The 130,976-nt window shown below is 46.9% G+C and overlaps 3 protein-coding genes across 4 annotated transcripts in view; 2 read left to right on the top strand and 1 right to left on the bottom strand.

The window, feature by feature from the left end:
* Window positions 1-428, top strand: part of LOC117876829 (late histone H2A.1-like) — an 884-nt gene extending 456 nt beyond the window's left edge. The window contains exon 1 of the mRNA XM_034769273.1: window positions 1-428. This exon is cut by the window's left edge and continues 456 nt beyond it. Within this exon, the coding sequence (XP_034625164.1) occupies window positions 1-289 (289 nt within the window). The 3' untranslated portion in view covers window positions 290-428.
* An 8,873-nt stretch (window positions 429-9,301) lies between these two features.
* On the top strand, window positions 9,302-70,424 carry CD151 (CD151 molecule (Raph blood group)). Of its 2 annotated transcripts, XM_034770350.1 has the most exons (9): window positions 9,303-9,473; window positions 34,704-34,814; window positions 45,643-45,746; window positions 47,069-47,260; window positions 53,759-53,833; window positions 56,703-56,807; window positions 59,240-59,395; window positions 63,195-63,281; window positions 64,439-70,424. In XM_034770350.1, exons 3-9 carry the CDS (start codon window positions 45,663-45,665, stop codon window positions 64,496-64,498), a joined length of 759 nt encoding a protein of 252 aa, XP_034626241.1. In that variant the 5' UTR covers window positions 9,303-9,473; window positions 34,704-34,814; window positions 45,643-45,662; the 3' UTR covers window positions 64,499-70,424. The 2 variants fall into 2 exon arrangements, with proteins under 2 accessions (XP_034626242.1, XP_034626241.1); XM_034770351.1 differs by lacking the exon at window positions 34,704-34,814 and having other exon boundaries at window positions 9,302-9,473.
* A 17,666-nt stretch (window positions 70,425-88,090) lies between these two features.
* On the bottom strand, window positions 88,091-95,793 carry POLR2L (RNA polymerase II, I and III subunit L). Its single transcript, XM_034770349.1, has 3 exons — window positions 95,613-95,793; window positions 93,965-94,072; window positions 88,091-88,548 (listed from the first exon to the last, which is right to left on the bottom strand). Exons 2-3 carry the CDS (start codon window positions 94,057-94,059, stop codon window positions 88,440-88,442), a joined length of 204 nt encoding a protein of 67 aa, XP_034626240.1. The 5' UTR covers window positions 94,060-94,072; window positions 95,613-95,793; the 3' UTR covers window positions 88,091-88,439.
* Between the last annotated feature and the right edge of the window lie 35,183 nt (window positions 95,794-130,976).

The raw sequence follows: 130,976 nt of genomic DNA, 5'->3' as shown, positions 1-130,976 counted from the left end.
CTATGCAGTGAGAATAAGCCCCAGTGCTGCAGTCTACCTGGCCTCTGTGCTACAGTACCTGAGTGCTGAAGTGCTGGAGGCAGCAGGGTATGTGACCCAGGCAAAGGGGTACCAACGCATCATGCCAAGGCATATCCTGCTGGGCATTAAGTGTGACGACGAACTGCATAAACTGTTCAACCATGTGACTATTCCCCAAGGAGGTGTCCCGCCCAGAATTGAGAAGCCGCTTCTGACCAAGAAAACCAATAAAAAGTCTGTGAGTAGAAAGAGAGCTGCCCCCTGCTAGTTCCCCTCCAGCTGCAGCTGAACCTGGAAATGAGGAGTGGGGTCTGGCTCACTGAGACTGGATTTCTGTGCTACAGGCTTCACTTGGTGCACTTGGTTTGTGTGTTGCTGCTAAAGAATATTTATTCAGATTGGTGATTTGTATAATCTTTGATATATGAAATACAAGTTTATTAGACTATCTGGCTCTTGTGAGTCCTATTTATGCAGTAGATTGTAATAAGGAATCCAGCTCTGGTCTGTATGATTTAGAGAAAAATGGTCTTGTGTCCTGGTCTAGTGCCTTAGCCACAGGAGATCTGGTTTCAGTCCTGATTCTGATACAGGCAGAGCCATCCCTTAGGTATGGCAAATCGGGGCAACCGCTCTGGGCCCTGTAGGCCACCAATGTGATTGGCTGGTGCTGGGTGCAGGCGGTCCCAGACATGATGGATTGTCATTTCCGTACTGGGCCCCGCACCCCCTACAGGGGCAGCCCTGGATACAGGCTTCATTGTGCTCTCTTGAACAAGTTATTTAGGCCCAGATCCTCAAAGGTATTTAGGCACCTCCCTCCCTAGAGCCTTAATCTCTGCCTTAGTTCCTCCCCTATAAAATAGGGATAATTATGCCTCTTTCTTGTCTACTTATCTAAGTGCCTTGTACAATGGCCCCCCTAATATCAATTGGGGGGCCTTCAGATGTTCCCATAATACAACCAGTAATAGGATCTGGAGGAAGGGAGGCCCTTGCAGAAAACTGGTATTTCCACAATCCTACAGCAGGGGAGTGGGGAGAAGGACCGTCTTGATACAAGGCAGGCAGAGAACAGAAATGCCTTTATGTGAGAGGTGTCATGGTGGTCTTGCCCCCTCAGCTAATGACATTAATGTGCTGTGAGCAAGGCTACCCCAAACCTAGGTGAGAATGTTCAATTGGCCCAGAATGAGGCACAACTCTTATGTCACCAGTGTAGAGTCTGAACTATGTGGTTACTGTCAGCGGGGAGTCTGGTGTGAGACTAAGGGTATGTCTACACTACGGGATTAATCCGAATTTAGATAATTCGGATTTGAGAAACAGGTTGTATAAAGTCGAAATGAGTGCGGCCGCACTAGCACAGTAATTCGGTGGTGTGCGTCCAAGTTCCGGGGCTAGCGTCGATTTCTGCACCGTTGCACTGTGGGTAGCAAATCCATAGCTATCCCATAGTTCCCGCAGTCTCCCGCGCCCATTGGGATTGTGGGTTAAGATCCCAGTGCCTGATGGGACAAAAAACATCGTCGCAGGTGGTTCTGGGTACAGTCTCACTTCCTCCCTCCCTCCCTGCATGAAAGCAACGGACGGCAGACAACCATTTTCGCGCCTTTTTTCCTGGGTGGGTGAACACTGCAGACTCCATACCACGGCAAGCATGGAGCCCGCTGAGGTCAAGACAGCACTCATGAATATTGCAAACACCTCGCGCGTTCTCATGGAGTTTATGCTCAGCCAGGACCAGAAAAACGAGGAGAGGAGGCAGCGGCGGCGGCAGCATGATGAGGACATGGACACAGACACGGATACAGAATTCAGTGAAACCACAGGCCCCGGTGCTTTGGAGATCACGTTGTTAATGGGGCAGATTCTATCCATGGAACGCCGATTCTGGGCCCGGGAGACAAGCACAGACTGGTGGGACCGCATAGTGTTGCAGGTCTGGGACGATTCCCAGTGGCTGCGGAACTTTCGCATGCGTAAGGGCACTTTCATGGAACTTTGTGACTTGCTGTCCCCTGCCCTGAAACGCCAGAATACCAAGATGAGAGCATCCCTCACAGTTGAGAAGCGCGTGGCGATAGCCCTGTGGAAGCTTGCAACGCCAGACAGCTACCGGTCAGTCGGGAATCAATTTGGAGTGGGCAAATCTACTGTGGGGGCTGCTGTGATGCAAGTAGCCAAAGCAATCACTCAGGTGCTGCTACGAAAGTTAGTGACTCTGGGAAATGTGCAGGCTATAGTGGATGGTTTTGCTGCAATGGGATTCCCTAACTGTGGTGGGGCAATAGACGGAACCCATATCCCTATCTTGGCACCGGAGCACCAAGCCACCGAGTACATAAACCGCAAGGGGTACTTTTCAATGGTGCTGCAAGCACTTGTGGATCACAAGGGACGTTTCACCAACATCAACGCGGGCTGGGCGGGAAGGGTTCATGACGCTCGCGTCTTCAGGAACACTACTCTGTTTAAAGGGCTGCAGCAAGGGACTTACTTTCCGGACCAGAAAATAACCGTTGGGGATGTTGAAATGCCCATAGTTATTCTTGGGGACCCAGCCTACCCCTTAATGCCATGGCTTATGAAGCCATACACAGGCAGCCTGGACAGGAGTCAGGAGCTGTTTAACTACAGGCTAAGCAAGTGCAGAATGGTGGTAGAATGTGCATTTGGCCGTTTAAAAGGCCGCTGGCGTTCATTATTGACTCGCTCTGACCTCAGCCAAAGAAATCTCCCCATTGTTATTTCTGCTTGCTGTGTGCTCCACAATCTCTGTGAAAGTAAGGGGGAGACCTTTATGGCGGGGTGGGAGGCTGAGGCAAATCGCCTGGCTGCTGATTACGCGCAGCCAGACACCAGGGCGATTAGAAGATCACACCATGAAGCGCTGTGCATCAGAGAAGCTTTGAAAACCAGTTTCATGGCTGGCCAGGCTACCGTGTGAAATATCTGTTTGTTTCTCCTTCATGAATACCCTCCCCCTTTACTGACTGATTTTCTGTAAGGAACCCACCCTGCCCCTTCCCCCAGCTTTCTTTCAAACCAAATAAAGTCACTATCATTTAAAAATCATTTATTCTTTATTAATAGATTAGAAAAAGAGGGAGGGAACCCGGGTGGTATTTGGGAGGAGGATTGCTGGGAAGGAAAAAGCCACAAAGAAAAGGTTAAAAAAATGACAGCCTTTTGCTTGGGCTGTCTACTGGGGTGGAATGGGAAGGTGTACGGAGCCTCCCCCCCCCCCCCGCGTTCTTACACGTCTGGGTGAGGAGGATACGGAACATGGGGAGGGGGGAGGGTGGAACAGGGGCTGAAGCGGCAGTCTGTTTTCCAGCAGCCGTTCCTGAACCTCCACCAGACGCCGGAGCAGCCCCAGCGTTGCATCCTTCATCCTCTGGTCTTCCTGCCGCCATCTCTCCTCACGTTGGTCCCTCCTCTCCTCACGTTGGTCCCTCCTGTCCTCACGTTCACTGACTTCTTTCCTATACTTTGAAACTGTTTCCTTCCACTCATTCAGATGAGCTCTGTCACTCCTGCTGGATTGCATAATTTCAGAAAACATGTCCTCCCGCGTCGTCTTCTTACGACGCCTTATCTGTGATAACCTTCGGGATGGAGGAGGGAGGCTTGAGGAATTTGCAGCTGCTGTAGGGAGGGGAAAAAAGAGATAATTGTTTTAAAAGCTACATTTTGCAGAACAATGCTTATACTCTTTCACGGTGACCAACACTGTTCACATTACATAGCACATGTGATTTCTGTGCAAGGTCGCATTTTGCCTCTTAATGCTGAGTGCCTGTGACTTTGCTGCTAGAGATCAATCACAGGTCTGGGCAACAGAGGTTCACGTTCCAGCAACAGAATTCGGCTTGCATGCGGCCATGGTAAGCTTCAGCGCCGTCCGTGCTTTCCAACATACCAAGCATAGCTTGTAGAGTGCTGCAGAAGCCTGGCCAATCTCAGCCAGTTGGGGGGGGGGGGGCAGTGTGGTGGTGCTTGTCTGGGCCCCTTCAGGCAAGTAGAGTGCTGCGGTTTTTCTGTTAACATTCAGCAGCACCAGAAAACAAACTAACCCTGCAGGAAGATCCCTGCAGGCACCAAACTACCCCCCCCCCGCCGCCCCCCCCCCCCCCCCCTCCATGAATTCTCTGGGATGATCACGGTACCCTCCCCCCACCGCGTGGCTGGTAACAGGGAAGATCCCTGCTAGCCAAACGCAAAAAACTCAGGGCCAATTTCCCATCTGCGCTTGGCTAACTGCAGGGAAGGATTTATTTTCCGCCACAGGCAAACAGCCCAGTAGGAACGGCCACCTCTGTCCCCTTAATTAAGTTCCCGTATTTCAACCAGGTTACCAGGAGTGATATCACTCTCCTGAGGATTACACAACAAGATAAAGAACGGATGTTGCTTGAATGCCAGCAAACACCGGGACCATACGCTGCCAGGCTTTGTCAGGCAATGATACCAGATTACTTGCTGCAAGCATGGCGTGGTCAAGTGTCCTACCATGGAGGAGGGAATAAAGATGCACTGCCCAGAAACCTTCTGGCAAGGCTTTCGGAGTACCTCCAGGAGAGCTTCATTGAGATGTCCCTGGAGGATTTCCGCTCCATCCCCATACACGTTAACAGACTTTTCCAGTAGCTACAGACTTTTCCAGTAGCTGAACTGACCGCGAATGCAAAGTCAGGCAAAGTAATCATTAAAAACCGTTTGCTTTTAAAACAAGTTTTATATTTTAAAAGGTAAACTCACCTGAGGTCCCTTCCATGGGGTCAGAGTCTTGGGTACTGGCTTGGAAGGCTTGGGAGGGTACTTCAGTCGGGGTGATAAAAAGATCCTGGCTGTTGGGGAGAAGGGAGTGCTGTGTGCTCTCTGCAAGCTCATCCTCCTCCTCCTCCTCCTCTACCCCATCGGCAGAATCCTCAGGCGTCGAGACTATCCCCGACCCAGAATCCACGAACACAGGTGGGGTAGTGGTGGCAGCCCCCCCTAGAATTGCATGCAGCTCGGCGTAGTAGCGGCATGTCCGCGGCTCTGACCCGGAGCGACCGTTTGCCTCCTTTGTTTTTTGATAGGCTTGTCTGAGCTCCTTGACCTTCACGCGGCACTGCTCAGAGTCCCTATTGTGGCCTCTCTCCATCATGCCCTTGGAAATTTTTTCAAAAGTTTTTGCATTTCGTCTTTTAGAACGAAGTTCTGCAAGCACTGAATCCTCTCCCCATACAGCGATCAGATCCAGTACCTCCCTCACGGTCCATGCTGGTGCTCTTTTTCGATTATCAGCCTGCATGGTTACCTGTGCTGATGAGGTATCTGTGGTCACCTGTGCTCTCCACGCTGGGCAAACAGGAAATGAAGTTCAAATGTTCGCGGGGCTTTTCCTGTCTACCTGGCCAGTGCATCCGAGTTCGGATTGCTGTCCAGAGCGGTCACAATGATGCACTGTGGGATAGCTCCCGGAGGCCAATACCATCGAATTGCGGCCACACTAACCCTAATTCGAATTGCTAAAATCGATTTTGGCGCTACTCCGCTCGTTGGGGTGGAGTACAGAAATCGATTTAAAGGGCCCTTTACATCGAATTAAATGGCGTCGTTGTGTGGACGGTTACAGGGTTAATTCGAATTAAAGCTGATAAATCCGAATTAAAGTCGTAGTGTAGACCAGGCCTAGGTTGACTCCTCCCTGGGCCTTGTCCTAAGCATGTACTGAGGGTGTATTATCACTACCTGTTCAGTCTGCTGTATCCAAAGTGTCATGGCTACCTCCAAACAGGAGAGGATCTGACCTTTCCCAGGCACTGAAATATCTGTGTGCTCCTCTTTCCACTTGGACCTAGTGTAGCCTTTTTTTTTTTTTCTTTTTTTTTATTCCCTTACTCTTCCCTTCTCCTTCAATTTCTTCATTTCATGCTCACTTCTGCTCTGGCCCCAGACTCTGACCTCCTCCCACAGTGCTCTCTGCTTTATCTCCACACTCTGTCCCTGCCCTCCTGTTCCTCATCCTTCTCCCCACCTTCCACCTAGCACTGTTCTGAAAGAAGTTGGGGACTATGGGTTCCCCCCACCCCCCTGCTACATGCACAGTGATTCCAATAGGTTGGACAGGAAGGGGACTCTCCCTGAATCAGGAAAGGAGGTGGGGGAACCTGGCTCTCCCAAGCTCTGTGCCCCCACCCAATCTAATTACAGTCCCACCCCCTTACTTTGACACGTGCATGCACTTAAAATCTTCCTCTTCCTTCCTAGTCACTTCTTCCTTACATTTTACTACCCCTTTGATCTGTGGATGGAGACAGCTCCCACCCTCAGTCTAGTGTCTGGCTGGAAGCTAGTCCTCCAAATATCATCTCATGGAGATACTATGTTGAAGAATGAATAGTGATGAAGTAAACCAACTGGATTTATTCTTTTACAAATCTAGGTAGGCCTTGATAAGCTAGTTGACTTGGGCCATTGCCTCAGATCAAGTGTAGTATGATGTCAAGGCTGATTCCACACTCTGCAGAAGGTATGGGCCCACAAGGATTTTAAAAATTAATACTGGCCACTCCAGGCTGGCATTAAACTCCCAAGGTTACTGCTTTTTTCTGACCTTGGTTTGGTAAATACTGCCACTACCCAAATGCAAAACCCCTTTCAGATCCCAGGAAGGTGCACTTAGGAATTCCTTCCTGTGGGGTATCCTCAAGCGCGCGCGCACACACAGCTGAGAAAGAAAACAAAGGAAATTAGCTGTTGCCACCAGCTAATTTAACAACATGCACAAACGAATTAGGACACCTAAAACCCAATCCTATTCTTAAAGGTAAATTTTATTAAAAAGAAAAAGAAAATACATTTGGAACTTAGGCTTTTGCTAGATTTTAAAAACAAAATAGCTAGCTTGAAGGTTCAGCTTAAAGGTTACTAGCACACAAAAGCATCTGGTATTAGCATAGAGGAGTCCACAAGCCTTACAGAAAATAAGAGAGCAATCTAATTGTGTCTGTCTAAACATTCCCTGTCTCAGTGAATCCTTCTAGGTAGGGATGATGAATTTTCATACCTGGTCCAAACTTTACACAGCATTCCAGTTGCCCCCGTCTCTTCAGCCCAGAGAGAACAATAGAGAGACAAAGGGAAAACTTCCTTCCCATTTTAAAAAGTTCTAGCCTTCCCCTTGGCTCTCTTGCTCAGGTACCTACTCCCTTTTTCTTCATGAGCGGGACTTTTTAACCCTTTACAGGTAAAGCAAGCAGCCACCATGAGGGACTTTATGGCTGGCTGGGTGTTCATAAAAGGGAGCTCCTCTCCCCTCCCCCCCTTCATTTATCACCATTAATTTATTATTCCGCTCCTTGCTGGGAGGAGGGATACCTCTAGTCTGACTCAGAGGTGAAGATCCAGTTATGAGGTGACCATCCAATAGATATAGGCAAACTAATTTCCCTCTTCTTCTCTTCTTCCCCCCGCCCCCCTCCACTGGCAAACAAAAGAATATCAGACTTCACATGGTGGTGTACCTAGGCCCCTCACTTACCAGTGTATCCTAAGGAAGGAAAGAGGATTGGACACGAGTTTTTCTTTGTTCCAGTTCCTTGTATGGAGGGCATGTCCCAGTGCTGAGGCATTTAGGCTAAAGCTTATGGGAAATAAGGGAGGGATGAGGCAATATGCCAGTATGGCATGATTTCTAGGCTTCACTAGAGAAACCTCCTTAGCGAGTGTCTTTTAAACAAGTACACTTGCGGCTGGAGCCTCTAGAAGGGCACAGCCTTTGGCTAGACACTATTAATTTTGCTGATATGATGCAAAGGGGGATGGTGCTGTAACAGTATTGGCAACCCCAAGCATTCCAAAATCATGCCTTAGGCCCCCCAAAAATCATGCATGCCTTTTAAAAAAATAATTAAACTGTGTGTTTTGCTTGATCTAGTTTTTAGCCTGTAGGGGGCACTTGAGTAACCTCTTCAATCTTGTGTGTAACTGAGAGGGCTAGAAACTTACCTTTATTTTAAATGAAAGATGAGATTCTCATGGAATCCCATGACTCCAGGACTTTAAGAAAAGCACCAAATAGAATGAGACTCACAATAAAATACAGGAAGTTGGCAGCCACTAGCCTGGGAAGGGAGAGAATGGGGACAATTGGGGGGGGGTGGTTGGTGAAGATCCCTTGGAGAAGCAGAGCTACACTGAAGGATGGGGATAGTTGTTGGGGTGAATAAGTCTTGGGGTGAGGGGGACAGGCAGAGGTGGGGTGCAGAATTAACTGGAATCTTGGGACTTGGGGAGAAGTGAGGAGTCCTACAGGCACACAGGAGAGCTCTGTGGGGTGAGTGTGTGGGTGTGTAAAAATTGTTGCTCTATAAACTTTGAATTTAAATTCTGTTCTTGCCACGCCCTGGGGGGGGGGGGGGAAATCATTGAACAGACCCAAAACCACAATCTCTCTCTTCAACAACAAAAAACGCCCCTCAATTTTGGGGGACTGACTCATGACATTTGAGCTCCTGCAGTTGGCTATCAGGTTCTTACAGGATTCAGAAACTTTTCTGAAGTGCTGAATACTGGTGGCTCCCATTGGGCACCCACAACTGCAGTCAATATGTGTCAAAAATCACAAGCTAAGCATTTTCCTCCCTCTCTTCTTTATCTTCTCCTGCCCACTCCCTGCTCCAGCTGTTTGGAGGGTTAAGTCTGATCCTCAAAGTGCACTAATAAATAATGCTCTAATAAATTTGTTAGTCTCTAAGGTGCCACAAGTACTCCTGTTCTTCTTTTTGCAGATACAGACTAACACGGCTGTTACTCTGAAACCTGTCAAAGTGCACTGGCCACTTAGGAATGTGGCAGAAAAGTGTGTGCAGGTACACATGTGTACACACACACACAAAACCCAGAACAAATGTTTTGTTGTACAGCTGACTTTTCTTGAGGTTAAAGTATTTGGTAACTTTCAATGACCAGTTTGCCTGGGCCTTTTGAATAATAATAATAAAGTTTAAATTTAAACATTAAAATTAGTCTTATTCTCTGGCTAGGGATTCACTGTGTCGTGCTGAGTGCAGTGTTGTTGTAGCCATGTGAGTCCCAGGCTATTAGAGAGACAAGGTGGGTGAGGTTATAGCTTCTATTGGCCCAAATTCTGTGGGTGAGAGAGACAAATTCTCAAGCTGATACAGACCTGCTCTGCCTCCAGAGCACACTAGGCAATTATAGTCCCTCTGCCCACTAGGGGTCTCTGGGTTATGGGAGAGAAGGATCAGAGTTTATTCAAACAGTTAAGCATTGGAGCAGCTGCTGGCTGGAGCTGTGGGGACTGGGAGGGGTTTGGAGCAGCGGCTGCAAAGCAGGGCTCGCGCTGCCTGTTTTCACTGCCGCCGCAGCTCCGCCGGAGAGAAGGTGGGACTCGCTCTCCTGCCCCAGGGGGTCGGGACTCCGCTCGCCAGGAAAAGGTAAAGGGAGGCGCGCGGGGCTCTCGGGCTCTGTCTGCAGGGGAGAAGCGCGCAATGGCCAAAGCAAGGAGCTGCTGGCGCGGGGGGGGTGGCAGGGGGAGGCGCACCTGAAACAGCAGCAGCAACAAAGGAAGCCCTGTCCCCCACTCTTCGCTTTCCAGGGCTAGCAGAGGAGGATCGGAGCCCGTGTTTGTTGGGCTTAGTCAGAGATGGGCACGTGAAACGCTCTCCGGGGATTTCCCCGCGAGGGAGGGGGCCGTGGTACAGCACCTTCCCGTGTGTGTTTCCTTGCCACCCGAGGCGCGTTTTGTTTACGTGGGGGCGGCTAAACTCTTCCCCGACCCCTCGCCTCGCACAGGGGCTCTCGCTTCCAGCTTTGGAAAAGGCGGTTTGGGAAGGGCCGAGCTCTCCCTGCTGCAAGGCGCTTTTCACTGGCGCTTTCAACTGGAACAAACCCGGCGAGGTGCAAAAATGACAAGTTGGTGGTTTTTGTTTTTCTTTTAACCACGTCGTGAATCAAGGGGCTGGCTCAGACTGTGACTAGAGAGCGTTCCCAACGCCCCGGGGCAATGCCCCGCTGCTCCCTTGGAGGCCACGAATTCCCATGCAGCCTAGGAGATGCCTCACGAGAGACCCTTTTAATTTCTCCAGAGCCATCGGGGACATAAAGCAGTTAAGGGACTTGCCCCAGGGCGCACATGTTGTCGGTGATCTCCTGTGGCCAGCTCTAGAGCTTTAATCACCAGACCATTTTCCTCCCTCTTGAGAGGCGAGTTTCTGTGTTGTGATTGCCTTTTTTTATATGACTTCCTCTCGCGAGCAAATCCTTAGGGGTTGTCTTGCTACAGAGGTTCAGCGTAGTCTCTTGACTTTGTTGTACGGAGCTTATCTCTCTTCACTTCTGGTTTGTTTAAGGCTCCACTTCTGTATAAATAAGATTTGGCCTTCCGGTTGAAATACTGGTGAAATCCTTGGGGGGGAGAAAATATTTACCAGGAAATCCAATCAATTGTTATGCTCCACGTGCTGCTTATGTGTTCTCCCTGTCTCCCATTTTGAAACTAGCAGGAGCTGTGCTGGCTGTGTGTCACTTTAGCACCATCCTGTTGCTTGACATGCAGAGCATTCCCCAGCAGGCTTTGCTTCATGGCATCTAGTGAAAAGGGTAGACAGCAGTCAGGATGTCTTGATCATAGAAGCCCTTGATAATGACTCCATCCCATTGCAGCAGCTTGTTGGTTTTGAGGAGTATATTTAACCGAGAAACCTCTGGATGCCCTATTAAAAACCCTATAACTCATTTCTCCCCCCCCCCATCCCCTTTCTTGCTCTGGGGTTTCAGAAGGTGCTAAAGATCAGCCCTTCCCACTGATCAAGGGTTTAATTAAAGGTTACAGAGGTGATGTACGGTGGCAGCCATTTTGCTAAAGTTATGCCATACAAGACAACCATTGGGGACCCCAGTGTCAGAAAACTGGCTTCTACAGTCCATGATGTTTTAATAATGGCTTAGGTTCTAAGGGAGGCTTCTAGTGTGACAGATATCATCTAGTTAACATGCAGACCAAAGGTGCTCTCAATTGTTTAAATCAACATGAAGAGGGAGCAGAAAAGTCTGCCCCATCCCTGCCCCTGGACTTTGGCAGTCTCTAAAAATGGTTGCTGCCGAGGATGGAGGAGACTCAGAAAAGCCCCTTCTGAGTTAAAACTTCAGCCTCAGGGTATTAGTTTGCAGTGAAGGTAGGAAGACAACCCCTTATAGCACCTAGAACATAGTTTGCCTTTAGGCCTGTGGGTTACCATAATGTTGCTGTTAACCTGCCTCTTGCCATAGGCTAGGGAAAGTGGAGTTCAGGACAAAATGGGTGCAGCTTTTGTGTGCTGTGACTGATCTGCAACTCTACTTGAGCTGACAAACTGGATAAGAGTTCATAGACTTTGATCACAGTGGTGCCTTTTTTTACTTTAATCTATGCTGACCTCTTTGTATAACATAGGCTGTCAAATGTCACATCTTCTACTACTGTGTTTATATGTTGCTAGCCCAATGGGGCTGCGTTCTTGGGTGGCACTTTTAGGCACTACTGTAAATCAACATGATTAACAAATCCAGTGCCTCCAGCAGTAAAGGGAATTGTTCTTTTCTGTTAGGGAAGTGAATGTTACTGAGCTCAGTAACTGAGTAACAGACTACCCCACTGTGACCAGGAGAGCTAAGCTGCCTTTTGAGATCTGTAGCTTCTGACCCACAAAGCCCCTCTCATACCACAGCCTTTTCCCGCCATCATTTCAATATTTTTCACTGCCTGGCCTGAAATTGTTGTGTATCATTTGCAGAAGCTTGCGAAATAGCTTCTGAGTGTTCTCTAGCTGGCCGCTTTACAGTGCCAGATCAATTAGTCCATGTCTCCCTGTGTTTGGTGTCGTGAAAGGCAATAGAGAAGTCCAAAGGAGCCTATTTAGTTCAGTCTCCCAGAGTCACCATGAGACTTTCCACTCCCACAGCTTGGTACAAAGGCCTTGCAGCCCTGCTGTAGTTCTGAGATAAGTTACCACATGTACCTAGGCTCCTCCTTTGAGCTCTTCTTACCGTTCTCAAGCAGGTTCTGTTCACTCATTCCTGCTCTGCTCAGTTCAGCTGTATCCCTCGTGCTCTCAATTCCTACCCCATGCCCTCTTTGCCAGAGTGGGTGGGCAGCAAAGTCTCCCTTCCCCTTGGTGTGGAGTGTCCTCAGAGATCAGATGTGTTTCAGAAGTGCTTGTTCTAATGGTTTCATCTCTGTGCAGCCAGTATAGAGGGAGCAGAGCACTGATGAGCATGAACTCCCCAATAGCAAAATTGGCCAGATGGCACCCTGCCCTGGGGTCTGTTGGGGATAAAGGAACCACCTTGTGGGCATCCCGTACTGAGCATTTGTATGGCACTTGCCTTCTTCAAAATATTCAAGCCTTCTGACATGCCTGCAAGGTAGGGAAGTATTGTTGCAATTTTATGGATAAGGAAACTGAGGCAGACAAATTAAGTAACTTGCCTAAAGCTGCTGCAAAGTCAGTGTTACAGCTAAGATGAGAACAGAGTTCCTGGCTTCTAGAGCTGTGCTCAGAGCACATCTCTGAGAGGACACTATTGTGTAAAATGTGTGGCAACAGTGCTCATGGTCACATGCATCCTTGCAGTGCGGTGGCCAGGGGGGCGATAGTGTATTGCTCTCATGAAACCAGTGTTTTTTGTAATCAAAGTGCAGCGTGAGACTGTGGGTGTCTCACCTCCATCAGGCTCTCTGGCAGGCCCAGATCTCCCTGCACAGCACTGTCTGCTCTTGCTGATCAAATACAGTAACTGTGGTGATGACCTTTGCTAGCACAGACTCTCTCTCTCTCTCTCTCTCTCTCCCCCCCTTGCCTAGATGCAGCCTGGGCTGTTTCTCTGGGTGTATTTCTTCTCCCTGCCCCGCCCCATCTCCCTAGGCTGGAAATGATTTACAGAACCTGCCTGAGAGCAGGCATGCTCCCACTCAGCCTCATGCTATTCTTACACACTTAACATCGCCTCTCCTGAAGCATAATAAAGTGCTTACTGTCTGAATCCTGGCTCCAGAAGGAACATTTCCAGTGTGGCCTCCCTAGGCTTAAATGAGAGATTCTTTGGGAGGGGATGGACAGAAGCTGCCACTTTTCTTTGGAGAGGAAAACTGTGTTTCTGACTTTGGTGGCTGATGCAGGGCTAATACGGTCCTCTTGTGGGGCTCTCAAGAGGCAGATTGGATTATACGAAGCTAATAATAAATAATTGTAGCTCGGTTGCTGTAGCTGCTCACTCTGTGAGAATGTTGCACAGTCTGCAGCTACGTATTTGTTCACCTTCAGAAAACTCAGCCCCTTTATGTTGTCCCAAGCTAGGTGGCCAAAAATCAGGGTACCTAAAAATCTCTTAATTAGTTCTGAAAATTTTGGCCCTTGCTTTCCTGAATTCTCCTCCACTTGCTGCAGTGAGCTACTTCCTTCTGCCTCTGGCTAAATATGCATGTGTTATATTAAATGTGAGTGTTACTTTAAAACTCCCCTCAGCGAGAGTTTTTTGGGAAGGAAAACAGCTGGCTGGATATCTCCACCCTCCATGCATCTTTTACCAATATTAGCAGGAAGCAAACTGTCCTGTCAGATCTCTCCATGCATCTCATTGTAGCTTCCTCACCTGGCTTCAAGCTGTGGTGCTGCCCCACTGCCCTCTTACCCCTATGGCATGTTAGTTTATAGCAGGTAGAGTCCAGTGCGTGTAATACAGTGCAGCACTTCCCATAGGTCACACACACAAGCTGAAGAAAGGGGGGGATCAGAAAGGAAAAGAGCTGCATTTAAACACCTCCCCTTTCTTGCTCTATGCCCTGCAAGCTCCTGTCAGCATTCCTGCCATTCTCCCTCTGCTTTTGCTCCCCCCATCTCCTATATCACCCACCTGCCCAATTATATGGGAGTCAGGAGCCTTCTGCTGTCTACCTACTTCTAGTCTCGATGCCCAGTTACCTCCAGGGGCTGCTGCTGCATCTGGGCTGTGTCCCCCAGACAAGTGAGGTCAGAGGACTGGTGTCAGCCAGAATGAAGCAGGATGGCTCCACCAATATGTCAGGCCCCCCTACCATAGCAGTCCCAATGGGCTCCCACCAAGACCAGGAAATTAATTTAGTCTTGACAGTTTCCAAACTTCAGGAGCCTGAGGGTTGAGGTTAGATCTCCCTGCATCTCTCGCATTTCCCCCTTTCCCACCTGTGTCCTCTCAGCTGTTGGGACCCACCTATACCTCTTAATTTCTTACACAGCATGTGTTCCTTTCCCTGCCGCACCTTCGGACTGCAGCCAAACCTAATAAATGAAGCAAATCCTACTTGGCCATGCTGTCCCTTCCTCCCCCATATGTGCCCTTTTGGGAGCCCGGTGACTGTGTATATACAAATCCCCATCCAGGATGGCTAAACTTCTCTATTTTGGGAAATGCTCCCACCCATCATGGTGCCCTGAGTGGGGTTCACTCGCATAGAGGGTGGGATGAGGCCTGGAGGGGATGGGGAACTGCAGATTGAGAATGAGGTTCCTTGGCAGAAGTGCAGATAGAGTCTTAGGTCTTCATTCCATATGATGCTAAGGGAGTTCGCACCCAGCCCCTGTTTAGAAGTGTCACACTCATAATAGAGCTCTAAAAAGTGACCGTATGTTCTCATTTCCTGCTCCATCCTGGTGCCTAAGCCTTTGCCAGTAACCTGCTCATACCAGCATGTTGGATTGTCCTGTTCAGGATCTCAGCAACTTGACATGCAGAGAAAGCTACTTCAGTCAGTCATGTTAGTCCTGTGCCCTGTTTACTGTGTAATAAACTACTGCACAGCAAAGGAAAGGCAGCAGGACTATATTTATTAAAGACCCCGTGGCACTTTATGCAAGAGTCAGGGCCTTCACTTTGGTGTCAAAGCCACATTGCGACTTGATTAGCTCCATCCTTATTTCCACCTTAAATTCCCCTTGCAGGCCTAGGTGATGGGATTCTTCACTTTCTGCTGTAAACTGTTGTGTGATGTTGCTGCTATGTTCTACTCTAGCAATGGCTCCATTTCAGCGATTGGTGAAATAATCCCTGTGAGTGACTGAAAGTGCTTTTGGGTCTCGGAGGCATATAATAAAATGTAGCTGTCATCTTCTGCTTCAGGGCACATGCCAACCACTACCCACACGAGTTAAGGTTATTCCATTCTTGCATCTTCCTCGGATACAGCTGGTACTGTCCAGCATAGGCTCCAACTCCGGGGGTGCTCTGGGGCTGGAGCACCCATGGGGAAAAAAATAGTGTGTGGGAAGGGGTGGGACCGGGACCTTGGGGTAAAACTGGGGTGGAGCATCCCCGGAAAAGTAAAAAGTCAGCAACTACGCTGTCCAGCATTGGAGACAGGATACTGGACAGGATGGGCCATCAATCTTTTTGGTGCTGGAGCCTAATATTAAAGGCACAAAGTCTGCTCCCCGCCCCACCCCCGATGCATATGATAGTCAGTGCACTTTTCTCATGTCCCCTCCTGGGGGCAGATAAACTGTATAAGCCTGAGTGTACAGAGCGTGTACTCAAGGGAGGAAGAGCATTGGAAGAGATGTTGGCCTGTGTGTGTCCATTCGTGCACTGATGCTGCTCCTAGAGTTGCAGCATGAAAGACTCATGTTCTCAAAAAAGATGTAGGTGCCAGTGTATGCAGTTGAAATTACAACTGCAGCACATACCCCCTCCCAGGTGAGTGCAGGAGCAGAGTGGGCAGGGAAGAAGAGAAGAACTTTGAGAGACTTTGTCGCTAATGTATTTGGCATCTGACAAATGAGCAAGGTGAATGTGGCTTATGTCAGACAACTGTGTTACAGGGCTCCGCTCCATCACAGTGCCACTTCCCTTGTCTGCATCTGAAGCCGGGTTTGGGCTGCATCGAATGATACTGAGCCATAGAAAGCTGGGGGGGGTCCTGATGTGTGAGATGAGGAGCGTTCTCCCTGGCAGAAGTTCAGAGCCATTCACTGTAAATGTAAGGACTTAAGCTGCTGTGAGATGCAGTCAGAACCGTTTCCTGGGCCTCTTTGCTCCTCAGTTACCAAAGCACTATCACTGTACTAAATCCCCTTCAATGTACAACGTATAAAAACCTGCTGAAGAGGATGTGGTTAGATGTTTGGCTGCGTGTGTGTGTCTGTTCTCTGTGCGCTGTCCCAGCTCTGCGCAGACAACTGTCGTAGCAGACCTCGAGCGAACCGACCAATGACTACAAGATCCATTAAGGTACAAAGGCATCCAACCAGGTTTATTGCCAACAAAGCACGGTCCTAGCTCTGGGTTCAATTTCTGTCTCTGCCACAGACTTCTTGTGTCACCTTGGGTGACTCACTTAACCGTTCTGTGCCTCAGTTCCCTGTCTGGAAAATGAGGATAATACTTCCTTTGTCCGTCTTGTCTATTCGTATTGAAAGCTCTCCAGGGCAGGGACCGTCTCTTACTCTGTGTACACACAGTGCCAAGCACAATGGCACTGTGAGCTCAGATACCATATACAAATGATCATAGACTACTTATGTCAATCTAGCACATTTCATCCACACAGAATGCAGTGAAAATAGTGGGACAGGATGAACTGGAGGCAGGAATTTCTGGTGACCTTTTAAAATGGTGTGTGTGCAGTGGATTGATCTTTCTTTTTTAAAGTGGCTCATTAGTGACCCCTAAACTCTAAAAACAGATGTAGCCTTTGGTGTGTGCAGCATTGTGTTTCAAAGGTGCTTTTGTCTCTAATGAAGGTAGCACAAGAACGGAAGAAATACAGTGGAAGAAAGACTTCAGCAGAATCTCCATGCTGCATAGAACCAAGCTATGCAAACAAAATCATGCCAGCATTTTGGACATGCTGTCCAGCCAACAGCATAGTTTAGGTGCCAGGAGCAGTGGGAGTGAGTCATGGGTTGTGAATCACTCTTGGTATCTTGCATTGGCCTCCGTGGAATCTGTAAGGGAAGAATTAACATCCATCTCCCCTGACAACTGCGCCTTGCTGTTTAATTGTTTACTTTCTTGCTTGAGGGCTGCACCCTGAACTCCCCGGATGTCATGGGGAGCTGTGCATGCAGTCGCAGAGCAGCGTCTGGGGCTCTTAGAACGCAAGCACAAACTAAGTGCCACCTCTGAGCAGGAGGTGCTTTAGATCAGGGGTTTCAAACATGCAGCCTGTGGGCCACAAGCAGCCCGCCTAGCTCTCCTGCGTGCCTCCCCTCTTCCCCCCCCCCCCCCGGAGTTATTTTCTGTGGCCCGCCAAGCTCTCCTCCCGCCCCCCCCCCGCATGCTGGGTCCCTGCTCCTCCACCTGCCTCCCAGTGCTTTCTTGCCACCAAACAGCTGTTTGATGGCACTTAGGACTTTCCAGGAGGGAGCGGGGAGGAGCAGGGACACAGCGTGCTCTGGGGAGGAGGTGGAGAAGAGGCGGGGCTGGGATTTGGGGAAAGGGTTGGGGCAGGGACTTTGGGGAAGGGGTGGGAAGAGGTGGGGCGGGGACAGGGCCTCATGGAAGGTTTCTGTGATGCGGCCCTTGGGCCAATGTACTAGTCCACATGTGGCCCTCAGAGTGATTTGAGTTTGAGATCACTGCTTTAGATAGAACTGATCACATAGTGGGTTGAGGTGCCATAAACACTCTGAGCAGTGTTGTCTTTTTAAAAAAAAAACAAAAAAACCCCAAAACCCTGGTTGGATTCCCACCCTCTTCTCCCTGTTTGGTTCTCTGTCTTTTAATTAAAGAACTGCATAACTACAGGAAAACACTTGGCTTTGTGTTTGCAGATTCCTCTGCAGCGGCAGTAAATGGAGCACTAGAGTGGGAAGGGAGGAACTTAAAAGTGTATTGAAATACAGCCTAGAGGAGGCAGAGCTGCTCTCTAGACTTAAGCTGTATTTTGGGTTCTGTAGCCCCACTGACACCAGTCACTTTGTAATCCCAGGAAGCCCACACAATGGTCTTGCAAGGGAGTTTAGGAACCTCTCCTCCTCCAGGGAGGCACATCACTTTGAGTCCTCTCCCACCCTTGGCCTTGTCTATGCTGGGGATTTGCCAACCACTGAGGCAGCTGCCTCAGTGCAAACCCCCAGCTTCCCATGTCTACTGTAGCTTTTCTGATGGCTGAAATAAAGACAAATCCACACCGTAGACAAGGTCTTTCTCTGTGTTTGGGGAGGAGAAACCATTAGGCTGCTTTCCCTTGAGCCTGTGGCTGCTGTGTGAGCCAGGAGGTTGGGTTATCAGTACTGTAGGAAACCGGCTGCTGTAGTGGCTGGAGAAGGGTGCGATGCTCCCTGTGCCCGGTCCTCAGATGCAAGCTGTGGGATGTGTAGCAAACGCTGCCCCTCTTCACCATCCACTCCTGAGGGATTGTCTGCACCGGGAGATACACTAGTGTAACTCTATCAGTGTAACTATACTGGTATAATTATTCCTGTATAACGGGTGAAACTGTCCCATATTGACAAGCCCTGACAGTATTAAATATCTGTGGTCAAGGGGAGGGGAGCCAGCACACAGCCCATGGCCATTAATCTCGTAGCAAGGCTGTATTTCACCCCCCATCCTGCTTGGGCCAGTCTGTACCTGTGTTCCTTGTATCTCCCTGTTCAGATTCTTTCCTTCTCTGTGTCTGTGCTGAGATCATTAGAGTCCAGGTTGATTGTAAGGGGCCTTCTAGACAGATGCTGTTTTGTAACTTGTGTGAGGCTGACGTGAGGAGTTGGTTCAGTTGCACTAGTATGGCCCTGATCCTGCTGCCATTGCAATCAGTAGCAATACACTTGTCAACTCATTTCAGCAGGAATGGGATTAGATCCTATGTGAAGTTGTCATGGCTACTTCCAGCATGAAGTTTAGATTTAAACCTACCTTTGCAGAAGTGAGTCGTCGCTTGGGGTTGTTTTTTTTGTTTTGTTTATGAGCCTCATTTTTCAGTTGCTGAACTTGAGAGGTCTTAAAAGGGCCTGACTTTCAGAAAGTGCTGAGCTCCTGCCCTGTTTTTAAAAAAAAAAAAAAAAAAAGCCCCCTTCAAATTATCACCATGTTGGGCACCCAAAAATGGAGGTGCCTAAAAATCACTGGTTACGTCTGGACACTTTGGCCATAGCTTTCCTGAAAAGTCTCACTATTTCTGTTAAAAACTGAGGACTGGAAAGATTCCATTCTTAGTGCTGAGATCTTAAAGGCCGAATTTAAACACCACAGCTCTGGTTGTTCCCCCAACCCCACTGATGCCATGGGAACATGCTGGGAAGCGTACGGTGAGCCTGCATTACCTTGGGCAGTTGTCACACTGACATCTTCCCTTTGAACTCTGCTAGTATTTAATGAGCTTAAAGAAGCAGGCAGAGCCGCTGCAAGAGTGGAACCATTGGAACAAACTAAAGGCATGTGGTGGATTCTCCATCTCTTCATGCCTTCAGAAAGGCATCCAGTCTTGACTTGGAAGATTCTGCTTTAGTCAAATCAGTTATTGGGCTCAATAGAGGGTTACTAGGTGAGATCATCTGGCCTGTGTTATGCAAGTGGTCAGACTAGATCAGTGGTTTTCAACGCGTGGTCTGCGGACCCATGGGGGTCCACAGACTAAGATTTCCAAAGGGATCTGCACCTCCATTTGAAATTTTTTTAGGGGTCTGCAAATGGAAAAAGGGTAAAAACCACTGGACTAGATGATCTAATGGTCCCTTCTGGCCTTAAACTGTATAGGGAGAAAATAGAGGGAGTGAACCCAAAACTGCTTTTAAACTTCATCTGTGATGAGGCTACCTCCTTCCTTCTGGGGTAACCAGCAGGGCTGCCCAGAGGGGGGGAAGTGGGGCAATTTACCCCGGACCCCGCAGGAGCCCCCATGAGAATATAGTATTCTATAGCATTGCAACTTTTTTGTATGGAAGGGGCCCCCGAAATTGCTTTGCCCCAGGCCCCCTGAATCCTCTGGGCGGCCCTGGTAACCAGAGAGATGGAAGGACGGAGCATGTTGGCTAGCTGCAGAAATCCAGTCCAGGATTTCCCAGCCATAATCAGAGTGCTGACTAACAGACTGTGCTGGAATGCAGTGAATCTCTTCTCTCAACTACAGATCAGTGGTGTGTTAATTCTCAATAAGGACAGTGATTCGCTGAGATGGATTCAGAGTCTACTTTGCATCAAAGTATACTGCTAAAACTGCATCCGCTCTGTGAGGCGTGGCACCCCCTTAACTGTACCGGTATAGTTAAAGCAGCACAAAGTTGTGTGTCGACAGTTCCTTGGTGACGGAGTGTTCACTGGCTCCTGTATGGACAGTGGAGCATGAATGGGGGCAGAGAGGGAGTATGGCATCTTTCAGAGGAACTTGAGTTACAGCTTGTTTGAGTGTGCTGTTTCCCCCACCCCTCCTAACATTGGCACTCAGCCAGCCTGTAATTGCCTTTAAACAGCCCATGCCTTCCCCTTGTTTATTCACCTGCTGATGCTTCTCTGTGATGTTTGCAGGCTGCTTTACAAACAGCTGAGTAAATGGTTTTGTGGATCCATTAAAGTTTGCTGCAAAAGAGAGGGGGAGGGAGGGAGGGATGGAAGGGACTTTTATTTCTAGCAACAGGGTGTTCATTTTGGTTCTAAGGACGATTATTTTAGAGGCAGTTCAGTACTGAGTTTCCTGCACATAACATGTTGCTGTTGCTACAGCAGCAAAGAGAGAGGCTCCTACTGCTTCAGGAAATGAACTATCATTTAATTTGCCCTTGAACAGGCTCAATATTTGATCTCAACTGTGAAAAAGCCTTAATAGCCAGAGGTACTCCGGCTTCAAAAAACTGAGCCCTCAGAGAAATAGAAACCAGAGAAATGTAGAAATGATAGATGGAAAAGACTTCCTAGCCCATGAAGGTTCTAGCTACGCTATCGTTTTTAGAAGAGCTTGTCACCAGTTTTTTTTCCCTCTTACTTAATTGGCCTCTCGGAGTTGGTAAGACAACTCCCACCTTTTCATGCTCTCTGTATGTGTGTGTATATATATCTCCTCAATATATGTTCCATTCTATGCATCCGAAGAAGTGGGCTGTAGCCCACAAAAGCTTATGCTCAAATAAATTTGTTAGTCTTTAAGATGCCACAGGTACTCCTGTTTTTTTTGCGGATACAGATTAACATGGCTGCTACTCTGAAAGGTGATGTCGACACTCAGAAATTGGCATAATGAAAATCAGAATCACATGTTCACACTCGCTCCCTCTGTCAGCAGAGCGCATCCACAGTTGGGGCACTGTCATTGACAGTGTGAGCAATGCACCTTCTGTCGCTAGGTGTTGTGGGAAGGCGAAGCGGGTCGTGGTACATCTTGGGACTGGGCTCTATGTCCTGTGATGCATTGCTTTCTGTCCCAGCACTCCATGGACTTCCAGCTTTCTTTCATGGCATTTTTCAATGGCCCTTCTTTGCTATGCACCCCAGCATCTTTGTGAGAAGGAATGGATCCTGCAATGCTCTCCTATGCTCTGTTAACTGTCATGAAGACATGGCAGTGCAGTTAATCGTGAAGTTCCTAACTAAAGAAGACTCCCAGGTGCTTGACATGCTGTGTGATATGGATAGGAGCAACTTTAGATTGCTTTTGGCATTCACAGAACAGCTGCACAGGGTAGGCTGTCGCTCTTGGGTTTGGGGAAACAAGCAATGAACAGGTGAGATAGTATCGTCATGCAGGTGTGGGATGATGAGCAGTGGCTACAGAACTTTCGGATGCGTAAAGCCACCTTCCTGGAACTGTGTGCAGAGCTCGCCCCTGCACTGTGGCGCAAGGACAACAAAATGAGAGCCGGCCTATCAGTAGAGAAGCGTGTGGCATTCGCTGTGTGAAAGCTGGCGACTCAAGACTACTACTGGTCGGTCACAAACCAGTTTGGAGTGGGGAAGTCAACCGTTGGGGCTGAGTTAATGCAAGTGTGCAGGGCAATAAATCACATCCTGCTACGAAGGACCGTGACTCTGGGAAATGTGTGAGAAATAGTGAACGGGTTTGCATAAGTGGGTTTCCCTAACTGTGGAGGTGCAATAGATAGCACACACACTCCAATTTTGCCACCAGACCACCTTGCAACTGAGTACATCTATAGGAAGGGGTACTTCTCCATGGTGTTACAGGCATTTGTGGATCACCATAGGCATTTCGCTGACCTCAACGTGGTGTGATCTGGGAAGGTACATGACACGCATCTTGAGGAACACCAACCTGTACAGAAAGCTGCAAGTGGGGACTTTCTTTCCAAACCAGAAGATTACAGTGGGGAATGTTGAAATGCCCATAGTGATCCTGGGAGACTTGGCATACCCCTTACAGCCGTGGCTCATGAAACCTTACACGGGACACCTGGACAGTAGTAAGGAGCAGTTCAGCAACAGGCTAAGTAGGTACCGGATGACCGTTGAATGTGCCTTCGGCAGATTAAAGGCATGCTGGAGATGCCTTTATGGCAGTTTAGACCTTCATGAGGACAGTATTCCCATGGTCATAGCTGCCTGCTGTATGTTGCATAATTTTTGTGAAGCTAAGGGTGAAAGATTTGCTCAGGGGTGGAGTGCTGAGGCAGACTGCTTGGCTGTTGACTTTAAGCAGCCAGATACCAGGGCTATCAGAGGAGCCCAGAGGGAGCAATTTGAATCAGGGAAGCTTTGAGGCAACACTTTGAAAATGAGAACCCTTAATGCTTATATCTGTGAGTGGTGCTTCAATGTTACATTACATGTAGTTTTCTTAGGAAGCAAAGATGATATTTGGGGCCTTACATTACAGTAAGCAAATGATTAACCTGCCTGTGTGTGTATTAGTAGGGCTTGCTGTCTCAATTTGTAGGAAACAAATAAAGACAAGTTACCATTTGAAAACTTTGTTTTTATTGCACAAGAAACAGCACGCACAAACACACAAGTGCCCACTGGGAAAGGAGGAACCAGGGAAGAGCAGACTTTCACAGCTGTGTGTGGGTCCAGCCATCATTGTGAAAGTTGTCTGAGGGGGTGGAGTGAAGGGGAAACTGAGAAGTCCAGGGCAGTGGAAAGAAAAATGTGGGCGGAGTTTGGGGGGGCATGGAAAAGAGTTCTGAATGTGCTGCGGCGAGGGGGAGCACCAATCTGCTGACTCTGCAACATTATTAAGGACTTCTGCATCTGTGTTTGCTCCTCCGTTACTTTAATCATCTTCTCAGTTGCGTCCTTAACAAACTCCTGATTCTCTTTTCTGTCCTCCCGCTCCGCTTCCCAGCACTCCTTGCTTTCCCTTTTCTCTGCATTGGAGCAGAGCAGTTCCTCCCGGAACACGTCTGTCTTCTTTGCTCTGTCTTGGGCGCTTTTTTATCTGCCCGAGACGCTCGTCCGGGGTCCAAGGGTTGTTCCTGAAGGCCGCATCTGCCGAAGCACAAGGGACAATGCAGCAGGGCCGGCTCTAGGTTTTTTGCCGTCCCAAGCAAAAAAAATTTTGCCCCCCCCCCCCCCCCGTCCCAGCCCTGGGCTCCTCGCCACACCCCCCTGCCGCCCCAGCCCTGGGCTCCCCCCTACCTCCCCACCACTGCCCCACACACACCCCCTGCCGCCCCAGCCCTGGGCTCTCTTCCCCACCCCCCAACCCCACCCCCCTCCGCCCTGCAGCCTCCTTCCGCGGCAGCCCTGGGTCACTGGTAACTCGCTCCCAGGGCAGGTCATTCAGCAGGAATTTTGGATGTGCACAGAACACAGACAGGATTGGTTCCCATATGGTTACAGAATGGCAGTAAAGTGGAACAATTTTCAGCTTGTGTGATTGGAGGATATCTGGATGCATATTCTAAGACTGTCCTACATAAATGAGGAAAAGTTGAGGTGCCTTTATTATTCTTTTCTTCCACTCTTTCTTTCTATGGGGAATTTGCCAATGCAATATCACTGTCTTCCTTTTAAACAAACAAAAGGCAATGGCTGTTGAAAATAGCAATTCCAGTCTTAATAACCACTGGGAAGCATTTCTTGCTCAATTTTATCTTATTTTTTCTACAGCAAGTTACAGTGGATCAGTATATTTGATTTGGGAGAAATGAAATAACAGCTGCCCAAACTGAGCTTGAGCACTCCTGAATTTTGAGGTGTCCAAATCTGGAAGGCAGGTGCTGGGGGGGGCTGTGGCTCCACAGGGGAGCACGGCAGCATGTATGCAGCAGCGTGTCTGGTGCTGTGCGAAGCCAGACACGCTGGTCTGAGTGGCACAGTAAGGGGACTGNAGCAGTTGGATAGGCATGGGAGTCCCAGGGGTTTGTCAGGGGACAGGTAGGGGGTGAGGTCCTAGGGGGTAAGTTGGGGGGGGTCTCAGGAGGGGGCAGTTGGGGACAAGGAGAAGGGAGGCTTAGATGGGGGTGGGGTCCCAGGAGGGGGCAATCAGGGGACAAGGGCCAGTGGGGCCTAGACAGGGGGTGGAGTCCTGGGGGGCAGTTGGGGCAGGGGTCCCGGGGGGGGTGGATGGGTTGGGGTTTCTGTGGGGGGCAGTCAGAGGGAGTGGATGGTGGCAGGGTGGGGCTACCTTCCCTCCCTCCCCATGGAGTGTCCTATTTTTTGAATGTTAAAATATGGTATCCCTACCTTCACAGTGCAGCTCTCCATTCATAGCAGGCTGCAGCATGAGGTCTTGGCTTCCTCACTCCCTCCCCCTCTTTCCTGTTACTAGCGGCCGAGGGAATGCTGGGAAATGTAGTTCTTTCCCTGGTCCAGGGCTGGCTCTATAGGCAGGGAGCTAACCAAGGAACTACAGCTCCCAGGGCCCCCTGTTGGTTCTCAGCTCCCATGCTGGATCCCTGCTGCCCCTGCAAATGGGCTGCCCCAAGCACGTGCTTGCTTTGCTAGTGCTTAGAGCTGCCCCTGCAATGCAGAGAAGCGCGATTGTTAAATTCACACACAGCATTGAAGTATTTCAGTTAAATACACCTTTTGCAACATAACAATCACTTTCTCACTGACCCTTGGCAAGCACACATCTCTGTGAACATCCAAAGCATGGTGAGTGTTGGCGGGGGTGGGGGGGAAATGATGCTGCACATGGGGGGGGAAGAGCACACACACTGCAAGGGTCGTGGTACAGCCAACTAGGGAAAAAATTCTAAAATTCCCCACACTTTTCCACAGGCGGGGGTCCTTCTAACAGACATCTCACTGCTAAAGGTAAACAGGGAAATGAGGGCACATCTACTCCATGCTTGTGGCTTCTGCCCTGCTCTCTATGCTGTTCACCTGTGTGCCACTTCGGTCCCTGCACAAGTGATTGCCGAATGTCACGGGAAAGTGTCCTACAATGGGGGAAGGAACAAAGCTGCTCTCCCATGGAACCTTCGGCAGAGGATTGTCAATTACCTCCAGGAAACTTTCCTGGAGATCTCTTTGCAGGATTCCTGTGAGATCTCGGCATGCATTAACACCCTGTTCCGCTGTACTGATTAGCTACACAGGGAAATGTCCGGCTCACAGAAACGCAGCCAGCCTCCCACATTTCTATACCCTGAACTCACCTCCACACTACGCAAACTACAGCCACTTACCGGGCATCTCCTCTCCTACTTCTTGCTCGCCAGAGAGCAACTGCTGAGACGAGCTAGACACCTCTGGAGTGCCTGCCCCACCGGGTGACCTTGCGGGGAGTTCCATATCGTTGTCTAACTCCACCTCTTCATCAATAACGTCATCCTCTGGGTTAGGTCCTCTTTCCACCGCTGCCAGGCCTGCCAAAGTATCCCCAGGGCTCTTGGCGGTGAGGGTGGGGTCACCACTGAGGATAGCGTCCAGCTCCTTATAGAACTGGCAGGTCTTAGGTGAAGCACCGGAGCAACGGTTTGCCTCCTTTGCCTTATGGTACGCCTGCCTCAGCTCCTTTATCTTCACTCTGCACTGCAGCTTCCCCCGATCATAGCCCTTTTCACACAAGCCTCAAGAAATGTGCCCCTAGGTATCCCAGTTCCTACAGCTCAAGCGCAGCTGTGACTGCACAGCCTCCTCTGTCCATATACTGATCAGATCCAATAGCTGCGCCGTGGTCCAAGCGGGAGAGCGTTTGCTGCGATAACCTGCCATGGTCACCTGGGAAGATGCGATGAGACCTCTCGGAATTTCAAAAATTCCTGATGGTTTTAAGGGGGAGAGGCAGATGGATGTTTACATGGCTGCAGGGTCATAGAGTTCAAACTGCTGACCAGAGTGGTCATGATGGACATTGTGGGTCACCTCAGGGCGGCCAATTAAAGCAATGAAATCAAGCATGGTGTCTACACTGGCACTTTGAGAAAAATGTAGATGAAAAAGATTGATGTCTCTCATCGGGGTGGATGTATTTTGTCGCCAAACCTAGGCATTTTACCCAACAAAAGTTGCATCACAGTGTGTACACATTCCCTGTTTTGTCAACAAAACTTGGTAGTGTAGACAAGGCCTTAGTCTGCCCATGCCTTAGGTCCCTATCTGTTAAATGGGGACAGTGCTGCTCTACACTAATACACTAATGGTGCTGAGGTGTCCTGCCCAGTTGCTATGATGACTCTGGGGGCTATAGAAGCACCTTAGCGGCTATCTCCTCTTCCAGTGATTCCTGAAAATATTTTTTAATGCTGTGGTTCAAAGTCTTAACAACTGATTGTGTGACTATCACTGTGTGATAACTAACTGCTGGCGGTGGGGCACACCTAACACTGCATGTAGATCCAAAATCTGCTGATAACTCGCTTGGGGACTGAGATGATGTTGAAAGATCTGTGAATAATAAATAGAAAGCACCTTCTATAAGAGCTCTGTGGACTCAGTTCAGCCAATGGTGTTTACCTGCTGAGCATAAAAGTTACAACATAGTTTGGCTAGCTTGTGTGGATGAGGTGAAACTGTCTTGTAAAAAGAGCTTGATGTACACTAGAAAAATTCAACTGGTTAAGGCCCTTAGAATAGTTGTTAAGCACTGCACCCACACACAGAAATTCCCCTCACTGTCTACAGGTGGGTTACAAACGGCCTAACCAGTTCATCTGAACTAATTTATTGCCAGCGTGGACTCGGAGAAGCTGAAAGATTCAACTAGTCCTACCACAGCGCACTGTGGACCTTGGGGAATCGCCCAGATGCACCAACTGTGGGAACTGAGGCCTTGGCTACACTGGTGCTGTACAGCGCTGCAACTTGCTGCACTCAGGGGTGTGAAAACGCCCCCCCCCCCGAGTGTAGCACTGTAAAGCGCCAGTGTAATTAGCGCCTGCAGTGCTGCACGCCTGCTCGCAGCGCTGCAAGCTACTCCCCTCGGAGAGGTGGAGTACTTGCAGCGCTGCGAGAGAGCTCTCGCAGCGCTGGCGGCGCGACTACACTCGCGCTTCACAGTGCTGTGAATTCTGAAGTGTAGCCAAGGCCTGAGTGGGAATGATCAGGGAATTGATCAGGACATTAGTCTGTATGGAGGGGGGCATAACTTACATGGATTCAGCATGGTGAATGCAGATGCACTAAATAGCTTGTGATTAAACTGGCATAATGCACTGGATCCAGTTCTCTAGTGTAGGCGAGAGCCCTGCTTTTTACGTAAGGGCTTTGAGTAGAGTTGGATAGCATGCAGTGATGAGCTGGAGCCGGTTCGCAAGAACCGGTTGCTAAAATTAGACGCCGGTGGAGAACGGGCTGTTAAAGGGCCGGGCGGGTGGGCAAACAACTCCGCCTGCGGGGACCGTCCTGTCCCCAACCTGAGCTCCCAGGAGTCCCAGCTGGGACCTCTCCCGGCCCTTCCCCTCTCCCCTTCTCCCCACTCCCCTCGCCCCCCTCCCCCAGAGCCGCAGCGTGCCGAGCTGCCAGCAGCACAGCTCCCTGACCTGTCGCTTTGAGCAGCCGCCGGCAAGGTAAGGGGGGGGGGCTGCAAGCTCCAGGGCCACCTGGGGGGGGGGGGGACAAGTGGGGCAATTTGCCCTGGGCCCCGCAGGGGCACCCATGAGAATCTGAGGATCCCCCCCCAGCCCCGCCTTCCCCCCCATTTCCCGTCCCCTGACCGCCCCCCCAGAATCTCTGACCCATCCAACCCTCCCACCCCCTGCTCCCTGTCCCTTATCCAATCCCCCCGGCCTCTTACCATGCTGCTTACCCCGCTCAGAGCCGGGTAAGGCCGGGGTGGGGCTGCAAGCTCTGGGTCGAGCGGCGGGAGCTCGGGCCCCGGTGGAGCCACCACGCCACTGCAGCGCTGTCCAGGGCTGCTCCTGGACGCTGAGGCTCTGGGGGGGGGGGGAGGCGGGGGTAAGCGGCATGGTAAGGGGCTGGGGCCTGGGGGGTTGGATAAGGGGCAGGGAGTCCCGGGGACGGGGGGGGGAGAGGTTGGAGGGGGCAGAGGCTCTGGGTGGGGTGGTCGGGACGGGGAATGGGGGGGATTGGGTAGGCGTGGGAGGTCGGGGTGGTGGTGGATGGGGTCGGGGCAGTCGGGGCAGGGAGCAGGGTGAGTTGGGTAGGGGATGGGGTCCTGGGGGGCCATTAGGGTTGGGGATCTCAGGAAGGCGTGGTCAGGGGACAAGCAGCGGGGGCGTTGATGGGTTTCGGGTTCTGAGGGGGGCAGTTGGGGGCAGGACATGGGTGGGGGTCGGATGGGGGGGGCTTGTAGTCACTGGGCGGTTCCCTACCGGGTCTTCAGCAGCGGGTCCTTCATTCGCTCCAGCACTGAAGGACCCGCCATCGCCGCCGTGCCGTGGAAGAACTGGTTCCTAAGATTTTGGCAGCTCATCACTGATAGCATGGCGTTAAAAACACCAGAGGCTGGACTACCCTGAGTGCTCCCTGTCTAGGCTACCACTGCCACCATGGCCGAGCTACACCAGTAGTAACAATAGGGAACTTTAGAGGGGAAAAGGTAGTGTAGTTACAGCAGGTTTGTTTTGTCTGTTAGGTGAGACTGACCTAACTCATCCTCTGTTCCTCTGGTCCAGATCGCAAGGAGCTCTTTGAAAACACACAGCAGGCCCTGAGCTCTGGCACTTCTAGTGAAGAGTGAAAAGCCTTTTATTATCCCTCTTTTCAGCTCAGTGGCTGGTGAAGTGGTTCCTGTGTATAAATAGTATAAAGTGCTCTGGGATCCTTCGGGATGAAAGGAGCCTTATTTCAGACACAATAATGAGGTTTGCACAGAAGAGCTTTCATTAATCCATGCATGGAGTGTCCATCTCCAAACCTGCTCTGTCTGCAGCCCTGTATTGTGCACCGTGTACCACCTTCAGCTGTTTTGGAATCTGTTTTGAGGGACCTGTTGCTTTCCAGAGGATCAGGTTCTGGGAGCTGTGGCCTGTAGCCTCCTGGCCTACGGTTGACAATCCTCTAGGATTGCCCTGGAGTCTTCACAAATTAAAGATGAATCTTTATCTAAATCTTCAACTAAAGGTTATGTCATATGATGAAACCTCCAGGAATACGTCCTGCCACGGCAGCCCCCGAGCTGGGGCTGGGAAGGAGGGGGCTCTCTCCCCGGCAGCCACAGCCCTGGAGCTGGGGAAAGTTGCCTCTTTCTCTGGCGCCACAGCCCTGCATGTCTCAAATTCCCCCCATCCCCTCTTCTCACTCCACTTCCCCCACCCACCTACCCCCTATTCCCTCCAAGGCCACCACCTCACCTTATATGTCCATCTTCTCTAGTGGAGTCATGTCTGCGCGGCTCCACTAATTAGGTGGGTGGCCCTTCATTCTCTCATGTGAGGCCGCCCAGGCGCACACCTTAGAGGGAACTATCCGCGGACCACCTGAATGGAGCTCGTGGACCAGTGGTGGTCCATGAACCACAGTTTGAGAACCTCTGCACTAGATCATGCTTCTTCTAGATTATTTAAAAAACAAAGGGGAATCAAAAAGGGGAGCGAGGGAATTCAGCTCCATGTCCATTCCATATATCTGCCCCTTGAGTAGCTTCCTTGTCTCATACAGTTTAAGGGTTTGATCACACTCATGCTTTTCACCAGCCCTAGAGGCACTGGTGGCTTGACTTTCAAGTGTGTTCTAACTGGTTTAAATGAAAAACGCATTTTGCATCCTGGGGATGATTATCCTCTTGCAAGGGAAGGGGCACGGGCGGCAGCACCATGCTGAGCTTCAACAAAGGGTAGAACACAGCTGAAGTTCCTGAAGGTTTCAGGCCCAGTATGTCATGAGGGGGCAGGACTGGACATTTGGCTCATGAGTTGCTGCACTGTCTGAGCCTCAGTTAAGAGTCCGTGAGCTATTCGAGCTAGTGAGTGCTGCCAGGAGTGCAGACAGGCAGGGGAAAGATCTGGTGGAGACCTGTGTATACATGCAAGGACTCTGAATCTAGCTGAGCTAGACCAAAAGGCTGGTCCTAGGAAATCAGAGCCCTTGTCTGGAGTGCTGGGCATTGAGGTCGGCAGCTTTACATCAGGGAGGAGGAGAAAGCAGACAGTGGTGCTCTATCACTCAGCGTCAGTCAGCTGGTGTAAAGAGAGCGTCTGGAGAAGAGTTTGGAAACCTTTCATTATTTTTTTTTATTTTATTTTTTTAACATTGGTAATGTTGCCCATTTGTTTTTAAATGGCTCTCCTAGGAACACGGACAGTAGAGGTAGGAAGGTCCCTTCTAGCTCACCCACCCCAGCTCCCTGACAATGCAGGATTATTTTCTAGCTTTGTTTATATTCCAGTGCTTTTTCCAGGCGACTTGCGAGTGAGTGTCTCAAATGTTGGGGCTGCTCTCACTTCTCTTGGGAGATTGCTCCATGATCTAAGACTTTGTCTATATTACCAATTTACTTCAGTCCAACTCATGTTGCTCAGGGAGTGTGAATAATTCACACCCCCTGAGCAATGCAAGTTATACCGACCTAAGCACTGATGTGGATAGTGCCAGGTCGGTTCTCCCACCAACATAGCTACCACCTTTTGCAGAGGCAGCAGTTACTAAGCCGACGGGTCTCCCGTCAGCTTAGATTGTCTCCACCACAAGCGCTGCAGCAGGGCAGCAGGGCAGCTGGGCCACTGTACATGCTGTATGGTCTAATAGACTCTTCGCTGCCAGGAAGTTAACTCTGCTCCTTCCAGGTTTTTTTTTTTTTTTAAGGCAGGGAGGGGGAGGAGGAAGAAGAATAAGGGTACATCTACACTACACGGGGGAGTCGATTTAAGATACACAAATTCGTGAATAGCGTAGCTGAATTCGGCGTATCGCAGCCGACTTACCCCGTTGTGAGGACGGCGGCAAAATCGACTTCTGCGGCTTCCCGTCGGCGGCTCTTACTACCACCTCCGCTGGTGGAGTAAGAGCGCCGATTCGGGGATCGATTGTCACGTCCCAATGGGACGCGATAAATCGATCCCCAAGAGGTCGATTTCTACCCGCCGATTCAGGCGGGTAGTATAGACCTAGCCTAAGGGATGTTGGAAGTACATGAGAGTTTATCCCTTGTATTTCCTGCAGACCAGTTTATCCCTTGTACTTCCTGTGGGCCCTATTCAAACTCCTAATAACTTCAAGGGGCATCTGCCTCAGTAAAAACTGGGTTTTGGCCTTTTGGTAATACTTAACCCTTTCTTCCAGGTGTGTAGCAAACACCAATCCTTATAACATCCCAGCAAGGCAGGTTAGTCAGTATTAATGAAGACCAAGAAGTGAAGTGACTTGCCCCAAGCTACAAAGTGAGTTAATGTCACACCCAGGAGTAGTATGCTGGGGGTCCTGATGCTGTACTCAAGCTGCTGGATCACACTGTGATATTGTAGTCTATATGGTTTTATAAAAATATGCTAATCAGTGAATATAATGTAACTGGAATATGCTTCATGCAAAAGGTCTCTTGTAAGGTATCATTACAAAGCTTATAATCTACTGCGTGTGATTATCCTATTTGTATAAATGTACCACTCTTGTATCTGAAACTAGAAATATGAAATACAACTCTGAGGGCCTATTGTAATTATGCAAAGTGTGGGCCATTAATGGTGGTTTGGAATCTTGATGACTCCCATTAACCAGGACCATTGTCTGCAGATGGCTGTGTTTATCTTGCATAATGACAGGTTTCAGAGTAGCAGCCGTATGCATCCGAAGAAGTGGGCTGTAGTCCACGAAAGCTTATGCTCTAATAAATCTGTTAGTCTCTAAGGTGCCACAAGTACTCCTGTTCTTCTTTTTGTGTTTATCTGTTAGTCTTCCTGTATATGTGTGTGCTGGCAAGTGGGCAATAAAGTCTTGCAGTGACATGTTATCATGTCATCTGAACTGGAATCCATCTTTAACCTGGTGTCTTTCCATTGAGAAGGACGAGATGGGAACCCAGAGAGGGACAAAGGATTCCCACCTTATGCAAAAGATATATGAAGGGGTGGAACAGAACAAAAGGGAAGGAGCCATCATGAAGAATCCCCTAGCTACCACCTGAGCTGGAACAAGAGGTGTACCAGGGGAAAGAAGGAAAGAATTGTGCCCAGGCCTGGAAGGTGTCCAGTCTGAGGAAAAAACTTACTGAAGTATCTCTGAGGGTGAGATTATCTGTATTCAGTTTGATTAGACATAGATCTGCACATTTTATTTTATTTTGCTTGGTGACTTACTTTGTTCTGTCTGTTACTACTTGGAACCACTTAAATCCTACTTTCTATATTTAATAAAATCACTTTTTCCTTATTAATTAACTCAGAATATGTATTAATACCTGGGGGAGCAAACAACTGTGCATATCTCTCTATCGGTGTTATAGAGGGCGAACAATTTAGGAGTTTACCCTGTATAAGCTTTATACAGGGTAAAACGGATTTATTTAGACCCCATTGGGAGTTGGGCATCTAAGTGTTAAAGACAAGCAAACTTCTGTCTGTTTTCAGGTAAACTGTTTTCAGGTAAACTTGCAGCTTTGGGGCAAGTGATTCAGACCCTGGGTCTGTGTCTGGAGCCAGACGGGAGTGTCTGGCTCAGCAAGACAGGGTGCTGGAGTCCTGAGCTGGCAGGGAAAGCAGGGATAGAAGTAGTCTGGGCGCATCAGGTGGCAGCTCCCAGGGGTTTCTGTGATCCAACCCGTCACACACACCACCTTTGCAGGGGATAAATCAGTGCCAAAGCCCCATCCTCACCCCCAGCAGCATTGCCAGCAGGGGCAGAGATTTCAGGAGAGAGGAAAAACTCTTGCATGTGGAATCTTCAGTGTTTCTGCATTGCCTGGCATTTTGAGAAAAATCTCAGACTCACTTGTTTCCTGTTGTTCTGCAGCTAGGAGTGTGACTTTAAAGACAACAGAAGTAAACGGTGTTCTATTCTGGGGTGGGGAAGGAAAGCAGTGGGAGTAGAGACAAGTCAGCTCAGCCGTTAACACTGTACTTCTGCTCTCCTTTAACTCCCAGAACCCCAGGCAGGATTTTTGTTTGAGGGGGATGTGTGCCAACTGCTTACAAGTAGGAATTCCAGTTCCCCAGCTGTATCTCCACAAGCAGCTAAAGGGCAAGGCAGGGGATGGGGTGGGGGGGCGGGGGAAGAAACTGTAGCATTCTCACTAGGAGGATACGTTAATATTAGCTTTTGAGAGAGGGAGACTGATCATGGGAGGATGGGGATTTTTTTTATTCTGTTTTGTACGGCGTCTACCACAGTAGGGTCCTGGTCTGCAATATAAATGAGTGGCTTTAGGTAAATTCCTGCCTCCTGTTCGCCTTTCATGTCCTGCAGTTTGTGACAAAGGATTCCCAAGCCTTGCCAAACGCAACTTATCGAGAGCCTGATTTGGGCTGTAATTCATAGTAGCCATTCTTAGTCTTTCTGTAAAGATGCAGCCCATGGAGACTTCAAGTCTCCCCATGCAGTGCTCTTTCTGGAGAACAGGCAAGTTGTCTAAACTCCTCCTCATTTCCTCCCCTTCCAAAAAAAAGAAAAGAAAAAGAAAGAAAAGTTGGAGCTGGCTACCCATTTGACTTCACAGCGAAAGTCCCATAGGGTTTCATAGTGAAGACTCCAGAGCTGGAGTTGAGAAAACTTTAAACCACTGTTAACCACTGTTGTGCTCCGCATGTTTTGGAGCAGCCAGGGGCCCTTCCTGGCTCCAGGTGTCCGCCTCAGAACTGTTCTATCTGTGTTGCTTTCTGGAGCTCCTTATGAGTTCTGGCAATTGGTGAATAACTGTAGAGCTGTGTGCTGTGGCCTTGTGCCCCCTTCCCACCCCTGCTTGCCCACTTCCGCCCACTCCATACCCCTGGCCCAATCCTGACATGACCCCTATGCCAGGGGCTGGCAGCAGAGCTGGCTTGGAGTCCTTATGCCAGCTCTACACTGGGTGGGGTGTCTTTCTGTGCAGGGCATATTCTCCATGGGCTTTCTCAGGGAGCCATTTCCACCCCTTTTTAGGTTCCTTTGTGTTGCCAGAGTGCACCTGTGCTGTGGTTTAGGCAGTCTTGACAGAAACAATAGCTGGGTTTACATGATATTACAGACATGTGACTATAAACCCAGTGACTGGCTGCCCCTTTCTGGCAGCTTCCAGCACTAGAGGCCTACCATCATATCTCCCAGAGCTGCAACAGGGGCCTCCCTCTTTCCTCCTCCCAACACACACGCGTGTAGAATACTTTGTGAGCAGACGCTCTGATGTTACAGAATGAAGGTTTGATGGAAAGACAAGCTATTAGCTTTTTAATATAGGGAAAGGGAATAATTTTTTGCTGAGGGCTGTCTTCCTTCTTTTTCAGTTGTTCTCTTTCCTGTATCCTGTTGAAGACGAGAGCAGGTGAAAGAGGAAGACGTCACTGTGGAGAACTGAGAGGTCTCATTTGTGCTCCGACTTTTACTCGCCCTGAGAGGTCAGTGGTAGCCATGTTTTTGTTCCCCCTTGAAAGTCTGCTTTAGGCAGGTAATAGCATTTAGCATTTATGCATTGCAGAGCACTTCACAAGCAGCTGGCGGGAAGGCTGTATTTAATGGTTCATAGCTGTTTTCTGTACCATAAGGCACCCAAGGGCAGAGGTGATAAGCAGCAGGATCCATTTTTTAAAATAAATCCTAGCTGGTAGATCAAGGGGAAGTGCTAGTGGGATTTTCATTTGGCACAGAGAGGTTAAGGGCTGGATTTTCAGAAGTGCTGAGCACCTGTAATTGCCCTTCAACTTCTCTGAAAATTAGGCCTTCAGTGATTTATCCAAGCACAGCAAGTGGTTGGCAAAACCAGAACTAGAACTTAGTCTCACCTGAGGACTAGACACTCCTATCTTGTGCATTACGTATGTGGGCGAAGATGGGCTATGAAGTCCACTATGGACCTTACAGTACAGCTACACTGCATCTGTCCAGCACTTAGCTACTATGGCCATGGGTGCCACCAAAAGGTTGAACGGCTAAATACTCTTATTTTTTGTCTGACTTGTATAAACTGGGGAGACAATAAAGACACATCATTGGGCTCACCCTGGACACTAATCTCCTCCTAGTTGCTATTAAGTGTTGCCTTTTATGGCCTGGGAGTTATTTAATTTACTTAGGTTAAGAAACAGTGCCTTACCTCCCCATCCATTAGACATAGCTTCAGGGCAGGTTATGCAGAAAAGTCTTCAGGACCGGCTTTCTTTCTTTGCTGTCTAATTGACTCCTGTTACTGGGCAAGTAGAGGCAGATGCATTGAGCCACTTTGTGTGTGTGTGACTAAACAAGTGCCTATAACCTATTTGAATGTGGGTGCGTGTGTTTTCATAGCTTTGGCATGTGCACATACATAGATCAGCTAACAAAATCCAGTGGGCTGAGGTGGGACCCCATAACTAGACCTTGAGACGCAGATGCCTCAGCACAGGGTAACGGGTGCTACAGTACCATGTTTAGGACTGGATTTTCAAGTGCCACAGTTGGGGTTATTTTCAAAAGTGCTCTGCTCCCACTGTGTTACTTACAGCCATATTGTCGGAGGAGCTCAGCACCCAGCATGCCAAACTCTATTGAAAACCAGGCCCCAAAGGATCATTTTAATGCTCCACATCGCTCCAGGGCTTTCCCAACAATGATGCAATTATGGATGCCCACCACCACTCAGGATCAGCTTCTTAGCTGCTTGGGCCAGAGGTTCAATTCAGATATATCTTTCCGTTGTCTATTTCCCTGAAGACAGGTGTTGCTTCCTACACAGCAGTCTGGAATAGCCTCTCGCAGAGAGCTAGTCTACTCTGTGTGATACAAGGAAAATAAAATGCATTACACACAAAAGGGAAGGTCCAGAAACAACCACGTGTTTCATGAATAGTTTCCTTGGCTAGTCACCAAGCATGCAGGAGCAGCCTGTACTGGCTAGGAGGGATAGATCAAACGAAAGACAGCAGTGATTGTTCTGTGATTCATTGGCTACCACCCTTCCATGAATCATTGTGCTGCATAAACCTGCAGCTGTTCTCTGCCTGTTCTTTGAAAATAAACAGAGAGGAGGACCTCTTGTGTGCTTTTACTGCTTCTTTTATCAGAACAGTTGAGTTTAGTTCTGCAAGATCCTCTGAAAAGTCCTTACCTGAGGCTTGATAGAAACATCTGTGTGTGTGAGAGGGAAATTCCCAGGAGGCCTTGAGCAGTGGCAGAGGTTTTGGTGTAGAGAGTATGTGGTGACTCTGTCTCACCCAGGGTTGATTAGAGCCTAAGTTGAATGTCCACTTCCTCCCCACCTCTGCCCCCCCTCAATGCACAACAAGATTCTGGCAAGTCTGACATCTCCCACTTTAAATACATGGGACCCTTGGGAGGTGTCAATCAGCAGGGGATCTGGCCCAGGGCAGGGAGAGTGAAATACTAAAAAGGCAACCCAGCAACAGTAACAGGCTGTACCTTTTGCTGTTTGGCAGTGAAGATGCCATCAAAGAGCCCCCCCGCCCCCCTTTTTTTTTTTTTTTGGATGGAAAAGTGCGGTCATCTAGTTAGATTGGGTGAAGTGAAAATCTGATCCCGTGGGGCTCAGGGGACGTGGGCGCATTGTTCAAGATACACAGCAGATCCTCAGCAGGTGCCAATCAGCCAAGGGAGCTATACTGATTTACACCCACTGAGAATCTGGCTCACAGTAATAACTTGCCAATATTCAATAATGACAAACATCAAAGTCTCCTATCCAGATCTCATTATTAATTATTGGTGTTACAGTAACACCTAAAGGCCCCAGTGAAACTCAGGGCCCCATTGTACTAGGCTTAGTATACACACACACACACACACACACACACACACACACACACACACACACACACACAGAGTAAGAGTTTACAATCTAAATAGACAAGACAGGCAAATGCTGAGAGGGAAACAGAGACATTGAGCATGACTTGCCCAAGGTGTCACAGCAGGACCGTGGCAAAACCAGGAATAGAACCCTGGTCTCCTGATTCCCAGTCCAGTGCAATAGCTACTAAACCACAACACCCCTCTTCAAATGATGCTCTCCTCAGGGCAGCCCAGAACCATAAGCCACTATGTTACTCCTCTGCCTTAGCCAGTGTGTGCTTTGTGGGGGATTAGACTGTGTCAGCTCCCTGCCACACCAGTCTGTCCTCTTCACCCACAAGCTCCTTGAGACTCTGCCAGTCTTAACCTTGCTTTGCAGATAGTGCACCCCAGTAACTGAATTCCTCAGAGACTTCTGTCTGTAGTTTCCAGTCCCTCTCACTAGATACTCAGAAATTATTACGTTTGTTGCCCTGAAAGAGACGGTGTACACACCAGTCTGCTAGGTTAGCTAAGGAGTCTCTCTATATTTAATATAACAGCACTAAGATAGCTTAGAGTAAAACTAAGAATAAGTTTATTAATAAAGAACAGAGATTTAATTGATAGCAGGCAAGAATAAAAGAGAGAAAAAAGGGTTACAAAAATAACATCTTTTCTAGAGCCTAAAATGTAATTCCTTAAAAGTTATACCTTTGCTTAAAACGGTTTGTCACTTACAGCAAGTTACCAGCAGCTCCTGCTCTTCAGGCCAAGAAGATCCACCATTCAGAGGCTCAGAGGTTGCTGTTGGATAACTAGAATGTCTTTTTGTTCCCTTTATATTTTCTATTGTTCATTGTCTTTGTCTCAAGCGCCAGGAAGACTTCCTGGACATGCAGACTCTGCTCACTAAACTGTTTCCTCCTCCACTTGATTGCTTTGTTTACCTTCTAAGTAAATGTACTTTCATTGGTCTCTGCCTTTAAGCCAGTCTCAAGCCAGTCAATGCGGATTTCACTGTCTCCTTTGGCTAGGGCAGATTTGCTGTATACACTGCCTCCAAAACACATTTGAAGAATGTGTTTCTAGCACACACACACCATTCTTTATATACAACCTCTACATACATCACAAAGTGATTTTTGGGACCAGTGTGTTACCAGTTTACATGTGATACCTTACGCAGACACCTTTTAATATTTTATCATCACACGGTGTTGGGAGTTGCCCTTCCCTTTATAGTTATGACAACAGCCCTCCTGTGTACAATACTATAAAATCCCTCCTGGCCAGAGACTCCAAAATCCTTTTACCTGTAAAGGGTTAAGAAGCTCAGGTAACCTGGCTGACACCTGACCCAAAGGACCAATAAGGGGACAAGATACTTTCAAATCTTGGTGGGGGGAAGGCTTTTGTTTGTGCTCTTTGTTTTGGTGGGAGTTCGCTCTTGGGACTGAGAGGGACCAGACATCAATCCGTGCTCTCCAAATCTTTCTGAACAAGTCTCTCATATTTCAAACTTGTAAGTAAACAGCCAGGCAAGGCGTGTTAGTTTTATCTTTGTTTTCTCAACTTGTAAATGTACCTTTTGCTAGGGTGTTTACCTCTGTTTGCTGTAACTTTGAACCTAAGGCTAGAGGGAGGTCCTCTGGGCTCTTTAAGTTTGATTACCCTGTAAAGTTATTTTCCGTCCTGACTTTACAGAGATGATTTTTACCTTTTTCTTTAATTAAAAGCCTTCTTTTTAAGAACCTGATTGATTTTTCCTTGTTTTTAGATCCAAGGGGGTTGGATCTTGATCCACCAGGAGTTGGTGGGAGAAGGGAGGGGGGATGGTTAATTTCTCCTTGTCTTAAGAGCCGAGGGGTTTGGATCTGTATTCACCAGGGAATTGGTGAAGAGTCTCTCAAGGCTACCCAGGGAAGGGAATTAGCACATTGGTAGTGGTGACAGCGGACCAGATCTAAGCTGGTAGTTAAGCTTAGAAGTTTTCATGCAGGCCCCCACATCTGTACCCTAAAGTTCAGAGTGGGGAAGGAGCCTTGACAGGAGTAATGAGTGCGTCAGGCCTGAGACAATTTACTTTATAGTGGGGGCTTTGCCAGTGAGCATTGAGGGGCTTTTAGGGTCACACCCAGTCTCCTACTCAAGCTTATCTCTTCCAGTGATACCCCATCCTGGGGCATCCAACTGGTTCTTGGAAAGGGAGGGGAAAGGCTTGCCTCCCCCCCCCTTCTCTTTATTAGTTGCTGTACATACGTTATAAGGATACACTGTAAAATGCTGTATGGGGTGAGGACACCCTGCTGCGCCTCTCAGGAATCTCTTGCTCCCGATATGTGGCAAGCAGAGAGCAATTCCCTGGTACCGTTTCCATTGAGTGCTCAGCATAGGCCTTGGCTTCAGAGGGAATTGAGAGAGACAGACACACACACACACACACCCCTACCTTCCTGGAGGCACCTCACTGGGGGTAGGATGCTGATGAGGACAAAGAAACAAAAGGGTCCTCCTCGCTACACGTCGTTGTAATAGCGGCTTGGATTTTGGGAGGAGTGTAGGGGAAATGTAGGGCTGGTGGAAGTAAATCAGTGGTAGCTTGATCCAAGAATAGCGGGGATAATTGCTCAGCAAGCTTCCCTCTCACATAGGTCTGCCTGCACCAAACCATAGGCGCCCTTCCCCACCCCCACCCCGCTATTTCATTCCTGCATCCCCTTACGCAGCTCGTCCAGTTCACCTCAGCTTTGACTCCTCATCATCTCTTACTCAACTAGTTCTAGTTTCTCGCCCTCTCTCCCCTCCGTCCTTCCCCCATGCTATTACACCTCAATCCTAGCCTGCTGCTCCTCCTCTCTGTTTTTGGTTTGGATCTTCTCCAGGGGAAAAATAGCCACTTGTGTTGCCTCATATCCAACTGTTGGGTGGAGTCATGATGTGACTAAATATCTACTAGGGACTAAGATGTATTTCCATCACTGATTTAATGTACACTTACATCCAGGTTGCTGTATGTGAAAGACCAATGCACCAACCTACCGTGGTTGCTCTTTCTAACTAAAGCTGATGCAGTGTCAGGTGACTGCATAGCGTGGTTCTTTGTGGGGGAAAGAAGATGTTGCGGGGGGCATCTGTATCCTGGGATCCTCTGAGGGAAGGAGTGGGCTCCAGGGTTGGGTGCTGGATGGCTCAGGGGATTAGCGAGGGTCTATTGTAGACCTTTCGCATCTAGGTTGCTAGTTCAAATCTTACACAGCTTGGCAGCAACTGTTACAATTTCCTGGCTAGTCAGTGAAATGAGTTTGTTGATCTCCGGAGGGTTCACATCACAATTTGCACTCCATGGCCCCCTTCCTGGCAGTCTTGGGGAATAGGCCAAGGACAGCATGGGCCCTAAAGACTGAATTATCTAGAGATTGTCTAGGCAGGTGTAGGCTGAGGCACACGGCTAGCACAGTGTGTAGAAACTAGCCTTGCTGCTGCTGCTGTAAGTGTTCTGTAGCTAAACAGAGATTTTGGGACTTTAAATCTGTCACCTTCCAGAAACCTGAAATTCATAGGAACATTGTTTAAAAGGAGGGAAAAAACCCTCCGATATTACAAGGCTATTCAGAGCGGATGATGGCACTACCATCCACTCCCCCGTGCTTTCGTTCAGCCATGTGGTAATTAATCTTCTCTAAGGGCATGTCTACACTGGCAGAGTTATAGTGCCGGGAGTTGCAGCGCTGCTCAGAGAGCGCTGAAGGGAAACTGCTGTTGTGTGTTCACACTGTCAGCTGCCTGTGAAATAGCGTGTTCACACTTGCGGCACTTGCAGTGGTATTCGGAGCGGTGCACTCTGGGCAGCTATCCCACAGAGCATCTCTTTCTCTTCTGCCGCTAAGAGTTGTGGGAAGGTGGAGGGAGTCACAGGGCATCCTGGGTCCTGTCCCAGTGCCCCCTCATGCATTGCTTCTCATCCCAGCAATCCCTGTGCTTCCGTCCGCATTTGGAGCCATCTTTCAACAATTTCTATATGGCATGTCCTGCCTCTTCGGGCTGCAGGAATGGATCCCGAACTGTTGACCAGTATGCTGCTTGCTCTAACCAACACATCATGAGTGGCAGTGGAGTTATTCTTTAAACTACAAAGGCAAGAGGAGTGCAACATTGATCTTGCCATGCATAGTAGCTACAACACAAGATTACTTGTGGCATTCACGGAGGTGCTGACCACAGTGGAACGCTGTTTTGGGGCTCGGGAAACAAGTACTGAGTGGTGGGATCACATCGTCATGCACATCTGGGATGATGAACAGTGGCTACAGAACTTTCAGATGAGGAAAGCCACATTCATGGGACTGTGATGAGCTTGTCCCAGCCCTGCAGCGCAAGCACACGAGAATGAGAGCTGCCCTGCCACTGGAGAAGTGCGTGGTGATTACACTGTGGAAGCTGGCTACTTCAGACTATTATTAATCGGTTGCAATTCCCAAAATCAGATCCACTTACCAGGGGCCTCCTCCCCTGTTTGTGCTTTGCCAGCATCTGATAGGTGTGACTGGCTAACCTCCAGGGTAGAAAAGAGCTCCTAGAATCATAGAATATCAGGGTTGGAAGGGACCTCAGGAGGTCATCTAGTCCAACCCCCTGCTCAAAGCAGGACCAATCCCCAGACAGATTTTTGCCCCAGATTCCTAACTGGTCCCCTCAAGGATTGAACTCACAACTCTAGGTTTAGCAGCCCAATGCTCAAACCACTGAGCTAGCCCTCCCCCTTCCTTCTCATGATACATGAGCTAGGGGTCACCCCAATGAAATTAATAGGCGGTAGTTTAAAACAAATGGAAATATTTTTTTCATACAATGCACAGTCAACCTGTGGAACTTCTTGTCAGAGGATGTTGTGAAGGCCAAGACTATAAGAAGGTTCAAAAGCTCCTGGCTGCATGCATCCCTGACCTCTGAGTCATCCTCTGCCTCTGGGTCCCCCCCCCTCGTCTAAGATTTCTTCCTCCCGGCTTGGTCCACTTTCAACTGGCATGCAAGCCACTGAAGTATCCACAGTGGCCTTCGCAGTGGAGGTGGGGTCGCCACCAAGTATCGCGTTCAGCTCTTTGTAGAACTGGCAGCTCGTGAGCGCAGCACCGGAGTGCGGTTTGCCTCCCACACCTTGTGGTAGGTGTTCCGCAGCTCCTTCACTTTGACCCTGCACTGCAGTGTCCCGGTCATGGCCGCTTTCTGTCGTGCATCGTGAAATCTGTCCGTAGGTATCAATTCCTACGGCTGGAGCACATCTGGGACTTGACAGCCTCCTCTCCCCAAATGCTCATGAGGTCTAGCAGCTTAGCATTGCTCCAAGCGGGGAATCACCTAGTGCATGGAGCAGACATGGCCACCTGGAAAGATGCGCTGAGACCAGGAAGGGGACTTCCAAAATTCCAAAGGAATTTACAGGGTGGGGATGACGGTTAGTCACCTTAGGGCAGGGCAGTAGAGTTCAAACCGATGACCAGAGAGGTGAGATCAGGCATTGTGGGACACCTCCCGGAGGCCAATCACAGCGCTGTAATTGACCAGGGTGTTTACACTGGTACCGCAGCGCTGTAGCCCCGGCGCAGAAAGCTCTACGCCTCTTGTTGGGGTGGTTTTTTTACAGCGCTACAACTGCGCAGTGTCTGCGCACTAAGTGGTTTGGCAGTGTGTACGCCTCGGGAATTACAGCGCAGAAAGCTGCTTTACTGCACAGAAACTTGCCAGTGTAGACAATGGAGTTGGCCAGAGACCAGGAGAAAAGAACCTGGTGGTTATTCTCCCTGATAAATACCTTAATCTCAGAGCCACTCCCCTCCCATATGAAGTGACTTTCTCTTGCCAACTATGGTGTCAGATCCTCTTTTAGGGGAAAATGTTTTCTTGTGAAATCAGGACAGGCAGGGGCAGATCAGCTTTGAGGATGGGCACATGCCCATTGCTGCATTCCTGTGGGTCTAATTTGCTGGCTCCTAACGCATTGGCCTATCCTGGATGTTTGCTGACCAGAGAAAAGCAAAGAGAAATTTCTCCCTGCAGTGTGCCGGCCTGCCTTTCCTAAGAGCTTGTCTACATGTACAGCGCGATAGCTGCACCACTGTAGTGCTTTAGTGAACACACAACTACACTGATAGAGCTCCTTCCATCAGCATAGTCAATCCACCACCATGAGAGGCAGGAGAAACCCTCCTGTCGACACAGCACTGTCTACCCCAGGGGTTAGGTCAATATAACTGCATTGCTCAGGGGGGTGCAATGACCAGCAGATCATATGAAACCAATTTGCATGTGCTTCTCCCTCCTAGTACTTGTTAAAATTGACCTTGGGAGCCAGAGCTGGCTCTTGAAAAGGGCTTAGGGCCTTCATCATCTATAGGAGAAGTAAGCTGGCCCAGAGTTGGAAAGGGTTAACATACAATTAGTAAGGCTATGTTTTAGTCATGAGTGTTTTTAGTAAAACTCATGGACAGGTCACGGTCAGTAAAAAAAAAAAAAAAAAAAAAAAATCATGGCCCGTGACCTGTCCATGACTTGTACTATACCCCTTGGGCCCCCTGGGGGGAAGGCAGCCCAGGGGCACCATGGGCACTCTTGCGGGCGGGGCGACCTGTGACCTTTGCTGGTGCTGGGGGGTGGGGGTTGGCAGGGCTGGCAAGCTCCCTACCTGGTTCTGTGCAGCTCCCCAGAAGCAGGGACATGTCCCTCAGCTCCTAGGCACAGGGGCAGTCGGGGATTCCGTGCCCTGCCCCTGCCCTGAGTGCCGGCTCTGCAGCTCCTATTGGCCGTGGTTGCGGGTGGAGGCAGTGCGCAGAGCCCCCAGTCCCTCCACCTAGGAGCCAAGGGACATGTTACCGCTTCCGGCAGCCCCCCGAGGTAAGCACCGCCCGGAGCCGTCACCCCTTCCCGCGCCCCTGCCCCAGCCCTGAGTCCCCTCAAGCACCCAAACTCTTGCTGCTGTTGGGGGGAGAGTCACGGTGGGCCAACACTGCCCCGAGCTGCTCAGGCGGCCCCCTGGCCAGCTGCACCGGCTGCTGCAGAAGTCACGGAGGGCTTGGAAAGTCACCAGAATCCGTGACCTCCGTGACAGGCTCGCAGCCTTAACAATTAGCCATTGGAACCCATGGCAACAGGATATCTCTTGGGCCAAATGCTTCGCAGGATTCCAAAGAAGGATTAGATATTTGTTTGGCTATCAAGTCCAGAGTTATAATAGGCAGGAGTTTGGAAGGGATATAAACTTTCCTGCTTAAGGGTTTAAGGCAACCTCTATTAAATTACACAGGTTAGGAGGGAACTTTTCTAGGGGGCAGATATCCCATAATTGCGAACTGCAGGATTTCTTGCTCCTTCCTCTGAAGCAGCTGGTGCCGCCTACTGTTGGAGACAGGATATTGGACTGAATATCGCTGGGGTCTGATCCAGTCTGGTGATCCCTAAGAGAAGTACAGGAGTACTTGTGGCACCTTAGAGACTAACAAATTTATTAGAGCATAAGCTTTCGTGGACTACAGCCGAAGAAGTGGGCTGTAGTCCACGAAAGCTTATGCTCTAATAAATTTGTTAGTCTCTAAGGTGCCACAAGTACTCCTGTTCTTCTTTTTGCGGATACAGACTAACACGGCTGTTACTCTGAAACCTAAGAGAAGTGTTTACATAAAGGATTTAGTCTCAGGCAGAAGGGGAAGTGGCTGGTACAATAGTTCCTGCTGGAGATGGTTGTTGAATGTAAGGAAGAATTCCCAGGAAGGGACTGAGTCATCTGGACACTGTCTAGGATAGGAGGATTCTTATCCTGAGGGTGAATCACACTTGTATAGAGCTTTCTCCTTCATGTCCACAAAATTCCTCTCCGTTTCCTGACATTCTTATGGAGTGATTCCTGTTTGATCTGGATAGAGGGTGTAGTTTTGAACAGGCATGGGACTTCTATTTCCTTTGTTCAAATAGGACAAAAAATGAAAAGGGGGGAGGAGCGATGTGTCCATTTTCTTCCTGAGATGTTTCTTTACTGTGATGTTTGGGATTGCTATTACAGTAGGCAATACAGTGCCCCAATCAGGATCAGGGTCCCATTGTGCTAGGTGCTGTCAAACGTGGGTAGCCTGGTCCCTACCCCAAAGACAGTCCAGTCCAATTGCAGATGAGCCATAAGAAGTGTGCCTAACAAACGTAAGGAGGAGTGGATGGGGGATAACATAATAAGATGAGATGATTACACAGCCTCTCTCTGATTCTGTCAGGAGCGATAGAATGCAATCAGGACGCAGGAGTTTTCATTTTACAGCTCTTTCTGGAGTCTCATCAGTCACCATGCTGGGGTTCCTCAGTTGGGCACCTCCGCACCGGCTTTGAGGAGTGGTTGCTGTTTGCAAGAGGAGAGCAGTGATGCCTCCCTAGGGGGAGACAGGAAAACTAACAGGCTTTTCTTCTTGTATCACATTTCAGAGACCAGCTGAGCCAGGAAGATGCGTGAGTACACGGAGAAGAAGGAGACATGCGGCACTATCTGCCTCAAATACCTGCTCTTCATCTTTAACTTCTTCTTCTGGGTAATGTGCCAGCTCCCTCACCGCATTTGTGTGCCTCACCACATCCCTCGTTGAGGGCTACATCTGTTGTTTCAATGGTCAGGGGGGTGGGATGGATAGCATGGGTGAAATCCTGGCCCCACCGAAGACAATGGCAAAAATGTTCCTTGACTTCAGTGAGTCCCGGATTTCACCCCAGGTATCTAACTAGACCCAAGCTGCCAACATTGGGCGGAAGGACTATAATCTGACTGACCAGGAGTAGGCCCTGAAATGATCACATATCGACAGCAGTGGGCGGCCTGAAAAAGTGCTGTTTTGCCCACTTCAGGGGAGGGTGACCCAGGGCACAATTCTTAAGGCATCAGATACTCCAGGGCAGCCCATAGACAAAGGACATCCTTCAGTTCGTCTCTCGTTCTGCCCCGTGGCATAGCACAGGCTGGCAGTGGAATGAAGATGGCTAGGCTGGGATTATGGGGGTAGTTGCTGCGGTTATGTCTACACTAGAGTTTTTACCTCAAGTTAAATGATGGCCAAGGGATCAGTCTATTGTCAGCCACAGACATCCGTGGGCTAGAAGAAATGATTGTGGAGGGTCCTGACTAGCCTTTACAGAGGAATGAATTATGAACTGCCTCAGTGAATTGGCAACCAGGGAAAAACCTCTAGGGAACACAAGTCCCATAAAGAGGAAGGGTAGCCTGAAGGAGAGAAGTTGGCACATCCAAAGTGCCCCGACTGCGGGGGCATTCCTGTGCTAATGGTCATTCTCACTGGAGTTTAGCTAACCAGGGTCCCCACCTTTTATAGCCTTGCCCCCCAGTGGTTCTGTCCTGGAGGGGGGTAGACACAGCTGTTGTTTTGAAGCAGTCAGTATCACTCCTGGATCAGCCAGCAAGGCTGCAAAGCAAAGCATCCCCCCCCCTCTCTTCTTCTCCATTCCCTGGCATCTAGGCAGCACTTAAGCAATCGTAAGAGCTAAGAGACTGGTTAAGGTTGGAAACTTAGAACTCCAGTTACAAAGTTCCCCGCCCAGCATGGGCAAACCCCCAGCCAGCTGTCATCCCCTTCCAGCTGGAATACTGTGCCTTGACTCCCTGGAACCTCCCAGGGCCCTTGAGAGACTGGGGAGAGAGGAAGAATCGGCTTCATTTAAAGCCTGATCAAAGCCCATTGAAATCAGTGGGAGTCTTTCCCTGGACTTGAGTAGGTTTTGGATCAGCCCCTCTGTCAGCAAGCTGAAATCTGATCCCTGTGGCCCAGCAGGGGATGCCACTCCTGAAAAGGAGGAAGTGCCCACCTCAGATGCATCTCACCTGCTTGCCTCTCTCTTTATTAAGCTGGCAGGTGGGGCGGTGATGGCGGTGGGTATCTGGACTCTGGCCGAGAAGAGTGACTACATCAGTCTCCTGTCCTCCAACACGTACATGGCGACCGCCTACATCCTGGTGGTGGCGGGAATCGTCGTCATGATTACCGGGATCCTCGGGTGCTGCGCCACCTTCAAAGAGCGGCGGAACCTGCTGAGAGTGGTAGGTTTCCTATTTGCCCCAGGACAGTGCTGGGCACCAAACGTCTTGTGTGTGTGAGGAGAGAGCTGCATCTCTGTTCCTCTGGACCTAGAGAGACGTACCGGTGACTCCCTGACTGGCCCGCTCTCCTGTTTGGGATGGATTGTCTCTATTACAGAGGAGACTTTCCTTTCTTTCTGTCCCACTCAGAGAATGTATTGGTTTCTGTGTTTTTCCAAAGGTGCTAAATAATAAATATATGATACTTTTCATCTGAGCATGTCAAAACATTTCCAAGCAAAGGAAATGTTCAGGCTGGTAGGGAAAAAATGGGAATAAATTTGGGAGTGAAGGCAGGGTGGGGCATTTAAAACCAAAAAATAAGTAATTGTGATTCCACTTGATTCAAAGCAAAACATTTCTTTTGATTGGTTTCTTGAGCATTGCAAAATTTCAAACAGTACAAAAATTTTCACACACATACAGCCCTAATTTTTTTTTTTTTGGTCAAAAAACCAAACAAAAAATCACTTGACATTTTTGACTAGCCCTAATAGATCTCAGGTCTGGGCTATACTGCAGACCTATAGCGGTGTGAAAAATTCACACCCCGGAGTGACGTAGTTATACCGATCAAACCCTCCATGTAGACAGCGCTACGTCGGCAGGAGAACTTCTCCTGTCAATATAGCTACTGCCTCTCGGGGAGGTGGATTAGATGGGAGAGCTTTCTCCCATTGACATAGAGCGTCTTCATTAAAGCACCGTAGCGGCCCAGCTGTGCCGATGCAGTGTTTTAAGTGTAGACTTGCCCTAATTCTCACTCACTCGCTCTCAAATCTCCTTTGCGGTCCAGAAGATATACTTATCTCATAGAGCTGGAAGGGACCTTGAAAGATCATCGAGTCCAGCCCCCTGCCTTCACTAGCAGGACCAAATACTGATTTTGCCCCAGATCCCTAAGTGGCCCCCTCAAGGATTGAACTCACAACCCTGGGTTTAGCAGGCCAATGCTCAAACCACTGTGGCAGTGGTTCATCAAGCAGCCCATCTGCAGTGGTGAGTGTAGTGACTGCAAAAAAAGGGCCATTAATTGTCATTTCATATTAACAAAAGGGGACACTTCCACTCGGGCCTTAACCGTTCCTTCAGTTTTGCAGACTGCTGTTGACCTGAATGTCCCATCCCCTTTGTCCGAGTGGAGTGGAGACTGGGGCGGGGACAGGGAAAGAGGAGCCATGATGAACAATACCGACCAGACGTACCCTCTGTCTGTGATCCCACTTTGTGGGGTGTGGGTGTGAACTGAAAATACAAGATGGTGGAAAATACCCCTAAAAGGCCTATGACAAGCTCTCAGGAGCTCTTGTTAGTGGCTCGTTCATTGGTTCTTGAGGGGTGGTATTTGGCCCCTGGCCCTTAGCAGTTCGTTTTGGCACTAGCATAATTATTCACTGTGCTAAAGAGCTCTATTCATCTCCCTTTGTCTCTCTTTCACCCCTCCCCTCTCCCAAGTTACAGATGAAAATCTGGTGGGTTTTCTTTGTTATTCTGACACAGAAAACTAATAATTGTCTCATGGAAACAAAAGGTTGTTCTCTGTCTTTTCTTTCCCGCTCTGCCTGTGACAGATCTATTGTCTCTCCTCTCTGCTGGCTTAGTTGATACTAAGTAATCCACAAAAGAAATATTTTGTGCTGGGCAGGGCTGAGTTGGTCTGGCTGGAGGCTCCTGCCAGCTCTGAGCTCAGCCAGTAATCCCAACATCTTCACAACAAAGAGAAAGGCATCTGTGCCAGTCTGTCCCAATTTCTCTCTGTACCAAAGGGCCATGTATATAGCGAGGTATGCTGCGATGGGGAGTGTCCTGTAATTTTCCAAACCCAGAGGCTCTTTAAAGCAAGTTACAAGAATAATTTCAGACGGGGGGGTGGGGAGGAAGGGAGGGTTTGATCCAGGAAGGTATATTCTAGCTGCTTTTATAGCTACTGGTGAGTTTTCACTCCCAGTTCAAGGCTTTCCTCTGTGTTTTGTTTCTCATTGCTTATTACCAGGATATTTGTGTGTCTAGAGCATTTTTCTCTTTCGCAGCCAGCCAGATTCACTCAGGGATGCCACAGTGATCCAAGCACTTGTGACGCCACAGTTGCTTCCGTGGGTTCCAGGCCTGCAGCCTGTTGACATCAGTGAGAGACACTCCTGTGAGCAAGAGCTGCAGGATCAGGCCCGCAGTGATGAGCTGTGATGTCACAAAATCTGGCTTGTTATAGTTCACCCTGACTCTGAGTTTCAGGTCCTCCCCCCACCCACCCCCACCCCGATGGTGCAGCAGGCCAAGGAACCGTCTGGTCCCTAGCATAGGCTAGAGCAATCCCAAGGCCTACTCTAACTGGAGCTCAGATTCTGTAGCCGTTCTAACATTCAATCAGGGCACAGGGATGTTCAGGTTGCACACCCAACATACCCTGAGATGTCCCTATCCTATGGACTGCAAAGATATAGGGTTGCCACCTAGGATTCCCCCTTTACCAAGGAAATGGCTGTTAAGCCAACTTTCATTATGCTGTACAGTGCTGGGATAGCATAAAGCAGGGAGAAACGTAACTGAGAATCAGGAACATAATGTATGTTACTGTTGTGTACACAGCTCATTACAAGCGATCATGGGTCTTAACAATCACGTGGAGACAAACATAGTGCACATGATAAAAGCAGGAGCCTGTCAGGGGTCACCAAATGAAATTAAGAGCTAGCAGGTTAAAACAAAAAGAAGTATTTCTTCACACGACGCACAGTCAACCCGTGGAACTCTTTGCCAGAGGATGTTGTGAAGGCCAAGACTATAACAGGGTTCAAAAAAGAACTAAGTAAGTTAATGGAGGATAGGTCCATGAATGGGTATTAGCCATGATGGGCAGGGATGGTGACCCTAGCTTCTGTTTGCCAGAAGCTGGGAATGGGTGACAATCACTTGATGATTACCTGTTCTGTTCCATTCCCTCTGGGGCACCTGGCACTGGCCACTGTCAGAAGACAGGATACTGGGCTAAATGGACCTCTGGTCTGATCCAGTATGGCCATTCTTATGTAGGATAGAAGAGCTGAATATAAAAGATAGCCCTTGTTTTTCCCACATACATATGCCTCTCTCGAATATTTACATACACTGGAAAAGAGAATTGGTGGAAAGCATTTTGCTATTATTATTTAGATTACATCTGTGTCCAGAGCCTACAGCTAGGCTGGTGCCCCATTGTGCAAGGTGCTGTATGTACAGAGTAAGAGACAGGTCCTGCTCCAGAGAACATAGTCTAAATAGGTAAGCTGTAACTGGTAAACGAAACAACCAGTCAGGGCTAACAATAACAAAAGATGTTTTAGCACAGGCTAGCTGAGTGCACAAGTGGTAGCTGTAGTAACCTTCACTCTATATAGGCTTTGATAAAACCTGTTTGCTAAAAAGTGGGAGGGCTCTTTAAGATAATATGGTGACCTGAGGCCTTGTGATATGTGCCAGCTGCACTGGAATGCCTTTGACATCAGTGCAGAAAATACCCCATATGTAGAAAATAGATGAAGGAAAGAGAAACTTTCCAGTTAATTAGTTGTTTTCTTTCCCCTAATGCAGCAGCCTGACAGCACCATGATGTCAGAGGTATTACATAACCGGGCTCCAACAAAAAAAGAAACCTTTTGTTTAGGAGTGTTCCTCTCCTTTTCTGTCCCTTTCAGCCTCCCATTAGTGTGGCGCCCAGCCTTTGGTTATCCAGCACTCCATCGGGTGACTCATTCTCATGGTATGAATGGGTACCTTGTACAAGCATGTGCAGACACTTGCAATGTTCAGCTGAGAGCCAGTGGGGGGAGTTTAGGGCTGGGAGTGAATGCCTGAGATTGTACACTCCTATTAAAGCCCAGCCTGCGGATAAAACCCAGTTGTCCCTCCCATGCAGCTGCTGAATCCCGGCAGAAGGTGAAAGAAGAAATCTGACTCAATGGACAAGGATTCTGAGTTGGCAGAATCTCACTGGGGCAAGGCGTTTTGATTACCTGTGTCTTCTGACAAAAGGGGGAGCGCGGTGAGAAACGGAGGTGTCACTCAGCAAAAGACAAGCTGTGATGCAAAGGCAAATTTGTTGCCTCCAGTTCTTGCTTTTCCTAGCAGGGTTTTGTGGTGTTCTGTTTTTTGTAACCTATAGATGCATTTATTTGATGCTAACCAGGGATTTTTGGAGGGGTGTGTACCTCCTTTTGTGGGGCCAGGGGTATAATAATACATGGTATGCTGTAATTCAGGACTGAGGGACAGTTGGAGCCCGAAGACTGGAATTCCAGGGAATCCCACAAAACGGAGATAAGGTGCATTGGCAGAGATGCCTGGCTGTTTGGGGGGTTGCAGGCACTTGATGGGACTTTGCTGGTACAGCTAGATATCAAATCCGATACTGTGTTTCCCATGCAGAACCACATGAGGCTGCAAGGAGAACAGCATCGGGGTGGGGCAAACATGGGACTTTCCAGCATGACTTCTTTCTGTGAAATAAGCTTGTGCGCATGGGGCAGTGTCTCTGACTGGTTCCTAGTGGAGTAAATCACCATCAGAACTGACACTACCTGACAATTGTAGCAGAAGGGCCACAGTTAGAATGAGTATGTGACAGTCCCTAGAAGAGGTCTCTCCAGCTCTGGGCAAAGTTCTCTGGTGGGGCAGTGTGTGGGGAAGATGACACTGCTGAGTGCTGTGCGGTGCCTGTGCTGTGATGACATAGAGTATTACAGGATGAGCCCAAATTTAGGCCCTTGGAGCTGTAGAATGACCTGGCCGTAGCTGCTTAGGTGACCATCGCCATGGTGACATGACATTCAGGATAGTAGCTTAAATGAGAGCAGGGCATAGCCCTGTTTTCTGAGAGAATTTGGACTCGTGGTGTACATGATACTTAGATCCCACGGCACCGGATGCTTTAGAAAGAGAGCACTGGTTGGTCTCCAGGGATGTCAGTTTGATATCTTCACCAAGATTAAACTTACATTAAGAGCATTTTTTGAAATTTTAAACAGACACAAGGGGTGTAAAAGATTAAACAATACGCCCAGGTTCAATTAATCCCTTCTGTATCTCACTGGACTCAATAGAGTTACACCAAGGATGGAGGTCAACCCTCCATGGTTAATTGTTGTGGGTGAAATTCACTTCTAGGGCTTACGTACCACTGTGACTAGTTCGGTGTTTGCACTACTTAAGGTTAAGCTCCGTTATGAGGGTTTACTTGGTACCAGTGTGGCGCATAGGGATGAATTTCACTCTGTGTAAGTAACAGGCACATTTCAACACAGAGCTCCAGTGCTGATGTTTCATTCTGCATTCTCCTCTTAGGTCCCCGGAGCAAGGAATTTCCCACCCCAAATCAGGAAGCATTGCAATTTCCAGATAGTGCCACCTTGTTGCATTGTTTCCTCCTTTGAACAATTGGCTGACTATTGAGTACAAAGTCCCTGCAGTTGCTCTCTGCACTGCAGCTTCATCCTTGGCTTCTGCTCAATTTCAAGAGCCTTCCCCATAGGATGCATAGTTATTCTGGGGCTCCCACCGCCTGGCGCAGTCAGATGTTCCTCTCCTATTTAACAAGCTAATGTTGAGTTTCTCAGAGCAACTGGTGCAGCTGCATTTTGGGGGTGGGGTGGGTGGCATCTGCAACTGAGCTGCTGCATCCATGGAATCCAGTTAGTTGCATTTAATTAGTTATACATGACTGCTCATAGGAACGACCATGTCATATCACACCCATGGTCCATCCAGCCCAAAACCCTATGTCCGTCGCTGGGTAGTACAGGCTGCTTCAGAGAATGATGCAGGAGCCCCTAGAGAATAGGCAATTATCGATTAACTTGCCCAGAGTGATAGTTTCCTCCTAACACCTTTGAGTTATGCCCTGAAACATGAAAATTTAGTTCTCTTATACATTTTCTTTATCCCACCTAATGTGACTGGGGATGTTCTTATCCAATCAGTGTCCTGTCTCTTTTGGAATCATGCTAAACTCTTGCCTTCGTGATACATTGTAGCAGAGAGTTCCTCACGCTAAGGGTGCATCATGTAAAAAGAGAAGTCCTTATATCAATAAATGTGTTACTTTTCAATTTCATTGGATACCCCGTAGGAAAAAGGGTAAATAGGAACTGTCTCCTCCAGTTCAGCTGTAATTTCTGTCTTGCCCTTTATTAGATACACTTATATCACTACTACCCTCATCTTTCCTTCCTCCTTTACTTCCTACTCTTTGATAAGCCCTCTTGTTGCTGCCTGTCTTAAATTACATTATAACCTTTTCCATGCCCAGCACCCAATACAATGAGCCCCTAATACAGATCAGGTCCTTTGAGAGCTGCTGTAAGACAAAGAATAATACTGATAGATTTAAGCCTTTTTCCTGATCATCTAAATTTAACTTCCAGGACTTCTCTCCCACCCTTCCTGATGCTCTCTTTTAACAAAAACGATTTTACCATTGTCTTGCAGTACTTCATATTGCTGCTGTGCATTTTCCTGCTTGAGATCATTGCTGGAATCCTGGCCTATATCTACTACCAACAGGTAAGTGGATGTCGAACTAAGAGGATCAATCCAGAGAGAGCGGGAGCAGCTACTTATCACCCAATTTCTATTTAGAGATTGGGCCTAAGCCAACATTTCAAGGGCTTTGAATCCGTGGTTTGGTTTGGACCCATCTATTCCTCACCCCAGCTTGATTCCCTCCTTATTCACATCCCCCAATATACAAAATGCATCAGGTTATAAACCATATTTGACAAGGCCTTAGTCTGTTACGTGAGTATTTGGGAGTCAGATGAAGTTCAGCTCCTTCCTGCACATCATCTTTTCTCCCCCCTCCCTCTGTGAAGAGAGCTGTTGGAGTGAATCCTCTTGTTTCTAGTACAGAGGATCAGCCTGAGGATTTTTCTGATGTCCGGAAAGGAAACAAGGGGCAATTGTAATTATAGTTGTGCCGTCTAGAATGAAGCAGAACATAAGAATGGCCCATCTAGCCCAGTATCCTGACTTCTGACAATGGTCATCAATGGCAGATGCCTCAAAGGGAATGAACAGAACAGAGCAATCATCAAGTGATCCACCCCTATGGATCACCCCAAGTGATCTGGCAGTCAGAGGCTTACGGATGCCCAGAGCATGGGGTTGTGTCCCTGACCATCTTTACTAATAGCCAAGCAGAAACGCTCCCGGCTAAACCCAGGAAGCTCATGGATGGGAAATGGTCCAACTGGGGATAGAGCAACACCGCCACAACTCAAAATATCCCCGAGGGTCAGCTGCAGTCGTAGACAACTGAGCTTGAAATCCCCACGAGGGAGCGATGGCTTCATGTTATCACGCTGGATATGGCCGACGAGAGGCATACCACTTGGGAGGCTCCCTCAGACGAGACTTCTCTCCCCCACCCTTTGAGGGAGGCTGGGTGTCTGAAGAGGGCAGACTGTTGGAGATTGTCTGAGGAGGTGTGTCTGACAGGGAAGTGTACATTGCAGAGGGGTACAGGCGTTTTCAGTGGCTCTGTGCTCACATACTGTAGGCTTCCCTGGATTACACTCTTAAGCTGGGAACTTTCATCCTGCCTCAGGGCTCCCAGACTTTGCCCCCCACCTCCCACAAAGGTGACATTAGCAGTTTGCTTGTAGCTAAAGAGCTACGCCTCATTTGTATCAAGTGAAATACATTCCAGCTGCCTCTGTCTTTAATATGGAGGATCGGCCCCATGGAGGCTATTGGATCCAGAAAGCCATGCTCCATCTGGACCTGAGCAAAGACTAAAGTAACACATGGCAATGGATGAAATGGTGGAAACTTCTTGGATCAAGGTGGAGCGTGGCATGCTGGGATTGTAGTCTCTGGCAGATCCGCAGGCTGCTTTGTAGATCACCCACTGGCATTTGGCTTACTAGCTACACTGATTCCCCAACCCCGCTCTTTTATGTAAAAGTCCTTCCTTCCCTGGGCTCCGTCTGCTTTCTCTCTTTGCAGCTGGTTTTCTTTCTCCCCTTCCCTTGCTGTCGCGTCCAGTGCGTGCGTATAAACTGTGTGTTTCTTTTGCTGTCTTTGTTCCATGCTGCAGTTCTTCCCCGTGAGCCCGCAGGTAACTGCTTTTCTCCTGAGTAATATTTCCGCTAGTGGACTCTGTCTCTTTGTTTGCCTTTGGTGCCCATGAGCTGCCAAACTTTTCTTCTTCTGTTTGCTCCTCTAAATATTTTGCACTTCTAAAGAGCCCAAGATCTCAAAGCACTTTGTTAATGAATGAAGTCTCGCATCATCTCTGGGAGGTAGGTGTTACTCCCATTTGACAGAAGAGGGATGAAGAACCACTACTACATTCAGCAGATTTGAAGTAGGGGAGAAAAACTCAGGCCATATTCCCCCAACCCAGTGTAACCGAAACGTTCTTTTCCTGCATTCCACCCCACAATTATTGTTTATTACTAAGAAATACATGTACATAGAAAAGCTTTTTCCCTATCTGGCCTTTCCTCCTGTTTGGTTTATTCAGCGATGCCATCTACACGCATGATGATGTTGTTCAGGAACATGGGAGAATTGTGATTTCACAGGCACTGGATTATGGCATCGTTACTAAATGGACCAGGCAGGAGGAGGCTGATTAGAAAGGAGGCAAATTTTAGCCGTATTTTGTCTATCCGCAGGGATGGGCAGGAAAATACCAGAAAAGGACATAGCAGTCTGGTGGTGCATCAGCCAGCTAGACAGAGAGAAGTTTGTGGATACATTAGTGTGCGTGTGTCACTGTAAAGGACACTTTCATGCTTGATATGCTCCACATATCAAACCTTTCTGAGCAATGTCATTCTGGCTTTCTGAACCTATCTCTAGTATCACAAGGGCTGCTGCAGTCTGGGAGGCAAGAGTCTTAAGATCCCTCCTCGTGCTCTCAATCTCCTTGTGCGACATCCCTTTCAATCTCTGATATAAAAGGTATGTAGACTGCACAACTTCAGTCCAGCAGGTCCAGGGCTCTGAATTCCTAACACTCCTAGCCAGATCCTTTTGGATTTAGTTCTCCGGCAGCCCTGTTTCCGGAGGCGTGAGAGCCCTTTGATCCTAGAGGAATATTCATAAGGCAGGAATGAGATTTTTAGAGAAGGGCAATCCTGTTCTGCGGCAGGCCTGTCCCTCTGGATGGCATCCCTTTCAATGTGGAGGCAGGCTCATGCTGGCCTTGCAGGGCAGGGGAGAATGATGCTTAAAGAGTCAGGAGAGGCAGAAATAAGTGCCTGTGCTTTCTTTGAACCAATAGGGACTACACTAGAGGCAGGGTTATAGCTTCCACAAAGTTCTCTGCTGTTCTCCAGGAGTGAAGATGATAGAAAATATAAAGGGGTGATGATAAGGAAGGTGTCTGCCTCATGATTTCACCTCTGCTACCCCTTTTGTTTAGCTGAGTATGGAGCTGAAGCAAAACCTGAAGGACACCATGACCCAGAAGTATAGGAAGGAGGGAGAGGAGGGCGTGACCAGCGCGGTGGACAAACTGCAGCAGGAGGTAGGCCTCAAAGACACAGGGAGAATTAAACCTATGATAGAGCTAAAAATTATACCATCCTTAGATCACTGGCTCCTTATCATTAAAGAGATAACGGTGTTCCCCATGTCATGCTGTCTGGAGTGGTCAATGACCGTGAGTGCCAGCCTCAGGGCAGACTGTCAAAAAGCAGGGCAGAGACCCCAAACTTGTGGTATGTTCTATAATTGGATTTCACCAAAGCAGTAACAGATGTGAACGCCCGGATCACTGTACTAGTCTTACCATGAAGTGACAGATAGTCGCCTTGGGCACTCTGGTCTATCTTGCTACCCAAGCAAGACAGACTTAGTGACAAAAGGTCACTTACAACAAAAATCACTAAATATTCAGGTTGCTTCCAAGAGAATGCTTTTGTTTCCTAGGTCCAGCCCTTGCGAGAATCCAAACAGCAAAGATATAACCATTTTTTCTTGTGAGCATCTTTATATGCCCTTCCCCCAGAGTTCAAACTGATGGGATGAGTGCTCCTCACATAACTTCTTCATGGGTGGATGGGGCGATCAACAAAGTTTTTGTCCTACGTTGGCCCATTTAGTCTTGATAGTCCTCCTTGATGGGCGGGGGAACCACGTTTCCTGCCTAGGTTCACCAATTCTGAACAGGCATTTTTACAATTATAAAGCAAAACTTTCATATTCCCTTACAGCATGGGATACAGGCATTACAAATAAGATTAATGCATGCAGCAACTTACAAGCACTCTATTGAGTCTAAACATTAAACACATCCTTACAAATCTAACGCCTACCTTGAACAATATTAACATAGAAGGTGAGTGGGTCTGGTTTCCAGCTATGAATTTGTCAGTGCTCAGCTCACGCCACCAGCCTTGGCAAGATGGCACCTGGCTTACCAGCATCACACGCCACTATCCCCAACTCAGACAGGATGGATATGATGCTGCATCTGCTGTCACAGAGACTGGGACTCCTGGGCTCTGAGCTGTGTGATTGCTTGAAAGGGGAAGGGTGACATTCACATCACTTGCTGAATGAACTAGTTCTGGCCAGTTCAGTATTGATATTTGCTTGCTTCCAACAGGATGGAAGTGGAGGAGTTTGGGGGGAATTGCTAATGTTAATCAAGCTTCCCAATACCCTGCAGAGTGAAGTATAATGACTGAAGTGCCCTGTTGCTCCAGGCACTGCCAGAGAGTTGGGGGACTGAGCGATCCGAATGACTGAATAGTCTTGATAACTTCATAATCCAGTACCTCTCAACCCCTCCCCAGGAGATATGCCCCTTGCTATAGACCTGAATTTACCTCCAACCCACACCAGCCTGATGACCCACTGCCTGACTCTCACTTCTGTTATGATACATGTCCATGAGACATGCAGGGTCACTGACGTGAGGTTCTCAGGAGGGTTGTACAGGCTTTAGAACGGACTCCCACGTCACCGGGGTGGCCTACCGGGGCGCTTTCTCACGTTCCCCGTTCTGGTCTGTTTTCTCATGCCTCGTGTTAAGGTGTTGAGCGGCTTGGTGTGTATTCTAGTACTTGGTGTCTCCTGATTCCGTTCTCGAGGTACGGAATCCATGGAGCTGAGGACTTGGGGCTCGTTCAGGTCACAAGTAGAGAGAGGTCCAGTCTTCAGCACTCAAAGCACTGCTTTTGTCAATGAATAATACTAACCGGCAGTTCTGTAGTGCCTCCTGTCTGAGGACCCTAGAGCAATGCACAATCGTTAATCCGGGCCTTGCCGCTCTCGGGTGAGTATTTTACAGGTTAGGAAGCAGAGGCAATGTGAGACTAAGTAACTCACTCAGTGCCCTCTGTGATGGAGATAGGAATTGAGCTCTCCTTTCCTGATTCTCAGTCCTTGGCCACAAGCCCACCTTTCTCCTCATCATTGCCATCAGGATGTGAGTGCGCTGAGGGGCACACGGATGCAGCCCTTTATGGTCTGAGGGCATGAGTTGTTCCCATAAATGGGATGAGAGACAGACAGCTGTGCGGGGACCCACCCAGGGAACAAGCTCATTCTGCTGACTACAGCTACCCCCTAGGTTGTGGGTGTGCTGAACAGCAGAGTTGTCCGCAGTCATCCGTCATTTGATTCAACGCGAGCATGATTGATGCTGTTCAGTTTTGTTGTCAAGACCAGAAGGAGCTGCAGACGAGGCCCATCTCTGTACAGAGAAGTAAGTGGCTAAAAGAAAGGCATTGTGGATATTTAAGGGACATTTTTAGGAACCTTAGACACGAAGGTCGCTCATAATTATAGCAGCTCATAAAAACACAGGCAGACATAAGCAGCCGGACTGGCCAATTGACGACGCTCTGCGGGGGATGTAACTAGGAGCTGGGTGAGGATGGATGTAGGGGATGGTGCTGTGCTTTCAGGTGACAAACTGCTGACTCACCCTGTGCTCTTGTGCACATACAGTTCAAGTGCTGCGGCAGCAATAATGCTACAGACTGGAGTGAGAGCATCTGGATCAAATCCGCGGAGGCCGCAGGGCGGAAATTCCCAGACAGCTGTTGTAAGACGATAACAGAAGGGTGTGGCCGGAGAGACCATCCTTCCAACATCTACAAGGAGGTAAAGAACAAGCTGATGTCAACATTCCCAGGATCACACTGCGGGGGGACCTGCTGGGCAGACTGGTTTGGTGCTTGCTTAGGGCTGAATGCGAAGCCTACTGAAGTCAGGGGGTGGGCAGGGACTTTCCACTGAAGACTTTAGTTCTCTAACTTTGTTCCCCACCCCCGATCCCAAATGCACCCATCCGGGGAGGAGAGGGAAAGGATACTATTAACCTTTAAGCACCAGGAATCAGGGTGTCTTCACTCCAGCCACAAGAGCATTACGACAAGTGCTATAGTAATCACAGATGTCATGGGTGTGGGATCAGAGCTGATGTCCTGAATAAGCGTGGTACAAGTTACCTAGGTAGCACCTTGCAGATGGGAGTGTGGATTGGGCGTGTAGTTCATTTAAAATCAGTGCAGAAATTGCCTTCCAGCATTAAAAAGCTCGAGGAGCATGTTAAAGAATCCTGTGCAGCAGGCAGCGCTAGCGACTCGCAGCACAAGTAGCAGGGAACTTGGTTGTGGTGGGGAACATGACGCTGACAAGAAGTGCACCCCAGGAAATGGGGAAGGGAAGAGTAGGAAGCATGTTGCTGATGGGAAAAGTGAGGCTGGCCTAGTGCTTCTCCTCTTCAGTTCCGGGCAGGAAACCTGGGTTTGAGTCCCACAATGCATGTGGCATCTCAGCAGCTTTGGCTTTGGTAGGCTTTGAACGGAGTCCCATCCAGCCCTCATCTAGAAGGGTGCTGGGTGCTAGGATGGTAGGGTAGATGGATTTGGCCTCCAGCATGAAGGAAAGAGAGGTCAGAAGAGGAGGGAAAAGGGGTGTTGTAGAGTCAAATTAGTACGGTCCCTGTTGGCTAGAGCTGGGCTAGGCAGTGTTTGGGTAGAGGGGAAATCCCTCTTTACTCTGACAAACAAAATAATCAACAAATGGGTAGCTAAGCACTCATCAACCTGACTCGTGGAGGGGTGAGGTCTTGCAGGGGGAATTGATTCAGGCACCCACAGTATTGTTGCCCCTTTTTGACCCGAGCGGCTAGTCAAATTTGGGGCCCTGAGGATGTTCCAGTTAGAAGTGGGAAGTGATGGAGTCTGGTATTCTCTTTAATGCAATCGTGTTTATTTACAAGGAGCACACCAAGTCCTGCTTCTCTTAACACAGGAGGAACTGGGAACAAAAGGAGCCGTTTTTTAGTTAACCACCCCAAGAGAGACCCCAAAGGTCTCTCTAGTTTTCCCCAAGGTCACACAGGCTACTCCTTGCTTGGCTTTCTTGCTTTTGGCCTCTGCCTCCCTCTCCGAGTACTGAGTGGAACCCTGCTCCCACATGGGGCAAGTTTCTGGGCAGGCTCTAGTAGGCCTTGTTTTAGGTGTGTCCCCGTAACTGTCTCTTACAGCTATTGTTCACACATAGGGTGAACAAGGTTTTAACTAGCCTATAGCAAAGTTTCACCTGGCTCATAACAGTATAAATACATTTGCCTCAACCTAGGGAGTGTTCACTGGCTTTCTAGCCTGATTTTCCCAGCAGCATAGCCAGCGCCCTAACCTGTGGAGTTAGCACCGTGGCTGGCTGCCTTGAGACAGGTAATTAGAGGGGTGTGGAATGCCTGCTGGAATCTTTTCCTTGTTTATAATTTTCCATGATGGAGACACCGCAAATGAAGAGGTGGCCCCTTAAAGTCGGATATTCCTTCTCACAGGGCATGTGCATTCAGCAGGACTCACACGAGGATTAGACCGTTTTAGCAGCATGAGTAACATTTGCCGCTAAGTTGAGCAGATCAGACAGATATAAGGGAAATCAGCCCTCGTGCCTCAGGGCATGAATAGTGATGATGGAACCTGAGACTCTGGTTCAGCACAGTCGCCTGAAGTTCAGCTGCTTAGCCAGACTGCTCTGAGCTAGGAATGTCAGGAGGAAGGGGCGAGCTCAGGAGATTTGTTGCTGTGAGCTGGTTGGCTAGAACTGTGTAGAGCCTCTTGCCTGGCAGTTCCCCCACATCTGCTTCTGGCCCCAGCAAGGAAGCGCAGAAGTGAAACTAATGACAGAGGGCCCACGAGGCAACCCTGAGACAGCATAACGGGGGAACCCATGTCAGAGATGGGGTTCGGGGCTGCCTTTTTGACCTCTCACTGCCCGCACAGCTGCCCCGTTGACCTACAAGGTGGGTGGGGTAATACCTTTCATTGGACCAACTTCTTCTGAGCCACATGGAGCTCATCTTGTCTCTCTCACCAACAGAAGTTGGTCCAATAAAAGATATAACCTCACCCACCTTGTCTCTCTAATACCCTGGGACCAACAGGGCCACAACTACACAGAGAGAGCGCCCAGGGCTTTAGAGGCTGGGTTAGCTGGGGAGAGAGCCCGTGGGTGGTGGGAGCCAGGTTAGCTGTGGAGAGCAAGAGACCGTGAGATAGCCGGGGGCTGGGCTAGTTCTGAGGAGCGAGAGCCCATGGAGTGGCAGGAGCTGGGTGAGCTCTCAGGGGAGAAAGCCTGCATGGTGGCCCCCAGGCTTTGGCTAAGAGGGGGTAGTTCAGGCAAGATTTTAGTGGGTTTGAAAAAATTAGACAAGGGTTGGGTCATGAAGGTGGTAATGGCTCCAGAATGGGGCAGCTGGGGATAGCATAGATTTTGAAGTCCAGCCATGGACCAAGCAGGACCTATGCCTCTCAACCCCTACCTCCTCTGCCTGTATGTTACACTCCTGTCCCCTCCCTCCGTCTCTCTCTGTAGGTTGTAAGCTCTCTGGGGCAGGAGCCTTGTTACCCTCTGTTTGGAAGCTGCCCTGCCCTGTCCCACAGAAGATCTGCCTCACTAGATTAATTCACTTAATCATTTAAAGACCCTTGGATCAATATTCAGCCAACCCTGTTGCTGCTTCTGTTTCAGCAACGACTTGGCAAGGCTGGGAGGGGAGCAGGCTGCCAGCCAAGGACACAATTACAAAGATGAAGGCGGGCAGTGCCTGACCTTTTTGGGCCCATGCCTCCCCATCTCATCGCTCTTAGAAACAATCCTACATGGAATTCTCCTTTAAAGTGCTGCTGCTGTTTTAGGAGACCTTGTGGCTGGTCCCAACTGCAGTTCCTGGAGACCTGGGAAGGGCTTCCTTGCCCTTTTTCAGGTCAAAGCCATTACAGTCGTAGGGTGGAGCCTTTGGGGTCACTGGGTATCGATGCAGTATCCCTTGCAGGCAGGTTCTGGCAAGGATGAGACCTTCCAAATAGCTTGGGGAAAGATTTCCTCTCTGCCACCAGAACGCAACTCAGCCCCAGGCGTATGGGAGGTCACCCCCTCACCCACCTCTGGCTGCAGGGCTGATGTCGGTCTCTGTGAGGGGACTTGCCTCCCCATCGCCTGTGCCCAGCTGGGCTGCTGTCTTAGCCTAAGCTCTGCAGTCACTGCCTTGCTCACTTGCCATTTGTAAGGCTGTTGCCCTGGACCTATTGAAGCCTGCTAGCCATTTCTGGGGAGCTGCCAGGCTCCCTGCTATAACAGTGGTTACTGTCCATGCTGCATTGTTACATTCTGTATCTGTAACAAGGGTGGAAGTGTAGATTATGAGCTCTCTGTGTGCTGTCTGTACAGCACCTAACACGATGGGACATTGATGCCTGACTGGGGCTCCTGGATGCCACCATTACATAAATAAGAATAAGTTGTATCAAGGAATCCGTCCTGTTAGTTTTCACTCCCATTCATTCACCCACCTTCTAGGGTTGCAAACGTTGTAATGCATGAGGGGGCAAGGGATTAAACCAAAACTAACTCCTGTCTATTCTGCCTGTTCCCCCCACAGGGCGGCTGCATCACTAAGCTGGAAAACTTCATCCAGGAACACCTGAAAATTATTGGAGCGGTGGGGATTGGCATTGCTTGTGTTCAGGTAAAGGGACTGACTGCTCGGGAGTGGGGAAGCTTGGCCCACGTTAGAAGGACCCTAGGACAGTGAAGCACCATCTGCCGAGCCCAGAGCATGGCTAGGAAGCTATGGCACTGATTCGTTGGAAGTTTGGTGTGTGGATCTCCACAAACTGCTAATCTAAACTTGTGGGATCCAAGGTACAGATGCCCTGAGCTAGTTTCCTTCCTTTGTGTCTATAAAAATGGAGGCTTTAACTATGCTTCCAAGAGAGAAATTCCAATGCTAAAATCCAGTGCAGTGGGCTGAGGAGAGCTGAGCTCCGGGTTTGCTCTGAAATGCGGACGCGGCCTGGGTCCTGCTGTTATCTATTGCAGTGTGAGGGAGACCTCTAGTGGGGACCCTCCACAATTACCAGCATAGATGTTGCCGAACCAGAGTAGTTTTATGCCTGATTTTTTTCCTTTGCTTTGTCACCAGAGGTGAACGGTGCTGTGGTCTTGTTACCACTGTGAGGATAATGTGAAAAAGTGACACACATTCCAGGGGCAGTACATGTCCTTTTAGCCTGCCTGTGTCTTAGAGGAAAGGTGCAGGGTGTTCTCTCTGGTTCAAGATTCAGGCTTTCCCAGGGGAGCGACAGTGGGATATGATCTCAGTTCCCCTTTTTCTGGCTAGTAACCGAACTGCACCAATTGGATGTCTGTGGCTGGTTGTAGGGGGAGACACCCTGCTTTGCTCATCATCTCCTGCTGTTTTATTGAAACACAGAGCTTGGGTTTCCCAAATGCTCAGCTCATCCATTGAGCACCCATTGCAATCAAGGTCCAGTAGGAACGTTACGAGCTGCTTTCTCCTCATCCTCTCTACATCCAGAATGACCCCTCCCCTTCCAGAGTTCCTAGAAGTACAGTCAGTTCTCAGATGCTTTAAATCCAATGGAGCCTGATTTTCCAGAGGTGCTGAATACATGCAGCTCCCAGCAACTTCAGCTGGAGTTGTGGGTGTTCAGCACTTCTGAAGATCAAGGCCTGTGTCAGACAGAGGAGTCAAACTGGCCTCTGTGAGAAGACCCAACTGGCTGATAGCTGTTAATCCGTTAGGGTACATAGACCCATCTTTACACAGCTGCCCCTAAGCACACATCATGTTTCTCCATCTCGTATCTCCTCACCCTTTAGATCTTTGGAATGATCTTCACCTGCTGCTTGTACAAGAGTTTAAAGTCAGAACCATACTAGGAGCACCAGAAATCCATCAGCTGCCCCTCTACCACCACCCTCAATGTCTGTCAACCCCACCAGCTTCTACCCAGCAGCAAAGAAACATCAGTAACTTGAGGACTTCCCTTCCTTATGAAGTGACTCTTGGATCATCCAGCACCTACCCTGCCTCGGCCAGAGAAGGCCACCCTCCTTGAGGTGGCACAGGACGGCCAGGAGTTCAGGGGGTTCCCTGTGTGTTCTAGAGCAATTGAACTGCAGATTCCACTCTGCTAGAAGCTTTAACAAATCAGGCCCATGTTGCAACCTCAAAGAGAAATCATCCAAGCCCATTGGGGCCCAGCTGTTGAGGTATCGGGATTCCACACAAGAACAATGGTTCGCTCTGGCTGATAGACCACTCAGCAGCCTGTGCGCCGACCATGAGGACGGATGATGTCTCTGTGCTGGGTGGGAGCCCACATCAATTTTCACATCCAGAAGGTTCCCCTTGGGCCATGCCCATGCCCTAACAGAGCTATATTCCATCTATACCTGCTCTTGTCAGTTGCTGCCGTCACCTCTCTCCATCTCCCCAGCAGGAGGGTGACCTGCCAGAACTCTGATCTTGCCCGAGGTGTGGTCGACTGGGGTTACCTTGCCCCTTCTTCCTCGAAGCCTCCATCCCACTCAGAGCCCATTGGGGGAACAGGGGCTCTTTGCCTTCAGTGACTGGAGAGGGAGCGTTCAATCATTTTCAGACTCTCTGCGATTTATATTTTATTTAGTGGTTTCCAGTGTAAATGGGAAAAATTAACTTGTCCCCCACTCCTGCTCCCTGTCTGACAGGCCCTACAGTGGGCCATGAGGGGAATGTGTTGTACCTTGCCACATATGGGTGTTTAAATCCTTTGCCCTTTCAGTTGCCGGAATGGCCTACTGAAACACCACTCCCCAGAGAAACCCTCTCATGTGACGAGATACTCCCCAGCCATATGGATTAATTCCTGCCCAAGAGAGACAGGTTTGGAGGCTGCAAAGGAAATGCACTAAGGGTTTTGTACAGGCCTCCCTGGATCTCATTAATCAGTTAGGCACTCTCTGGCTCTAATTAAACCTGTAACGCTGCTTTCTCATTCCTCTCACCCAGTAACCTGCAGGGTCAGCTTCATCTGACTGCAAAATAGACTTGGTAAAGTGGTAGTACCAGGGGATGCTAGTTAACTGTCTGGTTAGTGTAAATGCATCGTGACTTCACTAGAATCCGTGACACTTTTCAGGGGAAAAGATGTCTGTTGCCAACATAGTCTCTCCCTATGGCTGTGAACCATGGTGCCAGCTGGGTGCTAGCTTGAATTCCTGGCAGCTGCCCTGCTGCGCAGGGATGTTGTTCTGAATCGCCGATGTTCCATCGATGCTTCCGAAGGATAGACCCGGCACACGGGCACCTGGCAGGCTTTGCTTGATGCAGCTGTGAAATTTACATAGCACCTTTAGAGACGCATGGGTGAAAATTGGGTCCTCGAATGCCCAAACTGGTAATTAGCTCTGAAGTGAAACTAAATCAGGAATGGCTGCCTTTCTAAAAAAAAACGTGCTGAAGTTCAACCTTCAAAGATGGGTTTGATGCAGGAGTGCTTCCCATCATAAGCACTGTCAGTAACCCCCTTCCATCCCAGGCATTCACGCTATGCACCCAGCACAGCATCCTATGCGCGGTGACCCCTGCTCCAAACGATTTACTACGCCACCCAGCACAGCAACAGAGTCATGGCATTCCCTGGAGCTGGATCCTATACCCTTCCATGCTCTGATTAAGTTTTGCTTCACAGAGATCTCTGTGGTCCTGGTGCTGGAGGGGAGAAATCACAAGCTACTAAGACATGTAATTTACCCCTGATGATCAGCAACTGCAAATCCCATCCCCCAAACTGATTACTCCCCTCTCAGTCCCTTCAGAAGTTGGCCAGGGACAGCAGATCCAGGGTGAAGTGATGACTTAAAAGCACATGTTGGGTTGTGCAGTAAAGTGAATAACGCAGGGCTGTGTGGGTTGGCCGCCTTGAGAGTCCCAGCCTAAGAGTGTCTGTGGGTCCTTGGAGACACTTCCTCTGTCAGTAAGAGTGAACAGAGGTGGAGTGTGGGTTGGGAAAGTGCGTTCACTGCAGGAAGACAGTATAAGCTGAGTGACTTATTCCCTTCCTTGGCCTTTTGTTATGGAGTTTGTCGTGGCTCTGGGCACATACTGAGACCAGCAGCCGGACAGTTAACAGTTGTGGAATCCCCCAGTGTCCCACAGGGCCTGTTACACTATCAGGAGGCTTTGCTCCATATACAGAAGCCTCCCGGTAAGAGGTTAAAAGGTGATGAGGTGGGGGGGAAAAATCAGGGCAGGTGAAACTGGGAATCCCCAATGCAGCAGCAACATGAAATCATTCTAGATGCTAAGGCAGGCAAAGAGCATGGGGGAGGGGCATTTTTGCCCCTGGGGTGGTGGAAGGGGGAAAGAGAACCTAAATTATTACAGAACGCTCTAAAGGATAAAACTCTAAATTATTGCTCGTTTTACACTTCAGTTCCTGAGAAGTTGACTATTAACAAAAAGGAAAATACTGAGCACATTGCTTGAAGCAATATTTCTAGTTACTTAAGTGTGTATTGCTAGTTGTCTATACCCACTCCCTGGAAGGCATACTGTCCAGAGGGAGGGAGTGACCAGCCCTTTGTCCGCTGAGCTGTTTCCCCCATGTCATAGTCATGGTTTGTTTGTTTTTATAACTCACTTTAAGTTGCTGGTCAATTGACAATAAAGCTAAAGACTCTACTTATCCTTTGTACCAATACCAAAGAGATAACATGCAGTCGTGGTTTCGCAGGATTGCAGGGTCCACAGCGACAGGAAGGGTCTCAGAGAAAACAGGCCAAAGCTGGGGGTTCACGATCCTCAAAGGGGTTGCAAACAACTGTGAGGAAATCACACCAACCCTGCCCTTCCCCTATTGCTCAGTGGGAGCGGGGGTCTCCATTGGAAAAGTGCTGATCTACAGGAGCTGGTTTGCAGAGTGCTGAGCACTTGCGGGTCCTGGGAGCTGTTGATGCTCAGTGCTCCTGGATATCCGACCCTGCAAGGTGCTGAGAGCCATTAACCCCCATTGAAGCCAATACAAGTTTAGAGCATTCGGCACTTCCTGTTCCGCAGCAAGAGGCCTGATCAGAGCTCATGGACGTCTATGGGAAAACTCTCATTGGCTTCACTGGGCTTCGGATCAGGCCCAGGCTGAAGCATGTGTCTCGGGGCACGAGTGTGCGTAGTATACAGTACACACTGTAAATAACAAGGGATGAATAAATAGTGAGCATGGGACAGGATAAAAAAACCTGCTGGACCCAGCTGGTCCTTCAAACCTGAACAAGTTGATCTGGGAGAATAGAGTGGGAAGCAGGAGACAAATTAATTCCGTGGCACTGTTTAGCCAGCTTGATAGGGGTCCAGTCCCGCAAGGTGCTGAGCCACCACAACTCCTAAGGTAGCTGCGGACCCAACAGCTCATGGAGTCAGGCCCTGAGTGAGCGCACACAGCTGTTTGCACACACTGTGCCACATGCTCAGCTTCACATTCATTGCCCTAGTGAGAAAGGCCCTGCTGTCCATGACACATGCAAAGAGTGACAGCAGAGGCAAGCTCAGTACAGCTCCCATAGGCTCTGCCAGGGGGCAGCTCCTGTCCAGCCCAGTGGCTAGTGCTGCTGCCTCTGGCCTGCTAGGGGCTGTGTTCAAGTCCTGGCAGCAGCAACAGGCAGGATGTGCGTGAGCAGTGAGTCCAACCCCTGGCCAGAGAGCCCTGTTCCGTGGTTAATTCTGCTCTACCGGCTGACCACCAGTCGCACCCACCCACGCACACTACTCTTAACTGAAATCCTCCACGTCTGGTACAGGGGCTTTCACTGGCTACTGCAGGTCAGTGGAATGCAGCACCAGTGTGTTGCTATACGATGAGCTCTGCTTCTGTCTTGGGGCCTGTGCTGCAGGGATGCATTCCTGTGTCTGTGGCCTGGGCACATGTGTGCCCTTGGCATAACTCACAGCAGTCTAGCCTCAGCCCTGGATGTGTGCACGGAGAGTGCAGGAGCAGATGAGTCTGGCAGCCTCTTTGCAGTCCAGCTTTGAGCTCACCCAGTGTTTGCCGTAGGAATTAAAAATGACAACTGTAAACCACAAGTGCCCTCCTTATTAGCCCTGTGCCAATGTCATAGGAGTGAAAGCCTGGAGAAATGTCCTGCCATTAACGTGTCTGACCACAGAGTGGCACTGTGCATCCCACATAGAGTCATTGCATGAAGCATTGCTGCATCCCAGCTAACCGAGCTGGGCCTAATGCAAATGGTGCAGCTTTAAGGGGTGCGCCTGCCAGGCGCCTCGCCAGACCCGAGGAGAGCATATTGCACGTAATTCCAGAAGTGGAGAGGCCTCTGCTCCCCTCCTCTGATGGAAGGAAGTTAGTCGCAGCTCTAGAAAAATGTGCATTTTCACATTACATGGGAGATTTTGTTATTGCAGACTGTGCCAAGGTTGGCCTGGGGCATGGGGAAATGTTGCAATGTACTCAGGCCTAAAAGGGGGGGGATATGAGAGCAAAAGCCTGTTCAAACCACCTTATGTAATAAATACAGTTCTTGGTTCACCCTTTGCCTGTCCTTCCCTCATGTTCCTAGCTTTTCCTCCCGGGGCAGTTCACAGGCATTGGAACTGGCCCAGCCAGAAGTATCACATAGCACTTCCTCCACTGAGCACCATCGGCTCGGGATAAGCTCATTCACTTGTACGTCCTGCGCTCAGGGCAGGCCAGTTACACTTTATTGTTACGCCCATCACGGTTCTAATTGGCTTAGCTCTTGGAGCCCAATGGGCACACGACAAAATCTCTGGTCCCTTTGGGAGTGTTGGAAAACACACCATTCTGACTGGGATAGTCCTCCTCACCTTCACACCTCAGGATAACCCCACTGCCCCTCCTCATTGTCGTATGCTTCACACTAACCCAACTGCCCCTTCCCTGGCCCCATTGTCCTCTCCCCAGTGCCCTCTGCCCCATACTAACCCAACTACCCCCTCCCCATTGCTGTATGCCCCACACTAACCCAATTGCCTTCTCACCATCTTCCTGGAGATGCCAAGCCAAGAAAATGTATTGGGATCTCTACAGAGAGCCCCACTCCTCCCATGTCTCCTATTTAATCTGGAGGGTTTCCCAAGAGACCTCGTAAAGCTTGTTTCTTTTGCAGCCTATGAATTCCCCCCCTCCCATCTCCATCCCCACTTACTCCCTCTCTTTGACCATGGGGCTGCCCATAATATCGTTCATCCCCTTGATCAAATGAATTATTTTGTGGCAGTCCAAGGGCCCGTGTTATACAGGTCGGACGAGATGATCACAGTGCTCCCTTCTGGCCTTCGGATCTATGAATCTGCCTCATGCTGCTCTGCCCTCCTCTTAGTGCTCTGAGTGGGGTTCAGCAAAGCACACTGCTTCATGGAGAACTTAATATTGCAAGCATCTTAGTTGCAGAACGGTGCTTTTAGCCATGACTGATGTTTTGTATAACTGTTTTTGTACTAATGTGGATGGCGGTTGACACTGAAATCGGGATTTGCGAGATGTTAGCCCCTTGCCAGGGCACCTGTTAGCATTTCACTGCCAGCCGCCTGTCTTTGGTTCACGGTGCACTGGTTAGCACGGCTCGCACAGGGACTGAGGCACTGCACACGCGTCACACATTGGTTAGCATTGGTCAGGTGTGTGCCTGTGAGGTGCACGTGTGTTGCTCACTGCACCGCTGGCTAACATTGCTCACACGCGGCCCTGGGAGCTGCTATAAGATGCTAAATAGCAATTGGGGTATTACTATTCTGCTATTTGTAACCTGGCCTATTTCCATGCTATTAAAGTGCAGCTATTATAACCTCCAACTGTGTCGCTTTCCTCTTTGGAGAGAGGTTACTGCAGGAAAAACACTAGCTAATAAAGCTGTTCTGTTTAAAAGCCACATCATGACTAGGGGCTGTGGCTGTGTTGGTGATATCTCCTGGCTTGCTGGGAGGGGAGGAGGAATAGACAACAGAAAGATCTATGCAGAGTCCCTAGAAAAGGTAAATGGGGGGGGGGGGTTATTCACTTAACCTATAATCATATGAACAGCAGGGATGGCTGGTGCCCAACAAATGTATTCAATGAATCATTGTTCAACCATTAAGCATACAGGGGTTTAAAATCTTCTTACTCACTGTAAATTTGTTAGTCTCTAAGGTGCCACAAGTACTCCTGTTCTTCTTTTTGTAAAAGAAGCGTGTTCCCTGGCATCGTAACCACTGCCTACATTAAGGGAAAGAAATTCACACACTGAGCACATTAAGATCAGTTGCTTTCTCTCTTTCTAATCGCTGCTCCATGGTACATGTGACGGGTTGGATCACAGAAACCCCCTTGGGAGCTGCCACCCGATGTGCAAAGACTACCCCTGCTCCTGTTTTCCCTGCCAGCTCAGGACTCCAGCACCCTGTCTTGCTGAGCCAGACACTCCTGTTTGGCTCCAGGCACAGATCCAGAGTCTGAATCTCCTGTCCCAAAGCTGCAAGTTTACCTGAAAACAGCTCGCAGTAGTGCGCTTGTCTTTAGCACTCAGATGCCCAACTCCCAATGGGGTCTAAACCCAGATGAATCCGTTTTATGCAGGGCAAACTCATAAATTGTTCGCCCTCTATAACACTGATAGAGAGATATGCACAGTTGTTTGCTCCCCCAGGTATTAATACATACTCTAAGTGAATTACTAAATAAAAATGATTTTATTAAATACAGACAGTAGGATTTAAGTGGTTCAAAGTAGTAACAGACAGAACAAAGTAAGTCACCAAGCAAAATAAAATAAAATGCACAAATCTATGCCTAATCAAACTAAATACAGATAATCTCACCCTCAGAGATGTTTCAGTAAGTTTTTCTCAGACTGGACACCTTCCAGGCCTGGGCACAATTCTTTGCCCTGGTACAGCTCTTGTTGCAGCTCAGGTGGTAGCTAGGGGATTCTTCATGATGGCTTCTCTCTCTCTCTCTCTCTCTGTTCTCTTCCCCCCTTTATATATCTTTTGCATAAGGTGGGAACTCTTTGTCTCTCTGGGTTTCCACCCCCCCTCACTGGAAAAGCACCAGGTTAAAGATGGATTCCAGTTCAGGTGACATGATCACATGTCACTGCAAGACTTCATTACTCACTTGCCAGCACACACATATACAGGAAGACTCACAGGTAAATACAGCCATCTGCAGACAATGGGAGTCATCAAGATTCCAAACCATCATTAACGGTCCACACTTTACACAATTACAATAGGCCCTCAGAGTTACATTTTATATTTCTAGTTTTAGATACAAGAGTGGTACATTTATACAAATCAGATGATCACACTCAGTAGATTATAAGCTTTGTAATGATACCTTACAAGAGACCTTTTGCATGAGGCATATCCCAGTTACTTACATTCACTTATTACCGTATTTTCTCTAAAACTGTCTCAGTTACATTATATTGACTTATCAAGTTTTTATAAAACCATATGGACTGCACAACGTCACAGTACAGACAATAGCTTTTCAGTGCTGGGCATTTCCAGCACCACTTGCTAGCAGCAGGTGCTATTATTCACACTGAAGGAAAGATTCCTGCATGACCGGGAGAGTGAGCTATGTTCCCGCATGAAATGCTGGTTCCTCTCAAGTGCTAACAGTCTTGCAAACATACCCTGGGGCAGGATTTCCCAAACTCTGGACAGCTGAGCCACCATCAGGAAACAAATCCACAAGCATCTCCTTTCAGTTCGGCCAGGTGCTGTAAAAGGCCTACCCAAAATAAGGGCTCACCTAAGCAGATTGTGCAGGTCTTCACAATATACGTCCTCTCTATTGTTACATGTTTTGGAGAGCAGCGATATAGTTAACAATGGTGGTATGTAAAGTACCATCATTGGTTTCTGAATTAGCACTCAGTGAGGTGAACAGAACAGCTTGGTCTTCAGCACTATTGTTTCAGGCTCTCTGCAGACTCAGGCAGACATTACAGCATTGGTTACACTTAGGTTACGTGTTGAAGGTTTTCTTTGCAATTGTAACAGCTCGAGATGAACTTTTTTTTTAAAATGTAAGCTGAGACTTTGGAGAACAATTGAGAAGCATGGCTCACCCTATGTGCCCTCCAGGGTGGGAGTGCCCTTAATGCCATGCTGGGGCATTTACTCAGTACTGACTAAGAGGGAAGAGTGCCCTGGACTGATTCGCAAGCATTATTTCTTACAGCACGTGGGTGTTCTTGAAGGTCTCCATCCAAGCACTGACCTCCCTTGACCCTGCTTAGACAAGGAAGTACACAAATAAGATATGCAATGTGCAGCCGATTTCCTTCAAACTGTTCCCCCAAAAGCTTTACAGGGTTAACTACTGTAATGAATTGACTGGCCTATGCTGTCCTGATTCAGAACTGCTCAGCTGTGTGTCCTAGGCTATATATTGGTAGCAGCTAATGGAGATTCTTTTTCAAAACAGGGAATACAGTCCTGTGGTTTGAAAACAGGAGGAGGATCTGGGTGAAATCCCTGCTGCCATTGTGAAATGCTTGGGGCCGCGGTGTGCAGTGTAGTGACAACCACCGTGTCCCAGGCAGCTGCAGATTTGTTACAATATAGTAGCAAAGGCAAGAGGGGAAAGCGAGGTTTTCAGATCAGCTCTTCTCCTTTTCACACGAGACGCCTCCGGCTCTCCCGCCATCCAGCCCAATTTTCCTTTATTCTGGCTGCCCAATCAGCAGGGGCAACACACACCTGCCGTGATACTGCATTGGGAGTGGGGGGGGGGGGGAAGGGGAGAGAGGGAAAGGAGTTTGCAGTGGAAGCAGCAGAGCAACTTGTTTCCTAATTTGCTCAGAATGAAGGTTCCCACTAAAATGGCTCCCCACTAAGTGGTCACCATAGAAACCTGCTCAGGTTCTCAAAGAAGCACTGCTCCCTGCAGGGGCAGGGACTCTCTTCTACTTGAGTTCTCCTGGAGTTTTAGCTGACCTGTTCTCACACACCCGCAGCAACAAAGCACCAGCTGGTCCCCTACCTGAGGGATGTCTAGGCCGGCTGCCTCTCTCAGGAATATCCAAGCTCATCGGCAGGTCATTCCACAGCACACACATTGCTTTCTCTCCAACCTAGACATGCCCAGTTTAATTTTCAAGCCAGGGCTCTGGCCACTCTGAAGCACTATAAATAATCCTGCCTTATATCTTTATATTAAAACCTTTCACACTGGTAATGGTAACATTACCCTAGCTGCTTCCCAAAGCCCTTTCATTGAAAGGAATCTCATAATCATTTATTAAGGCTCACAGCACCCATGTGAGGTATTATCTCCTTTGTACTGATGGGGAAACTGAGGCACAGAGCGGCCAAATCTTGTCCAAGACCACACAGCAAGTCAGAAGCAAAGCAGGCAATGGAATCCAGAGGTCCTGAATCACAGTCGTGTGTGTGGATTTTCCGTAGGATCCAATATTATAAAATGCTGTACTGTAATCATTGGCCCACGTGCCCTCAGAGATACTGAGCTAGTGCTTAACTTTGGTATGTCTCTCTGCTCCTTTTCCTCCAAGATCTGCCTATTTAATCCACATTTAGGCCTCTCCTCACTGTTCAGATCTTCTAAACCTTTAACTCCCTTGCTTTGGATTCTCTAAGCTGTTGATGCCTGTTCTGTAATGTGGGGCACCAAAATGTAGAATGAGTGGAGTGACAGTCTTATGGATAAGACTGTGCTGGGACTCAGGAGATCGGGATCAGTTCCTGGCTCTGCCACAGACTCCCCTTTCTTCCTTTTGCCTGTCTTGTCTATTTAGAGTTCTAGTGTCTATCTGTATGTGTATGTGCAGCACCTGGCACACCGAGGCCACTAGACTCTATTGCAGTACAAATAATAAATCCTATCTAACCAAGGTTGTAAAAAGAGCCATCCTTACCCCTCTATTCCTACAGGTACCAATCCTGGTTATATACCGCTGAAGGGCATTTTTAGCGTTTTTTCCATCTTTGTCACATTGCAGACTAGCCCCGCCCCCCCATTCATTTTCCATATTGCTCCTCCTGTTATATGTGCCTACACTTGTGCGTCACGCAGTATTTTACATTTAGCTGAATCAGACCTCATCACATTTTGACTTGCCCATCTCTCCTTGTCACACTATAATTTCCATTCATCCTCCTGTGTTTTTTCAGTCCCTTCCAGTTTTGTCTGATCCGCAAATGTGATCAATAGTGTAATTTATTCCCTCCCCATCCCCCAGGCCATTCGTGAAGGTTTTAAATAATATCCAGCCTAAGACTGATCTGGTGCTTCTTTGCTTCATACCTCATGCTATGTTGATGGGGTTCGGCTCAGGGTTAATTTATTTATGGACTGTCAGGTCCATATCCATGTGACAATCGTCTCAAAAGGAATATTTCAACGATTTATCCAGATTTCAGAATCATACACCCCTGAATCAAATAGAACGGAGCTGGATTTTTAAAATACAACCCTCCCCCAGTGAAACTTTTTCTTTAACTGTGGCTAAAGCACTGGAGTGGGAGTCAGGAGATTTGAGTTCATTTGCCAGCTCTGCCACAGATTTGGCCAAGTCAAAAGAGTTCTGTGCCCATTTATGCACCTAGAAGAAGGGGCCAGATTGTCAGACGTGCTCAGCACTTGCCAGCTTCCTCTGCTCTCTATGGAGCTGAGGAGGGGTCAGCACCTTAGGCAATTAAACCCAGATTTTCCCAAATGGGAGCTGAGCTCATTCGAAAATCTGGCCCCACTCGTAGATGCAGCTGGGCCCTTTTGAAAAATCTGGTCGTTAGTCTTTCCGTGCCTCTGTTTCCCATTTGTACAGACAGGGCTATGAATATTTCCTTTGTCTTGTCCCTTTAGCTTGTCAGGTTTCTCTTACCGTGTGTATGCACAATGCCTAGCCCAACTCTTATCTGTCTGGGAACCTGAAAGTGCTCCTGTAATAGAAATAATAAGAAGAATTATTGCACCGAAGCAGTTATGTAGCTATGAAAATGCTGAACGTCAACCGCATTTCTATTACATTGATTTCAATCAGGAAAACAAATCTAGTTTCAGCAAGTATTTCAATTTTTGTTTGGTGGCAAATAGCGTTTTGCTTTGAGTTAATTCAATTCTGTTTGTTTTATAGGCAAAAGATTTCTGGAATTTGTATATGAACACAGATAAACTGTATTCTCCACACACCCTTGGAAAGTGCTTCGCTTTCTATTGCACTAGCACTAGTCCTCAGCTGAGATGGGGTCCCACTGCGCTAGGAGCTGTGCGCACACATTGTAGCACAGTGTCATCTTATGGGCCCTGCAGGTATCTAACAGGAAGTAGGCTAGAGATTGAGTGGCAACAGTTTAGAGTTTTTCTGAGGAAGATACTGAATCTGTTATCATCCATGATGTTGCAGATGCAATTGTTAAAGAAAAGAAATGGCACTGACATCTGCGACTCATTGCTTCTCAGGAACTTTGCCGGTAGAGCAAACGACAGTCCATACCCCAACAGCTTACAGTCCAAGTTAACACCTCTGAACTGCTTTCCCGTTATCTACAGGTGTGAGGGGAAAGGAGAGATCCCCCTGTTCATCTGCTTGAAAACAGGCTAAAGAGTATAAGACTCCAGGTGTGGCACATTCCGGTGATTAGCTTGGCTTCGGTACCCTCCCTAACCGGAAGTTTCTCCTAGCAAGGTGTCCATATGCTCTAATGAGCTCAATGCTGGGGCAGGGAGGATGTTGAGCTCATTGCCAAGATAAGGGCCTTGGGCTGGGGGAAGAATAGAGCAAAGAAGCAGGGTGGAGTGTATGTGCTTGCTAATCAACTGACACCTTATTTCTGTGTGTGTGTGTGAAAGGAGCACTGAGGAGGTAGGAGAGAGAAGACGAGGGGATGTAGGAAAGGGAGAGTAGGAACGGGAAGTGGATCTTTCCGGGGTCTCCTTAAACATCTCTTGTATAGGGTAAGTACCATTAAGTCCCCTCTTTGGGGGTGGGGAGATATAGAAACTTTCCTCCCAGGTTCAGCTATTTCCCAGGATTGTGGCTGGACTCTGTGTGATGACTTTGCAGCCAGTCTCTCCCCTGGAAGTGTTGAAACTTGTACTTGGATTTTCTTAGCAAGTTGTTTATTTATATGACTATTTCTCTCTACAGCACTGGATAATGGGAAACTCTCCGATGTCTTCTAATCAGAAGACAACTCATCCCTATTTTTCCACAAGGGACTCTGCCTAAAGCCTGTCTTCATCTAGCTATATTAAATTCTCTTCATTCCCTTTGTCAGCTAAATCTGCAATTTTGTCAAAGGAGGCAATCAGGTTTGTCTGGTACGATCTGTTCTTTATGAACCTGTGTTGCTTATCGCTTATCGTGTTGTTCTCTCATAAGGGACTGACATATTGATTCCCCTACTATATTAGCATGACTTGAAAATGCACTTGCTTGCAACAAGCGAGTGAAACTGACAAGTGGGTGTGCAGACCTTGCTAGAGATCAGTGACCCCTGCTGGAAGCACTGCTGGCAGAGTGAGGAGAGGGCTGTTCGTGTATCAGGGGGAACTCTGACTTCCTCTTTATTAGTGATCACTTCTAAGGGCCTGATCCAAAGGCCAAGGAAAGATTCCCACTGACCTCAGTGAGCTTTAGATCAGGCCCTAAATCCCCTAGTGCCTCACTTCTTAACTATTTAAAACAGGGAATTTGTTCTCTCATCAGTTGCAAGTCTTGCCCTATTGTTTCTGGTGTATGTTAGTTGGTAGATATCCTGGTAATTAACACACCACCTGTGGTTTATAGGATGCCTACAATTAATTCTCTTCCCTTTTTCTCCATTCCTGCTCCACAGAGCTTCATGGCTGACTCCACTGCTGTTCTCAATCTGTATTCCACTGCCAGCGTCAATATTTCTCTTATATAAGGCCCATGTGCAGGCTATTGCTGTATAAAATGAGAAAGTGAGGCAACTGCATTATTGAAGCAGTTCTTAGATCTTCAGCTGTGTGTAATTCAGTAACTTTTAATAGTAATATCTTAGCATGTGTAGTGCTTCAGAACACGATAGGCCCACTTTTTGCAAGGGCAAAGCACATTGGGGGGGCTGTGCTTTCTTGACAGTCTGGCCATGAGCATCACAATGGAAGCTCCTGGACACTGAGTGCTGTTGAACACCTGGCCCTGATTGATGTGCCTAAACAGGAGTTGAGATCTCTTGAATGTCGGGCCCTAATTGTGGGTGGTGAGCCCTGGGAAATCTGTCCCCCCACAAACACTGAATAACAAATCTCCCAAAATCTCTGCGGAGGGAGATAAATGGATTTATTCCCTCTATAGATTGGGAGAGCTAGATAAAGTGACATGCCCGAGGCAACATTATGAATCAGTGACAGAGACAGATTTAGAATGCAGGCGTTCCTTAAATTCTGGGTCTTTTTTTATGGTTTCTTTCCCATTATTACAGCCCTCCTCTGCACTCCACCCTTCCCTAATCAGCAGCTGGGTTCCCCAGCTGCTTTCTTGTCATCTGGTCCTGGCCGTGCCATGGGATTAAATTCACTCTGTACAGCATCTGTCTACAAGTGTCTCGGGGACCCAGGGCTCAGTCACTGCCTGAAGTAGCATCTCCTGGTGCTGGTGTAATTTGGTTACTGACATGACTTTAATACAACCCTTAAGTATGCATTTGTTTCCAGTAAGCCCTTGAGTACAGCCAAGTCCTTTTTATATTGAAATCCAGGATCCTCCATAACGTTTTATTATGAGGTTTGCTATTTTTGGAGCTGCAGTTACCCTGTTATGAGCAAGGCACATAACATCTTTTGATATGAAATCATTAAGGGCACAGCAGAGTTCATTATAGGGGCATTTCACTGTATTAAGAACAAATCAATACCACATACTAATATAGCAACATGATACCTGGCTTCAGTTATGAATAGTATAGCTAGAAATGGAGACAATATTCTCTTGGCCTCAGTGTGCTCCTCTTCCAATATATTACCTGTTGTGTTTTCCCTAGTTGTTGTGATGGATTTATATTTGGACATGATCCAATGGCTGTTTTTTGAGATATCTGAACACTATATTTTTAAGGCATAGGAGAAAGATGTAGAAAGATGTAACTTTCTGATCAAGCAAGGATGGAGGTAGACCCCCATTGATTTAAATTGAGCTCCATGGGGGTCCTTCCAGAGAGAGATCATTGGAGGATTGGGGCCCAAAGCACCATCTTTTCATGCTTGGCTCATGCACATTTCCCTAAGTAATAAATAATTATGGAACAAGCATTAGAAACTTCAGCCTAGGAGAGGATTTTGAAGGGAGGGAAGAGGGGAAGTTATAAAACATTTTAAGCAGAAGGGAGGGCACTGCTGGCAGCGAATTCTCTGGAAGGGTCACTTTCCTTTGAAATGATCTGCCCTGGATCAAGATCTGAATTAGCTGTCCTTCTGGGCATGCTGTACAGCCTATCTAGTTGAGTCGGCATTGGCGGAGGGCTGAGGTAGTACAGGGTGGGCTTTCTGTCTACGGGTGGGGGGGGGGGGGGGGGGGGGGGGCACAAGGGCATTCCAAACTGTAGTATTAATGTGACTAAATGATGGGCAGAATTCTTTCCAAGGAAATCAACGGTAAGTCTATCCCATAAAAAGAATTGGAACTCCGGCCTTCCCCAGCCACCTCCCTTCCAGAGTTTCTCTGTAACCATCAAGCCCTGCTATTGTGCATCTTGAAACGTTCCCTTTTGTAGCTGACCCGGTGACTTTTTTTTTTTTTTTTTCCTCCACCGCCATCACATTTCTCTTGCCCATCACAGTGTCTGATGTTGATGTGAATCTCCTTCAGCAGTAACTTGGTTGGGGTAACTCAATAATCCCTAGATAATGATAGGGGTGGCTTTGTTCGGCAAACAAACAATTATTCAACAGTGGATTTTAATTATTTTTTGCCTCTTGAAATTATGCTTAATGGAGAAGAACAGCCATTTGTCAAGGCCACAGTTAACAATGACTGGAACCAAAGGGGGTTTTCTTAAAGCCAGGCTGACAATAAAAAAATCAAGTTAGCAATGCTTGGTGCTGTAGGCTTTCTCCATAATGATCTGACATGCTCAAGCCATTATTAACTTAATGCTTTCATTTACTAGATCATTCCTGGAGGAAGCCCTCCTGGTCTAACTGCTATTGCTAGTTAGAAAAAAGTACAGTTAATAGCTTGAGCTGCACTAGAAAAGGCCTACAGCTCAAGACAAAGTTAATTCAGTTTCGCTTTGTTAAATTTCTAGCATGAACTTAAGCAAAGCCTCTTGTTCTACACTTCCAGCCCAGATGTTAAGTATTTCATTATTGTGAATTTATTTGTAAGCTTAATTATAAAAGTACTGAACTTCCAACTTTTCAGGGCACAGTCAGCTTTAGGGCTTCTGTATATTAGAAAATGTTACCAATTGTCTTTAAATGCAGTAAAAGTCATGTTAGCTGGCATGGTACTGACTGGTAAGTGTAGACAAAGACAAGTTCTGTTTCAGCAACCCAGAGTTTAATCGTGAATAGCTGACACAGTGCTGAACATAGTTTGCCCTGTTCTGTGATGACTAGTCAGTTACATTTAGTGCTACTCATCTCGTCTCATTCGTATCTGAACAAGGCTAACACTAGTAATATAGACAGGCCTTAGTGACAGAGTCGGCTCCAGGCACCAGTGTAGGAAGCAGGTGCTTGGGGCGGCCAATTCAAAGGGGTGGCTCTCCATCCGGTATCGGGGCGGCATGTCCATGTCTTCAGCGGCAGTTCGGCGGCGGGTCCCTCATCCGTCTCTTCCTCTTTGAGCTGCCGCTGAATTGCTGCTGGAGAGGAAGGACCCACCGCCAAACTGCAGCAAAAGAAGCACCCGTGATTGGGCTGCCGCCGAAGTGCCGCTGCTCGTCCTTTTTTTCTGCGTGGGGCGGCAGAAAAGCTGGAGCCGGCCCTGCTTAGTGAAAACCCCTATAGCTTGTAGTAGTCACAGCAGTCTGTGAATAAACAAGTTGAGATCACTAGGCTATAACCTGATAGATTTTAGACTAGCAACGACTACTGTGATGATAATATAATCTGAAATTTTGCATAGACTTTCAAGCCCAACAACTATTCATTGAACTTGAGTATCTCTTCTAGAAAGAGATCCCACCTTGATTTAAAGACTCCACCTGTTGGAGAACTTATGAGGTTTTCTCCTTTCCCACTAGCAGTTTTTAAACAAGTTATTAAATAAAGGGAAAGCAGGAAATATATCTAGAAAGGGATGGTTAAAGTGGTTAACCTACCTGTTGTGTTCTGCACTGTGTGTGTCTGCCAGCCCTGGGGTAGGGTTTCTGTACATAATTAAATTCCCAGTAAAAGGTCCATCCAATATTGCAGGAGTGCACAGTACGGTGCCCAAGGGTTGAACACAACCCATAGAGGAATAATAGAACCTAGTTCCTGGCTGTGCTGTAATTGCAGAATGAGTATGAAGCTGATCAACTTATTGCAAGTGAACTGCAGTCTTCAAAAAGTCACTTCTATTTATCAGTCTGGAAAGATACAAGTAGAAGCAAATGTTAGGACTATTACATCAGCTGAAGACTTTTCTATGGTGCTTGTCATAATTGTATCTGACAGCCTCATAAACTAGCTAGCTGTCTCACAAGTGGGAGAAATTGAGGCACAGAGAAATTAGGTGACTTGTCTAAGCTCACTTGGGAAATTTGTCCTCGGCTCTGCTACTGCACTCAGATCTCCTGAGACCCAGCCCAGTACCTTACCTACAAGCTGGTCCTTTCTTCCCCATAGCTGTGCATATTTACTGCTTGTTTTTAAGTTATGCAAATGAGTGTGCTAATTAGGTGGGGTCTTTCTGCTCCTGGCAAGTAGTTAACATGGCCTTCATTGGGGCAGAGAGATGGGAAACATCCCAGCCTGTCAAGGGAGGATCAGATCGGGCTGTTGGGCCACATTCGAAGCTCATTGAGGTCAGCATCCCAGATCAGGTCCCTAAAGAGAGGTATTGATGATGATTTTGTTTAATACACATGGCATATTTAAAGCATTGAGATATCATTGGTATTAAGAAGAGGTAGAACACATTCAAATTCAAGGGTTTAGTGCAGGCCCTTGTCTAGTTAATTTCAAGTAGACAGGGTGCTGATACTGAGCAAAGTGTGGATCCTAACGTTTTGGCTCAGGTCCTTCTTATTTAAAACCACAGGCCTAAATTTTTCAAAAGCAACTGGTGACTTTTGGGGTGCCCAACTTAAGACACCTTGTAGAGGGGGTCTGATATTCAGAAAGTCCTGAGCATCTGCCCTCTGAAACCCAGGCTCCTTCAAGTTGCCTCATATTGGGCATGCAAAGTCACTAGTCACTTCTGGAAAACTTGGGCCAGAGCCCCTAATATTTGGCTTCGTAGGAGTGTTAACTATGTTTATTCCTTGCACACCCAACAGCTGATGAAATGCTTCCTTTGATCACCATTAGGTCTGCCCCCAAAAGCAGAAAATAACCAACCGGTTTTATTAAAGCTTTTGCTCTTACATTTGGGAAGGATAAATAAAGGATTTTCCTGCATCTATTTCTGATTCAGCTCTTACAAGGCATTATGATTACATTCAGCACAGCACATGTAGAGTAGGTACCACGAAAAATTGGGTCAGGCTATGGAAATCCTGTGCACTGCTCTGGGGTGCTGCATCTTGGTTATAGTTCTATAGAGGGGCATTATGAAAGGAGGTGTCTGACTGGCTCACTGAGGCTTTGACTGTGTGTATCGCTCTGTAAATAGGGTGCCAGATCCACAGCAGGTGCAAACTCCTCTTACAAAGTGCTGGTATGTAGAGATCCTCCTAGGAATGCTCACGTGTTAATCTCGAGTGGAGGTGCAGATCTCTAGCATAAAGGGCTATGTTATCTTCATTCATCAACAGTATCAAAGTCCAGGTTGAATTTGCAGGACTGGCAGCTGGAAAATCACGTAAACTCTGGATACTTGATCTGGAGTCACTGATGAGACAGTAAACGTGGAACCCTCCAATGAGATGTTTACAAGGTCACTTTTCAGAGTAGAACTGCCCTTGAAGGTCTGAGGCCCAAGATTTTGTGCGCAGCTGCACTAAATGTATTTCAGTTCATGTGCTGCACAGGTGGGATCAAGAATATCTTCGTTAAAATTGCCGTTTCAAAGAACTATAAACAATGTTGTAATAATACTGATGCCCCATTGTGTCTTATGCTTTTGTAGAGGATCTAGCACAATCTCTACCCTGAAGAACTTCTAATATGGAGATATACCTATCTCATAGAGCTGGAAGGGACCTTGAAAGATCATCAAGTCCAGTCCCCTGCCTTCACAGCAGGACCAAGTACCATCCCTGACAGATTTTTTTTGCCCCAGATCCCTAAATGGCCCCCTTCAGGATTGAGCTCACAACCCTGGGTTTAGCAGGCCAATGCTCAAACCACTGAGATATCCCTTCCCCCCTTAAATAGCTGTCTCATATTGCTCACTCACCATTTTTGTTAGAGTCCTAAAAACCCAGTCAAAGATCAGGCCCCATTGTGCTAGGCACTGAACAGCCAATGACTCAGCCTATAATTCAGGTTGCTTTTAGTTGTTTAATTCTTTCTATTAACGTTGTTTTTATTTTATGTGTGTTCTAGTTTCAGGTTAATATAATCTCAGATGAATCCTTCCAACATAGAATTCCAAACTCCACTTGAAAAATAGGAATGATTATGAAGCAGATAAGCGACGATACTCTGGTGAAATCTCTGTGATATCGACGGGTCCTTTAGCTGACAGATTTCTACATTTAATTTAGCGTTGCCCCAGTAGCATGATCTCTTTCTGTAGTGTGTTTCTGAGTAAAGTAAGCTGAAGTGAAAAGTTCTCCCTTCTGAGTGGATCAAGTTTGCCAAACAAAACAAAACCCATCTTAGCTTTCAAGGTTCAATATTGATTATTTCTGCTGTGCATCAGTTTGACTCTTTTCAAATAGACTTGGTGGCCTAGAAAGACAATCTGATGTGCTCATGTTAGACTCTAGCATTTCTCCTTCATCTTTCTTAAACAACATCTAAGTGACAGCTGTAGGAAGAGAACCACTCTTGGAGCATTCATAGACAAAGGACCAGGGGTGAAATCCTGGCCCCAGTGAGGTCCGTGGCAGAACTCTCATTAACTTCATTGGAGCTAGGATTTCACCTCTGGGCTCAATGTTAAGGGCAAACCACCTACCAGACAGTCTTTTATGGGAGCAAGATGGAACACTAAGTATTCAGAAAAACTATTAGTGTAAGCATTTTCCAGAAATAGCCTTCCCGATACTATGCTCATATTTACAGACTCATGGGAGAAATGCAAATGCATCCTGTGATAGTTACACAGTTGTAATTAAAGTATTATAATAGCCTTGGAACTCCCTGTAATAAAGTGACTTAATTTTTTGGGGATTCAGAACTGTATTCAAGAACTCAAGTGTCCTGTTTACACTTAAATTCACTTCCTGTGTAATGACAGCAGTCTAACACAAATGCTGACTATGTGCAACAATAATACAAAATGTGCAGGAGATTCAAGTTCTTGTAAACACATGACTGCCTGCTAAGGCCCTGATTCTGCAAGGAGCACTATGTGGACACAGGGATCTGCCTGAATGGAGTTCCTTACAGGTTTGGGATCTTTATTCTTTAGTGCAGATATTAAATTATCTACTCAGCAGCACACAGAGCCAGCGCCAAATTCTTCTCTTCCACGTGGGTGGAACCCCAATGAAATCAATGGGGATGCACCCATTGGCCCAGAATAAGTACTTCCATTTAGTAGCCTGTAATGGGTTCTGCACTGAACATTTAAAAAAACCCACCTCTAAAATAGGAAAGACAACTGGACTTTCCCAATGTAAACATTACTTTTTCCAAACAGCTTAAATAGATAAGAATGGGTGTAGGAGTGGGGAGAGGGGGTGTTCTTGAAAAACCTACACGTTCTATTTTAGAAATAGAAACACGCCCTCAAATGCTTAGAACTCTAATTACTGTGTTGTTTTGATGACTGGAATGAACTGAAAGCACTCTATACACCTATTCCACACTCAAAAAATACAGACCGTGTTGGTTTTTCATCTCACCAGTGCGATGGAGGGTTTGATGACATTCTGTTTCTGAACTCCAAACACACATTACCCGACATCTTTCAGAACATGTCAGTCCCTACATAGGTACACAAGTGTTCATCTTAGTCTTGGTCCAGCTCAGCTGATGTAAATTGGCATAGCTCCATAACCTGTCATACCAGTTTCTACTAATTGAACAGCCAGCCTTTGGCCTCAATCCACATTTGCCAAAATCTAGGGTTTGGGGAGAGAGAGAGAGTATGAGTAGCCTAGTGGTTAGGGCATCCGCTTAGGAAGTGGGAGACTCAGGGTCCAGTCCCCCTGCTTCAATCACTTTCCAATTGTTTATCCCCAGCGGAACAACTTCAACACGAGACTGAGGGAGCCCCACATCAGAAATCCCATATTTGGTGGTTAAAGCACTAAAGAGGCTTTCTGGATCAGTGTTGTTCCTATGACTTCCCCACTCCCCCAACCCGTCCCTAGAAGTTAGACACAGGGATGATCCATGTTGCACCACCTAAGTTCCTTTGGATCTGGGCCTTAGTGTCTATGGCACAACTTCACAAGCTGCTGTAGCTCAGTCTTTTTGCTGCCTCACAGTCCTCTTATGTCTTGTCTCTTACATGTTTGCATTTGGCTAGGTACAATACAACCTAAATTTTCTTCCTAAAAAGCTTTGCTTCAGAGGGATAAAAGCATGTAGCTGGGAAAGCACTACAGATGGCTCTCAGGCCACGGACTGTATTAACAGCAGTATCAGAAGAAAGTTGGAGAACTCAGTTTCCTTACTGCTTATGAAATATGACTAAAGCCATAAGGACTCTGTATGCTAGTTTCTTCATACCGATGAGATCAGCCTCTAGGTTTTCTAATTAGCTAACTAACTAGATTCTTCCTTATCTGTAGTTCCAAAATTAGCAAAGTATAGGTTGACAGATTGAGCTAACACTTCAATGTTGTAGCTAAGTACTTCATGTACCTCTGTTGCATCTTCCAGTGTTTTGTGCTCATTCCTGCTCAGCACCTTCCACCTTCTTTATCCCTAAAGCTCTAGGGTTTGTGGTGTTGAGGCAAGCACTAGCCTGGTCCAGTACATTGTCCATTTGTGTGATCTTATGACATGTCATTTTCTGTGCTGATATCAAATCTTAGGATGTTTGACATATCCAGGACCTTAGCTAGGACTATGGTGCAGACAGGTTGTCTACTGTGCTGTATTTTTTTCCCCAGTGCTTGTTTACTGTGACTTACCATTTCTCCCCTTCCTCCCCCCCCCCTTTTTTTTAAGAGAGACTCAATTTGGAGTCATAAGGTAGGAAAGTCCAAGATTTAAGCACAAACACAATGGGAGCCCGAGAGAAGCATGTCTGTTGAGTCCCCTCCATGTCTTTTGAACTAGATCTGTGGTTTTAGTAAATGAATCGCTATTTCCATTGTAGGACCTACACAAAAACAGAGCTCTAGAGCTACTGCTTCTATTATCACACTACATTGTGTTGCATCTGTTCTGAAAGAAAATAGACTTGTGTCCCCGAGATGACTTTTTTAAAGTGTGTAAAAACAGGGTACTTGCTTAATATCAAAGGAAATATGATTAGAAATAAATCCATGTTAGCTCATCTAATCCAGCCCCCATACACTAGTGTGCAGGATTGTTCTCCAAAGGAAGAGTCTACTTTTGAAAAGGTACCTAGTGTACACGACAGTGTCCCTTTAACCATGAAGCCTTAAACAGAATGTTTTTAATGTGTTTTCCTAGATAATATGGCAGCCGTGCAGAACATAAGCTATCCAACTGTGAAACACAAATGCCAAAACTAATCACTTAATGCCCTTTGCATTAGGATAAAGCATGTGTTTTAAAATACAACATTCCACATTCAGCAGTTCTTCAGTTGGAAAACTGTCAGTAAAAAACTGAAAAGGAAGTTTAAACTACCAAGATTCCTCGGACTGATCAATATAGCTAGAAACTTGGTAACTTCTCTTTTAGAGAGAATTGTTTAAAGCCCAATGAAAGGTATTATGGCAAAACTGGACCGCTGTATTGAGGCAGTTGTGACCAGTAATAGTCCTAGTTATTAAACAGCACTCCTCTAGAAACCAGATTTGGTTTAACTCAACTTTGTAGTTTTCTTTATGGGAAAAAATCCAGTTACTTCTTACTCAGCCACTGAGCTGTATGTGCCAAGAAAGTGAATGTTGCCAAGGAATATGGTCTCCAAGTTAGAGAATTATTGTATTATCTGCTGCAGTTTTTCTTCTAGCAACCTAGTGTGGCTATAAATTGTGTCTTGCATTTACATGTAGGCTGAAGCTGAATTCTCAAGTGGAGAGTTCTGGGCATACACACAATGCAGGACCTGTGCGTCTTACTCTTTGTGGGTGGTGAGGGGGGGAATTGTATGTGGAAACTAAGTCTTTCAGTCAGTAGAGATACAGGTACCACATGTTGGGAAGGGTGCATGAGAAGTATAGTCCTTTCTTTAGCTATGAGACTAAATTGATGTCTTTTCTGACAGCATCCAGAGGTTAAGGGGTGACTATCCTCCAGACTTGTGGTGGAAAGACTTATCTAACACTCACTCTTTCTTAAAGAGGTAACAGCCAAGATTTATGTGAGAGTTACTGCTGAGGACCTAGTGTTCAGTCCTACAAGCTGTTGAACATTCTGGCCCTGATTCAGGAAAGAAGTTAAGTACATATGTTACATTAAGACGTGAATAGTCCCCTTGACTTCAATAGGACTGCTCAAGTATTCTTAAGTTGAGCCCCCGACTATGTGCTTTGCTGAATCAGGTGGAGGTGCTTGGCCCCTTGCAGGATCAAGGCCATAGACCTCTGTCCTGCCACTACTAATATGCATGCTTAACTTCACTTAAGTTTTAATTGGCTTTAGAGGGATGACTCACAAGTTAAGCATGTAAGTGCATGCAGGATCAGGGCTATAATCGCTGCTCCCTTAGCTTTTCCACAGTCAATGTTCTAAATTAACTGAAGCACAGGTGCTCCCAAACTAAGTTCTAGTGAAGGTCATCTGCCTCCTTCACAGGGGTAGGAAATACCCCCTACTATCACTGACCGTGAAGAGGAATATCTGCTCTTACAAAATGACCTCTTCTTACACAGTACCTACTTTCCTTACTATATTGGCACTCAGAACTTCAGACCCAGCCTCTTCCCTGTACACTAGTGTAGACAACTGCTCAAGAGAAGGAACAATTTCTTCTCAGCATTGAGTAGTGTTTTAACTTTAACACCAGGAGTAAGGAATTTCAAGTTTAGTGGACACTAAAACCCTATCCAGCAACTGAAATTGGACTGGGGAGAGAAAGAGGATAACTAAATACAGTTCTGTAATAATCACCAAACAGCTTGGCTACATTTCATAAAAAAAACTTTATTAAATACTGTTACTGGGTGAACATTTCTTAAAAGTACTGAAGGACAGGGAAGCTGCCTACTTGACTGTCAGGCTGTTGCAAAAAACCTTCCATCCATACTTTAATTAAACTCCAATGCTGGACTGTAAGTGGATTTCATCTTTCAAATGCTTCCTTGGAAGAGATTAGTGGCTGGGGCAGTATTGTGGCTGGAAAGTGAAATCCTTCATTGGCTGGTGTATGAATGGCTTGCATTTCTCTGTAACTCCTAAATAGTCCAGCTGGAGGCTTGCTAGTGGTGCTTTTTGGCCCATATGGCTGCAGTATGAAACCTTCCACCCACTGCTTATTTCTCCAGAGGGGCATAATTCAAGAGCTTCTCAATCAGATCCACGTGGGCTAGCAGCATGCGACGGCAACAGTATCTCTTCAATCCTAGAGCATCCAGGGCATCCCTGTCAATGAACAAATGACAGTGCAAAAGCATTCCTTAGAACAGTAGTATTGAAAATGGCCCTAAGCAACATACTTAAGAGTGACAACATACTTTAAACTAGAGTGACAAGAGAAACACAGGGGTAGTTGGCAGCTTTTAAGAGCTCCTGGACAGGTATCTTTTATTTTTGTTAATGTTCTTTTCCAGTGTTGCTGCTGAGCAGGCTACATAGCTGAAGCCTGCTCTTCCTGTCAGATTAATTAAACAAGGGGGTCCAACCCTTTCTGTGGAACTAAAGTTAAATATAGAGTCAAACTGACATATTTCTACCTTGTTCTTACAGGTGGTAAATCTGACTCTGCCTAATTCTCATGGGGACACAATTAACTGCTTTTGGAAATCCAAAAGCTCGATGTATAGTTCAGAAAGATTGTCTTTCATAGTGGAGAGAATGTCAAACTCAACCCATGTCCAGTCAGCTGAATGCAAGTTTTCCAGCTAGGAAACATGTTTTTAGACTTCATGGTTGTGAACATGACTTTTAAATAAGCCCATGCTTATATTATTATAACTGAGAAAGGGGACTTGGTTTCACTATTGTTGCAATTGATAGCATAGAAGGGACCTACTCTGGTTTAAAAATCTGGATGACCAGAAACATTAGCCTGGTAACAAGGCTGCTGTTTTGAAACTTATACTATAACAGCATCCCCACTACTGTGATAAAAGCCTTAAACTGTCTGGGATTTTAAGCCAGTTACTTGGATATAGTTTGGTCACATCTCTACTAACTAGGAACCCTGCTACTGTTACAGTGGAAGGAAGGACAATTGTGTGGTTAAGGCACTTGAAAAGATGTAATTGTTTGAGCTGGGAAACTAATCTGTCAGTTTCCCAGCTGTAAAACTGGGGATAATGCTTGCCTACCTCTGAGATGTAGGAGGGTCAATACATTAAAATGAGGCACTCGTATTGCAAAAATGAAGGCCAAAAGTTACTTAAAGATAAATGTAGACTGGTCTGAAGATCTTTAATGGGTCACAAATGTGAACTACCCCTGTTCATAAATGGGATGCTATAGTTGAAACAGATTTTCTAATAAATTAAGCATATACAACTACATGTGTGAACTGGGTAATAAAGCAAATGGCTCAAACAATACACACACTTAAAAGTGCCCTGTATTATTTTCCACCTTTTACCTACTCTTAAGTGATGCTAAATGTAATCAGAAGTTTGGTCACTACATGAACCATATTCTACCCTAACTCACTGTACACATCTCCCAGTAGATGAATGGTAGCATCTGAACTTTGTAACCCCAAACCATGGATCATAAATAAACGTAGTTCAGTTTTCTTCAAGATTGGCTTGATATCCCAAAAAATATATGGATTGAATCCTATTCATCTTTAGCCTTGCATTATTCAATGCTGTCATAATCCACTATTTGATTCCCAAAATGAATTTAAAACAAAATTGTGACACTGTACAGGAGATTGAATGGGAAGAGCTGCAGTTCATGTAAAGTAATGCACATTGGAAAAAATAACCCCAACTATATATACACACACAATATGAAGGGGGCTAATTTAGCTACAACAAGTCAGGAAAAAGATCTTGGAGTCATCGTGGATAGTTCTCTGAAAATGTCCATGCAGTGTGCAGAGGCGGTCAAAAAAGCAAACAGGATGTTAGGAATCATTAAAAAGGGGATAGAGAATAAGACTGAGAATATATTATTGCCTTTATATAAATCAATGGTACGCCCTCATCTCAAATACTGCGTACAGATGTGGTCTCCTCATCTCAAAAAAGATATACTGGCACTAGAAAAGGTTCAGAAAAGGGCAACTAAAATGATTAAGGGTTTGGAACGGGTCCCATATGAGGAGAGATTAAAGAGGCTAGGACTCTTCAGCTTGGAAGAGAGGAGATTAAGGGGGGATATGATAGAGGTATATAAAATCATGAGTGATGTGGAGAAAGTGGATAAGGAAAAGTTATTTACTTATTCCCATAATACAAGAACTAGGGGTCATCAAATGAAATTAATAGGCAGCAGGTTTAAAACAAATAAAAGGAAGTTCTTCACGCAGCGCACAGTCAACTTGTGGAATTCCTTACCTGAGGAGGCTGTGAAGGCTAGGACTATAACAGAGTTTAAAAGAGAACTGGATAAATTCATGGTGGTTAAATCCATTAATGGCTATTAGCCAGGACGGGTAAGGAATGGTGTCCCTAGCCTCTGTCTGTCAGAGGATGGAGATGGATGGCAGGAGAGAGATCACTTGATCATTGCCTGTTAGGTTCACTCCCTCTGGGGCACCTGGCATTGGCCACTGTCGGTAGACAGGATACTGGGCTAGATGGACCTTTGGTCTGACCCGGTACGGCCTTTCTTATGTTCTTATGAACTCCTTGTAATGACTGAAAGAAGTCCAAGAAGCTTTTACATTAACTGGATCTTGGTCAAATGTTTGGGTGGATGTAATAAGGACTAAACAATATTCTCAGAATCACAAGTTCCACAAATTCTAAATCAGCTAGTCCTTTCACCTGTTGGCATAGGATTGCTCCTACAGTTTTTGCTAGTGCTTTATTCAATTCATTTTAGGGTTCTGAAGAGTGGGGCTTCAACAGCAAGTAGAATGTTTTCCAGTGGAAAACAAACATGTGCAGAAGTTACTCTTAAAGTAGTACATGAAAAAGTTGTTATAATAAATGCATGTTTTTGTGATAAGGGTACAGAAAGTCGTGGTTTTCATGACTAATGCATCACACTGCATCTTCATACTTTCATAAAGCAGAACACTTTTCAAATGGGAAGAGTTAAGTCTGAGAAGTAACAGTTACTTTGGAAAATTCTGACCTCTCAAGTCATACTGTTCTGACAGTCAGAGCTGCAGAATACAAGAATGAGCTACAAGTTTAGAAATCCTATACATTGTATAGTTTCAGCTAAATCAGTACTCGGAAGCACCAGTTCCTTAGATGTTTCCCTTTCTTCTTCAACATTCCACAAACTAGTGCTTATAAGGAAGGAATTTTTTTTTTTTTAAAGATAGACAGCAGTTTCTGCCACTACACACTGCTTTGAAACCTCAGATAGGAAAATGGAACAAACTCATTTCTTAAGTTACAATAAGTGATTTCAGTTGCATCTGACATTTATCTGCCCAGACGATTGTCAGAAGGCTGCATACCCTTACCTAAAATCGTATGCAGTTTCATTGCTGGTAGCACAGTAGAGAGGGGCTTGCAGAAACGCTCCTCAACTTAGGGGATATAGAAATCCATACAATGAAATGGCATGAAAAAAAATCAGTGTGTGCCCCCCTAGAGCACGCTCTGTTACAGGCTGCATTTATCATGTAAACACAGTATTTGAGCTTCATTGTAACTCTAAAGCTATGTCTACACTCTACCACTCCCCTGGGTGACATAAGCACTGGTGTGGAAAGCACTAGGTCAGCAGGAGAGCTGCTACCACCACTCATGGGGGCTGGAGTAGTTAAGTTGCATTGGTGCAGGTGCGCCACTGTAAGCTCTCTAGTGTAGCCGTAGCCTAAGTTCTAGAGGCAGAAGCCCTTCTTCTGATATTACAATGGTGTAACTCCACAAAGTTGAATTGTTCCTGATTTACACTAGTGCAATCAGAACCAGGTCCACAATATGTCAAAACAATCCTATCAAGTCTCAAACATACATTTCTGCCACATACAAATAGTTCATCATGGCTTTGGCATTCCTCCAAGTAGAGTTACTTAAATTAAAGGCTGAAAAAACAAATACACTATCTAGGAACTGAATGGTAGTTAGCAACCTGCCACTGAAAACAGCCATGATAAATAGCTATTAAAGTGAGCATTACAAAAACAAAATCTTAGAAACCTGCTCTGCATTGTTACTTTAAGCTATAATTAACGGTATATGATGAAGCTACATTACAAATTGCCATGATTTCCTTCCTGGACCTGCAGTATCCGAGCTCAACAACATTCATTGGTGCGATCTTTCTGGAAGGGCACTTACAAGTATGCACTCCAGGATAGCAATAGGATTTAGGAAAAGTAGTCCCTGGCACATTCATCTAACACAAATGAGAAAAAATCTCAGTTGTGAGATAAGTCTTTTCTACAACCTTGGCAAGAAGCTCTGAAGAGGCTAAAGGGGTGGATTATGAATTCCCATGTGTTTAAAGGCTAGGCAAGGGAAGATTTTAGTGTGTGGTTTTTTTTTTTTTTTTTTTAAACTAATCTCATCTTCATAGTCTGTCTGGTAAAGCTTAAGCCCCAAACCTCATAGAAAGCTGGATTTGTTAGAAATTGCCTTAAAGGGAAACAGACTATGCAGAATAAACACTGGAAGTAGCAATATATAATGAATTGTCAAATGCACGATGAATTATTTTTTCTGATCTGCCAATTGTACATAAATTGGTAAAAAATTACAAATGATTTATATGATTTACTTATGAAAGGAAAGCTTATTTTCAGTGCACAGTGTTATGCTTCCTAATGTTCAAGCAGACACTTAGGATCTGTCTGGTGCATAATTGAGATTTATAGTGTAACTTGAAAGAAGTCTCCAAGTTACAGGCTAATTCTAGCTCTTGGGCAGCTCCAAGTAGACTGTATTAAATGTGGAGTAGCATTATGGTTTCCAACCAAATATGGAGAGACAATTATGTGATTAATCATTTCATCTGAAGGATACAACATATTCCCCAAAAACCCTCAGTCAGCTCTCAAAGATGACTAGCAAATTTGGGTGTCCAACCTAAGACACCTTAAAAAGGGCTTGACTTTCAGAAACTACATGCTCCGGCAGCAGCTCAAGTGGGTAGGTACCCAAAATTACTAGTTGCTTTTGACAATCTTGGCCTCCACTCATCATCCCCTCCTCTTTCACGTATTTTCCAGTTGCAGTCTTGATGTAACAAACTGCTGGCAAAGTTGAATTCAGTTTATTTTCCCCCATACAGTGTTCATCTAAGGGCATGGCTATACTAGAGAGTATATAGGGGCGCTAGTGGCTGTAAATGTAGCTGCTCTACGCCAATGAGAGAGAAGCTCTCCCGCTGACCTAGCGCTGTCCACACCAATGCTTATGTCGGTATAAATTATGTCGCTTAGGGGGTGGTTTATTCACACTATGAGAGAACTGTGAACCTGGTGGCTGACTGTCAGCGATGGGGCTGGGTCTCCAGTGTACACAGACACTGCACCACCCTAGCTACATCAACCTAAGCACTACATTTCTCGTGAAGGTGGCGTTATTAAGTCAACGTAGTGGACAATTTACATCAGTGGGAGCACCATTGTAATGTAGGTCAACATAAGATGCCTTACGTCAATCTACCTCTGTAGCATAGACCAGCTCTGGCTAAGTCTTTGCAAGATCAGGGCCAAGGAGCATAAAGAAATACTTACCCTTCTGTGTACTCTGCTTGCAGAAGGCCAAGATATGCCTCCCACTTATTTCCAACTATTTTGCCGCAGGTGAAGCATCTGACTGGGATAATCATTTTCTTGCAGTAACTGTCAAAACATTAACCAAATAACATGCTTACCACTTGTGTTTACATCTCAGAATGCATTTGATGTATCTATAAAATATTATCATGGAAGTTTTTCACATAGGGCAAAAGGGAGGCCGGAACTCCAGGACTGCACCACAGCTGGAAGGGTCAGGTCCACCACCCAAGTATAAACATTCTCCTTTTGTTTATTTTAATACTACTACTGGATTGATTAACCTATTATTAGTATAGAACAGCTGTACATTAGCCTTTCAAGTCAGACACTTATGTTTTGTTGCTTAGATACTAAGTTTCAGTCCACAAGCAGTTTTAACACAATCCTCTGAGGCTATGTCTGCACTTACCAGTGTGCGCAGAGTACAGGCATTACACACCTAGCTCTGCACTGCCCTGAAAGGCAGGCTGCATCCCCATTCCTCACTGCGCTATGTATGTATGTACACAGCGCAGTGAATGGCCCTGGCAGCTTCCCCCTGCTGGAGCCTTTCCCTATTGCAGGAGTAGAAAGGCTGGGATGGTAAATTTGCTAAAAAGAGCCATGCAGGAGGCACTCTGGGGTGCCTAAAGAGCCCGTGTAGGACCCTTTAGGGTACATCTACACTGCCCACGTTACAGCATGGCCAACGCAATGCTGTGACATGGGCAGTATAGGGTATGTCTACACTACCCACGTTGCAGCGCAGCCGTGACAGTGCTGTGACATGGGCAGTACTGTAGACAATGCTTTATTGCCGGCGGAGAGCTCTCCCAGGGATAATAAAAGCTATCCCTAACGAGCGCTGGTAGCTTTATCGCCAGGAGTGCTGTCTATACTGGCGCTTTTCAGCGCTGAAACTTCTGTCGCTCAGGGGGGTGTTTCTTCACACCCCTGAACGACCAGTTTTAGCGCTGAAAGTGGCAGTGTAGACACAGCCTCACTCGTTTAAGCAGTTTACACCGGTGGTATATGGTGCCCGCAGCCGACACGCTGCCCCGCGAGACGTTCCTTGGATTAGAATTAAATAAAGGGGGGAGGGGCAGCGTCTGAGTGGCTCAAGGGCCGTGGAACAGGCGCGCCGCGCTCCAGCGGTGCCAGAACCGAGGCCGCAGGCAGCGGCTCCGGGCGGCTTTGTGTAGAGTAGGAACAAGAAGGTTCACGGTGGGGGCCTGGGCCGCGGCGACTGGTTCCAGCCCCTTCCGCGGGACCCCGGGCCCTTTAACTCCGCGCCGCTTCCTAACAACCCCCGGCCGCGCACGGGGCAGGGGCAGGGCCCCGCCTTACAGCCACCCACGTGCATGCGCTGCCCCAGGACCATCTCCCGGGCCCGCCTGCCGGGAGCGCTCGCTGCGGGCGGAACAGGGGGAGGGGACTCCCTGGCCAAGCACTGTACGAAGCGCGCGCCAAGCCAGGGGGAGACCCCGGTGGGTGTCTGCGGGGAAGAGGCGCGGGCCGGTCCCAGGTGGGTGGCTCCGGGCAGGGGAACCGCTCCGCCTCCCAGACCCCGGGGAAGGGGCGGTTGGGGCTCTCCCGCCCTCCCCAAGTTAGTGGGGCCAGTTACCTCAGCAGGGCCTGCACCGCGTCCGGTAGCTTCACCCCCACGCGCCGCTGCCGCTCCTCCAACGGCAATTGCCCCTCTGTCGGCGATACCACTATACCTGATTTGGCGGGGGGAGGTTTCGGTGACTTGAGCCATAAGGCGCAATGCAACCGGGGATAATAGTGATCTATGTCATAGCGCGTGTCTGTGGGGGGGAGATCAACAATCCCCCCTCCCGACTTCAGGATGGTACAGCCCAAATCGACGGCATCTCGGTTGGCTCAAGCTAGCTTCGTTCAGGGAGGGTTCGCGATTCGCGTGCGCTGAGTGGCAGCTGGCGCTCTAGAAGCGTAGAGCGCCCAGCAGCAGCCGCAGCAGCTGGAGCAGCGGAGCACAGAGGCTGGAGGCAGCGGCGGCGGCGGCGCAGTGTCAGGTATCTCTCTTCACTCCTAGCGATTCCCAGGCGCTCTCTGCAGACACTTGTTGCTTGGACTTTAATAACGGGATGTAAAAGAAGTCAGATTTCTCCCCCTCCCATCTCAGCTAGTGCTTGGGTTTGTGCAGGAGTGGAAAGTGCAACTGGTGGCTGCAGCTCAGCACCAACAAGTTGTGCCTGCTGGGGGGGGAGCAGGGAGGAGAGGTACAGCTGAAGAGGGGCTTTTCTCGGTCGCTTCAGGACATTCACCACCTGCTGTTGTTTCGGGGTGAGGTACGGCAGGGCACGGGGTGTTTCTGTTCTGGGCACCGCTAGTTGTGGATGCCTTTTTTGCAATGCAAGAAATGCCCCTAGGGTTCTGTAGTGGTTTGCAAGGACATGCCCCCAAGGCTGCTTGGAAGCCCTGATGATCAGCTGAGATTTAAAAACAAGCAAATGAACAAAAAACCCACAGAGTGCAAAATCCCTTATCCTAACGTGGAGAGACTTAAAAACACCCATACAAAAACTGCCCTTGGAAATTAATCCGACCTGATTTCACAATGCTGTTTAGTATTTTATGAATATAGTGCTTTTGATTCGAAAGGGAGCCTCTGTCCGAGTGACACTTGATAGAGTTGATACTTGATGTCATACAAAAACCTTATTCTGTACAAATGCAAGTCTCTCAAACTGAAGTAACCATCCCAAAGGTCAGTGGAGGTGTGCCCCCAAGGTACCCTATGTTTGCAGGAAGGGAAGTCTGATGTTCTGCTTTGTATTTTAATAATTTTTCTATTAAAAGTGAAGTTCCTGAATCTGGTTGCCTACAAGCAATTGTGGAGGTATTTGCACACAAAAAGTTACATACTCTGCCAATTTAAAAACAGACATCAATTATTGGTAGCAAGCAAATGTGTTTATCTGTTACTAATAGCACACACAAGTTTTAATAAATAAATAAATCCAAGTTACTTGCCACTCTGTTTAGTTTTTACACTTCTCTCAGCTTGTGTGAAGAAAATCACTGTGGTTTGTTTTACTCTTGTTTATGGTCAGTTTCACTTCCATGTTCTTAGTGGTGAATTTCTCGTACAGCAGGGGGATGTTTACTGGTTTAAAACAACTATTTGCATTTAAATTAAAACAAAATGGGGAAAGTTCTAATTATTTTATGTTGGTAAGAGAGTTTATTTTACATAATCTAAACGAGAGCCAAATTAAACTTGAAAATGGCCCTGTAAGGGACAGATGTTAATGTGACTCATGTTGTTAATGTAAATTTAAAAGACAAAAGTAAGAATTTTCCAATTTAACACTGGCACACACCAGTCTGGGCTCATTTCCTTTGTGCCAAGGCAGTATTGCTCCATCATGCACTGTTAGAAAGCTGCTGCAATATCTAGGGAGAAGGGCAGGGAAAGAAAGGGTCATGCCCCACTGAGGAGGAGTTGAGGGGTTGGTGTAGACAGGGTGACAAATGATCTCATTGTGTACCCCAAAAACTAAAAGACTTTTGGTAATGTGTAAAGATGCATCTTAAATTGTTTTTGTTGTTTTGGTTTTGTTGGAGGTATTTCATTACTCACATCTTTAACTTAGTCTAATGTGAGGAAGTGTATTAGTAGCAGAGTATATGTGCTTAAAAATGTAAACAGGTGTGGCTGCTGCCAGCATTAGGGTCGCATCTTGTTGTTTTTTGGTGGGGTGAGGATTGTGAGATAGAGAATCAGTCTGACTCTTGACAATTCTTATTGTCTGCTTGTTACAACATTAACATTATGCTAATTTTCTTTATTTAAAATGGTAATTTTCTGAAGTATCTGAGATTTGATACAATGCACAGTGTGGAGCCATTACTGCCCAGCTTATAAATAATTGTCTTAATGCACAGTTTATGTTAATACATCTTACATGACTCTTATTTTGAAAACCTAGATTATTGACCCAATACGCAGAAACTCCAGACCCAGTTTGACTGTAGAAGAACAAATACTTCCATTATAACAAATGAGGTTTGGGATTATAAAACCACTTATAAACAATTCTAAGCACCAACGAAGCGACTATGATTTTTGCAGGAACAATAATTATCTTTAGCTGTGAACAGAATGAATTGACTTGGCATCAATGGCAGATGAACTGCTGTGAGCCGTAGATTCTGAGGCCAATGAGAACTGTGTGCGTGTTCATTATTTATTTATTTTTCTTCTTTGATTTTTTTTTTTTTTTTTAAATTTAGAGATTGTGATTTGATACCTTTTCAGAACTGGGGCGCTACAGAAATTCTTTCGCTGAACTGCGAAGAGAAGTGTTTGTATTTGCAGGCAGAAAGTAGGAAGTGAGAGTGAGAAAGGGAGGTGCTGTTGCTGGGGGTTTGTGACAGAGTGGTAACCCTTCAGGTAGGTCAAGGCTTTACTGTTAAGTTGTGGAAATGTGTTTATTAATTTTAAGGAAGACAAAACTGAATTTTAACCTGACAGCAACGTTCAGACCTAAATTCTCAGACATTACTTCATTTGCATCTCCAGCAAGAAAACATTACTATGCTCTAGACGTAGTATTAATTTTAACATCTGATCTGTCCTGTGTGTACTGCCTACCCTGGCTGGGTGAGGGGCTTAATGATCTAATAGATTTTATGTCCTTCTTTGATCCTGTGAAACTTAAGGATTGTTATGTTCTGTGAACTCTAGAGATTTCTACATTTGAGAACATTTTATGCTGCACGTTGTATATCCTGTTATTCTGAGCGTATTTGCCTGCCAAGCCACAACAGGCTGTTTAAAAGATTTGTGTGTTTTAAGAAGCAGAGTCAGTAATTTATGAACCTTGGTACATTCATATTAGGGTGATTCCTTGCTACTTCATTGGGTGGATAGCTGCATCCCGTGGGATTTCCAGCTCCTCTACCCTTAAATGTTTTATACGTTCTAATACCAACCCATGCTCTTTGGCACTAAATCAAATTGGGTCTTACTTGTAAAATATCTCCTTTTGCAAGTATTGGAGTTCTCTGTGCCCCTAGAAGTGTGTAGTTATATTTCACACGCCAAGAAGTTTTCACACTATACCATTCCCCAGGCCTTCCACCACTTTCAGTAAGTGGCAGTCCCCTGATCTTTGTGTCTTTGAACTGTTATCAAAGGTTGCAGGGTGCTTCATATCACTGACAACTAATGACCCTATCAGAGTGCTCCTCAACAATGAGCAGAAGAGGGTCGTCTAGAACTGATCGAATTGGAACAGGTGGCGGATTGTGGACTAGTTTCTTATTTTTGTTTGGGTAAGTTGCTTCTCTCTGATGGGTAAAGAAGTGAGACATGAGACCCCTCTTCTTCCCCCCCCATTTTTGAAGGGGCATCTCTTAAAGCAAACTTTGCCATTTGTGCTGCTTTGTTGTGAAATTGCAGACATCTGCATAACCCACTCTCCCATTAATGCACTAGACATTATGTATGTATAGATTCTCTTTGATGCTGGCATAGCTTTTGAAGGCTACTTGTACTCACCTTGGCACGAACACTGTAGGGGTTGAACACATCTTGAGGACTTTGGATGGATGTAGACCTGCAAAGCACAGCTTGGCTTAGGGTATAAAACACTCATAGCGATGAATAATTATATCATACATGTATGCTACAAGGCAGATGCTCCTTCCAACTCTTTTGCATAAAGCACTTTCTGTGGAATACTGTAGTCTGTTGTTCCAGCAGCTGCTCCGTTGCCCTGGGGCACCTTTGCTTTTCAAATGAGAGGGTTAAGAATATTCAGCCAATTAAGTGACCTGCCTGGCTGAACCATCCCTAAAGTGTTTTTATAATGTGTGAGGGCAAGTGGGTTTCTGCATCTAACCATATTGAAAGGCTGCATCTCCTGTGACCTTCTCCTTTTGTAGTTTGTACTGCAGAATGGTGGCTTGATATATGCTTGCTCCTCCTGCTGGTAAAGCTGAGAAACTGAAGGCATGTGCCTGGATGCTTCCTTTTCATAATCCCCTGAGGAGGGAGGGTGTGTGGGTGGGTGGGTGAGGGTGTGTGTGTGAGAGAGAGAGATTGTACTCTCTTGCAGGTATAGGGTGACCAGATGTCCTGATTTTATAGGGACAGTCCTGATTTGGGGGGCTTTTTCTTATGTAAGCACCTCCCCACCCCGTCCAGATTTTTTATTGTGGGTAGTTATACCACAGTGCACATAGCCAAGTGGAATTTTAGGTTGGACTTGCAATGCCTTATGGGACCAAAACATTGGTGCGGGTGGTTATGGGAACATGGTGTTAACCTCCCATGATGCACTTAATTACCTACCTTCTTCCATCCCTCCCTCCTTCCCGGAAATCAACAGCAAACAAACCAAGCGTTTTTCATGCCTTTTTTTGTAAGCCTGGGTTACCCGTGTGGACGCCATAGCATGATAAACATGGACCCTGCTCAGCTGTACACTGTTGTTGTGAGCATTACAAACACCTCGCGCCTTATCCTGCAGTATTAACACAGCTGATACATGAGCTGCCGCACAGAACAATGTGTTGCCACACAAGCAGCCCTGCTGGAAGACACAGAGCAGAGCAATTTGCAGTTGTTGGCGGCAGTCATGCATCACCTTGACATGGTTCAACACAGTTTCTGGGCCCGGGAAACAAGCATTGACTGGTGGGAGTGCATCTTTGTGCAGCTATGGGGTGACGAGCAGTGGCTGCAGAACTTTTGAATGCGTAAAGCCACTTTCCAGGAACTGTATGAAGAGCTTTCCCCAGCCCTGAAGCGCAGAAATATTAAAATGAGAGCTGCTCTGACAATGGAGAAGCAAGTAGCAATAGCTATGTGGAAGCTTGCAATGCCAGACTGCTACCGGTCAGTGGCGCATCAGTTTGGAGTGGGTAAATCTACTGTGAGATCTGTTGTGATCCAAGTTTTCAGGGCCATTAACAGACTTCTGCTAAGAAGGGTAGTGACTCTGGGTAACGTGCAAGACTTAGTGGATGGTTTTGGCGTGATGGGATTCCCTAACTGTGGTGTGACTATAGACGGAAGGCATATCCCCATCTTGGCAGACCACCTTCCCAAAGACTAAATAAACCGAAAGGAGTACTTCTCAATGGTGTTGCAAGCACTGGTGGATCACAGGGGCCATTTCACAACATCAATGTGGGATGGTCCGGAAAGGTGCATGATGTGCGCATCTTTAGGAACACAGGTCTGTTCAGAAAGCTGCAAGCAGGGATTTTCTTTCCAGACTGCAAAATAACCATTGGTGATGTTGAAATGCCAATTGTGATCCTGGGAGATGCCACCTACACCTTGCTTCCATGGCTCATGAAACCGTACCATGACAGCCTGGACAGCAGTAAGGACTGGTTCAGCCATAGGCTGAGCAAGTACAGACTGGTGGTGGAATGTGCCTTTGGATGTTTAAAAGGTTGCTGATGCTGTTTGCTTACTAGGTTAGACCTCAGTGAAAGCAATATCCCCATTGTTATTGCTACCTGCTGTGTGCTCCATAATATCAGTGAAACAAAGGGAAAAAAGTTTCTGCGGGGGGTGGGGGATTGAGGCAGCCAGACAAGGCAATAAGAAGAGCATATTGAGGGGTTCTGCATCTCTGTGAGGCTTTGAAAGCCAGTTTCAGCAATCAGCCAGAGTAATGTGACACTTATCTGTGTTGTTCCTTACCAAACTGTCCCCTCCATTACATTTTCTCCCCTGTAAACTCCACCCCCATCAACCAAGCCTTTTCTCCTCAATCTGTTAAGATTTACTATGCACACAAACGCACCAAGACAGCAAAGAAAAGTGAGGTAACCTGGGGTAAAAGGGCTGAAAACACTGGGGGGGCGGGGGAGGGAGAAACAAGGAAAGCTTGCTTACAGGTGCACTGCAATAACAATCAAAGGTGTGGGAATGGGCACCTTCTGGTGCTTGTACCCTTGCCTGGTGTTGAGTGCAAGGGATACCAAACTTTCTGCCCTGCCTCATAGGACGTTTGGGGGAGGAAGATGTAGAACTGGGCAAAGATGGCAGCAGGTTCAACATAGGCTGCAGAGGGACTCTAGTGGATGAAATAAGGCAGCCCTTCCCAGAAACCTTCTGCAAAGGATTGCAGACTACCTCCATGAAAGTTTCCTGGAGGATCCCCATGCACATAAATAGTCTTTTTCAGAGAGCACCCTCTGCGTAGCTGGAATGGCCACCGATACCCACTACACCACCTACTTTTTTGGGTCAGATTCAACATAAAAAATAATAGCATGTAACCCCTACAGTTTGATTGGAAATGTGTAGTCACCAGAGGTGCCTTCCCCGGCATCATGCTCCATCTCCAATGGGCCCTGTGAAGGGATGGGCTCCAGGATTAAAAACAATTCTTGGCTGTAGGGGAGAATGGATCCTCTGCTTGCCTGTCTCACTTTCTCCTCCTTATCGACAATGTCCTCCTCGTTGTTGATTGAGGTTGCCCGGGGCTCCACGGAGTGTTTTGGGGTAGTGCTGGGGCCAAGAATCGCATGCAGCTCCTCATGAAAATGGCATGTCTGAGGGGCAGAACCAGAACAACTGTTCACCTCCCTTGTCTTCTGGTATGCTTGCCGAAGCTTCTTTATTTTCATGTGGCACTGCTGTTGTCCCTGGGATAGCCCTTCTCCCCATCCCCCGCGCAATCGTGGCATAGATGTCAGTGTTTCTTCTGCTGGTTCGGAGCTCTGCCTGCACAGACTCTTCTCCCCATACAGCAATAAGATCCACCACCACCTGTGTACTCCATGCTGGAGCGCATTTGAGACCTTGTCTCCATGATCAGCTGTGCTTGCGAGCTCTCCATGCTGATCAAACAGGAAATGAAAATTCAAAAGTTCCCCAGGGCTTTAACAGGGGACCGGCTGTTTCCTGTGTACCTGGCTGACATGCAGTGGAGTTGAAAGCGCTCTCCAGAGTGGTCACAGCGGAGCACTGTGGGACACCTCCTGGAGGCCAATTCGTTCGAATTACACAATGCTTTGTCTACACTATCCCCATTTCGACCCATGGATGTCGAATCAAGGGCTAGGCGTCTCGCGGAGGTGGAGTACAGAAGTTGACTTTACAGGCCATTTAGGTCCGCGGAAAGGACTCGGTAGTGTAGACACATATGTTATTAGATCGACTTAACGTGGCTTATGTCAACCTAAGTTTGAAGTGTAGACCAGTCTCTGCCTTCGGTTTCCACTAGGCCTCATGTACCACACAGTAGTGCCTCTCACTCACTGACATTCCATCCAACCAGGGATGAATATGACTTTTTCTGCAACTAGTCAGCACTGCTTTGGAAGGGGCCAGAAGAGTTGCTGCACAGTAACTCCCCTCCTTTCACTTAATTCCTCCCCCCCGCTCCCCATAAGGCATGAGAGTATTGTTTTTTTTTCCTCCTAAGCACTCCACCTCTGCTGGTTAAGGGGAAAAGGGCAGAGCTGAAATCTTGACTGACTGTCCTTTCCACCAACGGGAAACTTGCCCTTTTTGCCCTCACTTGATGTACCTTCTGCATCTGACAATGGAGAGGTGGCAGAAGGTCAGAACAAAAGGAAGGAACGATGATAGGGGGAATGAATGGTCTACTCTGCTGGGCTTCTCAATGCATTGCATTATTTAACAGCTCCATCAGCCCCCCCATGTGCTGTTTAATAGCTGTCCGGGCCCCTGGATTTAGTGAAACGAATTCAGAAGCTGCTGAACCTGTAGAAATGAAGGGAAATATGACTATAAGCTAGGGACTGTAACTGCAGATTTCACAGTGATACAGAAAAGCCTGATACTGCTGATTTCATTAAAAGCAACATTTGCAGCTTCAAAGCAGGGTTTAATACTTAGTGTATTTTTAAAAAATATGTTGACCTTATCTGGTAAGCCTGTAATATTTGTTGCAATGAAGAGCAGCTGCTGAATAAATATGTATAATATCCATTGCCAATTCTGAAAGCTGTGCCGAGACCTTGACTTGTTTGAAGTAGGGCTGCTATTAAAGGCAGGTGGCAGGCTGTTTATTCTACACCTTGTTAATTGCATATTTTTCCCAGTGTAATTGGTTTCCTAATGGGGGCGGAATGAACTCAGTTTTGCACACATAGACTTCATTAGTGACGACCGATGGAAAGGATTCAAAGAATTGCTTTCTATTATTGGCATAACGTCCTTTTATATAAAAATATATGTTGAGAAGCAGATGTTTCTTAAAATCCCCAGTTTTTAGGAAAATAAAACCTGTGACAGTCCCACCAACACATCCCAAATGTATATATTTCATGTAATGCTGTGTAAAACATTGTGCTGGATGTAAAGTTTGTTCTATTGTTCATATAAAGATTTATTTTTAGATTGTAATCTCTTTGGGAGAGGGACTGTCTTGTTTGTTTGTTTGTTTTTTGTCTTGTTAATACAGCACCTAGCACAATGGGGTCCTGGTCTGTGACTGCGGCTTCTATGTGCTACTGCAATACAAATAATTAATACTAATTGTTTTAAAAGATCCCTTTGGAAAGTGGCAAGAATTGCTGCATTTCTTGTCAATCTGTGGAGACAAGGGTTCTGATTTTGGGCGGGAACAGAGGTAGGGAACAAAACTGGCATTAAGCTGTGTTCTGTGGCAAGTTGTTGCTTCTGGTGTAAGTCCGAGCTGCCTGAGGGCTGCTGTAATTTGGCTTGCTTCCCCAGGCCTACAGTGGGTCTTGGATCTGGGAGTAGAGAGTAGCTATAGAGCAGTGTACTCTGCCCATGCTCCTCCCCATTATGTCCCCTATGCTGGGAGCAGAGCCCTTATGCCAGCTTTATTCTGCCTGGGAACACCTTTTGCACAGAGAGCATTCTCAGAGGGTACTTTCCACTCATTTTAATAAGACATATTTTAATTTTGACAGTGTCGTAAAGGGGCGTTAGCATAACTGAGAATCAAGAGTTGTCCATTGGATGTCTGACATCATAAAGAAGTTTTTGTCACAAACTATTGTTGTATTGTGAAAGGGCACCTGCAAAAAGTGCCATAGGTAGAGTGTGTGTGTGTGTGTGTGTGTGTGTGTGTGTGTGTAATATATATAGTTCTAGATCTGCCTTTCCCTGCAATGGTCTGTGTCACTTCTCACCGAAGAAGTGAGATGGGAGAGGACACAAACAGAACCACATAAGGATCCCACCCGCACTCCTCAATTTCCCCAGGTGCAGATGTTTAACCTGTTCAATGCTGGATTGATCTGATATGTTTGGTTTCAGCAAGGTTGTTTCAAGGCAAAACTAATTTTTGCCTGCCTTAGTCTTGTTTATGCAGTTAGCTGATTGACACGCCTTACGAGAGAAAAGTCTTGATGACATGAATATATTGCTAGCTAATTGACCATTTACTGGTTAAAAAAAAAAACCCAAAACAACAACAACAACAACAACAAAAACCACAAACAAAAACCTCCAAAAACTCAGTAATATCCCATGGCAACATTTTAATTAATAAGACTGCTCCAGCTGTCCATCAGTTCTGCCATTTCCTGCAAGTGTCCTCAGATGTCATAATAATTATTCTCCTTCTTGGGGTTACTTTGTTACATTTTGATAGCACTTTTGCTTCCAAAGAACCCAAAAGTGATTAGTATCAGAGGGGTAGCCGTGTTAGTCTGGATCTGTAAAAAGCAACAGAGTCCTGTGGCACCTTTAAGACTAACAGATGTATTGGAGCATAAGCTTTCGTGGGTGAATACTCACTTCATCGTGGGTGATTAGCAACTCATGGTCTTGATTCTGCCAGGCATGAGTAAGCGTTGGTAGGATTGGTCTCTAAGAGCTTGATCGTGTTCCCGGAAGTCAGAAGCACGTCCAATAGAAGCAGAAACATTCATACAGCACCGTGGAACCATGGCCATCTTCTGAGTGGAAAGGTCCTAGCCACATTAATAACCAGTACATACAGTACTAAGGGGAGAGAAACATTTTGGTTAAGGATACTACAGCAAAACACGGCTCTTTTAAACAGGTGCTCTGGTTTTCTGAGCTCATTAATGACTGCACAAAATATCAGAGCTTTGCTGGTTTCTTCCAAGATCTTATATGAGAGACCTCCTATATGTGATAGTGAATGTGTGTCTTGGAATGATGAATTACTGAGTCCCTAATGGGATTGAACCTTGTGGTTCCAGAGGATTTTTGTGGTTGCATTTTAAGCCTAATGTTAGGCCATCCTCTCTGCATATCTTCTATGAAGAATCCTTCTTGCCCCTTGCAAGACTGCATAGCAACATTAGGAGTGGGAACTCCAACTGTAAGAAGGAGTCAGTTGTGGCTGAATCCATGGATCTGGGATTGGGGGAGGCCCATGGACCCTAATATTTGGATTCAAGCTCCTGGGACTAGTGAAGAAGTAGCATTGGAAGGGCAAGTAGCTAGGCAGGCAAATTCACCTTGTTAAATGTTCACATGCCGTGCTCAGATTGTGATGCTGTATGGAAGTTAAACCTTCTAAAACAGCCCAGAAGCTTCCCCTGCCAGTGTGCGAGAGACCTGTCACATCTTGATGAGAGACAATCCTCTTTCTAAGCAACCATCCCTGTCGGGAAGCAGAGCCTGAAGTCTTGTGGTGAAGTGGGATTTCAGCAATCGGCGTGAAAAAAGGTGTAAACACAAAGGCGATAATATATCACTCGGATGAAATGGGCCGTTGCCCGTCCAGGATTGTTCCATCCATAAGGAACGTTCCGTTTATTGAGTTGCTGCTTTGTTTTGTTTTTTAAATTAAAAAACAACCAAATGGTTCATAAAATATTAACAGGCGCTGCTTTGGCATCACTCATCAGATTAAGCATGTTACTTTGTGTGCCCTTAGGGTGATAAATGTGCTCAGCTTGGTGGTTCTGTCACCTTAAGGATGCATTAAGGCGACATGCTTGGTCTCACAAGAGGCGCTGAAGCTATTGCATTGCAGAAACAGTAACTGTAGGGGTCCAGCACTTAAAGTGCAGATATTAAATTGAAATTTAGCAGAGGGATAGTCCATTGAATCACTCTTGTTGTATTAATTTTTTGTAATGAACTTTATGGTATTCAAGTGGTGGCTGCACATGCACAGTAACTACGCTGCAAAAGGGTTTTTATTGCACTTATTTATATGATGGGCCAGGAACTGTTATGTTCTAATGGGTAAAGAGGAAAAAAAGCCATTTAATCCTTCCCACACCTTTATAAATATGGATTCCGAAGCTGGTTTGGTCTCTAGTGAATGTTTCTCTCCCTCCTCCCCTTTCAAAGTGCCACTACCAGGATTTTGTTCACATTGTAATAGCAGCACTGGTGTAACAGGGGGCTGCAGGTCATGATATGAGATGCTCTGGAGGGGGTTTTGGGGGGGGTGGGGCCCGGAACTGTAATAGTACAGGAAGGGAATTTGACAGCTTACTGGTGAGATGCATTTGGGGCCTCAGGGGATGTTGCATTAGGGATTGAGATGCATTGGCAGAGCTGTTCAGGGGAAGCTTTCACAGAGCTTTCCAACAGCGTGATCAGCTCCACCCAGTGGTACAAGCCCCCTTTTTTGTGTTTGTTGAAGTATGTGGTGATATGGTAGGGGGAGGGAACTTGCTGAGTTATATACAGTACCTTGGTTAACTGTGTTGTATCGTATCATTAATTCTAAAGGAACTCTTGCCGGGTAGAGCGAATTAAGGACTGAGAGTCAACTTTGAATTTCCTGCCTGTCAGTGTGTGTCACCTCTTCAAACATTCTAAGTAGTAGTGTGGTATTTGTGGCATGTTCTAACTCTTGCATTCCCAGGGTGTGTGATTAAATCATACAGCCGAGCACATCAGGGAACAGTTATTCAAGAGTTTGTACTGAAGGGCAGCCTCTACGCCGTCTGATCTGATATGGTGCTGCAGCTACACTTGCCTGTGGTAAGTGGGAATAATAAAGGAGAGCCTTTAATCATATGCCCCGATCAGCGCATTGTCTGTAAAGATTGATAACCCCTTTCAGAACAGTAGACTGATAGTTGGTAGCCAGCTATGCTCAGGGGCTGAGTATTTTGCATTCATGTTTGGTCTGAATAAACATAAAATTTGATCAAGGTTGCCGTTTTGTCTGTTAGCTGCCTTCCACTCCTGCCTGAACAAAACTGAGGCAAGATCCCCTCCTTCTTCTCATCTGCCCCTTCCAAAATTAAATATGAAAAGCCACTGAAATTTCTTTGGAGAGTATTTTCTTCATCTCCACCCAGGATATACCTGGCATTGTGAGTAACCCTGAACTTCTTTCATGTCTTAGCCCTGGTCTACAGTACGAGTTTAGGTCGAATTTAGCAGCATTAGATTGATTTAACCCTGCACCCGTCCACATGACGAAGCCATTTTTGTCGACTTAAAGGGCTCTTAAAATCGATTTCTGTACTCCTCCCCAACGAGGTGATTAGCGCTGAAATCGACATTGCCGTGTTGAATTTGGGGTAGTGTGGACGCAATTCAACGGTATTGGCCTCCAGGAGCTATAAAGTAAAAGATACCGTAGCCCAGGAAAGCAACAGGCACTGCAAGTTAGTGCATCATACGTAGCAAAAACAGATTCCTACTAACATTGGAACCACTGCACTTCATTCCCGTGCAGGGCACCAAACATTACTGGTGGCTTTCAGCCTCAAATTGCTCCCTCAAGGCATCCCTAATCTTTGCAGCCCCGCGCTGGGCCCCTCTAATAACCCTGCTCTTTGACTGTTCAGATTCAGCCTCCAGGTTTGAACTTCCGAGGTCCATGCCTGAGTGAATCTTTCACCCTTCCCTTCACAAATGTTATGGAGGGTACAGCACGCGGATATAACCACGGGGCTGTTGTCATCAACCAGGTCCAGCTTCCCACACAGACAGCGCCAGCGGCCCTTTAAATAGTCAAAAGCACACTCCATAGTCATTCTGCACCAACTCAGCCTGTTGTTGAATTGCTCCTTGCTGCTGTCAAGGCTCCCTGTGTAGGGTTTCATGAGCGCCGACATTAAAGGGTGAGCGGGGTCTCCAAGGATCACAATGGGTATTTCGATTTTCCCCTACAGTGATCTTCTGGTCTGGGAAGAAAGTCCTGGCTTGCAGCTTCCTGAACAGGCCTGTGTTCCGAAAGATGCGTGTGTCATGCACCTTTCCGGACCAGCCTGCGTTAATGTCAGTGAAGCGCCCATGGTGATCCACGAGTGCCTGGAGAACCATAGAGAAATACCCCTTCCGATTTAGGTACTCCGAGGCTAGGCGGGCTGGTGCCAGAATTGGAATATGCTTCCCATCTATCGCCCCTCCACAGTTAGGAAAACCCATTTGTGCAAAGCCAGCCACAATGTCATGCACATTACCCAGAGTCACGGTTCTTTTGAGCAGGATGAGATTAATGGCCCTGCAAACTTGCATCAACATGATTCCAGTGGTCGACTTTCCCACCCCAAACTGGTAAGTGATCAATCGGTAGCTATCTGGAGTGGCCAGCTTCCAGATTGCAATAGCTACCCACTTCTCCACCGGCAGGACAGCTCTCAATCTCGTGTCCTTGCACTGGAGGGTGGGGGCGAGCTCAGCACACAGTCCCATGAAAGTGACTTTTCTCATCCGAAAATTCTGCAGCCACTGCTCATCATCCCAGACTTGCATGATGATGTGATCCCACCATTCAGTGCTTACTTCCCGAGCCCAAAAGCGGCATTCCATGGTGGTGAGCATGTCTGTGAATGCCACAAGCAATCTCGTGTCATATGCGTTATGCAATTCGACATCATCGTCGGACTCCTCACTGTCCGTTTGTAGCTTAAGGAGTAACTCAACTGCAATTCGTGACGTGCGGGTGATACCTATCAGCATAGTCCTCAGCAGTTCGGGCTCCATTCCCGCAGACCGCGCAATACAAAAAACATTGAAAGATGGTGCCAATGTGGATGGAAGCACAGGGATTGCTGGGATACGAAGCGATGCATCACGGGGCATTGCTTGCCCCACACTCCCCGCCCCCTTCCCACAAGCCACAACACCAGAATGGAAAGAGGTGCTCTGTGGGGTAGCTGCCCATAATGCACCACTCCCAATGCTGCTATAAGTGCTGCAAATGTGGCCACGCCACTGCGCTTGCAGCTGACAGTGTGAACACAGGGCAGTGCTTTCCCTGCTGCGGTCTCCAAGAGCTTGTTTAACTCACAGCGCTCTATATCTGCAAGTGTAGCCATGCCAAAGTGTTGTTTGTTTTCCAGCTCCCTTCCCTGTCCTCTCTAATCCAGCTAATCCAGGCACAATCCGGGGATGTTATCTATTTAACATTTTTATTGCTGTAGCACTTGCAGATCTCAAGCAGGCTGAGGCTCCATTTGTTATGTGAGGTGTTGGTTCTGAAGTTACACACCAGAGCTGACTGCGTTTTACGGATTCAGTGGTTGGTTGTTAGGGTGAGGAATATTGATTTGCTGGCCTCTTGTGTTTGTTTTTTAGCTGCCTCTCTCATAGGTGATTGGTGTTATGAGTCAATTTTCACATCTCCCAGAGAGCTCAGAGCTGACCTGTTGTTTGTACAGTATCTTCAAAGTAGAGGCTGTTTTTTTTATTCACTTGTCTGCATGTCTAGTCAGTGGTGCGGAGTCAGAAGGGGGTTATTTGAATCACAACAATCTGAGAAAGAGAGCATTCACTAGTTTTCTTCTGCTGTCAAATTAGGGCTGTTCCCTTCAGCATACTGTGTAGGGTTTTGTCTAGTCTTATTCTGAACATCCAGTGATGAGGCTTTCACTTCCGTTGGCAAGACTATTCCACAACTGAATGATGTACGCTCTTTGGATGTTGGTAACTAGTCCAAATTTTCCTTTTATTCATTTCTTCCATTACCCCTAGTTATAACCCAGTGATACTTCAGACTGCGGTTCTTTGCAGCACACGATAGTAAAACACTGTGTGATTTAGTTATTAACCAATCAGGATGCTTTCACTTTCTTATTAACCAGTAAAGTTATCAGCTTGTGCTAAATTATTAACTTCTTTGCTGTGGGAATGTATAATAAAATAAAACTAAATATTTCCCCTGTCATATTGTTTAAACATGGATAATACTATAGTAAATTAAACAATGAATTCACACTGCTGTTGCTTTTTGTTGTTGCTGTGGTTGATCGCTCATTTGGCTCCTGAACCACTGAGCTCTCACTGTTATAATCCATTGTAAATCTAGAGGGGTTAAAGAAATTCCTGATTCTGAATAGTTGACGTTAAAAAATTATTTGTGTGCATTTAAAAAAAAAAAAAAGTTGGTGCACGATACCTCTTTCTGTCCCTGCTTGGGGATTCAGCTGGGATCAAATCCAAGCAAAGCCATGTGAAATCCCTGTAGGGAAAAGTGCAATGTAAATACGAGGTAGAAAAGTTGGTCTAAGCTTGAGCTTGGCTTTGACTTTACCTTCTTTGAATACATGCCAGCAATGGAGGAGCAGAACTATGGCAAACATTTAGCTTACTGCTAACATGGCAATTTCCTGCAATATCTTTGGGAGATCTTACTATATTATGTTTATGAATTAGTGGAGATATCCTATCTCCTAGAACTGGAAGGGACCTTGAAAGGTCATCAAGTCCAGCTCCCTGCCTTCACTAGCAGGATGAAGTACTGATTTTGCCCCAGATCCCTAAGTAGCCCCCTCAAGGGTTGAACTCACAACCCTGGGTTTAGCAGGCCAGTGCTCAAACCACTGAGCTATCCCTCCCCCACTGAGCTATGTATCATTGTGGGCCAGGGATTATATATAATTCTGTAGGGGAGGGTGACCACAGACCCTCCATAAACTAAGCACAGTGGGGGGGCTGTCATAACTATAAAGGGAAGGGTAACAGCTCTCCGGTGTACAATACTATAAAATCCCTCCTGGCCAGAGACTCCAAAATCCTTTTACCTGTAAAGGGTTAAGAAGCTCAGGTAACCTGGCTGACACCTGACCCAAAGGACCAATAAGGGGACAAGATACTTTCAAATCTTGGGGGCGGGAAGGCTTTTGTTTGTGCTCTTTGTTTGGGAAGTTGTTTGCTCTTGGGACTGAGAGGGACCAGACATCAATCCAGATTCTCCAAGTCTTTCTGAACAAGTCTCTCCTATTTCAAACTTGTAAGTAAACAGCCAGGCAAGAGGTGTTAGTTTATCTTTGTTTTCTCAACTTGTAAATGTACCTTTTACTAGGGTGTTTACCTCTGTTTGCTGTAACTTTGAACCTAAGGCTAGAGGGAGGTCCTCTGAGCTCTTTAAGTTTGATTACCCTGTAAAGTTATTTTCCATCCTGATTTTTACAGAGATAATTTTTACCTTTTTTTTTAATTAAAAGCCTTCTTTTTAAGAACCTGATTTTTCCTTGTTTTAAGATCCAAGGGGTTTGGATCTGTATTCACCAGGGCATTGGTGAAGAGTCTCTCAAGGCTACCCAGGGAAGGGAATTAGCACATTTGGAGTGGTGGCAGCGACCAGATCTAAGCTGGTAGTTAAGCTTAGAAGTTTCATGCAGGCCCTCACATTTGTACCCTAAAGTTCAAAGTGTGGAAGCAGCCTTGACAGGGGCGTTTAGGCAAACTCACTTGGGTTGCAACACCTCCAGAGAGGTACCACCTCCTGGGGAGGCTTATGTATAGAGATTCAAACTGGATTCTCCAGAGACCAACAGACAAAGAAGGGACATTGGGATAAATAGCATGAAATTAAACTGACTCTGGGCCTTCTTTCTGATCTAGAAAATGGGCAGAATCTTCTGCCAAAGGGTGAGAGGTTGGGGGCAATCCTTGTGGAAGGGGTGGAAGGACTGACACTGCACAGAGTTGGGGTGGGGGTGGTCTCTAGTAAACTTCTTAGCGTCTGTAGTTTCTTTTACTATTTTAATGTTTTTCTTTGTAATGCTTTCACCTTATGAATAAATGTGCTTACTTAGAAAGGGCTGTGTAGTAGCTTACAACTGCTGGCAACTACAGCTGCTTGTAGCCTCTGAAGAGAAAGCACAGTACAGACGCAGGCCTGTTTAGACAGCCTGACTCGGGTATATCACAGTGTAGACAGGGAACTGTGCAGCCTGGAAAAACATCAGGAGGGAGGGAGAGAGATGTGGGTCTTACCACCTCCCACGCCCTCCGAGAGGTGATGGCTGAGGATCCAGGAGCCTAGAGTGGGTGCCCTTGAGGGATCATGGAAGGAGAATACAGGTGCAGTTGCCCTGAACTGTGCTACCTGTGACGTATTGCAGCTGTCGATGTTGAAAAATTGGGTGCCAGTTGCAATCACGCTGTGCGGTTCAGCACAGTCATTCTGCCAGCACTGTAATGTCTCTGCTCTTGCTTGCAGGGAACTTGTTTGGCCCCAAGGCTGGGTTCTGCCTGTGCCCTGCATTTCTCTGATATAGTAGCAACTGTACTTGAAATATTTAAAATCCAAACAAAGTTTCTAACTTTTTGGAGACTTACTTTGGGTTTGGGCTACCATAGTGATAAATAAGGTTTGCGCCGTTAAGTGAATATGAACAGCAGAGCTGTATGTAGTTCTGAATTTCTGTTCAGGACAAGGAGTAAGGAATTGATTTAAGAGCAAGAAACGGAAGTGGAAACTTTAGAGAATCTATGATACTTCAGATTTCAACCTAGGGTTTTTGGTATCATTGTGTCTGTCATGGAAATATCAGGGAGGGGAAGGGGTGGAAAGGGAAGAGGGAATCAAAAGTCAGGGAGAATGCAAAAAACCAAACCAGGGTTGAACTCTTCTTTGGAAGGGCAAATAACAAGAGTTAGATCATGTGTTGTGATTAGCCCTTCGATTCAGTGGGTACAGTTCTACATGGCACTGAGCCCACAATGGGCAATGCAGGCAGAAAGGGGCTCCACATCTGTCCTGCACTGACTTGTAATGGCCACTTCTGAGCCATTGTGCCAACCGGAGTCACTGGAGCACAGTGCACTGTGATCCCAGTCTCTGCCATGCCCCTGACGCTGGTGGGCGAGGGGAACAGGATGGGCTGCACAGAGACCGCTAGGCCAGCTTGACAGCAGCCGAGAATTCCTCCATGACTGGGGGTTTCCTTTACTGCCCATCTAGGGCAGCTTAAAGTCCCTTTGTGCTGCTCTGTGCTATGAAGTGCCTCCGGGGTTGAGGGTCTGGTCCTGTGTTTGGAAACCCAACCAAGATCACCCAGTTCAAGCTTTTCCTGGGGAGTCAAATATGCTTGTTGGCCTTGAGATTGTGAGGTGCCAGGGAGCTCCAGCATAGTCCCCCAAAGTGGGAGGCCTCTTGTCTGTGACTCTGCTGCCAAAGGGGTGAAATTACCCTCCATCTCCCATCCCACAGGTTGAGAGTGGGCCAGAGTGGCTTTCGCTCTCTGTGCCGATGGAGAGAATTTGGGCTGGCCCCGTACGGGCTGGAGGAGGAGGGAGGCAGTGTTTTGTAACCTTTTACATAAGGCTAGTGGTGTTGAAAACAAAGTGAGGCACTTCCACAGTGCAGGATGCTGCTCCTGGGCAGATCCGAGAGTGAGTCGATCTGCGAGGCAGTGAAGTTGAGACTGATGCTTGTAACTCCCTTACAAACTTTGTTGAAAGGGAAGGATCTAAGCCATCCCTCCCCTCCCCGCCAGAGGGGACAGGAATCCCTTCCCTCTGCCTTGCCTCCAGTGTGTTCATAACACCATGGGCAGCGTGCAGTGAGCCAACTTATTTTCAATGAGGGAAGGTGCTGTTTTCCTTGCATTGCTCATGGAAAAGGAGGAGAAATTGTGCACATCTGGTACTTTGCCCCAGAGACCCTTTGGGCCGCCCAGTCCCATTTCTCAAATCTGTCTTCTCTTTTTAAAGCCTTCCCAGCGTTCAGACCGATAAACAAACCAAAAGACAGAGCCCTGGCACTGTGTAGAAAGGAGCCTTCCCTTTTCCCGTTCTTCGCTGCTCGCATTCCACTGGCAAAGCAGAACGGGGGCTGCCAGGGGAAGGGTGTGCACAGTGGCAGAGAGCAAGTGCCTCAACTTTGTGAGTCACGGTGTGTGGTTGATAGACGGCTCAATGAGGGCTGACCCAGGGAAGTAAACACGAGCGCAGAGAAACATACTCTATAAACAGCTGGAAAGGGAAGACATCAGGCAACCTAGCCCCTCCTCCTGCCTGCTTTTGCTTTGCCATTAGCAACTGCAGAAGCAGCTTGGGCATGTGATTGAAGAGGGTTAGCAGGAGAGATTGCTCAATTGCCTTTTTTTTTTTTTTCCCATGCTTAAGAGAAGACTCCCTTTAGTGACCCCGAGAGGTCTGGGCTGGCTGTTTACTTTCTCTCCCATCTCACTTCAGAGTTATGTGGTAAGTTGTCATGAGGCAGCCTGTTTCACTTCTCACACATTTTTTTTTTTTTTTTGCCTTTACTTTAGTGGTCCCTCCTCTGTGTTTTATTGGATTTATACAGCTGCTGCTATCTCTTGCTGTGAGTTTTCTGCAGTACACTTTCATCTTTCTTCCCTTGTTGCCCAGTAGAGAAAATGAGTTCATATGGGGGAAGAAGAGAAGAAATGTGAAATCCTCAGTGGCTTATTCCCATGTTGTCAGCCAGACTTAGCCAGTTCATATAAAAGAATAATTATACCTAGCTCTTCTATTGCACTTTTCATCTGTAGGTCTCAGAGCACTTTACAGAGGACGTCAGTACCATTCCCATTTTACAGATAGGGAAACTGAGGTAAAGTGATTTCACCAAGGTAACCTAGCAGGCCAGTGGCACAGCCAGGAATAGAAACCCAGGTCTCCTGAGTCCCAGTCCAGTGCTTTTATCCACTAAGTCCTGGTCTACACAAAGAGTTTAGGTCAAATTTAGCAGTGTTAGATTGATTTAACCCTGCACCTGTCCACATGACGAAGCCGTTTTTGTCGACTTAAAGGGCTCTTAAAATCGATTTCTGTACTCCTCCCCGATGAGGGGATTAGCACTGAAATCGACCCTGCTGGGTTGAATTTGGGGTAGTGTGAACGCAATTCGACGGTATTGGCCTCCGGGAGCTATGCCAGAGTGCTCCATTGTGACAGCTCTGGACAGCACTCTCAACTCAGATCCTCTGGCCAGGTAGACAGGAAAAGTCCCGTGTATTGCATTTTGAATTTCATTTCCTGTTTGGCCAGCGAGGCGAGCTGATCAGCACAGGTGACCATGCAGAGCTCATCAGCACAGATGACCATGGAGTCCCAGAATCGCAAAAGAACTCCAGCATGGACTGAACGGGAGGTACTGCATCTGATCACTGTATGGGGAGATGAATCCGTGCTATCTGAACTCTGTTCCAAAAGATGAAATGCTGGAATATTTGAAAAAAATCTCCAAGGGCATGAAGGACAGAGGTTATAACAGGGACCTACAGCAGTGCCACGTGAAACTTAAAGAGCTCAGGCAAGCCTACCAAAGAACCAGAGAGGCAAACGGCCACTCTGGGTCAGAGCCCCAGACATGCCGCTTCTATGATGAGCTGCATGCCATTCTAGGGGGTGCCCCTACAACTACCCGACCCCTGTGCTTCCCTCCTCCCTAACCCCTCCCGGGCTACCTTGGCAGTTATCCCCCCATTTGTGTGATGAATTAATAAAGAATGCATGAATTTGAAACAACAATCTCCGTTGTCTCCATACTGATTTATACCTGCCTCTGGAGATTTCCATTACTTGCATCTGAAGAAGTGAGGTTCTTACCCACGAAAGCTTATGCTCCCAATACTTCTGTTAGTCTTAAAGGTGCCACAGGACCCTCTGTTGCTTGAAACAACGACGTTATTGCCAATGCAAGTGGAGATAAAGGGGGGAGCGGAGGGCGGTTGGTTTACAGGAAAGTAGAGTGAACCAAGGGGGCGGGTTTTCATCAAGGTGAAACAAACAGAACTTTCACACCATAGCCTGGCCAGTCATGAAACTGGTTTTCAAAGCTTCTCTGATGCACAGCGCGCCCTGCTGTGCTCTTTTAACCACCCTGGTGTCTGGTTGCGCATAATCAGCGGCCAGGTGATTTGCCTTAACCTCCCACCCCGCCATAAACGTCTCCCCCTTACTCTCATAGTTATTGTGGAGCACACAGCAAACAGTAATAACGATGTGAATATTCGTTTCACTGAGGTCTAACCGAGTCAGTAAACTGCGCCAGCGAGCTTTTAAACGTCCAAAGGCACATTCTACCACCATTCTGCACTTGCTAAGCCTATAGTTGAACTGCTCCTTACTACTGTCCAGGCTTCATGAGCCATGGGAGCAAGGGGTAGGCCGGGGTATGTGCGACCGCACGGTGCTGCCGACTGGGAGAGCAGCCTGAGGCAGAAGCCTCCAGCTGGCATGATATTCCAGGCAGGACTGAATCTCCATTGGACGAAACTTAAAGAAGAGAATGACTTGGAATAATCCCCATTTTTGCCCAGGTGTCGCCGACCGAACTCACTGACGCCGGTCAGGAGCACCCATGTCTGCCCAGGCGCCCCTGACCAACCTAACTGAGGTCGGCCAGGACCACTCACAGGACGACGACGATGGTTAGCAGTTGTATTACACCGTCTGCCGTCCGCAAGGCAAGGGGATGCTGCTGTGTAGTACTGCAGTACCACGTCTGCCAGCAGCACCCAGGAGACATACGGTGACAATGAGCTGAGCGGGCTCCATGCTTGCCGTGGTATGTCGTCTGCACAGGTAACCCAGGAAAAAAGGCAAGAAACGATTTTTTGCCGTTGCTTTCACGGAGGGACAGAGGGAGGGGGGCCTGCTGACATGTACCCAGAACCACCCACAACAATGTTTTTGCCCCATCAGGCATTGGGAGCTCAACCCAGAATTCCAATGGGCGGCGGAGACTGCGGGAACTGTGGGATAGCTACCACAGTGCAACGCTCCGAAAGTCGACGCTAGCCTCGGTACTGTGGACGCACACTGCCGACTTAATGCGCTTAGTGGGGACGCACACAATCGACTGTATCAAATCGATTTCTAAAAAATTGACTTATATTAAATCGACCTAATTTTGTAGTGTAGACATACCCTAAGTCATCCTGCCTCCCTTATGTGGGTGTTCATTTATTTCCTTCCAATCTATGTATCTGAGTTAACTGTGTGATGAACACCAGCAAAATACTATGCTGGTGCTTGGGTTACTCACAATATTGCACTGCTGAGCTTTCTAGCGTAAGGAAGCAGGAAAGGAACCCTCGTAAGTCTCCTATGATAGAAAGATCATGGCAAGGTCACTGATTCATGTTAGACCGATTGTTTGCCCTGATGTTTGTCCCTTGCTGTGATGCAATTGCGGTTTATCAAAACCCTTGAGTAAATTACATCAGCAGCAAAAAAACTAGACTTACCGCTGCTGAAACTTGGCTCCAGGGCTAGCTTGGCTTCTGCGTAGATGGCATGTATGGGTTTAAAACAAAAAGGTTTTTTCCACTTGCTGGTGTAGAGGGGCCAGAAAGGTGCTCAGAACGTCAGGCATTTCTGTATCCATCTGGAGGTGAATGTGAATGGTGAAGGCAGGATAATTAGAACTAATAGCAACATTCAGAATGTAACAAATCTCCAGCTAAGCAGGACCGTGTTACATCGGTATTCAACATCTGGCTGTATCTAATAGAGCTGTTTCTAATACACCTAGTGCTGTAGAATCTAGGTGACATGCACAGTATGTATTGTCTGACTGCGATTTCTCAATCTCTGTGGAGTGCAAAGCTGAAGGAAAGCTCTCTTATGCTTAAAGGGACATGTTCAAAGTTGGTGAGTTCCAAATTAAGCTTGGTTTCCTTTCTCTAGTTATACAGTAGAGCACCATCTAGCTACACTGCTGGTAAAGTGAAACTTGGCTCTATCCCCTGTGTTTTGCAGGCATATCTCTACTAAATGCTGGGCTTGGGCACTTGGAGTCTTTTAAGCCTTCTCTACATTAGGAGACTTACCTGTTGCTGACTGTCAGCAATGAATGCTGATGAACCAGTGCTGAAAACTGTTAACTGCAGGTGTAGACAGGACCAAATTGCATTCCGCACCGTTTCAGAAACTGCAATTGAGTGTTGCCCTGAGCTCAGTAGCAGACCTCGAATAAGGCAGAGTCTTATCCAGAGGGGCTTACCTTCTACATGGGGGCGGGGGGTGGGAAACTGAGCCTAAGGGAGAGAGGAACGCATACAAAGGGAGCGAGATGAAGTGTGGCATGTGGCTTATCAGATTTTTTTTATTTTCCTTTCCCTACATCATCTTGCCATCTGTCCCTGATCCACCCTACTTCTCAAATCCAGCGTCAATCCTCCTCACCACCCTGTCCCTCTCCCACATCAGAGATCACAGATTGGGCCCAAGAAGGGATTTAAAGTAAATAGATAATCATGAACAGCTTTCGGTAGTTCCAAATGCCTGGAGCGTCTAAAGGTGGTGGGGCTACTGGGGGTAGGGCTAAGGTTCTTATGCTCTCCCTTTCCCTACACTTTAATTATATATGCTAGTGATTATATTATTCAGCTATTAGACGTCTCTGTTCTGTATAGAACTCCAGCCAGGATGTGGTCCCTGGTAAACAAGGGACCAAAACTGGGGCTCAAGCTATATGGAAGTCTGCATGTTTGTCTGTAGTTTGTAGCTGTTTTGTTTAATAAATGCCTCCTGTTTTAAAAAGGTCTATGGTTTTCTATATCATGACAGCTCCCCAAGAATCCCAATGGGGCTCCAGCTATTTCCCCCACTCTTGGATGTGGGAGTGGTTAGCTGTGTGGCTAGATAAGGTTATCTAGGGGTAAAGCAAATAGAATACTCACCAGCACAGACTGAATCCTACCACTCTACTAGTCTTGTTCAGAGGAACCTGTATTACCCTGCTTTGGTTTGGCCTTAGCATTGTTTCTGAATACTGTACATCCATCGTCTAGCATTGAGCTGTGCAGAAGGTCCAAGAAAGTGGAGTGTTAGCCTAGCAGCTTTGCCACCTTTCTCTAATTGATTTAACGTTTTTCTTTCTCTTTAAACTGTGACAAGCTGGCTCTTACATGCAGTCTCAAGTAGATAATTAATCTTTCTCTCAACTGGGCTTAATTGGCCACATTATTTTCCTTGATTGTTTGAAAAGAGAGGTGCTTTTCCATTATACTTGGAGAGGTAGAAGGCTACCTGTTACAGGCATCCTGTTCTCTGCCTAAGAAGTGCCATAGCAGATGGTAAAGCGTTCCTTACAGTTGCCTGACTGTATCTGTACACTTATGATAAATTTCTCACGTACTAAACTGCAGCTAATATCTAATTAAAGAGTGGGGAAAATCTAGCTTTCAAGGGCAGCATTTTGTGTGTGTGTTGTGCAGTCTGTACAGGGAAGAGTTTGACTTACTTCTTCACATTCATGCTGAGGAAAGATTAGCATAAAGGCCCCAGCCCGTGCTACAGTTTTCACGGATTTTGTATCCATTTAGGGGCTTGGTCACTATAGCTGTTTACAAGTAATATGATTTAGTTTGACTCCACATAGTGGTGTTTCCTGCCATTACAGTCATATTTGCGGTCAACACCGAACAGGCTGCCTGACCGTATTTGTATTGGTGCAGGCTGGGGAAATCAGGGCCACGGTCCCACAGTGTCTCATCTGAGAGTAAAGGACATGCAGACAATGGAACCAGCAGTGCATTCTGGGATGTCCTATCGCACAGTTGGGAGGAAAGAGGATTGGCCAGACTTCTTACACATGTGATTAGCAGGTCTATCTGCAATGCCAAGCAAAAAACCCCAAACCAAAACAAAAAAAGGCAAAACAAAAAACCACCAGTATGCAGGATTGATTGCAGGCCTAGGTTTCTAGCAAGAGTGACACACTGTCAGGTGCCATGGTTACTAACAATCATGTGTAGTGTGAACTCACACCATGTTTAGAGACAACCATGCCAGCAGCTGCTTACAGGCTCAGTTGAAAGTTGAGGACAGAGCCATAACGTTTGGCATGGATAAGTGTCTATATGTCTGGTGGTGGTAATTTTTCATTCTTTATCTGGATAGATTGGTTCTAGGACAGAGGTTCTTAACCTGGGGCAAATGACCAGATGTCCGGGGCAATGATCTCCTGGCCATTTCCATGTTACAGCATGAGGAGGAGGAAGGGGGTTCCTGACTAAATAAGGTGGTATTCCTGGGGCTCCCACTATGGAAAAGATTTAAAACTACTGGTTTGGAACCATGGTCGTCAGACTTTGTTCCTGTTGTGGACCATAGAGACACAGATACCTTGTAATGGGCTCCTCTGAATCTCTGTCCCATCCCTTCCCTGTGGAAACTCTTAATACTTGATTGCATGAAACTGTAATAGCAGGACTAGAAGAAATTACCTCAGTCCTTGTGTGGTTTCCCTCTCTCTCCCATTTTGAATCTACACTGTTTATTCCCTTTCCTTGGATCCAGGAGTTTATAGTTTAATAGTACCAAATCTTGCCTAGCTGTCTGCAGCTTATGAACTGGTTGTAATGTTGCTAAATTACTTTGTGTCACCACCCTGTCTCAACTAAAGAAGTGGTTTGGCCATTGGAAGGCGTAATGTAAACTCATTAAAATTCTTTGTTTTTATGGTTTGGGGGAAAATAATGTTATGAAAAGAGACGTTTACAACAAAAAATAAGTGATTCCTATAGCATCCGCCAAATACATGGTGACAGCCAGGCCGCTGAAATGGATGTAGATAGCAATGGGTAAAGCGGTTTTATAATTGCAAAGAAGGGGAGAAGAAAGGAAAGCTGGAAGGAAGAAGCTGGGTGGAGAATAAGGGAAGGCTTATGTTCTCCACTCTTTGTTATAGAAAACAAGTACCCAGCTTTCTGATCATCATGCAGCCGATGAATTGTTCTATCATATGGGCTTCTATTCAGCAAAGTGCTTCAGCACATGTTTATGGACGTCTCTGCTTAGCAAAGCGCTTGGGGTCAGATTTTCAAAGGCATTTAGGTGCCTGTAATGGTGCGAGACTCACCCTGCGGCGCCTCCTGCTGGTACCGTTGGGGTATTAGCTCTCCAGTCTCCAGAGCGCCCTCTGTCAGCTGGTGACTCGCTACCGCTGGGCCCCTGGGTCCCTCACGGCCCCCGGTGCCCCTTTCCACTGGAGTGCTGCCCCCTGGCAGTAACCCCACAGTCTCTGGGTCTCCCCCTTCCAGGGGAACCCCCACCCCCATCCCCATCTCACCTCAGTATATGGCTACTGCCCAGTCCCCATCTAGCCCCCATTCACTGGGGCAGACTGCAGTATATAAGCCACTCATCACAGGCAAGGGGCGTTTGGACCTGCTGCCTCTGCTTACCCTTGGGCTGCCCCTGCAAACCCAGTACCTATTCGGCCTTATACTAGGCCTACAGCCTGGGGGGTTACCAGGCTAGAGCTCCCCAGCTCCTCTGGCCTTCCCCCAGCCCTGCTTCCCCTCAGGTACGCTCCCCAGCAGCCAGGCCCCTCCCACTCAAAGGCTAGAGAAAGAGTGTCTGTCTGCTCCTGGCCCACTGCCCTCGTATAAGGGCCATCTGGGCCCCCATTAAGCCAGCTTCGACCTGATTGGGGCGTGGCCCCCAGGTGAGGCTGCTTTCCCCAATCAGCCCTGCTTTTCCTTCCCTACCACAGCCCTCTCCCCAGGCTGTTTTAAGCCTTTTAAGGCAGGAGCGGGTGACCACCTTGCTACAGTGCCTAACAATGAAGATAGGCACTGAGTAGGATTTTCAAAAGACCCTAACTGGGTTAGGCGCCAGACTCTCATTAAAGTCAATGGAAATTAGGTACCTAACCTGCTTAGGGGTTTTTGAAAATCCTATTAGTCGCATAAATACCTTTGAAAATCTGGCCATTAAGCACTTGCTTATTTCTGTCCCTATTTAGCAGAGCACTTCAGCACATACTTCAATGCTTTTCTGAACCGTGGCCCTTTTGGGAAAACAATTGACAGATTTTAGGATAAGAAATATGAAAATATGGGCTCTATATGTGCTACTTGGAAAATGAAGGAACCGTTGGGCTTAGCAAGTGCTTTGCTGAATAGGGATGGGGGCTGCTCATTGAGGGCCATGAGGCCTGGTCCAAAATCCACTGGCACCCATGGCAAGACTCATGTTGACTTCATTGGGCTTTGGATCAGACCTATGGAGACGCTATTCTTCAAAGCACTTTGTGGCTCACTCATTCTGGTGAAATGTGCTCTAGAACTTGAAGGTGTGGTGGGTGGTGATCAGATAGATGAGCTCTTGAATTACAAAATGATATCATTGCATTGCTGACGTAGATGAATAGGGGAGGGACTTGGTGGATGCCACAGTGCCGTTCAGAGCTGTGCATGTTTTACAGTGGTGCAGAGCTGCTGTGAGCACCATAGATCATGGCTAAGTGGAGCCTCAGCTAATGAAGAGCTCTGTTTTATTCCTTTCCCTCTAGTGTTTCCTTCCAAACTTAATTTGCTTTGATTCTGCATGTTATCTGTCATTTATATTTACTGAAGGCTTGGAGTTTTGTGCTGGCAGGTGACTGTTTTCGTGGATGGTGCTGGTTGCTACTACTTTGTGTTGACATAATGCCTGGAGGCCCCAACTGAAATCAGGTCCCATTGTGCTTGGTACTGTATAGAGAGATTGTGTGTCCCTGGCTTCAAGAATGTAAAGTCTAAACAGATGAAGTTTGATTGAGGAAACAGAGGCAGAGAGAGAGAGGAGGTGACTTGCACACAGCTGGTGAGTGGTGGAGCTGGGATTAGAATCCAAGTCTCCTGAGTCTTAGCCCAGTGCCCTGTCCACTGGGCAGTGCTGTCTCCCAGCTGTGGATAGTAAATCACAGCTCCTAGGAGAGGGAGAACTTGAGAAGCAAACATGGCACCAGGCTTTTTTTTCTTCGGTGGTGATGGCTAGCCAGTTGATCTTGGATTTCTGGCCCTTTTTATATTTCAGTTGCTGCTCTCAATGTGTAGCTGGTGCAACCAGAGCATTCCATGGGAATGAGTCAGAGGATCTGTGAACCTGGGCCTACAAATAAGTTTAAAATAAATACGACTATAAATTACTTCATGCCCCTCTTAGAATCTGGGAACTTATCCAGATGCTTGTGGACATTCCAGGAACTCTCATGAACAAAGTTTGGAGGAGGAATGCTTACAACTGTCCTGTTGAGATTTCCAAAATTGTGCCAGGCTCTGGATCTGTTTGAAATTAAAGAACGTCTCTCTGTGTTTACTTCTTGTATGGAAGGGTTGTTAGTGCAACAGAAACCCATTTCACCCAAACCATTGAATTAGTTGAGGAAAACCAGAGAAATGCTACATACAAGTAAAAAGATTACTTCACCATTGGCTTCTTCTTGCTCTTTTAACCTATAATCACTTCCCTTTGGAAAAAAAAAATAGCTCCACATTCCTCAGGGTGCTGCCGTTAATCACTTTTCGTGGGGGGTTGGGGAGGGGAGGATTTGCTGCTGTTTGGGCTTATAATTGGATGAGGCCACTTGAAAAATAGCTTTCCTAACCATGTCTCTCTTAGTCAGGAGCTTCTTTTTGCCGACAGGTTCCCCGCTGCTTCTCAAGGGCCACGTACAGATATCCTTCGACAAGGTTCATGACTAAGCTTGGGATAAAAGAGGGATTGTGTTGGTCACCAAATGGGACTTTAAATACATTCTGGGGATCAATCATCACTTAAAAATCACCTCCCTCTTACAAGGCACGTGGGCCAGATTTTCAAAAGGGCTCTGCTCCCATTTTGTAATAATTTAGCTACCTACCTAAATGGCCAGGTTTCCAGAAGAGCTCAGTACTTCGGGTGTTGTTTTTTTTTAAATCTCTCCATAAGTGTCTCAATGGAAGCTGCTGGGTGTTAAGCATCTCTGCAAATCTTGCTCTTGTTGGGGAGTTGTATAGTTACTGGTTCTCTAGCTATGTAATTCCCTTGGGCAGACTCTTTCCATGGAAATTTTAGATAGACTTAACACTGGCTGAGATTTCAGACTAGTGTGGAAAGCTTTAAAAACACTTTTTCCCCCTACACAGTGTGTTCATTTTCATTTACTTGAAACAATAAGATAAAACCGAGCCTTCGGCTTAAAATAACAAACTCTTTCTGGCAAACTTTCCTGCAAAGAGCCCAGGCAATGTTGCTAGTCAGACAGCAGCCAGAGGACAAGATCAGACTCCATGCATGCTAGAATCCAAGACGTTGTGCTCATTATGCCGTTACTAGTTTTGCAAATAAAACTTCACAGACTGGGCCACAAAGACTTTTCTTTATTCAGCCTGGTTTGTTTTGTTTCTTGCCCACCAATACCTGGGTCCAATGCCCTAATTTAAAGGGAGACTCTCAGTTTAAAAATAATGCATGTTAAAAAACAAAAATTCTTACGTGTGTTACCAATAGTTAGATTAGTCAGAATTATTCATCTTGAACAATGGAAAATATGCTAGTCAGTGTCCCTTTTTAGGGTCACTTACATAAGTTTTGGAAGTGATATAAAACCTCATGCTTCTCGGTTTAAACCGGTCTCTAATTATTTGGAATGGGATGGGATTTCCATGGGGGAAGATTATCCCATATAATTGCTGTAAGGCAATGTTTAAATACAAAGTTTTTTAAAAACAAACAAACACACATCTGTTTCCATTTAAACAAAAACAATCAATTCTAGTAACAGGTTTTGTTTAAAAACATTTTGCAAATAAAAGGATTTAGAAGCTGTATATACAGACCAGACCAAACCAGCGCTACATCAAGGCCAGTGTGAAGAGTGTGATGTCATACTTAGCGCATGACTTTCTTTTAACATGTACTTTTTGCCTATAACAAACCTGTTGACGGTGTCTCTATAAAGGAAGATTGAGCAGTTTGTACCATAGGCTCCTATCCCACAGTGAGCTCCCTGGGAGTGGATCCAGTGCCCAAACGGAGCGCTAGTGAAGTCATTTGCTATGGCAGGGTCTTAGATGTTATACACCTCTACCCCGATATAACGCGACCCGATATAACATGAATTCGGATATGACGCGGTAAAGCAGCGCTCTGGGGGTCGGGGCTGCGCACTCCGGCGGATCAAAGCAAGTTCGATATAACGCAGTTTCACCTATAACGCGGTAAAAATTTTTTTGGCTCCCAAGGACAGTGTTACCCTGTTTCCCCGAAAATAAGACAGTGTCTTATATTAATTTTTGCTCCCAAAGATGCGCTAGGTCTTATTTTCAGGGGATGTCTTATTTTTCAGAAATGAAAAATGCCTTATTATCGGTGGATGCCTTATTATCGGGGAGGTCTTATTATCGGGGGGATGCCTTATATTACAACGAGAGGCAAAACTGTAAGTAGGCCTTATTTTCGGAGGATGTCTTATTTTCGGGGAAACAGGGTATATCGGGGTAGAGGTGTGTAAGCAGAGTCAGGATGAGCTCTACCCTGACATCTGGTGGTGAATTATGGCGAGTGTGGAAAAGAACTCCAGGGGCTGATCTTGTTTGCATAGGCACATCCACTCGCCTGGCATGAAACAACAGCAACTCAAAATGGTTACTTTGGCTGGTGTGGGATCCCCAGTTTCTCTGTTATTGGGGCAGGAAGAATAAAGTTTTGTTACCCTGATTCTGTGAATCAAGGCCAATGGAACTGTTGTATGACAGAAGGACTGAGTGAGTCCTTCACCATTACCTAAGTAGCACTTGCTTGACAAGGGGCATGGGTTACAAAACCCAGTGAATTGAGAGAGGATGGGGACAGGTATTTATATTTGATGGTATGGGCCCCCTCTGAGGGCTTGACACACCAATTGCACTACCTCCTCTCTCCACTGTTGAATGTCAGAGCTAACTTTGATTCCATTAGGAGTCTAGTTACAGGCTGCTGAGCTGAATTCACTTTGGGCCAATGGTGCACCAGCACTGGGGCTCCCCTACTGTGAGCTGAAATTGCTAAGAGCTGAAATCACAAAAGAGCTAAAGTTATTAAGAGCTGAGATCACTGAGTGCTGTGTTAACTAGTGGGGGAGCCTGAAGCTATATTGCTAAGCAGCTGGCGGAGCAATTTGTGGGGATGACTGGAGGAGCAGCGAGCAGCGCGGAGCCTTGCAGGGATGGTTGGAGTGGCCCAAGGAATGGCGAGCGGAGCTGTTTGTGGGGACGGCTGGAGTGGCTCACAGGTCGGTGAGCGGAGCAGCTTGTAGAGTGGAGCAGTTCGTGGAATAGCAGGAAGTGGACTGGCTCGTGGTGGAGGCTGCGGTGGAACCCCACGGAGAGATGGCCGGCCGGCCTTGGATCATGTAAGGTGCCCCTTAACACCCTGTGTGCCCCCCTTTTACTCTGGGGCTGCACTGACCAGGGACAGAGACTTTGGGGTTTGTTGGACTTTGGGGACTTTGGGTGGTTGCTGGACCCAAGAGACTTTGGGGGTGTTGGACTTTGGCGACTCCGGGTGATTTTTGGGTTGCTGGATTCAAGAGCCAAAGGGAAAGGACACAGCCCAATTTGCTGGGGTGGTTTTTTTTGCTCATGGTTTGTGTTATGAATCCTGTTTATGGTGTTTTTCCAATTTAATGCTGATGTTGTTTACCACATGTTATTAAACATTTTCTGCTACACTCAAACTCCGTGCTTGCGAGAGGGGAAGTATTGCCTCTTAGAGGCACCCAGGGGGTGGTATGTAATTGTCCCAGGTCACTGGGTGGGGGCTCGAGCCGGTTTTGCATTGCGTTATTGAAACGGAACCCCTAGATACAGAACCCGGCCCTTGTTGCTGCCAACTTAGATGGGCAGAAGGGTTACAGGTGTATTTACTGATGAGAGCATATGTACAGAAGAAACTGAACTTTCAAAACTTTTCACCAGCAATAAGAATATGTACCTCTGTTTAATATTGTCGTAATGCCAAATCATCCTTGTGCCTCTCCTTGGGAATTATCTTGTTACTGCTGTTTTCCAGCAGGAAGACCAGTTTGAGACAAAGGAAGTGCATTTCCGGGGTCAAATGTAGCAATGAGGCTGAAGACTTTCACATTTGCTAGGATAAATTTATATTGTTACACAGGCAGAGGAAATCTTGTCTCATGAGTGTTGGAAGGTCATGTGACAAATCAAAATGTTTCTCTTGTTGAGATTTGATGTCAGCAATAATAAGGTCTTAACATTGTTGATGGATCAGATTGTATATGTAAATTTTTGCATTGTGATTGGCTTCGGCTGAGTTCAGTGAAAAATATTATTTGCCTGTCAGCCAATCAGATAGCATATGAATATCTCTCCTTTGTGGCTCACTCATCAGAGAGGAATACTTTTTCTGTGAGGAAAATATAGTCCTCATGAAAAATGATAGCTTTCTTCATGAACACCACTACTTGCAAATAAGTTTTATTAAAGGACACCAATTGTGTGCTTCAGGAAGGAGACAACTAGCTCAAGATTTTTAAAAAATATACCAAATACCATATAAAATATTGTGTGCGTGTACATAGAATCTTTGTGATGTTCTGCCACTCTCTGATCCAAGTGGATTTATCTTCCATATGGATCAGCACAGAAGTCTCTTCCTTGAGCTTCTACCTCTATTGCTGCCTTTTATCTTTCTGTTCAAGAATTTGGACAGAGATGTGAGGCAAAGCAGCTTCCCTTATCTCTTAGGGGATGCTGCTGGAGCGCAGAAAGGGCAAGGAGTTGTAAAGCTTGTCTTCTCTCTTGGGATTCTACCACCTGCATGCCAAATTGCTAGGAAATCCATTCTGTTTACTAGTCCGTAGAATCACTAGGGGCTAATTGTCTGTCTGCATTTTGTGTCTGGAGTAGTGTACAGGACCTCCATTTTCCCCCAGTCCTAAAAAGCCACCCCTTCTTCAAGAATTTCTTTTGCTTGCAATTTGAGAGAATTTGAGACCCTATCCAAACTTAATTCCTCCTGCCGTGTCCTTCCCCCCCCCCCCCCCCCCGGCACATCTCTTTCCTCTCTAGTACTCTGGAAGATGTCCTGTCATCATGGCATTTTGCCGGCTACTATACATTTAAGAAGTTGCAATGGGGCAGTAACTATAACTTAACCCACTGAAATGACAGCAAATTTGCCTTTATGCTAGCGTCTTTTATGGAGTCAAAGTCTCTTTGTGATCACCTATGGTTCTGGAAAAAGTAATCCGGCAAGATGAAGTGACGTGTCATCTGATTTGCACGTGGGCAGTTAAAATGCATAACAAGCTATACTCCTTTCTCCTTCCTGTAGCTCTTCATCCATGTGAAACTTTCTTGCCCTCAGTGTCATTTGGCTTTGAAATACAGCTCCAGCCTTGCAGTGCACAGACCTACTGGATGCCTCACATTTTTTATTTCCCATGTAACTCCATGTATGCTTTATCTAAAGAGCGCTCTGTGTCCTGAGGATTTTGAGCCTGTATCCGTGTGTCTCTCTCAGACAGTTTGCCTTGAGACTCTAGCTCGTTGGACTCAGATGACTTTAAACAAAAAAGTCATTTTCAAGGCTGTTCAGATGAGAAATACAGCAACCCAGAGATGGAAAATAAAAGCTCTTAGGTAGAGAGATTATGAGAGTGCATTTGATGTGTTTAAAGGAGTTCTGCAAAGGAAAAAACAAATTGCTTTTTGTACCTTTTTATGATGTAAATATAAGGTCTGAAATGATTTAAAAAAATAGTTTTCTGGTTGATTTTTACATTGGAATGTAGGTCTTGCCTATGCTGTTTTTCCTAGAAGACTTTGTGAATGACAAAAACTATTAGGATTATAGAAGTACAGAGATCATGCAAGTGATCTTTATTTTAGGCTATTGGGAACTAATTGCTTTGTTAACATGTGTCTAACTCTAATGCCTAATGAACCGTTAGGAGAAGAAATATCATTGTTAAAGTTTGAACATCCCCACTTCTTGGATTAAGGGCTGAGAAAGCTCCTAATATGCATCTCCAAATCCTCTAATGAATACCATAGTAAAAGGGACTTGGTATTTTGAAGGTGAAAACAAGGAGAAACTTTTATTTATTAAAAATAAATAAATAAATAAAGAAGCAACAACCGAAAAAAATGGTGGGGGAACACACAAACCAGTTTCTTCCCATCTCTTTGAGGACACGAGTGGGGGTTTATTTTCCAAAGAGCACTCTAGGATGCAGATCTTTGATCTACAAAAATTATATCCTGGTAGACAATGTTTTCATAATTGGTTTAGTTCGACTTTCTCATTTGCATGTGTTTTGGGGGTGGAAAGAGAGGGAGGGGCTTTTTGCAGCTAAGGAAATGGAAAAGGTAAATTTGCTGCATATAAAGGCAGCCAGCTGCTTTATCCCCCTACTTTGTCATGAGATAATGGGGCTATAGAAGTGTTAATACCTACTGCCATTTACAGACTTGTGTTCAGTTACTGTAACGTGTATGGTCACTGGAACTCATAATTGAAAAACAGCTTCCTTTTATGAACATAAAAGCAGAGTCCACAAGTGGTATTGCTCGAAGGCTACTGCTATATATACCAATGGTAGGACTTTAGTCACTTTTCTTTGGAATCACTATAGTTTGTCAATGGTAAAACGTTGGCCCATTGTTGACCCTTGTAATTAGCTGATCAGTACAACACATTGGGAATGGCAAGGCAACGCCCAAGTTCAGTAATATTACAGTTTTACTCTATTAAAAATATTCAGCTTCTTAGGCTGATCTGTCTATAGAAGAGCCGGTTGTCATTATAATGACCTAAAGCAGTTGGGATTATTCCACATACCGAATGAAAACGAGTGATTTAATGTTTTCATTCCAGTTAACTTTCTGTGCAGAGAGAGATTCCGGAATCCAGCTTTTACTTGCTCTTTCCACCACCCCTTTCCATTTTAATAATGTGCTTTGTGCTTCAGTTACTTACCAATTCTCTAGGCACTTCAGTAGGACAGACCAACTCAGTGGCACAAGCAGTGTGCGTGGCTATTATTTAATTGTTTTTGTATACAGGAATTTTGAGCTGGTTGCCATTTAGCTTGGTACCTACGTTCAAATATGCAGGCTTTTAAAAATAATTCCATTAGCT

The sequence above is a fragment of the Trachemys scripta genome, chromosome 4 (genome assembly GCF_013100865.1).
Source record: "Trachemys scripta elegans isolate TJP31775 chromosome 4, CAS_Tse_1.0, whole genome shotgun sequence".
Taxonomy (NCBI): Eukaryota; Metazoa; Chordata; order Testudines; family Emydidae; genus Trachemys; species Trachemys scripta.
Note: the sequence above shows the minus strand (reverse complement) of the source record. Positions and strands in the feature narration are given on the sequence as shown.

Bases quoted from the DNA above. Each gene is read 5' to 3' on its own strand.
- CD151 (XM_034770351.1), top strand. From the start codon at position 45,663: ATGCGTGAGTACACGGAGAAGAAGGAGACATGCGGCACTATCTGCCTC. The intron at 47,261-53,758 runs GTAGGTTTCCTA...ATTGTCTTGCAG, and splicing joins GGCGGAACCTGCTGAGAGTG to TACTTCATATTGCTGCTGTG. The intron at 56,808-59,239 runs GTAGGCCTCAAA...GTGCACATACAG, and splicing joins TGGACAAACTGCAGCAGGAG to TTCAAGTGCTGCGGCAGCAA.
- POLR2L (XM_034770349.1), bottom strand. From the start codon at position 94,059: ATGATTATCCCAGTCAGATGCTTCACCTGCGGCAAAATAGTTGGAAAT. The intron at 88,549-93,964 runs GTAAGTATTTCT...GTTCATTGACAG, and splicing joins CAAGCAGAGTACACAGAAGG to GGATGCCCTGGATGCTCTAG.